Source organism: Rutidosis leptorrhynchoides, chromosome 1 (genome assembly GCF_046630445.1).
Source record: "Rutidosis leptorrhynchoides isolate AG116_Rl617_1_P2 chromosome 1, CSIRO_AGI_Rlap_v1, whole genome shotgun sequence".
Lineage (NCBI taxonomy): Eukaryota > Viridiplantae > Streptophyta > Magnoliopsida > Asterales > Asteraceae > Rutidosis > Rutidosis leptorrhynchoides.
The window spans coordinates 457,329,178-457,473,356 of NC_092333.1; positions in this window are offsets into that span (position 1 = coordinate 457,329,178).

A 144,179-nucleotide genomic window follows, 5' to 3' on the forward strand; every position below is an offset into this window, starting at 1 on the left:
AGGATTTAGTCTTCGTTGGCATTGCACATACGTTTTATGACCTTCTTCCATAAGGATTTTATGTGTGCAATACGAAGGACTTATTCCTTTAATATCATGAATCTTCCATGCAATAGCTGGTTTATGAGCTTTCAACACAGAAATGAGTTGTGATTTCTCATTTTCAGTAAGAGAAGACGATATTATTACAGGTAATTCAGATTCACCATGTAAATAAGCGTATTCCAAATGGTTTGGAAGTGGCTTTAACTCTAATTTCGGAGGTTCTTCTATCGATGATTTATATCGATATCTGTCTTCTTCTTTTAGCATTTGAATTTCTTCTGTTGTTGGTTCATATCTATTAGCCATTAGTATAGCTAACATTTCAGCTTCATCAATTGGTTCAGTTCCTTCTCCTAAAGAACATTCTCCTGTTCCTTGTAATTCTGGAAATTCTTCTAACAATTCTACATGTGAGTCTATAGTTTGAATATAATAGCATGTATCATCTGCAGATTGCGGTTGTTGCATTGCTCTATCAACTGAAAAGGTAACACTCTCGTCCTCTATACTTAGGGTCAGTTTCTTACCAAACACGTCTATCATTGCTTTAGCCGTGTTTAAGAATGGTCTTCCTAATATGAGAGGAACTTGAGAATCTTCTTCCATGTCCAGAACAACAAAATCTACTGGAAATACTAAAGTACCAACTTTAAATAGCATGTTCTCCACCAAAGGGCCTTTGGTCCAGCGGTATCGTGGTCTCCCTCTAACCAAGAGGTTGAGGGTTCAAGTCCCACCTGGGACATATACGTGATTGTAAATATTCGTGTTAATGAGTGTTGTGAATTTGTCTTTCAAAAAAAAAAAATAGCATGTTCTCCATTATCCCTCTTGGATATTTTATTGATCGATCGGCTAGTTGTATACTTATTCTTGTTGGTTTCAATTCTCCAAGGTCTAGTTTAGTGTATAGTGAATACGGCATTAAATTTATACTAGCACCTAAGTCTGCTAATGCTTCTATTGAACTAAGACTACCCAAAAAACATGGAATTGTGAAACTTCTTGGATCAGATAATTTTTCTGGTATCTTATTCAACAGTACTGCTGAACAATTAGCATTCATAGTAACAGCCGAAAGTTCTTCTATTTTCTTTCTATTTGTGATTAGATCTTTCAGAAATTTAGCATATCTAGGCATTCCTGAAATTACATCAATGAAAGGAAGATTTACATTTATTTGTTTAAACATATCCAAGAATTTAGATTGCTCGGCTTCAAGTTTCTCTTTTTTCATTTTACTCGGGTAAGGAAGTGGTGGTTGGTATGGTTTAACATAAGGTTTAGCCTTAACTGTATTATCTTCATTAACCTTTTCAACTACCGGTTCTTTTTCCTTATCTTGATCAGGTTGTGGTTCTTGTGGAGTAGGAATAGCTTCATCAGAAGTTACAGGTATTTCAGGTGGTTTAAGTGTTGTACCACTTCTTGTGGTAATGGCTTTAGCTGTTTCATTCCTGGGGTTAGCATTTGTATCACTAGGTAAACTTCCCTGATTTTCTTTCACCTATTAACCTTGCTAGGTTACTTACTTCTTGTTCCAAATTTTGAATAGAAGCTTGTTGATTTCTAAATGCTTTAGCATTTTGTTCATTAGTTTGTTTCTGAGATGTGAAAAACTGCGTTTGAGTTTCAACTAGCTTCGTCATCATATCTTCTAAATTCGGCTTTTTATCATCGGTTTGTGGTGGTTTGTTTTGAAAATTAGGTCTTTGCTGGTTGTAAGTATTATTGGATACTTGTTGATTGCTAGGACCTTGTTGGTTGTTGTATGGAATATTTCGATTATAATTCTGGTTTTGATTGTAGATCGGTCTTGGCGGTTGATAATTATTCTGATAATTATTTCCAGGCCTTTGGTTTAGATATGAAACATTCTCTCTTTGTTCCATTGTTAGTTCAATACTGAGACAATCTTTTGTCAAATGTGGTCCTCCACACTGCTCACAACTAATTCGTATTGAGTGGATATCTTTAGTCATCTTTTCCATTCGTCTCTCGACAGCATATATCTTTGCAGAAATGGAATCTAAGTCATGGCTAGAATCGGCTCTAGCTGCTTTAGATGATCTAACGATATCTTTTTCTTGGTGCCACTCATGTGAGTGGGAAGCAGTGTTATCAATAATTTTGTAAGCATCAGTTTCGGTTTTTTTCATAATAGAACCACCAGCTGCTATATCGATGTCTTTCCTTGTAGTGATGTCGCATCTTTGGTAGAATATTTGTACTATTTGACAGGTGTCTAAACCATGTTGCGGACATCCTCTTAATAACTTTCCAAATCTTGTCCATGCCTCATATAGAGTTTCATTTGGCTTCTGTGTGAACGTAACAATTTCTCCTTGAAGTCTTACGGCTTTAGATGCAGGAAAGAATTGTTTAAGAAATTTTTCAACTAAAACGTCCCATGTATCAATCGCCCCTTTAGGTAACGATTCCAACCAATCTTTGGCTTCTCCCTTTAAAGTTCAGGGAAATAACATGAGATATATCTGTTCATCCTCAACTTCTCTTATTTTAAATAGTGTGCAGATCCTATTAAAGGTACGAAGATGTTTATTTGGATCTTCCTTCGGCGCACCACTAAATTGGCATTGATTAGTCACCATATGTAGAATTTGTCCTTTGATTTCATAATCTGGCGCATTAATGTCTGGATGAGTAATTGCGTGACCTTGGCCAGTGCGTTTAGCTCGTATTCGGTCTTCCATACTTAAAGGTTCCAGATTCTCCATAATTGAATTTGTTGAATCGAAATCACTAGAGGATTCTGATTTAATGGTACGTTCCTCAACAATCTCTATTTGAATGATTGGTGCTTCCGGAGGAAAAATTAATGGTTCAGGATCTATGAATTGTCCCTGAATATTCTCCGGATTCTCAATTGTGAGGTCGGGTTCAAAAAATGGATTATCGAAAATTTGAATTGGAGTACTTGGTCGACTGGATGACGATTCTAAAGAAAAATCAACGGCGGTAATATTTGCTAAATATCTTGATCTAGTTACAGGTGGTGAACGTACAAAAGGTGGTGAACGTCTTGCTCGGTGCATTCACTGAATATCCTATTAGTTTTTAAAAGGAAAGAAAAATTATATAAGTTATCCAATTAATAGACTTTTCTGATTTTGCCCACGTTTCGAATAGCCAAAAGATGCAGCAGAGGGGCAGGATTCGTTTGGTCTCAATATAATTGAGGACTGTTTGGCTCTAATAACCCGGTCCACGTACAAATCCAACTATTACTACGAACCAGAAAATTTTGATGTCTATCAATTTAACCACTTAAAATAAATTTTCGTAATTTTAAGAAATTTAGATAAGAAGTAGAATAAAAATCTATGTTCTAAAAAGAGCGCGTCGAAAAATAAAAGAATTGAAAAATAAAAGGCGTCGAAAAATAAGAAAGAAAAAAAAATGACTATAAAACTTAAAATACTCGACTAACCCAACCTTATTACTATCACTAACTTAAAATTAAAATTGCAAATTGAGATTACTAATTGGAGTGATAATTGATACATAGGTAAAAGGTGTCGAAAAATAAAAATAAGAAAGTAGCGCGTTGAAACTTAAAAAGGAACTAAAAACCAAAAACTAAAAGTTGCGTCTAAAAATATTAAAGCTTACAAGTAAAACTATATCCCAAATGGCAATATCTTAAAAAGGAACTAAAACTTAAAAAGGCGTCGCAAAATTCTAAAGCACCTAAATCTTAGTCTAAAGAAAAAGCACTTAAGGGGTTTTACGGCAAAGCCTAAAAATCTAGAAATAAAAATAACTATGGCAAAAACTATGTTTTAAAACTAAAAATGAGCGAAAAATACAAATATTATGCTAAAACAAATAAAAAGGGACAAAATATAAAAATATACTAAAAGTTGTAAAAAGTACAATTTTTATAAAAATATTATTTTTATATTATTTATTTTATAAAACTATTAATTTTATAAACTAATTACACTAATTTAACTAAAAATACAAAATAAAAATAAAAACTAAATTATATAATAAAAATACCCTAATTAGGGTTTAATTTAAATAATAATAATAAAAACCCGTAATAAATGCAGGATTAGGGTTCTGTATAACCCGTGTCAGACGGCTCCGTGAGTCGCGGTGTTTCCAGTTAAAAACCCCCGCAAGTCGCCGGGTTTGTATTTTCAAACGTGTACCAGACTAAAATCGTTCGGTTTCTGTTTTTTATTTATATATATATATATATATATATATATATATATATATATATATATATATATATATATATATATATATATATATATATTTTTCTGTTTTTAATTTAATTCAAATATTATATAATTTAAATAAAACTTATCTTTAAAAACTAAGATAGAAATAAAATACTTTATAACAATCTAAAAAAAATAGATTTATATATATTATTATTTTTTTTTCGATTTTTTAAATTTTTTTTTATATTTTAAATAAACACAAAATATTTAAATAAAACTTATATTTTTTATAAAATAAAAATAAAGAAACTTTATAAAACTTAAATATTTAACAAACTCTTAAAAATATTTATATTTTTGTTTTTCTTTTTATATTTTTGAATATTTAAAACGTATTTTTACAAAAGCGTATTTTTTTATATTAGTAAACTAAAAATAATTTTTTTTATATTAGCGTTGCGCTTCCGGCTTTTAAGCTAGATGTTCCCCGGCAGCGGCGCCAAAAATACTTGATGTTATGCGAGGTGTATATAAAATAGCTTAAATTTTACTAGGAAATACTATTAAATACGATACAATTTTACACAAGATATTTATTTATTTATTGAATGGATATACTTAAACCTTGCTACAACACTTATAGGCAGTGTACCTAATCGTACAGTAGTGTAGTTTTTAGTAAGTCCGGTTTGTTCCACAGGGAAAAAAAATCTTTAAACAAAGCTTAACGCTATATTAGTTTTATTTTATAAAAATACAAATATATATATAAGTAATATTATTATTATAAAGGGGAGTTTTTACCGTTTAATGACCGGTTTGTCGATTTTAAAAACTTTAGTTGCAGTTAAAACAAAATGTAAAATATTAAATAAATAAAAGACTTAATTTAAAGCGTAAAGTAAATAACGATAATGAAATTGCGATAAATAAAAGTGCGATAAAATAAACTTGCGATAATTAAAAAGTACGATAATTAAAAGTGCAATTAAATACAATAACAATAAAAGTGCGATAATTAGAAGTGGAATTAAATATAAAATAAAGGAAATTAAATATGAAATAAAAGAATTATGCTTATTTAAACTTCCGTAATCATGATGTTTGACGTGTTGATTTTAGTTTTATGCCCATGGGTTAATTGTCCTTTGTCCTTTGTCCGTCTGGTTTTTGTCCATAACAGTCCATCAGTCATAAATATAAAGTGAGAGTATCCTCGTCAAATTATCCTTATACCCGAAGTTAAATATTCCAACTAATTGGGGACTTAAACTGTAACAAGATTTTAATACTTTGTTTAATAATTCCACCAGGTTATCGACTGCGTGTAACCCAAGGTTTTAATACTTCGTTAACAATTATGCCAAGTGTCCTTGTAATAATTTCACCCCTGTTTTAATAATTCTAGTGGCTATTAATCCATTCCCGTTTTCGATTAAATGAACGATTATTCGTACATATAAATATCCCGCCCATCGTGTCCGATTGAGTGTATATGGTTATTTATAGGGACGTCAAATTGTAAATCTTTATATTAAAATTAACAAACTATCATTTAGTTAAACAAATATAAAGCCCATTAATTGCCCATAGTCTAATTTCCGTAAGTGTCGTTCTTTTGTCCAAACCCCAATTATGGTACAAAGCCCAATTACCCAATTTTAGTAATTAGCCCAACATCATGATTACTTCGTTTTAAATAAGTATAATAATAACTTTGCTACGAGACATTAAATTAAAAAGGTTGAACATAACTTACAATGATTAAAAATAGCGTAGCGTTACACGGACAGAATTTCGACTTACACCCTTACAACATTCGCTAACATACCCTTATTATTAGGATTTAAAATTAAAATTAAAATTAAAATATAAATATAAATATTACGTATACATATATAGAGAGAGATTGATTTATGATATTAAAAATGATCAGAATTCGTTGGGTTTTATAGGGATTTGAGTCCAGGGAATCTCCGTGACTCGCGGCCCTTTCCTTCTTCAAACTCCGCTAGTCGCGGAGTTTGTTTTTACAGCTCACCAAGCCTTGGCTCCTAGCTTGTCGACGGATTATATAAATAAATATAATATATAAATAATTTTAGTAATTATTTAAATATTATATTATATTTATGTGCATAGTTAACTTGTAATTTTTAGTCCGTTGCGTCGAGCGTTGAGAGTTGACTCTGGTCCCGGTTTCGGATTTTCGAACGTCCTTGCGTATAATTTAATATCTTATACTTTGCGTTTTGAATTTTGTACTCTTGTAATTTTGAGACGTTTCTTATCAATAATTGGAACCTCTTTGATTGTATTTTGTACTTTTGAGCTTTTTGGTCGTTTGCGTCTTCAATTCGTCGAATCTGTCTTTTGTCTTCACCTTTTATTATTTAAACGAATATCACTTGTAAATAGGACAATTGCAACTAAAAGCTTGTCTTTCTTGAGGAATAATGCTATGAAATATATGTTCGTTTTTAGCATTATCAATCCACCCTAATTGTGTTACTTGTTATGTGATAAATGGATTAGGTACATTCCATCGGCGATTGCGGATAATTCGGTAGCAATCTTTAAGGCGACAAGGTGAGTGTTAATATCCTATATGCATATGTATGTGTAGGATGGGTACGGGTCGGGTGAAGGGGTTCTCGCTTATAGAGCTCGCTTCTCGTATAGGTGGAATTGTTGGACTTGTGTATAGGTCCAATTGGCACGGTTGTGCATTTTGGTTGACCACTTTGGCGAGGTGCACACTTTGTGTGTACGTTATCACATGGGCGTGTGGTGTGGACTTATATAACCCCAATGATGAAGGGTTAATATAGTGAGTGGAATAATTATATGTGTAGGTATATAATGTATCTATTTGTTGTAGCGTGAAATGTGTAGTGTCGAGGTGCTAAGACACCACGTTTCACGTGATGAGTGAAGCATCGAGGTGTTAAGATGCCACTCGAGGTGAAGCATCGAGGTGTTAAGATGCCACCTAGGGGTGTAGTGTCGAGGTGTTAAGACACCACTCCGTAAAATAATGAGTGAAGCATCGAGGTGTTAAGATGCCACTTGGGTTGAAGTGCCGAGGTGCTAAGGTGCCACCCTAGGGGTTAGTGATACGAGGTGTTAAGTAACCTAACGAATGTTATGAACACCGATGGCATTTTCGCGAGCGCCATTTCCTTGTGCGATTGGTTAACCATGGTTATTGTGTTGTAAGCGTAAGCAAATTATGTTATTCGAGATATATATATATATATATATATATATATATATATATATATATATATATATATATATATATATATATATATATATATATATATATATATGTATATATGTATATATATATATATATATGTATATATATATATATATATTGCATACATATAATGTTGTATTGTCGTGATGTAGCTAACCCTCCGGGTGTAGCTTATTGGCATTGTTCACCTCGTTGTTAGTGAACTTATGTTTTGTTGATGTATCTTTAGCTCGTTGCTTAGTGATCTTATGGTATGCTTAGACTAGCTTGCCTTTATGCTTGGATGCTCCGGTATGCGGTATTTGGTTTTGTGTGGCGTGTCCATTTTATGCATATATATGTATGTAGTATATTCTCATTCACTAAGTGTTAGCTTACCCTCTCGTTGTTTACCTTTTTATAGATTTGCATGGATGCGGCGGCTCGGGTAAGCGTGGGACTAGTGGACTCGCGTAGTTTCTTTAGAAGGCTTGCTTTTGGATTGATTAGGATTGGGTAGCGTATCCCCAATCGCCATGCTCGGCTTTATTTTGTGTTAAAAGTCGTGTGGTCGAAAACTTGAAATTGGTACTTAAAGGGTAATTTGGGCATATGTGGGCCCGGTGTCGTAAAACCATTTTTATTGATGGAACGTGTTAGTTTTAACTATTATAATATGTTGTGAAAACCATTTAGTCTAAATGTGTTGGGAAGTGGTCAAACATTTTCGCATTTGGGACTTTTTGGGACAGCAGCCTGTCCAGGCCCTTTTGCGCGCCGCGCGGGGTCATGGCGCGCCGCGCCATTTGCTGCACAAAGAAAATTTATTTTTATTCCGCGTTATTGGTTGGTTAACAGGTTGGGTTGTTACAAGTGGTATCAGAGCATGGTCTAAGGGATTTAGGTGACTTGAGATAGGTGCCTAGACTTAGACTTTTGTGTGTGCTTAATTGTTGCAGGACTTGTAGGATTACGGGTCGAAATAGGTTATAGTTAGTGCCTTGTTTGTAGGTGGACTAACATTTATATTAGTAATGTGGATATTATTAATATATTAATTGTGTTGTGATAATAATTCTCGCGTATGTGCATATCGCGTAGAATTTTGTTTGTGTTTGTTTATATCATCGAGCGAGGCGGTCGTTGTACTAACGAGTTGATACGGTGTGTGTGCGTAATAAGGACTTGCAAACCTTATTACGGGTGCAAATCATGTCTAACAAGTGATGTACGACAAGTGTTTAGCAAGATGGGACGGTGTTGTGCGTGTGGTCTATACGTTCGTGATCTAATCGTTTGCATCCCTTAGAATGAAAATGAAAGATAGATGCGGAACGAGTGAGCCTATTCACGAAGGGAAGGATGAGTTAACGTTAAAGATTGAGGCCGTGTTTGAACAATATGTCTTGGTTTTCACCGGCAAAGTTAGAGAAGTAACCAAGGAGTTGGTCGAAGGACAAATGACGAAAATGGTCTGAGACCAAGTGACTAAAGTAGTAAAGGAAGAGTTTGAAAAGAGGTTTCCCAAACCTCGAGGTAGCGATGATGAAGATGTACTTGCAAGGTTAGGATTACATGGTGCTCATGATAAGAGGGCACGAAGTACGCCTGAAGGCGTCGAGAATGTGAAGAAGAAGAGTAAGAAGGGTTACAAGCTTACGTGCTTTAAGTGTAGGGAACGGGGTCATTTGGCACAAGATTGTACGGTAGTGCCTTTAGGCTCAATCAAGTGTTTCATTTGTCGGATGGAGGGACACCGGAAGTCAGAGTGTTCCGAATCGCATTACGATCGGGTTAGGAGGTTAGAGCGCGAATACATGATGGGAAGTGGAGCACGGAAGCCCAACAGTTCTACATCAGGTACTTTTAGTACGAAATTATATGTTTTTCGTTTGTAATAACATGCGATATGTGCGTAAGTCTTAGTTAAACTTTATTCTCCGTTGGAGATAATTCGTAGCAAGCGGGCGATTTATGTTTATGGTTCTGGTTCGCTCTCAGCAGAGTGTATAAGTGGTGTGTTGTGCCTTGATCCTATGGTGCGAATCCTTGGGTGCTTAAGCATTTTGGTTGGTATCGGGTCGTTAAGCTCGGTTGAGTGAGACCCTTAAAGTCTCAATGGTGTTGTGCATGTTATTGATATGGGTGACGTTCCTAATGGAAGTACCCTATGGTGACGTTTGATTGTCGGGCGAAGGCGTGAGACTTGATGCAACCAAGCATTCCTTAGTATTTGGGAAATGTTTCTACCAAATCATGGAAATGGGTTTTGGTGTTCGGTCGTTAAGCGCGTGTTCGCTTTCGTGTTGAAGTTGATGATGAAAGGACCCGTCCTAATCCATCTGGACGAAGTCCATATCGATTACAAACGATTCACAATAGTTGATTACATCGCGAGGTACTTGACCTCTATATGATACATTTTACAAACATTGCATTCGTTTTTAAAAGACAAACTTTCATTACATCTATAGTTGACGATATGCAAATCATTTCATAAAATATCTAACTATAATTGACTTAATAATAATCTTGATGAACGCCACGACTCGAATGCAACGTCTTTTAAAATATGTCATAAATGACTCCAAGTAATTTCTCTAATACGAGCAAATGCACAGCGGAAGATTTCTTTCATACCTGAGAATAAACATGCTTTTCAAGTGTCAACCAAAAGGTTGGTGAGTTCATTAGTTTAACATAAATAATCATTTCATAATTTTAATAGACCACAAGATTTCATATTTTCATTTCTCATTAACATACGTCCCATGCATAGAGACAAAAATATCATTCATATGGATTGAACACCTGGTAACCGACATTCACAATATGCATATAAGAATATCCCCATCATTCCGGGATCCTCCTTCGGACATGATATAAATTTTGAAGTATCCGGTACTTTGGATGGGGCTTGTTGGGCCCGATAGATCTATCTTTAGAGTTCGCGTCAATTAGGGTGTCTGTTCCCTAATTCTTAGATTACCAGACTTAATAAAAAGGGCATATTCGATTAGATAATCCAACCATAGAATGTAGTTTCGATTACTTGTGTCTATTTCGTAAAGCATTTATAAAAGCAGCGCATGTATTCTCAGTCCCAAAAATATATATTGCAAAAGCATTTAAAAAGGGAGCAAATGAAACTCACGCATATAAATATTGTAAAACAGTTAATAAAGCATTTGCATGTATTCTCAGCCCAAAAATGTAAAGAGTAAAAGGGAGCAAATGAACTCACTATAATGTATTTTTTAGTAAAAATACATATGACTATGTTGAACAATGCAGGGTTGGCCTCGGATTCACGAACCTATATCATTTGTATATACATTAAAAGGTATATTCCTAATCGAACAAATTTATATATTATTTTAAATTATATATATTATACTTATTTAGTTTGTGTATATAATTAATATGTTTAATATCTATATATTTAATTATATTAATATATTTATCTATATATGATTTGCATTATATAAAAAAAATATATCATTAGTTTGTTATATATATGTATTTATATAAATATTGTTTTTACGTTTGATATATAGGTATATAAACTATTAATATAATTATAATATATGTATTAGGTATAAAATAGTTATTTGTATCAAAATGATAGTTTTGATAATAATGATTTACTAATAATAATAACGATATCGCTAAAATTGATACTTATGTTAATAATGACAACAGTAAAACTAATAATTACAAAAATGATATTACTAATAATATTAGTGAAAGATAAAAATAACTTGTGTTGTTTTTATAATGACAATAATAACAATCCTAATGGTAATCATAATAACAATGGTTTTACTTATAATAATAATTATAATGGTAACACTAATAATTATAATGATAATACTAGTATTATTAGTAATATTTTTAATAATAATAGCACTAGTAACAATTAACAATTTATAATCATATTTATAACCTTAATAACTAATATTAACAATCATAACAATAATAATAATTATCAAAATAATAATAAATAAATAAATAAAAAGAGATTGTATATACCCTTAAAAGCTTTGAGTAAAAAGATATGCTTCAAACGGGACTCGAACCCAAGACCTCTCGGTTGCACAAACATCCTCTAACCATTACACCATTTTCAGTTTTTTTGATTTACTCCTAACATAAAATCTTATAAACCGTGCCTGTTTTACTTCCCTTTCTTCTCCATTTGATTAAATGGATCGACCCTCTGATGTTCTAAACTCAGATTAACTAATTCAATGATTCATAAAAGTCTTGTAACAACTAAATAAATTGGAAAGGTAGTTATTAAATAAATAAAAAAAATAAAAAAAATTTGAAACAAACAGAATCCAACAGCAGCTGCTGTTCGTAGGTTTTAAAAAAAAAATTTTGCTTTTTGATTTTTAAAACGTTTTAGCTTTCGATTCCTTCACAAACTATTTTCTAAATTACTCCTATAAACTATTGGAACCATCAATTGATCAAGAAACACAAACACGAACGTGAATTTGATCCAAGAACAAATGTTGACTTTTTAATTACAAAACTTTGACTCGAAAATTGGGATTCGATATAAAGAATTGGGATTTGAAAATTTACAGAGATTTTGAGTAAGAGATTCCCAGCAACACTACATTAACAGATTTTGAAATGTGTTTCGAAATCAATCTTTTCATAAAATTGGTCAATAACAGTGGAACGGGTCTGTATCTTACAATTTTGATTTAATTCATCAGTAAATACTAGCTATTCATAATTGTAGTTGGTTTGGTTAAATAAGCAACTGAATAAGCTCTCCAAAAACACAAAGCAATCGCTCGATTTATAGCCAACTGAATGTCGATGGGTTTATTCAATCAGAGAAGAAAAAAAATATAATTAAATAAATAAAAATATAAAGTAGAAGAAGACACACAATCGAATTTTGTTTTTATATTAGTAATGGATTACAATCAGTTAACTTTATCAGACAAAATAAAGAAATATGAGAGTGACCCTCAACGGATTTTGGCATTTGCTGTACATTTTTCTTTTTATAATTTATAAATAATATTATTAAATAATAGGTAAATTAATAATAATAATTCTAACTAATAAAAATTATAATAATAATATTATTATTATTGAAAAATACTGATAATAATTATAATAAATAATAATTTTGATAATAATAGTTATAAAGATGATAATAATATTATTTATGATAATAATAATTTATATGGTTTCATTTATAATAATAATGATAACACTAATAATATAATAAGTTATTCTTATCAAATTTCATATTTAACTTAATAACACCGATATCAATATTAATGATGAAAGTAATTATTATTAGTAAAGATAACAATTTAATGATACAAATATTAATGTAACAATTATATTCAACTTATTAATTATGTAATATTTAATAATTGTATGTAATAACTTTTATTAAATATTATTATTTGTTCATACAATATTTTTACTTATACATAAAAATTATATATATATATATTTATATATATATATATATATAATAGTAACTTATCTATTCTATTTAATATTTTACATTTTTAATTTTAAATGATTAAGTATACTTTATTAATTTCAAAATATTATATACACTTATATTTATATTTATATCTATATATGATTTATATATTCAATTTCTCCTAATTGTTCGTGAATCGTCGGGAATGGCCAAAGGTTAATTGAATGTATGACAATAGTTCAAACTTTTTGAGACTCTACATAACATACATTGCTTATCGAGTCGAAGTCATATAAATATTAAGTTTAAATTTAGTCGGAAATTCCCGGGTCATCACAGATGAACCATGAGGTTCGTCAGGTGGATTGAAACTCTTAAAATCGAGTGTTGATCTGGATGTATGTTGGTAAAGGAGTCTACGTGACGCGACATTCGGTGCCTTTTTATACCTACTAGCACGGTGTTCGACTCCGATTGTGTTGCAGTTACATTGTATTTAGGGTACCGAAGTGAAACCCTTAGGTACATGAGTGATCGGGTGAAATTCGACAAACTAAAGCAATTGGATGATTGCGAGTGTATAGTTCGTGTAATTTGTGGTACACTTTTCGTTCGAAGTGTTTAAGGATATGTTAGGATCCTTGGTATGCTCAAAGTTGAAGCAAGACATGGTGATGGGCCGTGCGAACCCAATTATTGGTAAAGTCTACCTTTGGTAGCATTGTGCGGGTGTACGAGATGCGGTTATGGAACATAGTTCCAAGTGGGGGAGTTACACTCCCGCGCGCGGAGGTTTTAGTGTGAGATTTTGGACAATGCTTTTGGTAGATCCGAAATTTGTGTCGGGACCTAGATTTGGTCGATTTGTGGTAGAGTACAATTTCGGTTAAATTGTACCTATGATTTTGGATTTGAATTATCACCAAGGTGGTAATGTGATAAATCTCGTTGAGAGATAATGGACGGGTATGGCGAGCAAGGTGAAATCTCTCGGTTAAGGGATGTGCATATCGGATCCTCTTTTAGAGAATTAATGTTTTGTGCCTATGTTTGATATAGGTGGTTCTTGCTCGATTGTGTGAATGGTTAGTGGTATCCCTTAGGATTTACTATGGTGTAGCAGAGCGCGATGTTACGCTACTCGTCGTTCGAGGCCAAAAGGGCGTTGATTGATGAAGCTTGACCTTCGGGGTCCGCTGACTTCATCATGGTATTGGTGATTGATGAAGCATGACCTTCAGGGTCTGCGGACTTCATCATAGGATCGTTGATTGGTGGAGCATCACCTTCGGGGTCCGCTGACTTCATCATGAGATCGTTGATTGGTGAAGCATGACCTTCGGGGTCTACTGACTTCATCATGGGTGTAGTGTTATATCAGTGAAGCATGATCGTTGACGGGGTCCGCTGACTTCATCCGGTGTGGAGGTTTGGGAAATGGGTCGCGTGTAGTTTTCTGCCAGCCTTCATGTTGTTGGATGTGTGATCTATTGGTTGTTTTATACGCCAATGGTGGAGTCGTAAGGACCACGTTGTGTGAACTAACGGTGGTTTTATATTCCGATGTTAGGGTCGTGGGGACCATGTCGTGGGATTAGTGAGGCGATAGCCGTGTTTCGCTCACATCTTGTTACGGGTGTGACAATAGTCGATTTTGTACACCTTAGGTTTAGCTTTGCCATAGTCGTTTTGGGCGCTTTTGGTTTTAGCCATTACTTATGATGTTAGGATAGTGGGGTATTGGTTGTATTGCGCACTACAAAGGATGTTTAGTGGTAAGTGTAATCCGTAAGGATTCATGTGGTTCGATCTTCAACGTTCGGATCGTTGACTTTAGGTTGAGACTTGGTCACTTTTAGCATTGTCCTTGGTAAAGGTACGCTAAGGAATTGATATCTCGGTACGAGATTGGTTGAGTTTTTCCCGATATGGGGAAAAGAGCAGGTTTTAGTGCTCGTATAGTGGTTTTGATAAATCGCGGGTGACGATTTTAGTTGTTAAAGGTGATTCATTGGGAAGAATTTTCTAGGAAAGTTCGGATTGGAACTTAGGATTGAGGGCCGTTGAGTAGTTCCGGATTGGTTAAGTGGAGAAGATCACGAGGACATGATCGAGTTTAAGTGGGGGAGAGTTGTAAGACCCAAATATTTATTGTACATAATGTATTTATGGTGTACGATGCGTGTATAAAGTGTGCGAAGCACGTACGTGTTGCTTGCTCGAACATCGAAGGAAACTGGACGTTGTCCGAAGTGACAAGGTGTGTACGTATCTTTTTAACCCCAAATAAAGTTTGAGTTGATGTTTCAAAGCCTTACCATTGGAAAGAAAATCTTATTACATTTCCAACGATATTTGATTCATCGAAAACGGAGCTACGGTCAAAAAGTTATGGCCAAAACAAAAAACTGAAAACTGACTTGAAGGTTGGAGCGGCGCTCCACCTTATGGCGCGGCGCTCCGATCGCGTCAGAAGCAATTTCAGCTTTTTTTTAAAGGTTTAAATGAGGGGTACTTTGGTCTTTTCAATTGGGGTCGGTTTAGGGTCACCAAAACTGATCTAGAACTCCATTGGAGCTCATTTCTCACCCACACAAACACTCTCATCCATATTTAGAGAGAGAGAGAGAGAGGAAGAGTTCTAGAGTGAGAGAGCTTGATTTGGAGAAGAAGGAGTCGAATGCTAGCCAAAGCTCGGGTTTTAAAGTTGTTCATCTCTCTCCTAGCTATGTTTTGGTAGTATTGGTAAGTTCTAACTCCGAATTTCATTTGTTAGATTTGGTATTCAAGTTAGGGTTTGAGATTGTTAGTTGTAAAACCCATTTGGTTGATGAAGAGGGTTTATAGAAACTTGCTATTTTGATATTTGGCGGGTTTTGGGTTGGTTAATGATTTAATCATGTTTAAGACTTGTAAATGGTGTATAATCACTAGTGTTAGTGATTATTGGTGTTTTGAAAACCATTAGGGTTCTTATGGTTGACTAATTTTGACTAGAGTCAAAATTAGGGTTTGTTGATGATTATTACTCAATTGCCGATTTAATAAGGTTTATAAACTTAAAATGGATTAAGTTGAAGCATAGAACCGAGTTAAATATGTTTTGGTGTCAAAACTTGCTAATGGCGTGATATTGACTTCTTATGGGGTCAAATTAGGGTTTAAGTGTCATTTTGGGCAAGATAGGTGTTTAACACCTATGATTGGGTTTGATTGGCATATTAGGACCATTCTCACTTGTGTTAGTGATTATTGGTTAGTTTGGGCGCGGTTTGTGCTTGGAAGTGCATTTGGGTCGAAATTGCACTAGTTGTCAATTTGGGTTGATTTGTATATCCACCCTAATTGTGTTACTTGTTATGTGATAAATGGATTAGGTACATTCCATCGGCGATTGCGGATTATTCGGTAGCATTCTTCAAGGCGACAAGGTGAGTGTTAATATCCTATATGCATATGTATGTGTAGGATGGGTGCGGGTCGGGTGAAGGGGTTCTCACTTATAGAGCTCGCTTCTCGTATAGGTGGAATTGTTGGACTTGTGTATAGGTCCAACTGGCATGGTTGTGAGTTTTGGTTGACCACTTTGGCGAGGTGCACACTTTATGTGTACGTTATCACATGGGCGTGTGGTGTGGACTTATATAACGCCAATGACGAAGGGTTAATATAGTGAGTGGAATATTTATATGTGTAGGTATATAATGTATCTATTTGTTGTAGCGTGAAATGTGTAGTGTTGAGGTGCTAAGACACCACGTTTCACGTGATGAGTGAAGCAACGAGGTGTTAAGATGCCACTCGGGGTGAAGCATCGAGGAGTTAAGATGCCACCTAGGGGTGTAGTGTCGAGGTGTTAAGACACCACTCCGTAAAATAATGAGTGAAGCATCGAGGTGTTAAGATGCCACTCGGGGTGAAGTGCCGAGGTGTTAAGGTGCCACCCTAGGGGTTAGTGATACGAGGTGTTAAGTACCCTAACGGATGTTATGAACACCGATGGCGTTTTCGCGAGCGCCATTCCCTTGTGCGATTGGTTAACCATGGTTATTGTGTTGTAAGCGTAAGCAAATTATGTTATTCGATATATATATATATATATATATATATATATATATATATATATACATATATATATATATATATATATACATATATATATATATATACATATATATATATATATACATATATATATATATATACATATATATATATATATATATATATATATATATATATATATATATATATATTGTATACATATAATGTTGTATTGTCGTGATGTAGCTAACCCTCCGGGTGTAGCTTATTGGCATTGTTCACATCGTTGTTGGTGAACTTATATTTTGTTGATGTATCTTTAGCTCGTTGCTTAGTGATCTTACGGTATGCTTAGACTAGCTTGCCTTTATGCTTGGATGCTCCGGTATGCGGTATTTGGTTTTGTATGGCGTGTCCATTTTATGCTTATATATGTATGTAGTATATTCTCATTCACTAAGCGTTAGCTTACCCTCTCGTTGTTCACCTTTTTATAGATTTGCATGGATGCGGTGGCTCGGGTAAGCGTGGGACTAGTGGACTCGCGTGGCTTGCTTTTGGATTGATTAGGATTGGGTAGCGTATTGATGTAGTGCGAGGTGTTTACGAAATAGTTATATTTTTATTGCGAAATACTATTAAATACGATACAATTTTACACAAGTTATTTATTTATTTATTTATTGAATGGGATATACCTAAACCTTGCTACAACACTTATAGGCAGTGTACCTAATCGTAGAGTATTGTAGTTTTTAGTAAGTCCGGTTCGTTCCACAAGGAGCTAGTGATACGTACTATATTTTTAACAACTATATTTGTATAAAATATATATAATTATATATAGTAATATTATTATAAAAGGGAGTTTTTACCGTTTAATGACCGGTTTGTCGATTTTATATTTTAAGCGTAAAGATAAATGACGATAATATAAATGACAGAATTTAAATTGAGATAAAGTAAATTGCAGTAATTAAAATGACAGTAAATAAAGGTACGATGAAATATGAAATAAAAGTATTATGCTTATATAAACTTCCGTAATCATGATGTTTGATGTTTTGATTAATTGTTACCCGGGTTAATTGTCCTTTGTCCTGGATTTTTTGATACCTATTTGGTTTTTGTCCATAATAGTCCATCGGTCATAATTATAAAATGCTCGTCAAATTAACCTTATTCCCGAAGTTAAATATTCCAACTAATTAGGGATTCGAACTGTAACAAGGTTTTAATACTTTGTTTAATGATTACACCAGGTTATCGACTGCATGTAATCCAAGGTTTTATTACTTTGTTAACAATTACACCAATTATCCTTGTATGTAATCCACCTCTGTTTTAATGAGATATGAATATTAATTTACCCACTTGATCAGAATGAATAATCAATTACCCAACCCGAATAATTAATTAATTGATCGTAAAAGATGTCATATAAATGTCACTAAATAGAACATACATAATCATTTTAATAATTATTAGATTAACTAATTTGAAGATAGGTTCGACAGATTCTAATGAGTTGTCATTCGATTAGACAATACCCCCTATCTATTAATAGTCAATAGTCCAATGTCCACAAGTGTCAGTCTTTTGTCCAAACCTTAATTATGGTACAAAATTCAATAACCCAATCTTAATTTTTAGTCCAACATCACGATTACTTCGGCTCAAATAAGCATAATAATAACTTAGTTACGAGACATTAATTTAAAAAGGAAGAACATAGCTTACAGTGGTGATTAATCGCGTAGCGTTACACGGAGAGAGTTCCGACTTTAAAACCCGTAAAACATTTCTTACAATAACCCAAGTAAACCATAATTTATTATTAATCTTAAATTAAAATTATAATTATAATATAAATGTATATTATGAGAGAGATCAGAGTAAGATGGATATAGAAAAAGATGTGTTTTTACTCGCAGAAAACTGGCTAATTTATAGAATGTGGCCTGCTACAGTAACCCATGTGATCGCATGAGATTTTAGTGCAAATCTCATGCACTCGCATGGGCTCATGCACTCGCATGAGTTTTATGCTTATTTCGCATACGATCGCATGGCCGTCAGATCCAGCTCACATATTTTTTGTTTTCTTGCTTGTCGACATATTATTATATATATATATATATATATATATATATATATATATATATATATATATATATATATAATATATATAATTTATATTAATTATATATATATTATATTATATTCTTGTGCATAGTTGACTTGTAATTTTCGCTCCGTTACGTCACGCGTTGAGAGTTGACTCTGGTCCCGGTTCCGAATTTTCAAACGTCCTTTCGTACGCGGAGATATCTTGTACTTTGCATTTTGCGGCTCGTACTCTTGTAATTTTGAGACGTTTCTCATCAATAAATTGAACCACTTGAATTATATCTTGTACATTTGAGCTTTTTGGTCATTTGCGTCTTCAAATCGTCGTTTTCTTCTTTTGTCTTCGCACTTATTTATTTAAACGAATATCACATAAAAATGGAACAATTGCAACTAAAAGCTTTACATATTGGAAGGATATTGATACTAAACATATGTTCCTTTTTAGCATTATCAAATATCCCCACACTTGAACGTTGCTTGTCCTCAAGCAATACATAATTTGAAATTAAATCACACTTCACTCGAATCACTTTTTTATTTTCACACTTTATACATCAGTGATTTTGATACGGCGGTATGAACAATGATAGTAACGATGTGGTTTACAGTCCCACATGACTATAAAAATTTAGATCCTTTAAGGAAATTGGATCTTTATGAAAACATTTGATCTTTTGAAAATTCATTCTAGATTTTACCCTAGATAAGTTTTACGGAATAACCCTTCACCTGTGTTTGCAAAATGTTTTTGTGGGTTTGGTGGGTTTCAGATTTGAAAATTTTAGCTCAAAACTTATGGTTTTGTGTTACCCACTTGCTGACCTTGTATTAGGAAAGCAACACGTCCAGTATACTTGTTCTGTATATTACCTTTCGGTAAACTACCATCTGGTTGTAAAGGAAAGCGTTGAACAAGCAACTGTTAAGGCAATGTCTCGTGACATGCTTTTTATTATGGTCTATATCGTGTCGGATACAATTACTATCCTTTGTAGGAGCAATAGTAAAGATCACCCTATAGTTTTTTGGTCTGGCACAAGGTCCTGTCTTCGACCATGCTATGCAACCACCGTTCTTACGGTTGACACCCGAATTGGTTCAGGTGACCTAATGAATTTCGGTGAATTCTTAGGATTTTACGTTCAATGGTAATGAACGCATTGAAAATAGGTTTTCAGAAAACAAATCGGTTTGTAATTTTGATCAAAATATTTTCTCGTTCAAGCTCGAGTTTAGATATCATCGAATTCCATGAGTTTGTAATTCTCAGTCTTTAAAGTCAATCTCAAGGATTGAGTAATATCAGGCTTAAATGCTGATTTTTAATCTTTAAGGAGATTATCCTTTTCTGGGGGTCTGATTCATTAGTCTTATCAAGCTAATTTGCACGTCGCCCTCCCCATTTTACGAGACAGATCCACTCATGGTTAGGATAAGTCTGACCACTTGGCGACCCTGTTTGATGCTGAGGTTCGTGGATTTCCTGCTGATTTTAGAGATGACTTTTCTAGATTTTTCGTCAACCTACAGCTGGTCTGAACGACAACTTCATGACCTAAATCAAGAAGCGCGTGTCTTTTTCGGAAGACTTTACTTCCTTTTAATGATGGAATTGATTCATCGTGCAGATCCATCTTTCTTTCAAATATATTACAGTAAATCGGGTAAAACTGATTAGTTTAGTGCAAAGCAAAAGTACCTGCAATAATCTTGTACAAATATGTGATATATGTTTTGAAGAACTTGATAAATTCTTCCCACACTTAGCTTTTATTTATTTTTTTCTTTGCCTTTTTATTCTCCTATATTCCATTTTAAATGAATTCTAACGTTTTGGGTTGTTTCTCCATTTATGTTCTCTCCGAGGTAACAATAATTTCGGTATTACAACCTAGTTTTATCATTCATAAATATGTATAAACATGATTTTGAATTCATTTAGTTGAAATTTTTTCAAATTTTCACAAAATTTGGCAATTAAACTAAGTGTAAACCCGAGAGAATTTATAACCTTTCCCCACACTTGAGATCTTGCAATGCCCTCATTTGCATGAAATCAGTAAAAATTTAAATTCATGAGGGTGATTAGTGTAGAAAAATGATTTAAAATACCGAGTTTGCAAACATATTATTTTATATCACATTTGATATTTTGCGTCTTGTCGTCAAAATTAGTAGCTTTTGCTGAACTTAATGTCAGTCTTTGAAAGTGCGCTGTTTTACCCTGTTTTGTATATAAGATAAACTACAAACATATATATAATATATATATAAATATATATTTTTTTTATAAAACCTTTATTTATTAAAACAATTTAAATGAATAATTTTTTTAAAATTTTGTTTCCTTTTACTTTAGGTAGTTTCGGTATGTTTACCTAGTCCGTCCCTCGACAAAATTTAAAATTTGTCGTTTTTAAAGCGATTGTTTTAAAAGCAAAGATTTTTGGGTTTTTTAATTTTTTTGGTATACTTTAGATCAATAATATTAAAAATAATGATAACAAAATTTTTCGCCCCGCCCTCGGGTAAAGCAATTTCGGTTTCATGACCTAGTCTTCAACTTACGATGAATTTTAGAAATCATTTTTTAAACTTAATGAAATAAAGTAAATTTTTGTTTTTTAAAATCACACAAAAATTAAATTTAAAAATGCGTATTAATTTAATACAAAACCTACAAAACAAAAATTCAGAATGGGGGGAGAAAACTAGTTCTTTAGTGTCTGCTAGTGGAAAAGACCAATCGGATTCCATTCTCGAAACTACACGAGAACAGAACAACTAACTATAGACAGCATTTTCTTTTTAGAACATCTGAATCTCCCCACACTTAGGTAGCTGTGGTGTCGAATTTGTGATTAACTTCATTGTCAATTTCTTTTGGACCATAATCAACTTGCATATCTGTGACTTTTGCTTTAAACCATTGGTCGGATTCCTGTGTAATATCCACAAATTCAACTAGTTTTGCCTTTTCTTTAAGCGATAGATTGGATACTAACCGGTTACATAACTTAAAGTTCCCCTTGGTTCTAGCATCGCGAATCCGTTTAATAAGTTTCTTCATTGAACTATTAATAACGGAGTCATTTAATTTCGTATCAACAACGGGGTTCTTTGTTATCATGTCATCATTAGGTTTTACTTCATCTTCCCCACACTTAGGCGTTTTATTATTGTTAAGCACTACCATTGGAGTTGGTAAAACAATACGGTTCTTACCAATCGTTTTTGTTGGTTCAACGGTTTTGGTTGGTGGAGATTTAGCCTTTCGACTCACAAAGGTGATTAATTTTTTATCATTACTAAGTGTCATTCTACCCTCTCTTACGTCAAATAACGCCCTGGTGGATGCTAAGAATGGTCGACCTAAAATTAGAGGAATGTTTAGGTCCTCTTCTATGTCAATGACAATAAATTCGACTAAAAAGGTTAAATTACCCACTTGAACGGGTAGGTCGCTAGCAATTCCAACTGGGTGCTTAATGGTTTGATCAAAGAGTCGAACGCTCATTTCCGTTGGACTTAACTTACCTACTCCTAATCTCTTATATAATGAAAGAGGCATAACACTCACACTTGCACCTAAATCTGCTAGTGCATCATACATGACACAATTACTAAGTAGACAAGGAACAATAAATTCACCCGGATCACCCACCCTGGGTGGAGGTTTTGGTGGAACTGTCTTCACCGGGTTTATCTTTACGGTTTTTGTTTCTTGTACTTTCTTATTCTTCTTCTTCTTTCCAGAGGTATCACAAACTTTATTACCTATTACTTGCTCATACTCAACTCCTTTTCTTGGAAACGGGATGGGTGGTCTGTATGGTGCCACCACTGGTTTTACATACTCGGGTGGTGGTGGTGTTGTAACTTCTTCATTGTTACTCACGTCTAAAACCTTCCCATCTTCTGATGATGGTTTTTCAGAATTTGTTGACACCATATTAACATTCTCATTTTGAGGATTTACTTCAGTATTACTCGGTAGCTTTCCTTCTTCCCTCTCACTCATCATGCTAGTAAGAGTACCTACGTGTTTTTCTAGATTCAAAATGGAAGCTTGTTAAGTTCTTAATGACTGATCAAACCTCTCATTTGTTTGGGTTTGAGATGTAATAAATTGTGTTTGAGATTCCATTAGCTTTGCCATCATTTCTTCCAGATTTGGCTTTTTCTCTTCGGTTTGTTGTGGTGGTTTATACAAACTAGGTCTTTGTTGATTGAAAGAGTTGTTTTGAGTTGGTTGGTTATTCGGACCTTGTTGGTTGTACGAGTTATTGTTGGGTCCATTTGGATTGTAAAGAATGTTTTGATTTCAATTGAAGTTTGGCCTTGGAGGTTGATAATTATTTTGATAATTATTTCCCGGCCTTTGGTTCATGTAGGAAACATTCTCTCGTTGTTCCATCGTTTGTTCAATGTGACAATCTTTCGTTAAGTGTGGTCCACCGCATTGCTCACAGTTTATTCGTATTGCTTGAATATCTTTAGTCATCTTTTCCATTAGTCTCTCGAAAGCATCTATTTTGTGGAAACGGAATCAAAGTCATGGCTAGAATCGGCTCTAGCCACTTTAGATGAACGAAAAATATCTTTTTCCTGGTGCCACTTATGTGAGTGGGAGGCTGTATTATCAATTATCTTGTGAGCTTCAGTTGCAGTTTTCTTCATAATGGAACCACCAGCTGCTATATCGATGTCTTTTTGTGTAGCAATGTTGATACCTTGGTAGAATATTTGTACTATTTGATAAGTATCTAAACCGTGCTGAGGACATCCTCTCAACAACTTTCCAAATCTTGTCCATGCCTCGTATAGAGTTTCATTTGGCTTCTGCGTGAATGTAACAATTTCTCCTTGAAGTCTCACGGCTTTAGATGCTGGAAAGAATTGTTTAAGACATTTTTCAACTAAAACGTCCCATGTATCAATCGCCCCTTCAGGTAACGATTCTAACCAATCTTTGGCTTCTCCCTTTAAAGTCCAGGGAAATAACATGAGATAGATTTGTTCATCCTCCACTTCTCTAATTTTGAATAGAGTACAGATCCTATGGAAGGTTCGAAGATGTTCGTTTGGATCTTCTTTTGGCGTACCACTATATTGGCATTGATTAGTTACCATGTGTAGGATTTGTCTTTTGATTTCATAATCTGGCTCATTAATGTCTGGCTTAATAATGGCGTGACCTTGGCCAATGCATGTGGCTCTCATTCTATCTTCCTTACTTAAAGGTTCTGTTATTTCCATAATTGAATTTGTTGAATCTGAATCACTAGAGGATTCTGATTTAATGGTTTATGGTTCAGGAGGAATGATTAGTCGTTCAGGATCTTGGAATTGTCCTTGAATATCCTCCAGGTTTTCAATTTTGAAGTCGGGTTCAAAAAATGGATTATCGGGATTTTGAGTTGGAGTACTTGTTTGACTAGATGATGATTCTAAAGAAAAATCAACGACAATAATGGCTAGATGTCTTGATCGAGTTGCAGGTGGAGAACGTATGAAAGGTGGTGAATGTTTTGCTCGGTGCATTCACTGAATATCCTATTAGTTATAAAAGATAAAAATTATATAAGCTATCAAATTAATAGACTTTTCTGATTTTGCCCACTTTTCGAATAACCAATAGATGCAGCAGGTAGCCAGGACCCTTTAAATCGGAAGCCCACAACTCGCCACTAACAAATTCAACTATTACTACGATCCAGAAAATTTTGGATGTCTATCAATTTAACTCCTTAAAATAATTTTTCGTTTTGAAATTTTAGAGAAGAAATAGAAAATTCTATGTCCTAAAACTAGAGCGTCGAGAAATAAGAAAGAAAAAGAATGCATCGAAAAACGTCGAAAAATAAAAGGTCGAAAAATAAAAATAAGAAAGAAAAACGTCGAAACTTAAAAGTCTAAAAACTAAATATTAAAAGTTGCGTCTAAAGGTATTAAAGCTTAAAAGGAAATCTATATCCAAAACGACAATAACTTAAAAGGTACTCAAATCTTAAAACGGCGTCGCAAAATTCTAAAGCACCTAAATCTTAATCTAAAGAAAAAGCACTTAAGGGATTTTACGTCAAAGTCTAAAAATCTAGAGATACTACGGCAAAATACTAAGCTACAAACTAGTTACGAACGATAAATATATAAATTACAAATTAAACGATATAAAATACAAAAATAAAACTTAAAGTTATAAAAATACAATTTTTATAAAAATATTATTTTTATATTATTATTTTATAAAAGTATTAATTTATTATATTAATTAAACTAATTATAACTTAAAAATACAAAATAAATAAAACTAAAACTAATTAATAAAATAATTAACCCTAATTAGGTTAATAATAATAATAATAATAAATAATTTAAACCCTAAACCGTAGCAGCTCTGGGATCAGACCTGTCAGACAGGTTCATACGATCGCATGAGTCTTCTGTTATGAGGCCGTGCGGTCGCATGGACTGTGGATCCAGGCCATAAGTTGGGCTGCTACAGTGTTTGGCCCAGTTCCTTTTAATTATATATATATATATATATATATATATATATATATATATATATATATATATATATATATATATATATATATATATTTTCAGATTTTAATTTTTACAAAATAATAAAAACAAACTTATATTTTAAAAAAACTAAAAATAAAATAAAAATACTTTTTAATTTTATATATTTTAAACGAAATCTTAAAAATTTTTATTTTTTTATATTTTTTTTCTCTTTTTATTATTTTTAACACTTATTATAAATACAAAATATTTTTATGAAATAAGAAATAATATATTTTTACAAAAACATAGTTTTACTAAAATATAACGTAAAAATATAGCGTTTCGCCGAGTCCCCGGCAGCGGCGCCAAAAACTTGATGTAGTGCGAGGTGTTTACGAAATAGTTATATTTTTATTGCGAAATACTATTAAATACGATACAATTTTACACAAGTTATTTATTTATTTATTGAATGGGATATACCTAAACCTTGCTACAACACTTATAGGCAGTGTACCTAATTGTAGAGTAGTGTAGTTTTTAGTAAGTTCGGTTCGTTCCACAGGGAGCTAGTGATACGTACTATATTTTTAACAACTATATTTGTATAAATATATATAATTATATATAGTAATATTATTATAAAAGGGGGTTTTTACCGTTTAATGACCGGTTTGTCGATTTTATATTTTAAGCGTAAAGATAAATGACGATAATATAAATGACAGAATTTAAATTGCGATAAAGTAAATTGCAGTAATTAAAATGACAGTAAATAAAGGTACGATGAAATATGAAATAAAAGTATTATGCTTATTTAAACTTCCGTAATCATGATGTTTGACGTTTTGATTAATTGTTACCCGGGTTAATTGTCCTTTGTCCTGGATTTTTTGATACCTATTTGGTTTTTGTCCATAATAGTCCATCGGTCATAATTATAAAATGCTCGTCAAATTAACCTTATTCCCGAAGTTAAATATTCCAACTAATTAGGGATTCGAACTGTAACAAGGTTTTAATACTTTGTTTAATGATTACACCAGGTTATCGACTGCATGTAATCCAAGGTTTTATTACTTTGTTAACAATTATACCAATTATCCTTGTATGTAATCCACCCCTGTTTTAATGAGATATGAATATTAATTTACCCACTTGATCGGAATTAATAATCAATTACCCAACCCGAATAATTAATTAAATGATCGTAAAAGATGTCGTATAAACGTTACTAAATAGAACATACATAATCATTTTAATAATTATTAGATTAACTAATTTGAAGATAGGTTAGATAGATTCTAATGAGTTGTCATTCGATTAGACAATACCCCCTATCTATTAATAGTCAATAGTCCAATGTCCACAAGTGTCGGTCTTTTGTCCAAACCTTAATTATGGTACAAAATTTAATGACCCAATCTTAATTTTTAGTCCAACATCATGATTACTTCTGCTTAAATAAGCATAATAATAACTTAGTTACTAGACATTAATTTAAAAAGGAAGAACATAGCTTAAAGTGGTGATTAATCGCGTAGCGTTACACGGACAGAGTTCCGACTTTAAAACCCGTAAAACATTTCTTACAATAACCCAACTAAACTATAATTTATTATTAATCTTAAATTAAAATTATAATTATAATATAAATATATATTATGAGAGAGATCAGAGAAAGATGGATATAGAAAAAGATGTGTTTTTACTCGCAGAAAACTGGCTAATTTATAGAATGTGGCCTGCTACAGTAACTCATGTGATCGCATGAGATTTTAGTGCAAATCTCATGCACTCGCATGGGCTCATGCACTCGCATGAGTTTTATGCCTATTTTCCATGCGATCGCATGGCCGTCAGATCCAGCTCACATATTTTTTGTTTTCTTGCTTGTCGACATATTATTATATATATATATATATATATATATATATATATATAATTTATATTAATTATATATATATTATATTATATTCTTGTGCATAGTTGACTTGTAATTTTCACTCCGTTACGTCACGCGTTGAGAGTTGACTCTGGTCCCGGTTCCGAATTTTCAAACGTCCTTTCGTACGCGGAGATATCTTGTACTTTGCATTTTGCCGCTCGTACTCTTGTAATTTTGAGACGTTTCTCATCAATAAATTGAACCACTTGAATTATATCTTGTACATTTGAGCTTTTTGGTCATTTGCGTCTTCAAATCGTCGTTTTCTTCTTTTGTCTTCGCACTTATTTATTTAAACGAATATTACATAAAAATAGAACAATTGCAACTAAAAGCTTTACATATTGGAAGGATATTGATACTAAATATATGTTCCTTTTTAGCAATATCACGTATCCCCAATCGCCATGCTCGCCTTTATTTTGTGTTAAAAGTCGTGTGGTCGAAAACTTGAAATTGGTATTTAAAGGGTAATTTGGGCATATGTGGACCCGGTGTCGTAAAACCCTTTTTATTGATGGAACGTGTTAGTTTTAACTATTATAATATGTTGTGAAAACCGTTTAGTCTAAATGTGTCGGGAAGTGGTCAAACATTTTCGCATTTGGGACTTTTTGGGACAACAGCCTGTCCAAGCCCTTTTGCGCGCCGCGCGGGGTCATGGCGCGCCGCGCCATTTGCTGCACAAAGAAATTTTTTTTTATTCCGCGTTATTGGTTGGTTAACGGGTTGGGTTGTTACAGCCTTTCACCTTCGATGGCAAGAAAAGTTATGCCGGAACCAAACCTTTTTGCAACAAATGCCACAAGCATCACTTTGGTGAATGTGGCAAGCTAATTTGCCACCGGTGCCAAGGAAGTGGTCATATGGCCAACAATTGTAGGAGTGCCGCCCCCTTTGCTCGAAAGGGGCCCGATGCATCAAAGACGGTCAATTGTTAAGGATGTGGCCAACAATGTCATTTTAAAAATGCATGCCCAAAGAAGAAAGATAACCCCAATACGCGCGGCTGAGCTTTCAACATTAACACCAAGGATGCTCGAGATGACAATGAACTAGTCACGGGTACGTTTCTTCCCAACAATTCTTATGTCTCTTTCTTATTCGATTCGGGTGCCGACAAGAGTTTTGTATCCAAGACTTTGACTCATTCTTTTAGCACTCCACCACTCCCACTAGATACTACTTATACCATTGAAGTGTCTAACGGGAAACTATTGAGTGCTGACAAATTTTATCGGGGGTGTACGTTAAACTTGAAGGGTAAAGAGTTTGAAATTGACTTGATACATATAGAACTAGGGAGCTTCGATGTAATAATTGGTATTGATTGGTTAGCCAAAATGAAATCTCACATCCTTTGTGATCTTAAAGCGATTCAAATTCCTATCGAGAATGGTGAACCCTTGATTGTCTATGGCAATAAGAGTTGCACCGGACTCAACCTCGTCTCGTGCCTTAAAGTTGAAAAATACCTTCGTAAAGGTTGTTTCGCAATCCTAGCCCACGTTAAGAAAGTCGAGACCGATGAGAAGCATATCGATGATGTGCCAATTATTAGTGACTTTTCCGATGTATTCCCCGACGAATTGTCGGGTCTTCCACCTCATCGACCGGTTGAATTTCAAATTGATCTTATTCCGGGAGCCGCACCCGTAGCACGTGCACCGTATAGACTTGCTCCATCCGAAATGCAAGAATTGCAAAGTCAAATTCAAGAACTACTTGACCGTGGTTTTATCCAACCTAGCCATTCACCATGGGGTGCTCCGATTTTATTCGTTAAGAAGAAAGATGGATCCCTACGAATGTGCATCGACTATCGTGAACTAAAAAAATTGATGGTTAAGAACCGATATCCTCTTCCACACATCGATGACCTCTTTGATCAACTACAAGGATCTTGTGTATATTCAAAAATGGATCTCCGCTCGGGTTATCATCAACTAAGGGTTAAGGGAAGGATGTCTCCAAAACCACTTTTCGGACTCTCTATGGTAGTTACGAATTCCTTGTCATGCCATTTGGTCTAACTAATGCCCCGACAGTGTTCATGGACCTTATGAACCGCGTGTGCAAACCGTATCTCGACAAGTTTGTTATTGTATTCATCGACGATATCTTGGTCTATTCTAAAAGCGAAGAAGAGCACGAACAACACCTTCGACTTGTGCTCGAACTCTTGAGACAAGAACGACTCTATGCCAAATTCTCCAAATGTGAATTTTGGTTGAAGGAAGTTCAATTTCTCAGTCATGTAGTAAGCGATCAAGGTATTAAAGTCGATCCAGCGAAAATCGAAGCCGTTAGAAAATGGGAAACCCCTACTACTCCTACTCACATTCGTCAATTCTTGGGTCTCGCCAGATACTATCGTAGATTCATCAAGGATTTCTCTTTGGTTGCTCGTCCTCTAACCGCATTAACTCACAAGGGAAAGAAATTCATTTGGGCAACCGAACAAGAGTCCGCGTTTCAAATCTTGAAGACAAAGCTAACCACCGCTCCTATCTTGTCACTTCCCGAAGGTAATGATGATTTTGTTGTTTAATGCGATGCCTCGAAACATGGTTTTGGGTGCGTATTGATGCAACGAAAGAAGGTTATTGCTTATGCCTCTCGACAATTGAAAATCCATGAACGGAACTACACGACACATGATCTCGAACTCGGAGCCGTTGTCTTTGCACTCAAAATGTGGAGACACTAACTTTATGGGACCAAAATGTAAGACCCAAATATTTATGGTACATAATGTATTTATGGTGTACGATGCGTGTATGAGGTGTACGAAGTATGTACGTGTTGCTTGCTCGAACGTCGAAGAAACTGGACGTTGTCTGAAGTGACAAGGTGTGTACGTATCTTTTCAACCCTAAATAAAGTTTGAGTTGATGTTTCAAAGCCTTACCATTGGAAAGAAAATCTTATTACGTTTCCAACGATATTTGATTCATCGAAAACGGAGCTACGGTCAAAAAGTTATGGCCAAAACAAGTTTATGAAAACTGACCTGAAGGTTGGAGCGGCGCTCCACCTTATGGCGCGGCGCTCCGATTGCGTCAGAAGCAATTTTCAGCTTTTTTAAAAGGTTTAAATGAGGGATACTTTGGTCTTTTCAATTGGGGTCGGTTTAGGGTCACCAAAACTGATCTAGAACTCCATTGGAGCTCATTTCTCACCCACACAAACACTCTCATCCAAATTTAGAGAGAGAGGAAGAGTTCTAGAGTGAGAGAGCTTGATTTGGAGAAGAAGGAGTCGAATTCTCGCCAAAGCTCGGGTTTTAAAGTTGTTCATCTCGCTCCTAGCTATGTTTTGGTAGTATTGGTAAGTTCTAACTCCGAATTTTTTTTGTTAGATTTGATATTCAAGTTAGGGTTTGAGACTGTTAGTTGTAAAACCCATTTGGTTGATGAAGAGGGTTTATGGAAACTTGCTATTTTGATATTTGGCGGGTTTTGGGTTGGTTAATGATTTAACCATGTTTAAGACTTGTAAATGGTGTATAATCACTAGTGTTAGTGATTATTGGTGTTTTGGAAACCATTAGGGTTCTTATGGTTGACTAATTTTGACTAGAGTCAAAATTAGGGTTTGTTGATGATTATGACTCAATTGCCGATTTAATAAGATTTATAAACTTAAAATGGATTAAGTTGAAGCATAGAACTGAGTTAAATATGTTTTGGTGTCAAAACTTGCTAATAGCGTGATATTGACTTCTTATGGGTCAAATTAGGGTTTAAGTGTCATTTTGGGCAAGATAGGTGTTTAACACCTATGATTGGGTTTGATTGGCATATTAGGACCATTCTCACTTGTGTTAGTGATTATTGGTTAGTTTGGGCGCGGTTTGTGCTTGGAAGTGCATTTGGGTCGAAATTGCAGTAGTTGTCAATTTGGGTTGATTTGTATATCCACCCTAATTGTGTTACTTGTTATGTGATAAATGGATTAGGTACATTCCATCGGCGATTGCGGATTATTCGGTAGCATTCTTCAAGGCGACAAGGTGAGTGTTAATATCCTATATGCATATGTATGTGTAGGATGGGTGCGGGTCGGGTGAAGGGGTTCTCGCTTATAGAGCTCGCTTCTCGTATAGGTGGAATTGTTGGACTTGTGTATAGGTCCAATTGGCACGGTTGTGCATTTTGGTTGACCACTTTGGCGAGGTGCACACTTTGTGTGTACGTTATCACATGGGCGTGTGATGTGGACTTATATAACCCCAATGACGAAGGGTTAATATAGTGAGTGGAATAATTATATGCGTAGATATATAATGTATTTATTAGTTGTAGCGTGAGATGTGAAGTGTCGATGTGCTAAGACACCATATTTTACGTGACGAGTGAAGTGTCAATGTGCTAAGACACCACTCAAAGTAATGTGACGGGTGAAGTGTCGATGTGTTAAGACGCCACCCGGGGTGAAGTGTCGATGTGTTAAGACACCACCCGGAGTGAACATCGATGACTTGTTTCGCAAAGTCATTCCCTTGCGAAGATTTGGTTAACCATGGTTATTGTGTTGTAAGCGTAAGCAAATTATGTTATTCGAGATATATATATATATATATATATATATATATATATATATATATATATATATATATGTATATATATATATATATATATGTATATATATATGTATATATATATATATGTATGTATATATATATGTATATATATATATGTATATATATATATATATGTATATATATATGTATATATATATATATATGTATATATATATATATGTATATATATATATGTATATATATATATACATATAATGTTGTATTGTCGTGATGTAGCTAACCCTCCGGGTGTAGCTTATTGGCATTGTTCACATCGTTGTTGGTGAACTTATATTTTGTTGATGTATCTTTAGCTCGTTGCTTAGTGATCTTACGGTATGCTTAGACTAGCTTGCCTTTATGCTTGGATGCTCTGGTATGCGGTATTTGGTTTTGTGTGGCGTGTCCATTTTATGCATATATATGTATGTAGTATATTCTCACTCACTAAGCGTTAGCTTACCCTCTCGTTGTTTACCTTTTTATAGATTTGCATGGATGCGGTGGCTCGGGTAAGCGTGGGGCTAGTGGACTCACGTAGTTGCTTTAGAAGGCTTGCTTTTGGATTGATTAGGATTGGGTAGCGTATCCCCAATCGCCATGCTCGGCTTTATTTTGTGTTAAAAGTCGTGTGGTCGAAAACTTGAAATTGGTACTTAAAGAGTAATTTGGGCATATGTGGGACCGGTGTCATAAAACCCTTTTTATTGATGGAACGTGTTAGTTTTAACTATTATAATATGTTGTGAAAACCGTTTAGTCTAAATGTGTCGGGAAGTGGTCAAACATTTTCGCATTTGGGACTTTTTGGGACAGCAGCCTGTCCAGGCCCTTTTACGCACTGCGCGTGGTCATGGCGCGCCGCGCCATTTGCTGCACAAAGAAAAAAAATTTATTCCGCGTTATTGGTTGGTTAACGAGTTGGGTTGTTACAAGTGGTATCAGAGCATGGTCTAAGGGATTTAGGTGACTTGAGATAGGTGCCTAGACTTAGACTTTTGTGTGTGCTAAATTTGTTGCGGGACTTGTAGGATTACGGGTCGGAATGGGTTTTGCCTTGTTTATAGGTTGACTAACGTTTATATTAGTAATGAGGATATTATTAATATGCTATTGTGCTGTGATAATGATTCTTGTGTTATGTTTTGTTTGTGCTTGCGGTTGCATATATCATCAAGCGAGGCGGTCGTTGTACTAACGAGTCGATACGGTGTGTATGCGTAATAAGGACTTGCAAACCTTATTACGGGTGCAAATCGTGTCTAACAAGTGATGTACGACGAATGTTTAGCAAGATGGGGCGGTGTTGTGCGTGTAATTTTATACGTTCGTGGTCTAATCGCTTTGCATTCCTTAGAATGGCGACGGTAAATGGGTTCGAGACGAACGACGTTGAGTTTAACGCTAGAGTTGCGGCCGCCGTTGAGAAGCAAATGAGTGCATTTCGAGAAGAAATGGATAGGAAGTATTCCGAACTTCAGCCGATTTGTCAAAAATGCGTAATGAGTTGCGAAATTTGCAACAGGGTTCTATGGATTTAAATACTCTCAAGACGACCTTTATGGCAAAGGCTCGTTTTTTCCCGGAGTATTTGGGGAATGATCATTTGTTGATGCAGGATTTCTATCGAACCTTGAATGATGACTTGAAGAGTAAGATTAGCAGAGTTCAGGCGAAATCGTTTGCGGAGTTATTCGCCGCGGCTAGAGGTTTTGAGTCGTATTCACGATCGAAGGTTGGTGAACCTTCAAGTAAGAGAAGGGTTGTTTCTTTTGGTGCTCCAAGTAAGAGGACTAAGGGTCCGAGTGTGAGCATGGGTGGTACACGGACGGGTATATCGGATTCTAATGCGTCTAGGTGTTACAATTGTGGCGTGAGGGGTCACAAGTCTTGGGAATGTCCGGTGCCAAAGGGTGATGGCACAGTATGTTTCAATTGCCAAGAAGAAGGACATCGTAAGTTCGAATGTCCCGAGTTAGCGGGGACGGGGGTGGAAAGGAGACGTTAAGGTACGTTTCGTTTTAATAAATATGTCCTTTGATTATTTATTATGTGCCGTTTGAGTTGGAGTATGTTAAATGCATCGTGTTGTGCATGTTATCGTCATGGGTGACGTTCCTAATGGAAGTACCCTATGGTGACGTTTTGATTGTTGGGCGAAGGGCGTAAGACTTGGCGTAACCAAGCATTCCTTAGTATTTGGGAAATGTTTCTACCAAGCCATGGAAATGAGTTTTGGTGTTCGGATGTTAGAGCGTGTTCGCTCTCGTGTTGAAGTTGATGAACCATGAGGTTCGACGGGTGGGATGAAACCCGAGAAATCGAGTGTTTTGGATCTCAATGTATGTTGGTAAAGGAGTCTACGTGACGCGACATTAGGTGCCTCTTTTATACCTACTAGCGTGGTGTTCGACTCCGATTGTGTTGCGGTTACATTGTACTTAGGGTACCGAGGTGAAACCCTTAGGTACATGAGTGATCGGGTGGAATTTGACAAACTAAAGCAATTGAATGATTGCGAGGGTATGGCTTGTGTAATTGTGGTACACTTTTCATTCGATGTGTTTAAGGATTGATTGAAATCCTTCGTATGCCCAAGATTGGAGTAAGATGTGGTGATGGGTCGTGTGAGCCCAATTGTTGGTAAAGTCTACCTTTGGTAGCATTGTACGAGTTGTGGATATGGAACGTAGTTCCAAGTGGGGGAGTTACACTCCCGCACGAGGAGATCCTTAGGGTGAGAATTCGGATAATGCTTATGGTAGATCCGAAACTTGTGTTGGGACCTAGTTTTGGTCAATTTGTGGTAGAGTACAATTTTGGTTAAATTGTACTTATGATTTTAGATTTGGAAATTATCACCGAGGTGGTAATGTGGTAAATCTCGTTGAGAGATAATGGACGTGTTTGGCAAGAAAGGTGAAATCCCTCGGTTAAGGGATGTGTATGTAGGATTCTCTTTTTGAGAATTTTTGTTTTGTGCCTATGTTCGATATAGGTGGTTCTTGCTCAATTGTGTGAATGGTTAGTGGTATTCATTAGGATTCACTATGGTGTAGCAGAGCGCGATGTTACGCTACTCGTTGTTGAGGCCAAAAGGGCGTTGATTGGTGAAGCATGACCTTCGGGGTCCGCTGACTTCATCATGGTATTGTTGATTGGTGAAGCATGACCTTCGGGGTCCGCTGACTTCATCATGGTATTGTTGATTGGTAAAGCATGACCTTCGGGGTCCGCTGACTTCATCATGGTATTGTTGATCAGTGAAGCATGACCGTACGGGGTCCGCTGACTTCATCATGGGAGTAGTGATATATCGGTGAAGCATGACCGTTGACGGGGTCCGCTGACTTCATCCGGTGTTGAGTGATCTATCGGTTGTTTTATACACCGATGGTGGGGTCGTGAGGACCATGTTGTGTGATTAGTGATGTGATAGCCGTGTTTCGCTCACATGTTATTACGGGTGTGACAATAGTCGATTTTGTACACCTTAAGATTAGCGTTGCCATAGTCGTTTTGGGCGCTTTTGGTTTTAGCCGTTGCTTATGATGTTAGGATAGTGGCGTATTGGTTATATTGCGCACTACAAAGGATGTTTAGAGGTAAGTGTAATCCGTAAGGATTCATGTGGTTCGATCTTCAACGTTCGGATTGTTGACTTTAGGTTGAGACTTGGTCGCTTTTAGCGTGGTCCTTGGTAAAGGTACGCTAAGGAATTGATATCTCAGTTCGAGATTGGTCGAGTTTTTCCCGATGTGAGGGATTGAGCAAGGTTTTAGTGCTCAGTTGGTGGATTTGATAAATCGCAGGTGACGATTTAGTTGTTAAAGGTGATTCATTGGGAAGAATTGTCTAGGAAAGTTCGGATTGGGACTTATGATTGAGGACCGTTGAGTAGGTCCGGATTGGTTAAGTGGAGAAGATCACGAGGACGTGATCGATTTTAAGTGGGGGAGAGTTGTAAGACTCAAATATTTATGGTACATAATGTATTTATGGTGTACGATGCGTGTATGAGGTGTACGAAGCATGTACGTGTTGCTTGCTCGAACGTCGAAGAAACTGGACGTTGTCTGAAGTGACAAGGTGTGTACGTATCTTTTCAACCCCAAATAAAGTTTGAGTTGATGTTTCAAAGCCTTACCATTGGAAAGAAAATCTTATTACGTTTCCAACGATATTTGATTCATCAAAAACGGAGCTACGGTCAAAAAGTTATGGTCAAAACAAGTTTCTGAAAACTGACTTGAAGGTTGGAGCGGAGCTCCACCTTATGGCGCGGCGCTCCGATCGCGTCAGAAGCAATTTTCAGCTTTTTTAAAAGGTTTAAATGAGGGGTACTTTGGTCTTTTCAATTGGGGTCGGTTTAGGGTCACCAAAACTGATCTAGAACTCCATTGGAGCTCATTTCTCACCCACACAAACACTCTCATCCATATTTAGAGAGAGAGGAAGAGTTTTAGAGTGAGAGAGATTGATTTGGAGAAGAAGGAGTCGAATTCTCGCCAAAGCGTGGGTTTTAAAGTTGTTCATCTCGCTCCTAGCTATGTTTTGGTAGTATTGGTAAGTTCTAACTCCGAATTTCATTTGTTAGATTTGATATTCAAGTTAGGGTTTGAGATTGTTAGTTGTAAAACCCATTTGGTTGATGAAGAGGGTTTATGGAAACTTGCTATTTTGATATTTGGCGGGTTTTGGGTTGGTTAATGATTTAACCATGTTTAAGACTTGTAAATGGTGTATAATCACTAGTGTTAGTGATTATTGGTGTTTTGGAAACCATTAGGGTTCTTATGGTTGACTAATTTTGAGTAGAGTCAAAATTAGGGTTTGTTGATGATTATGACTCAATTGCAGATTTAATAAGGTTTACAAACTTAAAATGGATTAAGTTGAAGCATAGAACCGAGTTAAATATGTTTTGGTGTCAAAACTTGCTAATGGCGTGATATTGACTTCTTATGGGTCAAATTAGGGTTTAAGTGTCATTTTGGGCAAGATAGGTGTTTAACACCTATGATTGGGTTTGATTGGCATATTAGGACCATTCTCACTTGTGTTAGTGATTATTGGTTAGTTTGGGCGCGGTTTGTGCTTGAAAGTGCATTTGGGTCAAAATTGCACTAGTTGTCAATTTGGGTTGATTTGTATATCCACCCTAATTGTGTTACTTGTTATGTGATAAATGGATTAGGTACATTCCATCGGCGATTGCGGATTATTCGGTAGCATTCTTCAAGGCGACAAGGTGAGTGTTAATATCCTATATGCATATGTATGTGTAGGATGGGTGCGGGTCGGGTGAAGGGGTTCTCGCTTATAGAGCTCGCTTCTCGTATAGGTGGAATTGTTGGACTTGTGTATAGGCCCAATTGGCACGGTTGTGCGTTTTGGTTGACCACTTTGGCGAGGTGCACACTTTGTGTGTACGTTATCACATGGGCGTGTGATGTGGACTTATATAACCCCAATGACGAAGGGTTAATATAGTGAGTGGAATAATTATATGCGTAGATATATAATGTATTTATTTGTTGTAGCATGAGATGTGAAGTGTCGATGTGTCGATGTGCTAAGACACCATATTTCACGTGACGAGTGAAGTGTCGATGTGCTAAGACACCACTCAAAGTAATGTGACGGGTGAAGTGTCGATGTGTTAAGACGCCACCCGGCGTGAAGTGTCGATGTGTTAAGACACCACCCGAAGTGAAGTATCGATGTGCTAAGATGCTACTCCAAGAGAATAACGGGTGAAGTGCCGATGTGTTAAGGCGCCACTCGAGGTGAAGTATCGACGTGTTAAGATGCCACCTCAAGTAAAATGAAGAGTGAAGTGTCGAAGTGTTAAGACACCACTCGGGGTGAAGTGTCGACGTGTTAAGACGCCACCCGGGGTGAAGTATCGAAGTGTTAAGATGCCACCCGTGGGGTTAGTGTACGAAGTGTTAAGTGCACTAATGGTTGTTATGAACATCGATGACTTGTTTCGCGAAGTCATTCCCTTGCGAAGATTTGGTTAACCATGGTTATTGTGTTGTAAGCGTAAGCAAATTATGTTATTCGAGATATATATATATATATATATATATATATATATATATATATATATATATATATATATATATATATTGTATACATATAATGTTGTATTGTCGTGATGTAGCTAACCCTCCGGGTGTTGCTTATTGGCATTGTTCACATCGTTGTTGGTGAACTTATATTTTGTTGATGTATCTTTAGCTCGTTGCTTAGTGATCTTACGGTATGCTTAGACTAGCTTGCCTTTATGCTTGGATGCTCCGGTATGCGGTATTTGGCTTTTTGTGGCGTGTCCATTTTATGCATATATGTGTATGTAGTATATTCTCACTCACTAAGCGTTAGCTTACCCTCTCGTTGTTTACCTTTTTATAGATTTGCATGGATGCGGTGGCTCGGGTAAGCGTGGGACTAGTGGACTCACGTAGTTGCTTTAGAAGGCTTGCTTTTGGATTGATTAGGATTGGGTAGCGTATCCCCAATCGCCATGCTCAGCTTTATTTTGTGTTAAAAGTCGTGTGGTCGAAAACTTGAAATTGGTACTTAAAGGTTAATTTGGGCATATGTGGGCCCGGTGTCGTAAAACCCTTTTTATTGATGGAACGTGTTAGTTTTAACTATTATAATATGTTGTGAAAACCGTTTAGTCTAAATGTGTCGGGAAGTGGTCAAACATTTTCGCATTTGGGACTTTTTGGGACAGCAGCCTGTCCAGGCCCTTTTACGCGCGCCGCGCCGCGCCATTTGCTGCACAAAGAAAAAAAAAATTATTCCGCGTTATTGGTTGGTTAGCGGGTTGGGTTGTTACACAAAAGTACTATCTTCACCGATCACAAAAGCCTCCAACACATCTTCGATCACTAAACATGAGACAATGACAGTGGATTGAAACTTTGAATGATTACGATTGTGAGCTTCGTTATCACTCTGGGAAGACAAATGTAGTAGCCGATGCCTTAAGTCGAAAGGAAAGAATGGTGCCTCTTCGTGTCCGAGCTTTGAACATCACCATCCACACTAATCTCAATAACCAAATTCGCGTAGCCCAAGACGAGGCTCTCAAGGATGAAAACGTCTTTCTCGAACGCTTGAACGTCCTCACCTCTCGATTCAAAGTTAAGGAGACCGGACTCCGATATTTCGCCGGAAGAATTTGGGTACCTAGTTATGGGGGCTTACGAAGCCTTATTTTGGACGAAGCCCATAAGTCAAGATATTCGATTCACCCCGGTGCCAATAAGATGTACCACGATCTCAAACAACAATATTGGTGGCCTAACATTAAAAGGGATGTCGCTACTTATGTTGGAAAGTGCCTAACTTGCTCCAAAGTCAAAGCCGAACATCAAAGACCATCCGGATTACTTCAACAACCCGAAATCCCGCAATGGAAGTGGGAAAGAATAACGATGGATTTTATCACAAAACTACCCAAGACAATAGGCGGTTATGATACCATTTGGGTTATTATTGACCGTCTCACCAAATCTGCCCACTTCCTAGCCATGAAGGAAACTGACAAAATGGAGAAACTTGCACAAGTTTACATTAAAGAGATCGTAGCCTGTAACGGTGTACCATTATTGATTATTTCCGACCGAGATGGCCGTTTTGTTTCTAGATTTTGGCGTACTTTACAAGAAGTGTTGGGGACACGATTAGACATGAGCACTGCATACCATCCACAAACCGACGAACAAAGCGAACACATAATTCAAACCTTGGAAGACATGTTACGAGCTTGTGTTATCGACTTTGGAAAAACTTGGGACAAGCACTTGCCTCTCGCCGAATTCTCTTACAACAATAGTTATCACGCGAGTATCAACGCCGCACCTTTCGAAGCCTTATATGGTCGCAAATGTCGTTCACCTCTTTGTTGGGCCGAAGTAGGCGACACATTAATCACCGGACCCGAACTCATTCATGAAACAATTGAGAAGATCATTCAAATCCGAGATAGGCTTAGGACGGCCCGTAGTCGTCAAAAGAGCTATATCGACATTAGACGCAACGACCTCGAATTCCAAGTCGGTGACCGCGTAATGTTGAAAGTCGCAACTTGGAAAGGTGTAATCTATTTCGGGAAACGTGGGAAGCTAATTCCGCGGTATATTGGTCCTTTCGAAATCTTGGAGCATGTTGGAACCGTTGCTTATTGTTTAGATCTTCCGCCTCAACTGAGCTCCGTTCATCCTACTTTCCATGTATCAAATTTGAAGAAGTGTTTTGCCGAACCCGAACTCGTCATCCCTTGAGGAGCTTACTATTGATGACAAACTTCATTTTATGGAAGAACCGGTTGAAATTGTGGACCACTCCGTCAAAACGTTAAAACAAAGCCGAATTCCGATTGTCAAAGTCCGTTGGAACGCCAAGAGAGGACCCGATTTTACTTGGGAAAGGCATGATCAAATGAAAAAGAAGTACCCTCATTTATTCGTGGATTTAGAAACGCAAGATCCCTAGGAAGAAACAACGACTACTACGCCTACTTAAATTTTGAGACGAAATTTCTTTTAAGGAGTAGGTAATGTAACATCCCGTCTTTTTTCGTTTACTTTCCGTCTAATTATCTTAAAGTCAGTTATATAATTATAAAATCTTCCGTTAATATGCGTTTCTGAAATGTCTCGTTTAGGTAATTCACGCACCCGCTTTTAAACTTGAGGGACTAAATTTACTAAGTGACCAAAGATGTGACTAGGTCAAATGGTCAACTTCTTCCTCATCCATTCATTCACCTCCTCCAAAACTAATACTTCAACTTTTTTCTCTCAAATACCCAATACACAAATTCATCATCTAATTTCGATATAGCAAGTGTTCATCAAAACAAATTACATATTTGGAATCCTTGCAAGTTCCTCTTCGAATCCATACCAACTTCATCTCATTTGGGTAACTTTCTAAAAATACTAGATTTTATGTTCTTGATGTTTTTGACTTATAAATTTGTTAGTTAGTGTCTGTGGCTTGCGTCTAACATGAATATATGATTTGTATGCTCGATCTCATTGTTTTAGTGTAACTAGCATGAACTTGAAAAGTGTGTGTTTAATCTTGAGTTTTGGATGATTAAATGTTGTTGTTATGATATAGTTCATGTATTAAATGTGCCACTAGCGTCACTAGCTTCATTTTGATGTGTAGGTTGATTAAGAAAACATCACTAACATGATTTATGAGTTTGTGATTTTTAGTTAGGGTTTTGGTAGTCTTCAATGTGAATTTTGATGCATTAAATGCTTGGCAAAGTTGTTTGTGAATGTTTAATTGCAATGTATGTTCAAGTACCTTTGAAACGGCATATCATACATGTAAATTGGTTGCCCGAATCATGAAACGCATTTAATGAACTTGAATGTAATAAATGATGAGCATTTAATGTGGTTTTGATTGTTGTAAATTCTAGAATTGATTGATGATGTGTGGTTAGTTGCGTTCCTCGTCAAAATAACTTTTCGGTGATATAAGATGCATGTTTTGAATGTTTTCGGATCATAAAATGTGTTTGATTAAAGTTTGGTTCGTGCATTTGTGAAAATTCAGCAACTGCAACTGATCAGGTGTTTGGACGCCGTCCAAACATTTGGGACACCGTCCAGCCCTTCACATCTGGACGCCGTCCAGCCAATCTGGACGCCGTCCAAATGAACTATCAGATTCTGCTTTGCTTGGTCAATTACCATTTAATTCTAACTATGCTATGTACCTCCGATTAACATGTAACTTGTTCTAACATGCTCATATATGATTATAAAACTCAGAAAAATTGTCCGAGACCCGACTCGAACTTTGACTTGACCAAAGTTGACTTTCATCTAAACTTAACCAAATATTTATGCAATCATTCTAGCGTACTTTTATACTTGTATCTTGCACGAAACTTGACAACGTGATTCACTTGCTACGAAATTGAGTCGTAACGAGCCATAGGACTAATTGAACACTTTGACCGACTGTGTTTACCGATATTGATACAACCTATTTGTTTAGGTCAAGACTAGCATTCGTTCTTTCACACGTTACTTTGTGAAGTACAATTATATTCATGCAATCAAGGTGAGATCATAGTTCCACTTTTACTCTTTTAAACTTACATTTAGGATGAGAAAACATAAACGTTTCATTTTACAAAGTGAACACAAGTACGCAAACAAACATTCTACGTACGAGTTAGAACAAAAATCCTCAATTCGATTATCATTAGTTACACTTGCTGGGTGTTAGCGAGAACTTATGTTGTATGGCCATATGGGTTTGACAAACTCTCATTCGGACGGTTCGCTACCGTTATGCGGATGAAATATATTTTCGAGAATAAAGTGTAGGTTCTAACACTATGTGATGGGGTAACGTTAGTTAAGCCTTGATAATTGGGTGCTCGTGATAACCATTTTTAGAATGATCATACTATTACTTTAACATTGTAAATCTTGTGGTTCAACTTACTTACTTACGTACCCACTTACTAAACCTATGATTTCACCAACGTTTTCGTTGACAGATTTTCTATGTTTTTCTGAGGTCCTTGAACGATATGTGTTACATGCTTCTGCACTCTTTTTGATACTTGCTTGGATGTCGAGTATACATGCATATTTGGAGCATCTTTTGACTTACTTTTAATTCGTGTCGCATGGGTTTCATTTGTACATTAAACATTGTAATGTAACTAGTCGTTGAACTACTTTTGTAAACCTTGAAACATCCTTACATTTGAAATAAATGCGACATATTTTGGTCAAACGTTGTTTTAAAGACTTATGACCATGCAACGGGACCTAAGTAGACGGCGCCGTTAATGACGATTTTGTCGGGTCGCTACAAAATACTTCCGCTGTGATTAAAAAAAAAAAGTAAGGTGTTACAACTTGGTATCAGAGCATAGGTTTGGCAGCATGTACATTGTGATGAATGTCATGTTCTCAATTCTCGATTAGATGTGTGTCAAACATACTAGTGGGGGAAGGAAAAGTGAATATAGGTTCTATACGTGTTAGTTGATAAGTACTAACCAATTATCCACTAAGCTTTTGTGAGATGTTGTGATAAGACAGGTATGGTTGATCAAACTCAGGACATCGATAACCCCTTGATCCCCAGACTAACAAGAGCTTCCTCAGAGGAGCTTAGTGCAGAAGATGATTTACAAAAGTATAATTTTCAGTTACAAAGTTAATCGAAAGAAATGAGGGACAGAATACGAGAGTTGGAACAACAAACTTTGCAAGCAGATAATACTACACTTGCTCCATTCACAACTATTCCATGTACACCTCTAGGTTTTGCAATATCGCAAAGTGCATCAGTGCCTATTAGAGGTGAATTACCACAACAATCACAACCACAACCACAATCACAAATTCCATTCCAGTTTAGTTATTCAAATCCAGCACAGACGTTGTATCCGTATCAGATCTTTCAACAATCCTCAATTAAAACCAAGAAAAAGTGTACCTATAAACAGTTCTTAAATTGTAATCCTCCTACGTATTCGGGCAGCACTAACCCGAATGACACATTAAATTAGTTGAGAGAAGTAGACCAGGCATTTGAAGCGTGTCAATGTGAACCAGAACTCAGAGTTACTTTTGCTTTTCGGTTATTGAAGAATAAAGCTATGGTATGGTGGGTTTCTGTCATTACCCATGTAACAAAGGAACAATTTGGCCAAATCACTTGGGAGCAATTCTATGAAAAAGTGTGTGAACAGTATTATACCCCGTATGAGATAGGAAAGTTAAGGAGAGAGTTTATGGAATTGAAAATGACCGAGTAAATGTCTGTGGACGATGCGATTGATCAATATACAGACAAACTAAGGTTTGCGCATCAATGGGTTCCGGATGAACGATCCAAAATTGATCATTTTGTAGAAATGTTATTGCCAGAATATCGAACTTTGGCAAGAACTGCCGCCACTTTATCTCAAGCTTTTGTAATGGTAAAAATGGTTGAGGGTGATATTAAAGCTGCAATTAACCATAGAAAAGGGAATGTAAGCCTTCAGCAGCAAAGTCAAACAATAAGTCAATATAGTTTCAAGTCAAAGAAGTACTTTTGGAATAAGATGAAAAGAAATCAGACTCATGGTGTATCTAAGTCAAAATTTAAAATGTGGTGTGTTCATTGTAGAGCAAGTCACGATGGTGATTGTTCTGAAAGAACGCGCAGATGTTACCAATGTGGTTTAATAGGACATGATGTCTAGTCTTGTTCATTTAAGGATAATGTATGTTGGAATTGTCAGAATGAAGGTCATCGATCTGAAAAGTGTCCATCCATGAGAAATTCATATTCTGAATCAAGGTCTGGGGCAAGGCCAGGATCAACCAGGGGTTCGACAGGAGGATCATCAGTTTCAGTGATGAGATAGAAGAGGAAGAAATCCTCTTGAATCTAAAAGGTATGTTCTTGATTAATTATTATATATATATATAAGTGTACTATTTGATTGTGAACAATTACTTGACTATGCTTGTAGTCAGTGGGGATTCACTAAGATTATTTATGATACAGTTACTTCCTCCTTAATGGCTGAAGTAATTAAAGGTTTAGTGGTTCCAACCACAATGATTGTGATTGGAAGTACTTTTGGTGATTTAGGAAACTTAGTCCTTATGACATGTCTGTGTGATATTTATAGATTGTTTCCCCAGCCTTTTGTAACGTGTTTGATATGCTGCATGATTATATGCATGTGAAGTGATTGCTTCTCACTTTAAAGTAAAAGTAGTCGGTGGTTTGATGACTCATGTTACATAAGTTTTGTCTGGAGCTACCATTTACATTATTGGGATTTTATTCCCTTTTGATTGGCTGCCCTGCTTTTAATGACTTGTCTGTTGTACAAGTCTTGCTATAGCATTATGTATGACCTGATAAGGCTGCGTAGGGCTTATGTGATTTGTATTTTTACCTTCGACCGATGGGATACGCGTAGTTGCCCGTAAGGATTGGAATAGGGTAGTAGTCCCATTATTTATAGATAAAGGACCTATACCCTGTATATTGTCCCCAGGTGTATGTGATTTGTACAGTATGTAAGATGCTGGCCCTACTGTATTACTTACAATATATGCTTAGATTAAAATGCGTGAGACATTAGTGAAGCCTTAAGGACTTGTTTTTCTTTCCTTAGACATGCGTGAATTGTGGCAACCTTTAGAAAGGAATTATGGGTGGTGTTCCATGGGTGGTCTTTTAAAGGATAGGGAAACCCTTGACCTGAGTGGTGATTGATACCGAGTATGTGCTATGACTGGAAGACAGAACTAAGTATTAGACAGTGTTTGTAATTGTGACTAGTGTATCATCATGATAGAATGGCATGGCGTGATAATTCCTATGCTTGGATGGTCGTGTGATATTTGTATATAACATTTGTAACCTTCGGGAATTAGATTTATAATACATGGACTATTATCGATTTACAAACGGTGTAACTTCCGTAAACTCAAGTTGGACTATGGTGATATGTTGTAAATGATGACTAGATTGGACTTAGTTAGATATCCATGTGTGAAGAATTTGTGATGGTGGATGACTTAATACTGATAAGACTTGTTGACCAATGATAAAGTAAATTTCCTTAACTCTGATGCTTGATAGGAAATTGTGTGTCTTGACTGAGGTGTGAATCATATAGGATTTTTCGTATCAGGTGACTCAGAAAGAAAATATGATTTAGGAGAATATACTAGTGTCTGGCCAACAAAGTATATTGTGGTAAATCATACAGAAATTCTGAGAAGCTGAAGGAAATATAGAAGACTCGAACTGTGCATGGACAATGGATTGACTGTTGAACAATGAATTATTTGAGCATGAAATGACTAACCTGAACAATTTTGATAGATTAAAGACGTATTTTGTGAACATAAATAAGGATTTTAGCAAAATAAATGAAATTCAATTGCCCTTGCTTGGAAATTTGAGGGAATTTAACTGTGTAAAGAGTTAAACCTGATGACAATTTGGTGAAATTGATGGTACAAGTGATATACTAACATGATTTAGATCTTGACTCATGAGTTGATCGTGGAAATTTATGGACACTAGTGGTTAGTAGAACGACGTTTGAACTAAATGTTATTGTTTTGGATGGTGATGGGTTGTAAAAATTGAATATCCTTTTCATTTTTCGGGAACGGTGATAAGTTTCGAATGACAAAGGGTCGTATTTCAGTATTGATCGTGGTAAGTGAGTATGTGTAATCGGTCAATTGAAGGTTCACTGATAATGATGCCCGATTAAGTAAATTAAAGTAATTGGGTTCGACCGTTTGGACTTGAATATGAATTAGAAATTAGAGGTTGTGATGAACCTGTGACTTTTATTATAGTGACTGACCAGATTCCAAGGACGGAATCTACTTAAGGGGGTAGATTTATAACACCCTCAAGTGGGCCTAGTATTAAATGACCTATTTACCCTTACTTAATATTAATTTATTAATATTAGTGTTTTTAATAATTATGTGTTCATAATTATTGGTGTATGGGATAGGGTCACAGAACATGTTTCGTTATGTGAATTGGACCTCGTTAGGGCTACCTAATGAGGTATATTATGTTTTAGATAACTGGTAAATACCTGTGTGAGATACGGAGAGAGTTTCCACCCTTTGAAGAAACCTACATATGGATATGTTAGAGTTATCTGTACCATTTCCTTTCTTTTTCATAAATACGACACATACACATACATAAACCCTATTTTGTTCTTCAAACTTAAAATCAAAGAGTGGAAATCAAAGCTTGAGATTTCGTGAATTAGATTATAGTGGTTTCAAGGATCAAAACAAGGTAAACATCATTGAATTTGATAGATTTAAAGTGAGTTTTGGGTTAAAATGGGTTTTGATGATTTTTGAGTTTGATTCTTGATTATATGTGTTTGTTATGCTTGATTAATATTAGAAATAGTTTATATATGTGTTATGTGATATTATTGAGCCTTTGGATCGACCAAATCAAGCAAAAATCGAGTTTTGGGTGCTAAAAATGCGAAAAGAGTGTGCTGGAATTGATTTTCAGCACCCACACTTTTAACAGCTCAACCACGCGGTTGAGCACACTTTTTAGGGCTCAACCACGTGGTTGAGGGCTCAACCGTACGGTTGAGGTCAGCTTTTGGCAAAATTGAAAATGGTGTAACTTTCAAACCGTAACTCCGTTTTCAACAAATAAACTATTGTTGGAATCGCCTCGAGGTTTTCTTTTCAATGATAAGTTTTTAAAAAACTAAATCAAACTTTAGTATTGGGTCAAATTACAATATAAGTGTATATGCTTCGTTTTACGCACGTGCGGGAGTCACTATTGAAGGGGGAACTGTATAATCTTGTCATATATGGATAGGGACATATATGAGTTGAGTTTTGTGCTGAATTGGTATAAAATTTGGTTAATTCCATCACTCGTATGAACTAGATGTTTTTATTGAATCTTTGTTTGTGAGAAATGAACCGTACGACTGACATCTAACTCGTACGAGTGAGATGGTCAATCGTACGAGTCAGTGGTTTGACCGTACGAGTCACTACATGTTGGTGTTATATGTAATTCACACGCACGAGTCAGATGTCACCCATGTGGGTGAAGTGACTTACTCGTGCGAGTAATGGTCACTCGTGATGTTGATTTGATAGATTTTCTTGGTGTTGTGTTTCTGCTTCATTGATCAGTTTGATGTATGATTCTATATGTTTTAATAAGAACGAGACTGAAAAGTGACGTTACTATAGGGTCGGTGGTCATCTCGACCCACTTGATGTGATTATATATTATCAGTGTTTTTGGTTTCAAAATATATAATTGAGATATGATTACTGACTTAGATTGTATCATTCTCAGGTGATAAAGGAACGGAGAAGACTCAATAACATTAGACCACTGAGTTCTTGCTGGTAATCGATGAGTGGGACTATCCTTATGTATATTGGTATTTGGTAACAAGTGTAGTTACTACCCATTGCTTGCTTAATATAGATTATGATAATCTATGTATGCATGTTAATTATTGTTGTAATGATAAGTAGTAGGTTATACTACTGTTATCAGGTTTCCGCTTAGATTGAAATAGTAGAATGCCTAATTAGATTGCCTTGTGTTTATTAGTGATGTTACCTACGGTGAGATTGTAGGTGGGTTATGTGCACATTTGGGAACTGGTCGTGTATAGAAGGGTCAGTACCGTCCGTGTATAGAAGGGACGGAAGAGGTCAACCGTGTATAGAAGGGTTGGGCTCGGGGGTTATTGTACGGGTAGTATACTGCAATTGACGTATGTAAACGTCAGGAGAGGTATACTGTGGGACAATAATTGGAGCTATCGGTACGACTCTAGCTTGATCAGCTAGTAGTTGTAGATCTGGCAGGGTCAACGATCCTCTTGGAATTTATAGACGTTAGCGCTATGTATAGCCGTTAGTGCTATGAGAATGAATAGCTGTGTAGAGCTAATGATATCATTAGTGAGTAGCTATGTATAGTTATGGATACCTTTATTGTATAGCTATGTAAGCCTATGTTAGTATAGTGCCTTTGGTGCCTTTACTGAATAGCTTGTTGATGCTATTACTACTCTGTTAATCGAATCACTTCCTAGCTCTATATGATATAGTTGAGTAATGCTATATTATGTGATAGCTGTGTAATGCTATGTCCTTATGCCCTTGACCTAATGCATGATCCCTAAAAGCTAGGCTTGGTACTTTGTATTAGTATCTATTGGGATATCTCACTCACTTAGCGTTGTGCTAATCCCCTACATTTTCTCCCCTGCAGGTTATATTGTTTTGCATGCTAGAGACGGGAGAAGATAGTTGTACTTTGGTTATATTTGACACACTGAAGAACTCTGATGTGTGATATAACTATGCCTAACTGTTTTGAAAAGTAACACCAGTGGATTGTAATGTATAATAATGAGGTGCTTTTAACATATGAATATTATATGCTTTAAATACTTCCGCTGTGATTTAAAAAAAAAAGTACGGTGTTACACGACCCATGAAAAAAGAATAAATTTCTAAACGATTCATGAATAAAGATCAATTTTTTTACCGTATTCATCAAGTAGAGCACAGATTTGAGGTAGATAATATGCAATCTCACATAACCAAAGCATAAACAATCATTAATGATAAACTACATTTAAAAATCAAATTCATGTGAAATCAAAATATAAACTTCAATGGACACATGGTAGAAAATATTTATTAAACTGAACAAAAAGCAACAAACAAAATTTCTCCTGTTATTAAATTTATCAACCAAATAACCCTTAAAAATCCTCATTCACTGTATGTACGTATCAATAAATATATCTATAATCTATAAATTATTTATCTATTAGAACTACAATTAATAAAAGAACAAAAATCAATCTGAGAATTACCTTTAAACAGAAAAAAGCTAAAAACGGGTTACACCTCCAGCAAAAATCTACAAAAGACAGAATAAGAAAGCAATTAGGCCTAGTCGTTTTGTTTTTGACAAAAAAAGAATCAGCTTCGATTCAAAAAAATGTGAAAAAACAACCGAGTTTCGATCAATTAGGTAAGAAAAGCATGACAACAGGTAAAATTCACAACTTACCATTCGCAAACAAAACCCTAATTGGCGCTGCAGAAGAAAGAAATAAATCATCGACAGATGAAGAAGAGGGAAAATCGCCAGATGAAGAAGAGGGAAAATCGCAGAAGCATCTGGAGCATTTAGCTATCGAGGAATGGTAATAAATAAAAAAAATACCTAAAACCATCGCAAATTCATCGAAATTACACAATTGTAAAACGCAAACAAAGGTAAAAACATGTAAACATAAGTATATCAATCAGTTTCAATTGAACATTATCGATTAATTTTAACGGATCGATTAAAAAAAGTACGTACCAGTGATTTCAAGGAGATTTCTGTGAATGCCGTTATTATTTCTTCATCGACTGATGATTACAATGAATCTGTTCATGTTTTTCAAATTATATTAATGACGAGTATTCGGATTATGTTTAGGAACAAAGATCATGAAACCCTAATTTCTACCCAAATCTTCACTCGATTTTTACAAATCAAGAAAAAATATGATAGGAGCGTACCTGGGAGAACTGAGAAGGATGAATCACAAACGAGGAGCACTACATCAAAGCAACAAATATTACACACACAAAAAATAGGAGGCATAAACCCTAAAATTCTATCATTAAATTACCTTTGAAAATCAAAAGAAGGAAGAAAGCAGATGAAGAAGGATGATTACGCCCAAATAAAAAATGGAGAAGAGAAGGGGCTTTAGTAACTCAGGGTTGAAAAAGATGGATATGACAGAAGACATGGAGGCCATGCTTACAGAAGGCATGGAGGGTATGGGTGGAGGTGTCTGTACATCTCTTTTACATACGCTACCTTTTGAAAAATAAGTAAAAACAAGAGCCGACCAAAAACGTGAATAGTTGATTTTGGACCAATGGGAAGCAAGCAAATAGAGTGGCTATTAGTGTAACGACCCGACAAAATCATCATTGATGGCGCTGTTAACTTAGGTCTCATTACGTGATTATAGTCCCTATATGAGACGCGTTTGACCAAAATTATGTCGTACTCATTTGAAACGCACAAGGCTTGCAAAGTTTAGTTTACCAAACGGATCGACAACAAGTTTAAGTTTACAAAAGTTATAAAGTATAAATGAAATAACTTGCGACATAATTAGTTTAAAATCACGAATGCTATCAATAGCGTATGCATTTAAACATTAAGTTTGAATCCAAAGGTGCTATCTCTAGCGTATGCATGTATGCTTGACCCCAAGCAAGTAATCAAAGTGTGCGGAAGCATGTATCAAGTACCCAAGTATGAACCTGAGAAACATATAGAAAACTGTGAACGAAAAACATTGGTGAAATCATAGGTGTATTTGTAAACGTATGTTTTTGAACCACAAGATTTTCGTATAGTTGATTTTCCAAATCATATACATTCCAAAGAATGTTGTTTATATCACGAGCACCCAATTACCAAAGCTTAACTGAATCTTTCCTCTGAATCTTGAATCTATAGTGTTAGAACTTACACTATACCCGATAAAATTATATTTCATTCACTAAGGGTAGCGAACCGTCTGAATGAGAGTTCGTCAAACCCGTATGGCCACACAACATAATTACTCGCTTACACTTACACCCTGCAAGTGGAACTAATGATAATTGGATTGAGGACTTTTGTTCTAACTCGTCTGTATCTTTGTATTCGTATTTGTGTTCATAGTATAATAGTATTATAAGTATATATACATATGAAATGTATATAAGTATTTAATGTATATGTTTCTCAGCCCACGATTTAAAGAATAAGAGTTGTTGAAAAGGTGGGACTATGATCTCACCTCGAGTGCACGAGTATAAAGGTACTTTACAAAGTAAATGTGTGCATGAAAGTTGCTTAGCCATAACCTAAACAAGTAAGTTGTATCAATTAACCAGTTACGACACAAGGTCTGGCGAAATATGTTCTATTAGTCCTATGGCTCGTTACTACTCGAATATATAGCATGTGAGTCACGTTGTCAAGTTTCATGCAAGAATCAAGTATAAAAGCATGTTAGGAAGATTGCATAAGTATTTGGTTAAGTTTGACTAAAAGTCAAACTTGGTCAAAGTCAACGAAAAAGTCAACACATTCGGGTCGGGTCCCGAACAATTTTTCTAAGCTTAGAAGTCATATATAAGCATGTTGGCCAAGTTTCATGTCAATCGGAGGTGCGTAGCATAGTTGGAATTAAACGAAAAATGAAGATTTTGGGCAGTCTGCAGCTGATACGCCGCATCCGTCACAGATGTGCCGCATCTGTACCTGATTCAGGCGGAATTGCTGAAAAAATGACAAGTCTCGAACCAAACTTCAAACGAATGTATCTTATGAACCGTAAACATTCAAAACACGCATCTTATATCATTGGAAATGTATTTTGACGAGGAATACAACTAAACACATTTCATCAATCAGATCCATCATTAACAACAATGAAAACTTCATCGATTGATCACTAAAAGTTCATTATCAAAGTTTTTAAGTTCATAAAATGCATAAGATGATTCGGGAACTTAATAGCCACATATAATACGCCATTTCGTAGGTAATTACGCATACAATACTACTAAACACTTACAAACAACATTGCAAAGCATTTAATGCATCAAAATTCACATTCAAGGCTACCAAACCCTAACCAAAAATCATAAAATCACTAATCATGTTAATGTAAGGTTTTCATGTCATCCAACATACCAAAACGAAGCTAATGATGCTAGTATCACATTTAATACATGAACTTTAACATTTAAACAACATTTAATCATCCAAACCTCAAGATTAAGCACACCCATTTTTCATATTCAAGCTAGTTACTCAAAACAACAAATCGAGCAAACCAAACATATATTCATGTTAGACTCGAGCCATAGACACTAACTAACACTATTTTAATTCTAAAAATTGAATTTAAGAAATCTAGAGTTTTTAAAAAGTTACCCAAAATCGATGAAGTTAGTATCAAAACGTAGAGGATGAAGAGAGGATCAAGAATATGTAGTCGGATTTGTTGTGAGCTTCCTAGATCCGAATTAGATGATGAATCCTTGTTTGTGTGAGTTGAGAGAAAAAGGGAAGTAAGAAAAGAGAAAGAGATGGTGAATGAATGAGTGGAGGTGGTGAGGTGGTTGACTAGTCAACCACTAGTCACCTCTTTGGTCAAGTGGCAAAACTAGTCCCTCGAATTCGGATGCGGGTGCGTTAATTAACCAAACGAATATTTTAAAAACGCTAGAGTAAACGAGAGATGTTATAATAAAATAACGGAAATATTGAGAACATTAGTTAACGAAAGATACGAATTTAGATAACGAAAGATATTATCTAAAAAAAAGACGGTGTTAAAAATAAATTTAACGGAAAAATGCGGGATGTTACATTACCTACACCTTAAAAGAAATTTCATCCTGAAATTTAGTTGGAAGTAGTAGTCATTGTTTCTTCCTCGAGATCTTGCGTTGTCAATTCTACGAATAAGCGAGGGTACTTCCTTGGGCATTTCAACGAACTTTGACAGTCGGGATTTTACGTTGTTTAAAAGTTTAGTTTCACGATTCATAATTTCAACCGGTTCTCCTATGAAGTGGAGTTTGTCATCGATAGTAAGCTCATCGAAAGGAATGATAAGTTCTTGTTCGGCAAGACACTTCCTTAACTTTGATATATAGGATGTAGGATGAACGGAATTTGATTGAGTCAGGAGTTCAAAACGGTAAGCAACGGGTCCAATACGCCCCAAGATTTCAAAAGGATCAAAATATCGCGGATTTAGCTTCCTACGTTTCCCAAAACGGATTACATTTTTTCAAGGTGCGACTTTTAACATTGCACGGTTACCCACTTGGAATTCGAGAGGTTTACGTCTAACATCGGCGTAGCTCTTTTGGCGACTACGGGCCGTCTTGAGTCCTTCTTGGAATTGAACGATCATAACAGTTATTTCATGAATGAGTTTGGGTCCGGTGGTTTGCTTGTCACCTACTTCGGCTCAACGAATAGGAGAACGACATTTGCGGCCATATAGAGTTTCGAAAGGTGTGGCATTAAGACTCGAATGATAGCTATCGTTGTATGAGGAATCAGTTAAAGGCAATAATACAAGTTCATGATATGTTTTTCAAAGGTCTGAATCGTACGTTTGCTCGGTCTGTTGGTTTGTGAGTGATACGCGGTGCTCATGTTTGAACGGGTCCCCGAGGTTTCTTGTAAGGCACTCCGAAATTTAGAGGTGAAACGAGTATCTTGATCCGAAATTTAGATGCCAATGGTACGCCGTGCCGAGATAGAATTTCTTTAAAATATGTTTGAACAAGTTTGTTAGGACTTGAAAACGTTTGTTAGAACAAGTTTCTTATCGATTTATGAAAACGTTCGTTAGGACTATTCACCCTCGTGGCGAATACTTAGTATAACATGAAGAGTCTCTCTCTCCATTGAGAATTTAGATAAAAGATTTCCTTATATGGAAGTACGAGTGTAATGCGAGAGAAATTTCCACCTCGATGTGAGCATAACAAGCATATTGTAGTTCGTCGATAAAACTGTGTGAAAATGGGATAGTATACACGTGTGGCATATGTTTTGAAGTTGAAAGAATTGGTCATTTATTCAGAAGTATCAATATGGTTTAATAATAATCGAAGGTGTGTCCTTGGTATGGTTGTTATCAATACTCTCAGAGTTTTCGGATATCCAACAAGAAAAATGAAGTCATGTACATGGCACATGGTGGTGATTAGGTTGATCGAGTCCAATCACCATCACGTGTCATTAGAACTTTGGTATGACTTACCGTAATATAACCACGTTGATCGAGTGTCGTTATATTACGCTAAGTCATACCTCCATTCCTACATCACTCCATGGATTCAAGTTCGTGTAATCGTGAAGATTTAAAATGAACAAAGTATAGCGACATCACTAACGTGACTCGTATCTAATCAAAAGAATTAGTGCAAATCTGAATAAGCGTTTCCCGAGGGAAATGTATAAATTTTGGTTCACGTCATTGCGGTTCAAGTCAAATAATAATGTCTTAAGGTACGAAAAGAGTAACGAATCATGATAACGAGTAGTACGCAACCGTAGTGATAAATAGTGATGACGATACTCTCCTATAGTATTGGTGGTAGTAACAAGAAGTGGTAGATAGCAAGGAACACCGGTGTAACATCGGTAGTGGTTAAGGATCGCCATAGCGGTGGGAACCTTGCAGCACTTGTGGATAGCAAGCCCGAACGGTGATAAATAACAATCTGGGAGACGGAGTTCCCGAACTAGTGTGACTAATGAAGTCGTCATCATCCTTACGTGTATGAATCTTGAATTTACGTGTGTTACCAGAAAGTGGTAGAATACGGATTCGTATGATGAAAGTTTGGTACCATTAAGAAGTTCACCTAAGAAAGGTTTAAGTATAATGCACAAGTAGTCAAGTAAGTGCTATCTATAGCAAATGAAAGTCAGGATGCAATGATTAACTATCCGGTTGTATTCTAGATTCACTAATGCATCCTAACGACTCTGTCAGACACACTAATGCATATCTTAGTTCCCTACAACCAACGCTCTGATACCATCTGTAACGACCCGACAAAATCATCATTGACGGCGCCGTTAACTTAGGTCCCATTACGTGGTCATAGTCCCTATATGAGACGCGTTTGACCAAAATTATGTTGCATTCATTTGAAACGTACAAGACTTGCAAAGTTTAGTTTACCAAACGGGTCGACAAAAAGTTTAAGTTTACAAAAGTTATAAAGTATAAATGAAATAACTTGCGACATAATTTGTAACATCCAGCCTTTTTCCGTTTACTTTTCCGTTTAACTATTTAAATCCCGTTATATGTTTATAACATCTCCGGTTAATACGTGTTTTAAAAATATCTCGTCTAGGTATTTCACGCACCCACAAACGAATTTGAGGGACTAGTTTCGCCAAAATGCCAAAGAGGTGACTAGCCTTTGACTAGTCAACCCCCACCCCCATCTTTTCTTTTTCATTTCCCTTTTCTTCTTCTACTTCCATATTTTCTCTCAATTCTCCAATTTCAAGAATCATCATCTAAATCAAATCGAGCAAGCATCCATCTAAACAAATTGCATATTCGGAATCCTCTCATCTTCCTCTTCGATTCCATACCGATTTCATCAAGTTTGGGTAACTTTCTAAAATCACTAGATTTTGTGTTCTTGATGTTTTTAACTTATAAAGTTGTTAATTAGTGTCTATGGCTCAAGTCTAACATGATTATATGATTTATATGCTCGATTTCGTTATTTGAAGTAACTAGCTTGAATATGAACTTTGGTGTGTTTGATTTGGTAATTTGGTTGCTTAAATGTTGTTGTTATGGTAAAGTGCAAGTATTAAATGTGTTACTAGTAGCACTAGCTTCAAATTGATGTGTAGGTTGTTTTAGAAAACTTCGTAAACTTGATTATTGGTTTTGGTGGATTTGGGTTAGGGTTTGATGAACTTGAAATGAACTTTTGATGCTTTGAATGACATGAAATGTTATTTGTAAGTGTTAGGTTGTATTGTATGCTTGATCACCTTCGAAACGGCATATCATTCATGTAAATTGGTTGCCGAATCATCGAATTTCATTTATGAACTTGAGTGCATTTAATGAGGAGCTTTGAATGTGATTTTGGTAGTTGTAAAAGTAAATGTGATGGATGAAATGTGTTTAGTTGTTTTCCTTGTCAAAATACCTTTCCGATGATATAAGATACATGCTTTGGTTGTTTGCGGGTCATAAATGGTGATTGGTTGAAGTTAGGTTCGTGCAGAAAACTTAAAAACTGCCAGAATTCTCTGCACAAGTAATGGCGCGGCGCGCCATATACCCGCGCGGCGCGCCAAAGTGGTCTGTCCAACTTTGTCGATTTTCGAATAATGTTTGCTATGCTACGCACCTCCGATTCACATGTAACTTGTTCTAACATGCTCATATATGATTAAAAACCTCGGAAAAATAGTTCGGGACCCGACCCGGACGTGTTGACTTTTTCGTTGACTTTGACCGACAAAAGTTTGACTTTTTGTCAAACTTAACCAAATGATTATGCAACCTTCCTAACTTGTTTCTATACTTGTATCTTGCATGAAACTTGACAATTTGATTTCACATGCTACATAATCGAGTCGTAACGAGCCATAGGACTAATTGAACATCTTTGACCTATCGTGTTTACCGTTATTAATACGACCTATTTGTTTAGGTCAAGACTAGCACTATCCTTCGCACACGTTACTTTGTAAAGTACTTTTCATACGTGCACTCAAGGTGAGATCATAGTCCCATCTTTCAAACAACTTTTATGCTTTAAACTATGGGATGAGAAACATATACGTATCATACTTTTATACATTGAACACAAGTACGAAAACGAACATTCCACGTACGGGTTTGAACGAAAATCCTCAATTCAATTATCATTAGTTACACTTGCAGGGTGTAAACGTGAACTTATATTATGTGATCACATGGGCTTGACGAGCCTCATTCGGACGGTTCGCTACCGTTAGCGGATGAAATATATTTTCGGGTCTAGTATATGTTCTAACACTACGCAAAGGGTGCAAAACAGTTAAGTTTGATAAATGGGTGCCCGCGAAACAAATAACAACTTTGGAATGCAAATGATTTTGATAATCATATTATATTAAATCTTGTGGTTCAAATGCAACGTTTACTAAAACACCTATGATTTCACCAACGTTTTCGTTGACAGTTTTCTATATGGTTTCTCAGGTCCTTGAAAGCTACTTGATACATGCTTCCGCACTCTTTTTGATACTTGCTTGGATGTCGAGTATGCATGCATAGTTGGAGCGTCTTTTGACTACTTTAAATTGTGTCACATAGGTTTCATTCGTACGTTAAACTTTGTATTGTAACTAATCTTTTGAACTACATTTGTAAACTTGAAACATCCTTTTACTTATGAAATGAATGTGACATTTTTGGTCAAACGTCATAATAAAGACTTATGACCACGCAACGGGACCGAAGTAGTCGGCCCCGTCAAACATGATTTGGTCGGGTCGCTACATATGGTATCAGAGCGTTGGTTGTAGGGATTTAGAGTTCATTGGTGTCAACCCCGAGTCATAGGGTACATTGGTGAGTCTAGACTACAACCGGCATATAGACTTGAAGTAGGAATTACTTGACTACTTGTGCATTATACTCGAACTCGTCTATCACATCAAATTCTTATTCAACCTTAATCTCACGTTACTTAATTTAATTGACGCGCCACCTTGACTATATGAATTAGTGTCGAATGCACATATGAATTAGGGTAATATAATTTCCGGGATTATATTACGGTGACTCATATGAACATTCCGACATTATGACATAAAGAATTTAAGGCGAGTCAAGGAAAATTTTTCTCTATCCTTATTCCATATCATGGTTAGTATTATTAAGAATACTAATCAACGGTATTCTTGTGTTTTGAAGGAACAATGCCTCCTCGTCGTGTGCCACACCATGAGACTCCCGAACAAGCTCTACAACGAATGATAGCCACCGCTGTGGAAGCGGCCATGGCCGATCACTCCTCCAATAATAACAACAACCACAACAACAACAACAATGGAGCCGGTAACTCAAACGAAGGGTGCTCCTACAAATCCTTCATGGGGTGCAAACCTCACACTTTTGATGGAACCGGGGGACCGGTTACTCTCACTTGATGGTTCGAACAAACGGAGGCCGTCTTTAGCATAAGCGGTTGTCGGGACCAAGACAAGGTCAAATACTCCACTCACACCTTCGCCGGTGTCGCTCTTACATGGTGGAATACTTATGTACAATCGGTGGGTACCGATGAAGCTCACGCCCTCTCTTGGGCCGATTTAAGGGAAAAGATGGTCATCGAATATTTCCCTCGCGAAGAAACCCGAAAGCTCGAACAAGAGCTAAGAACCTTAGAGGCGGTCGGAAACGATCTCAAGGCCTATAATCAACGATTTGCCGAACTATCCTTGATGTGTCTCAACCTCGTGAACCCCGAATCTCAAAGGGTCAAACTTTATATGTATGGTCTTCCAAAGAGCATCAAACAAGGGGTGATGTCATCCAAACCCGCTAACCTACAACAAGCATTGAACATGGCCCGCCAATTGATCGAAACGGTTGACGAAATTGTAGTTCCGGCACCTAAGGCCGAGGATAAATCGGGCGGCAACAAAAGAAAGTGGGAACCCTCCCAATCAAGCAACAACAACTTTGCTAAGAAGCCTTACACCTCCGACGCCAAGAAAAGTTATGGCGGAAATAAACCCTTTTGCAACAAATGCCACAAGCACCACTATGGTGAATGTAGCAATCTATTTTGCCACCGGTGCCAAAGGGGTGGTCATGTGGCCAACGATTGTAGAAGTGCCGCCCCCATCGCTCAAAAGGTGCCCAATGCACCAAAACCGGGTACTTGTTATGAATGTGGCCAAACGGGACATTTTAGAAATGCATGTCCGAAGAAGAAAGTCAACCCCAACACACGCGGCCGAGCTTTCAACATCAACACTGAGGAAGCCCGAGATGACAATGAATTAGTCACGGGTACGTTTCTCCTCAACAACACTTATGTTACTTGTTTATTCGATTCGGGTGCCGATAAGAGTTTTGTATCCAAGACTTTGACTCATTCTTTTAATACTCCACCACTCCCACTAGATACCACTTATACCATTGAAGTGGCCAACGGAAAACTATTGAGTGCCGACACATATTACGGGGGTGTACGTTAAACATTTTGGGTAATGAGTTTGAAATTGACTTGATACCCATGGAACTAGGAAGCTTCGATGTATTAATCGGTATGAATTGGCTAGCCAAAACGAAATCTCACATCCTTTGTGATCTTAACGCAATCCGAATCCCTGTCGAGAATGGTGAACCTTTGATCGTCTATGGCGATAAGAGTTGCACCGGACTCAACCTCGTTTCGTGTATTAAAGTTAGAAAACTACTCCGTAAGGGTTGTTTTGCGATCCTTGCTCACGTTAAGAAAGTCGAGTCTGATGAGAAGCACATCGATGATGTGCCAATTGTTAGTGACTATTCCGATGTATTTTCCGACGAATTGCCGGGTCTTCCACCTCATCGACCGGTTGAATTCCAAATCGATCTTATTTCGGGGGCCGCACCCGTAGCACGTGCACCTTATAGACTCGCTCCATCCGAAATGCAAGAATTGCAAAGTCAAATCCAAGAACTACTTGATCGTGGTTTTATCCAACCTAGCCATTCACCTTGGGGCGCTCCGATTTTTTTTGTTAAAAAGAAAGACGGATCCCTACGAATGTGCATTGATTATCGTGAACTAAACAAATTGACGGTTAAAAACTGATATCCTCTTCCTCGCATCGATGACCTCTTTGATCAACTACAAGCGTCTTGTGTATATTCAAAAATCGATCTCCGCTCGGGTTATCATCAATTAAGGGTTAAGGGGGAAGATGTCTCCAAAATCGCTTTCCGAACTCGTTATGGTAGTTATGAATTTCTTGTAATGCCATTTGGTCTCACTAACGCACCGGCGGTGTTCATGGATCTTATGAACCGCGTGTGCAAACCGTATCTTGACAAATTCATTATCGTGTTCATCGATGATATTTTGGTTTATTCTAAAAGCGAAGAAGAACACGAGGAACACCTCCGACTTGTGCTTGAACTTTTAAGACAAGAACGACTCTATGCTAAATTCTCTAAGTGTGAATTTTGGTTAAAGGAAGTTCAATTTCTTGGTCATGTTGTAAGTGACCAAGGTATTAAAGTCGATCCAACGAAAATCGAAGCCATTAGTAAATGGGAGACTCACACTACTCCTACTCACATTCGTCAATTCTTGGGTCTCGCCGGATACTACCGTAGATTCATCAAGGATTTCTCTTTGGTTGCTAGTCCTCTAACCGCTTTAACTCACAAGGGAAAGAAATTCAATTGGGCGACCGAACAAGAATCCGCATTTCAAATCTTGAAAACAAAGCTAACCACCGCTCCTATCTTGTCACTTCCCGAAGGCAATGACGATTTTGTTGTGTATTGCGATGCCTCGAAACATGGTTTTGGGTGTGTGTTGATGCAACGAACGAAAGTCATTTCTTATGCTTCTCGACAACTCAAAATTCATGAACGAAACTACACGACACATGATCTCGAACTCGGAGCCGTTGTCTTTGCACTTAAAATGTGGAGACACTATCTTTATGGAACCAAGAGTACTATCTTTACCGATCACAAAAGTCTCCAACACATCTTCGACCAAAAGCAACTAAACATGAGACAACGAAGGTGGATTGAAACCTTAAACGATTACGATTGCGAGCTTCGTTACCATCCCGGGAAGGCAAATGTAGTAGCCGATGCCTTAAGTCGAAAAGAAAGAGCGGTGCCTCTTCGTGTCCGAGCCTTAAACATCACCATCCACACCAACCTTAATAGCCAAATTCGGGTAGCCCAAGATGAGGCTCTCAAGGATGAAAATGTTTCACACGAGCTCTTGAACATTCTCGTCTCTCGATTCGAAATTAGAGAGACCGGACTCCGATATTTCGCCAGAAGGATTTGGGTGCCTAGTTATGGGGACCTACGAAGCCTTATTTTAGATGAAGCCCATAAGTCACGATACTCGATTCATCCCGGTGCCAATAAGATGTACAACGACCTTAAACAACTATATTGGTGGCCGAACATCAAAAGGGATGTAGCTACTTATGTTTCCAAGTGTTTGACATGTTCCAAAGTCAAAGCCGAACACCAAAGACCGTCCGGATTACTTCAACAACTCGAAATCCCGCAATGGAAGTGGGAAAGAATAACAATGAATTTTATCACCAAACTACCAAAAACGACAGGCGGTTATGATACCATTTGGGTTATTGTTGACCGTCTCACCAAATCCGCACACTTTCTCGCCATGAAGGAGACCGACAAAATGGAGAAACTTGCATGACTTTATATCAAGGAGATCATAGCCCGACACGGTGTACCTTTATCGATTATCTCCGACCGAGATGGTCGTTTTGTTTCTAGATTTTCGCGTACCTTGCAAGAAGCGTTGGGAACGATTTTAGACATGAGCACCGCATATCATCCTCAAACCGATGGACAAAGCGAACGTACAATTCAAACCTTAGAGGACATGTTACGAGCTTGCGTGGTTGATTTTGGAAAAGCTTGGGACAAGCACTTACCTCTCTCCGAGTTCTCTTACAACAATAGTTATCACGCGAGTATAAAAGCCGCCCCATTCGAAGCATTATATGGCCGAAAATGCCGTTCTCCTCTTTGTTGGGCCGAAGTAGGCAACGTACAAATCACTGGACCCGAACTCATTCATGAAACCACCGAGAAGATCGTTCAAATCCGAGATAGGCTTCGGACGGCCCGGAGTCATCAAAAGTGCTATACCGACAAAAGACGCAACGACCTTGAATTTCAAGTCGGTGACCGCGTCATGTTAAAAGTCGCACCTTGGAAGGGTGTAATCCGTTTTGGGAAACGCGGGAAGCTAAATCCGCGATATATTGGTCCTTTCGAAATCTTGGAGCGTATTGGAACCGTTGCTTATCGTTTAGATCTTCCGCCTCAATTGAACTCCGTTCATCCTACCTTCCATGTATCTAACTTGAAAAAGTGTCTTGCCGAACCCGATATCGTCATCCCTCTCGAGGAACTTACTATTGATGACAAACTTCATTTTGTGGAGGAACCGGTTGAAATTGTGGACACCTCCGTCAAGACATTGAAACAAAGCTGAATCCCGATTGTTAAAGTACGTTGGAATGCCAAAAGGGGACCCGAGTTTACTTGGGAAAGGAAAGATCAAATGCAAAAGAAATACCCTCATTTATTCCCGGCTCCGAAAACGCAAGATCCCGAGGAAGAAACAACGACTACTACGCCTACTTAAATTTCGGGACGAAATTTCTTTTAAGGAGTAGGTAATGTAACATCCCGCCTTTTTCCGTTTACTTTTCCATTTAACTATTTAAATCCCGTTATATGTTTATAACATCTCCGGTTAATACGTGTTTTAAAAATATCTCGTCTAGGTATTTCACGCACCCGCAAACGAATTTGAGGGACTAGTTTCGCCAAAATGCCAAAGAGGTGACTAGCCTTTGACTAGTCAACCCCCACCCCCACCCCCATCTTTTCTTTTTCATTTCCCTTTTCTTCTTCTACTTCCATATTTTCTCTCAATTCTCCAATTTCAAGAATCATCATCTAAATCAAATCGAGCAAGCAAGCATCCATCTAAACAAATTGCATATTCGGAATCCTCTCATCTTCCTCTTCGATTCCATACCGATTTCATCAAGTTTGGGTAACTTTCTAAAATCACTAGATTTTGTGTTCTTGATGTTTTTAACTTATAAAGTTGTTAATTAGTGTCTATGGCTCAAGTCTAACATGATTATATGATTTATATGCTCGATTTCGTTATTTGAAGTAACTAGCTTGAATATGAACTTTGGTGTGTTTGATTTGGTAATTTGGTTGCTTAAATGTTGTTGTTATGGTAAAGTGCAAGTATTAAATGTGTTACTAGTAGCACTAGCTTCAAATTGATGTGTAGGTTGTTTTAGAAAACTTCGTAAACTTGATTATTGGTTTTGGTGGATTTGGGCTAGGGTTTGATGAACTTGAAATGAACTTTTGATGCTTTGAATGACATGAAATGTTATTTGTAAGTGTTAGGTTGTATTGTATTCTTGATCACCTTCGAAACGGCATATCATTCATGTAAATTGGTTGCCGAATCATCGAATTTCATTTATGAACTTGAGTGCATTTAATGAGGAGCTTTGAATGTGATTTTGGTTGTTGTAAAAGTAAATGTGATGGATGAAATGTGTTTAGTTGTTTTCCTTGTCAAAATACCTTTCCGATGATATAAGATACATGCTTTGGTTGTTTGCGGGTCATAAATGGTGATTGGTTGAAGTTAGGTTCGTGCAGAAAACTTAAAAACTGCCAGAATTCTCTGCACAGGTAATGGCGCGCCAAAGTGGTCTGTCCAACTTTGTCGATTTTCGAATAATGTTTGCTATGCTACGCACCTCCGATTCACATGTAACTTGTTCTAACATGCTCATATATGATTAAAAACCTCGGAAAAATAGTTCGGGACCCGACCCGAACGTGTTGACTTTTTCGTTGACTTTGACCGACCAAAGTTTGACTTTTTGTCAAACTTAACCAAATTATTATGCAACCTTCCTAACTTGTTTCTATACTTGTATCTTGCATGAAACTTGACAATTTGATTTCACATGCCACATAATCGAGTCGTAACGAGCCATAGGACTATGTGTAACTATATAGAAAACTGTCAACGAAAACTGTCAACGAAAAACTTTGGTGAAATCATAGGTGTATTTGTAAACGTATGTTTTTGAACCACAAGATTTTCGTATAGTTGATTTTCCAAATCGTATACATTCCAAAGAACGTTGTTTGTATCACGAGCACCTAATTACCAAAGCTTAACTGAATCTTTCCTCTGAATCTTGAATCTATAGTGTTAGAACTTACACTATACCCGATAAAATTATATTTCATTCACTAACGGTAGCGAACCATCTGAATGAGGGTTCGTCAAACTCGTATGGCCACACAACATAATTACTCGCTTACACTTACACCCTGCAAGTGGAACTAATGATAATTGGATTGAGAACTTTTGTTCTAACTCGTCTGTATCTTTGTATTCATATTTGTGTTCAAAGTATAAAAGTATGAAAAGTATATATACATATGAAATGTATATAAGTATGTAATGTATATGTTTCTCAGCCCACGATTTAAAGAATAAGAGTTGTTGAAAAGGTGGGACTATGATCTCACCTCGAGTGCACGAGTATAAAGGTACTTCACAAAGTAAACGTATGCATGAAAGTTGCTTAGCGTTGACCTAAACAAGTAAGTTGTATCAATTAACCGGTTACGACACAAGGTCGGGCGAAATGTGTTCAATTAGTCCTATGGCTCATTACAACTCGAATATATAGCATGTGAGTCACGTTGTCAAGTTTCATGCAAGAATCAAGTATAAAAGCATGTTAGGAAGATTTCATAAGTATTTGGTTAAGTTTGACTAAAAGTCAAACTTGGTCAAAGTCAAAGTCAACGAAAACGTCAACACCCTCGGGTCGGGTCCCGAATAATTTTTCTAAGCTTAGAAGTCATATATAAGCATGTTGGCCAAGTATCATGTCAATTGGAGGTGCATAGCATAGTTGGAATTAAATGAAAAACGAAGATTTTGGGCAGTCTGCAGCTGATGTGCCGCATCCCTCACAGATGCTGTAACGACCCGGATTTTTCCGACTACTTGATTATATTATTTACATGATTTAATAATTCCGACTTGATAAGCAATGAATTTTAATAAGTCTTGAACCTCCGAAAATAGAGTTTTACACAAGCTTTTGGTCACCCTTTTATTTCGACGATTCACGAACGTCATAACTTGATTTAATTGTTTAATTGTTTAATTATTGTATATATATATGGATTTATATATATTTAACTTGAAAATATGATAATTAAGTATCTCATTAAGTATATTAACAAAGTATTATATATATACATACATATATATATATATATATATATATATATATATATATATATATATATATATATATATATATATATATATATATTCATACTACTAATTTAAAGAGTTTTTGAACAATATATATGTTACTATTTAAACGACGTAATTAACTTAGGTTAAAATGTATTTACATAGAATGTATTACGAGTGCAAATACATCCTTACAAGTATTAAATACACTTTATAATATACCAATACATATAAAGGATAGCTATACTTGTATTTCCGTTCAATTTCCTCAAGAATTCTACTCGCATTCATACGTTATTTTTACCCGTATTATACACAGCTTCTAGAAGTATTTACTATTGGTATATACCAATAGAAATCTGCAATTATTTGTTTAATATGTCATCCATGACCTAATCAATTTAATATGTCATCCATGACTTAATACATTTTAACTTATACTAGATATTTTCACTAAAAACCAAATTTTCAAGCCTATAAATAAGCACCATTTCTAACTCATTTTTACACATTCTTTTTCCAAATTTTACTTCCAATTTTCACACACACTTGCAAGAACTCTCTCAAGTTTTATTCTACCACTTCTTTCCAGCAACTTTACATTCTAAACTTGAGGTAAAAACTCTACTTCAACTCTTGTTCAATTCATATGTTTATAGCTATCTATATAAGAGTTTATAAACTAGAACATGGTTTAGTTAATTCTAAACTTGTTCGCAAACAAAGATTCCGCGAGGTTAAATACTTGAAAAGTAACAAGATTCTGATCGTCAGAGTACGATGGAATGCCAAACGAGGACCTGAGTTTACCTGGGAGCGAGGGGATCAAATGATGTAGAAGTATTCTCACCTTTTCGCGACTCCTCCATCTACCTCAGCTTAAAATTTCGGGACGAAATTTTCTTTAACAGGTGGGTAATGTAACAACCCGGAATTTTCCAACGTTTATTATTATTATTATTATTTATTAATACTTGCGCTTTAATAAATGTATTTATATACATTTACTTGTTATCGTATTTGACTTACAATGCCCGACTTGTCTTTGTGACACACGTACTTTTCACGAATAATATTTTCGAATATTATTTACATTCATGATTAATTAATATTAGACATTTTTAATTAACTAATGTTAGTAGTTAATTACTTGGGCCTTTTAGTTATTTGTTGGTTATTTGATCTTATTTACTTAATTGTTACACATACTTGGACTTTTATTTCATGGACTAGTAAGCCCACCACTCTTAATGGACTTGTGAGCCCAACATAATAACTAGTAATTCATTAAGGATAAACATGTATTATTTAGCTTAATTAGGAGACAAAGTACTACAAGCATGCATGACCATTTATCCATACATTTAACCTTATTACCCATTCAAGCTTTCACCACCTTTCCAACACATGAAAGCAAGTTTTGACTTCCCTTATTTGCTCCCAAAACTGACAGTTTGCTAGAAGGGAGGCAGGAGTTCTTTTTTTTTTTTCATTTTGATACTTATACACTAGCCTACAACTTCATTTCTCACACAACAAACTTACACTTCAAACTCTCTCAACTTTCTCTCTAAAATTGTAAGCATTTTATCATTTTCTTTCTTCCTGTTTCTTTCTAAAAAACGAAACCTTGCACTAGTATTATCATCATCAATTATTTGATTTGTTACTTGATTATTGTTTGTTGTTATTAAAGATCAAACTTCCTAGTTTGCATCTTCATGGATCTTGGTTACTTCCATCTCTTGTTTGAAGAAGAACCAAGAACAAGGATCTAAACTTATTAGTTTATGATCCTACACTTAAATATTTTCAAGATCTAGAGTTCATAAACTTGATGATCTTCTTTGATTTCATGTTTTGTAGACTTAAATCCTAAGATTCAAACTTTGATTTGAATCTTCCTAAGTATGAAACAAACATGAACATAATACTTGAAGATCTAGTTTATTTCTTCATTTTTTTACTTACTTTAAAGTTGTGATTGTTTTAAGCATGGTCAAGTATTACTAGTTAATCTGGATCTCATTTTTCTTGAACCAAAGTTAACTTTGTAAGTTCAAGAACATGGAAGTTTAACTTTCTAGTTACAACTTCATATACTTATGTTAGATCTAAGTTTATATAACTTATGGTCTTCTAATTTTGTTGTAAATAAGAGCTTACAAGCTTACATACACTTTACAAGTTGAAAATCTAAGTTTCATAACTTATGGTTTCATTAAAGTGTAGATCCAAGTTTTGTAACTTAGGATCTAACTTAAGAACACTAGATCTAGACTTTCTAGTCTATGATCTTTAAGATCTAGCTAAGACCTAAGTTCTACAACTTAAGATCTTGATTATTTAGTTTACTTTCAAGTTTATAGCTTATTATTAATTTTAGAGTTCGTATATGTGTCGGATCTAAGATCTTGATGTAACTTTGGTTCATCAAACTACTTACAACCCTTAATTGAGTTGTGCTACATATCTTAGACTTATACTTGTGTTATGATGGTTAAAACTTGGTTAAGATGATGCAAACCCATCAACGAGTTGTACACTTGAAGCTATACACATCAAGGATGAGAACCGTCATGAGCATCAAGCACCAAGAACCCACCGGAACACCTTTATTACTGTTTTCTGGGACTGATCAGACTACCTGGGGTACTGGAAAGTTGATTTTCAGTTATTTCAGTTTGAGTAGATGATTTTCCGTTTAGACCTCGTCTTAATCCGAGTTACGGTTTAGGATCTATGGCCTCCCGAAAGTCACTACACCCTATTAACGTTGTGCAAAAATTTCTGACCTACTCGCACTTAAATCGTCACCACGGTCAAACGAAGACGAGTTTGGTTCTGGAAATTGGTCAGTACCTATGGAACTTATATACGGAGCCATGGCCATTGGTCTCACCTCAATTTAGTTTGTATAGAGGTCGTGGAGACTGAACGAAGTCAGCCTTTGTTTTAAACCCTAGTCTTGACTTAAAACTTACTTTACACTTTTTGTTTAATGATGAATGATGATGATACTTAAGACCTAATTTACATACTTATAAACCTATTGGGAAGATTTACTGACTTAGTAACTTTTGACTTAGGTTGAGGACCTTTTCGGACAAACATACTTGCTTACCTTTCCCGTGTCAACTTTACTACTACTTAACCACTGTGAGTTATAGCATCCCTTTTTACTTTAACTATTTTGGGAACTGAGAATACATGCGCATTTTACGTTTTACATACTAGGAATGAGTACTTAAACTTTATATATGTGTGGGTTATACAACGGCATAAACTTTCCCCTTAGCTCGGTAACGTTTAGTCATTGGTTTTTGAACCGGTGAACGCGAATCTTAGATATGGATCCATAGGGTTTGACATCCCCACTCGGGCTAGTAGCACTAGCATTTAACTAATGTTTAATACTTCGTAAACATACGCACTCGCCAAGTGTACTTTTAGGGGGTGATAAACGTTAAGTTAGTTACCAAGTGCCCACGGTTAAACATATACTTTATCATACTATTTTGAAACGCTGTTTACAGCACTGAAATCTCGTGGCCTACATTACATTACTGTTATACTTAAACTATAGCTCACCAACCTTTGTGTTGACGTTTTTAAGCATGTTTTTCTCAGGTGCTTAAGGTTTGCTTGCTTCCGCTGTTGTACTAGTCATGCCTTGTAGACTTCCGCTGCCTTTGATAGAGATGTCACCGCATGAAACATTTTATCTTGCATTCAAACTTCATTACTTTTGAAATGATGTATTTGTAACGACCTATGGGTCTCGTACTATTACTTATGCTTGCTATTCGTAGAAGCATACTTTTGGTTGTTAAACAATTGACGTTGGTTAAAACGTCATCTTTATTCATGAATGCCAACTTATTTTGAAACAGCATATAGTGTTTGACCTTGTAATGATCCTGTTGTTGATGAATCGTACACGATGGTTTTGTACGGGGCATCACATTTGGTATCAGAGCATTGGTTGTAGGGAATTAGGTTGCATTAGTGAGTCTGGACCGACCCGAGTAGGATTCACTAATAGGACTAATCTACAACTTGCTAGTTTTCTTGTTTCTGCGGGACTTACTGCATGCTGCTGCTTACTTTTACTGCTATATGCCGTGTATTATTACTTGGTTTTCACTACTGCATGATATTATTTGCTTTCGATTGCATGCTACTTCTGTAGGATTCATTGTTATGGCCATGCTATTTACTGCTATACATGATTTAGACTGTCGTAGTTAATTTTCCTAATACGTGCTTGCTTTATGGCTTACTGACATGGAAAAAGTTATTTTTCTTTGTTCAGATGTCGGATGCCCCGCCCACTATCATTCACTTAGAGAGCGACTCGGACTCATCGGACACCTCACCTACCGTTGTTGCTGACTCAATCCTGTCATCTACACCTTCCAGTGACTCTGGCGCTTTATCCTCCGGAGCTAGTAGCCATGCACCCGGCCCAGTGATTACCTCAGACGGTGCCGAGGACCTACAGGAGATTTCAGCTCCATTTGTCCGAGGACCCTCGGAGCCACAGAACCATTCCGGTGGTGCTGTGATTTCCGCGGAACTTGGGGAAGGTCCAGTCCGTAATGAGCGTAACCATTGGTGCCGACGCCTTCCTGATGGACGTCTTGTGCCGATCCGACCCGCAAGATACCGACAGATGATAGCCGCCCGAGGAGAGCCACCCGTGCAGCCACCCCCAGCCGATCTAGGCGAGCCATCATCTGCTGATTCTTCATCCGACGACTCATCCTCTGACGACTCTAGTGACGAGGATTCAGATGAGGACCCTGATGATGCACCAGTACAGCCACCCTCCACACCGCCGAAGAAGCGGTACCATTTCGATGGTACCATCATTCCAGGGATTAATGGAGGTCGACCATTCGTTGACGCTCATGGTCAGCGTCTTAGGGTTACCGCCCGAAAGCGGCTTGTGCTGTATCCTGCCGATCCCTTCATCCGAAAGCCTTCCGCTTTGCAGCCTCTACTTCTGGAGCCGGACCGTCTGCACCACCAGCTCCACCAGCACCACCCGTACCGACTGCATCGCCTGCCCCACCATCTCCCTCTGTCAAGGAACTGACAAGGGAAGTAGAGATCCTCCATGCTCGGGTAGCTGAGCTCGAGGACCAGATGTCCCACGTAATGGACATCCTACACCCACCATCACCATAGGACTTTTGTAGTAGATTTCATTATGTAATCTCATTTGTAGTTTTATGTTTTACTTATGTATTATACGAACCTATGCTGATGTATGTAACTTATTATTAATGAATGGAACTTTATGTTGATTAATTATTGCACAGTGTTCTATTTTACATTACTGTATGATGATTCTGTGGTATCTGAATCTATTTGCGTTACTTAATAAACATGTGATGTGTTGATTCCATGTTGGTTACCATATACTGTATTATTACTATTTGAATACTAGATTTTGACTTGAGTCAAAATTTTTGTTTAGAACATCAATGGCAAACGGAAGATCAACGCCAACTACAGCACAGATCGAGGAAATGATCAATGAACGAGTCGCCGCAGCTTTAGCAGAAATGAACCCCCAAGCTCCACCGCCACCGGTTATCCAGCCCATTCGTAATGGGTGTACATACAAAGAGTTTCAAAGCTGCAAGTGAAATGTCCCGTTCATATTGATTATAAACGTTCCATATTAATTGATTTCGTTTCGAGGTTTTGACCTCTATATGAGACGTTTTTCAAAGACTGCATTCATTTTTAAAACAACCATAACCTTTATTTTATCAATAAAGGTTTTAAAAACATTACGTAGATTATCAAACAACGATAATCTAAAATATACTGTTTACACACGACCATTACATAATGGTTTACAATATAAATATATTACATCGACATATGTTTCTTGAATGCAGTTTCTACACAATATCATACAAACATGGAATCCAAATCTTGTCCTTATTTTAGTATGCAACAGCGGAAGCTCTTAATATTCACCTGAGAATAAACATGCTTTAAACGTCAACAAAAAATGTTGGTGAGTTATAGGTTTAACCTATATATATTAAATCGTAACAATAGACCACAAGATTTCATATTTCAATACACATCCCATACATAGAGATAAAAATCATTCATATGGTGAACACCTGGTAACCGACATTAACAAAATGCATATATAAGAATATCCCCATCATTCCGGGACACCCTTCAGATATGATATAAATTTCGAATTACTAAAGCATCTGGTACTTTGGATGGGGTTTGTTAGGCCCAATAGATCTATCTTTAGGATTCGCGTCAATTAGGGTGTCTGTTCCCTAATTCTTAGATTACCAGACCTAATAAAAAGGGGCATATTCGATTTCGATAATTCAACCATAGAATGTAGTTTCTCGTACTTGTGTCTATTTTGTAAATCATTTATAAAACCTGCATGTATTCTCATCCCAAAAATATTAGATTTTAAAAGTGGGACTATAACTCACTTTCACAGATATTTCCTTCCTCGGAAATAAGACTTGGCCACGGATCAATTCACGAACCTATACAAATATGTACATATATATCAAAGTATGATCAAAATATAATTATTACCATTTTTATTATGTTTTAAAGATTTGAGTGTATTAAGTCAGCTGTCCTTGTTAGTAACCTACAACAAGTTGTCCACAGTTAGATGTACAGAAAATAAATCGATATATATTATCTTGAATCAATCCACGATCCAGTGTATACACGTCTCAGGCTAGATCACAACTCAAAGTATATATACTTTTGAATCAACCTCAACCCTGTATAGCTAACTCCAACATTACTGCATATAGAGTGTCTATGGTTGTTCCAAATAATATATATACATGGGTCGATATGATATGTCAAAGCATTTGCATACGTGTCTATGGTATCCTAAGATTACATAATATATTAGAATACATGTATAATACAATATAAGTTAGCTAGGATATGATTTGTATAGATTTGTTAAACATTTCCCGTAGCTAAAAAAAGATCAAAAATATCAAATCTTGTTTTACCCATAACTTCTTCATTTTAAATCCGTTTTGAGTGAATCAAATTGCTATGGTTTCATATTGAACTATAATTTAAGAATTCAAACAGAAAAAGTATAGTTTTATAGTCGGAAATTTAAGTTACATGTCAATTACTAAAGAGGTAGTCATTTCCGTCGAAAGAACGACATCTTGATGACCATTTTGAAAAACATACTTTCACTTTGAGTTTAACCAAGATTTTTGGATATAGTTTCACGTTCATATGAAAAATCATTTTCCCATAAGAACAACTTTTAAATCAAAGTTTATCATAGTTTTTAATTATCCAAACCAAAACAGCCCCCGGTTTCACTACGACGGCGTATATTCGATTTTATGGTGTTCATCGTGTTTCCAGGTTTTAAATCATTAAGTTAGCATATCATATAGATATAGAACATGTGTTTAGTTGATTTTAAAAGTTAAGTTAGAAGGATTAACTTTTATTTGCGAACAAGTTTAGAATTAACTAAACTATGTTCTAGTGATTACAAGTTTAAACCTTCGAATAAGATAGCTTTATATGTATGAATCGAATGATGTTGTGAACATCATTACTACCTCAAGTTTTCTGGATAAAACTACTGGAAATGAGAAAAATGGATCTAGCTTCAAAGGATCCTTGGATGGCTTGAAACTTCTTGAAACAGAATCATGACACGAAAACAGTTCAAGTAAGATTTTCACTCGAAATAAGATTGTTATAGTTGTAGAAATTGAATCAAAGTTTGAAAATGAATATTACCTTGAATTAGAAAGATAACCTACTATAAATAACAAAGGTTCCTTGATCTTATATGACTACTTGGAATGGATTAGAAAGCTTGGAAGTAGACTTGCAAACTTGGAAGTATTCTTGATTTTTATGAAACTATACTTATGGAATTTATGAAGAACATTTAGAACTTAAAGATGGAACTTGAGAGAGATCAATTAGATGTAGAAAATTGAAGAATTAAAGTGTTTGTAGGTGTTTTTGGTCGTTGGTATATGGATTAGATATAAAGGATATGTAATTTTGTTTTCATGTAAATAAGTCATGAATGATTACTAATATTTTTGTAATTTTATGAGATATTTCATGCTAGTTGCCAAATGATGATTCCCACATGTGTTAGGTGACTCACATGGGCTGCTAAGAGCTGATCATTGGAGTGTATATATCAATAGTACATACATCTAAAAGCTTTGTATTGTACGAGTACGAATACGGGTGCATACGAGTAGAATTGTTGATGAAACTGAACGAGGATGTAATTGTAAGCATTTTTGTTAAGTAGAATTACTTTGATATGTCTCTTGAAGTCTTTCAAAAGTGTAAGAATACATATCAAAACACAACATGTATATACATTCTAATGGAGTCGTTAAGTCTTCGTTAGTCGTTACATGTAAGTGTTGTTTTGAAACTTTTAAGTTAACGATCTCAATTAATGTTGTTAACCCAATGTTTATTATATCAAATGAGATGTTAAATTATTATATTGTCATGATATTATGATGTATGAATATCTTTTAATATGATATATACATTAAAATATCGTTACAACGATAATCGTTACATATAAGTCTCGTTTCGTAATTCTTGAGTTAGTAGTCTTGTTTTTACATATGTAGTTCATTGTTAACACACTTAATGATATATTTAAATATCATTTTATCATGTTAAATATAGTGTATCAATATCTTAATATGATACATATGTATTTAGTAGACGTTATCATAACGATAATCGTTATATACATCATTTCGAGTTTCTTAACTTAGTAATCTCATTTCTTATGTATATCACACATTGTTAATATACTTAGTGAGATACTTAATCATCATAATCTTATGTCAACCATATATATATATATATATACACCACAACATGTAGTTTTTACAATTTTGTAACGTTCGTGAATCGCCGGTCAACTTGGGTGATCAATTATCTATATGAAACTTATTTCATTTAATCAAGTCTTAACAAGTTTGATTGCTTAACACATTGGAAACATTTAGTCATGTAAATATCAATCTCAATTAATATATATAAACATGGAAAAGTTCGGGTCACTACAGTACCTACCCGTTAAATAAATTTCGTCCCGAAATTTTAAGCTGTTGAAGGTGTTGACGAATCTTCTGGAAATAGATGCGGGTATTTCTTCTTCATCTGATCTTCACACTCCCAGGTGAACTCGGGTCCTCTACGAGTATTCCATCGAATCTTAACAATCGGTATCTTGTTTTGCCTAAGTCTCTTAACCTCACGATCCATTATTTCGACGGGTTCTTCAATGAATTGAAGTTTTTCATTGATTTGGATTTCGTCCAACGGAATAGTGAGATCTTCTTTAGCAAAATATTTCTTCAAATTCGAGACGTGGAAAGTGTTATGTACAGCAGCGAGTTGTTGAGGTAGCTCAAGTTGGTAAGCTACTGGTCCGACACGATCTATAATCTTGAATGGTCCAATGTACCTTGGATTTAGTTTCCCCCGTTTACCAAATCGAACAACGCCTTTTCAAGGTGAAACCTTAAGCATGACCATTTCTCCAATTTCAAACTCTATATCTTTTCTTTTACTGTCCGCGTAGCTCTTTTGTTGACTCTGGGCGGTTTTCAATCGTTGTTGAATTTGGATGATTTTCTCGGTAGTTTCTTGTATTATCTCCGGACCCGTAATCTGTCTATCCCCCACTTCATTCCAATAAATCAGAGACCTGCACTTTCTACCATAAAGTGCCTCAAATGGCGCCATATCAATACTAGAATGATAACTGTTGTTGTAGAAAAATTCTGCTAACGGTAGGTGTCGATCCCAACTGTTTCCGAAATCAATAACACATGCTCGTAGCATGTCTTCAAGCGTTTGTATCGTCCTTTCGCTCTGCCCATCAGTTTATGGATGATAGGCAGTACTCATGTCTAGAAGAGTCCCCAATGCTTGTTGCAACGTCTACCAGAACCTTGAAACAAATCTACCATCCCTATCAGAGATAATAGAGACGGGTATTCCATGTCTGGAGACAACCTCCTTCAAATACAATCACGCCAACTTCTCCATTTTGTCATCTTCTCTCATTGGCAGGAAGTGTGCTGTCTTGGTGAGACGATCAACTATTACCCAAATAGTATCATAACCACTTGCAGTCCTTGGCAATTTAGTAATGAAATCCATGGTAATGTTTTCCCATTTCCATTCTGGGATTTCAGGTTGTTGTAGTAGACCTGATGGTTTCTGATGTTCATCTTTGACCTTAGAACACGTCAAACATTCTCCTACATATTTAGCAATATTGGATTTCATACCCGGCCACCAAAAGTGTTTCTTGAGATCTTTATACATCTTCCCCGCTCCGAGATGTATTGAATATCTGGTTTTATGTGCTTCTTTAAGTACCATTTCACTCACATCTCTAAACCTTGTTACCCAAATTCTATCAGCCCTATATCGGGTTCCGTCTTCTCGAATATTAAGATGTTTCTCTGATCCTTTGAGTATCTCATTCTTCAACTTTCCTTCTTTTACAACCCCCTGTTGAGCCTCCTTTATTTGAGTAGTAAGGTTAGTACGAATAATTATATTCATAGCTTTTACTCGTATAGGTTCTCTGTCCTTTCTACTCAAAGCGTCGGCTACCACATTCGCTTTCCCCGAGTGGTATTGAATCTCAAAATCATAGTCATTCAACAGATCAATCCACCTGCGTTGTCTCATATTCAGTTGCTTCTGATTAAATATATGTTGGAGACTTTTGTGGTCGGTATATATAATACTTTTGACCCCATATAAATAATGCCTCCAAGTCTTTAATGCAAAAACAACAGCAACCAATTCCAAATCGTGAGTTGTATAATTTTGCTCATGAATCTTCAATTGTCTAGACGCATAAGCAATCACCTTCATTCGTTGCATTAATACACAACCGTGACCTTGCTTTGATGTGTCACAATAAATCACAAAATCATCATTCCCTTCAGGCAATGACAATATAGGTGCCGTAGTTAGCTTTTTCTTCAATAACTAAAACGCCTTCTCTTGTTCATCCTTCCATTCAAATTTCTTCCCTTTATGCGTTAATGCAGTCAAGGGTTTTGCTATTTTGGAGAAATCTTGGATGAATCTTCTGTAGTAACCAGCCAATCCTAAAAATTGAAGTATATGCTTCGGAGTTTTTGGGGTTTCCCACTTTTCAACGGTTTCGATCTTTGACGGGTCCACCTGGATACCTTCTTTGTTCACTATGTGACCGAGGAATTGAACTTCTTTCAACCAAAATGCACACTTTGAAAACTTAGCGTACAGTTTTTCTTTCCTCAATACTTCTAGCACTTTTCTCAAATGTTCTTCGTGCTCTTGATCATTCTTTGAGTAAATAAGTATGTCATCGATGAAAACAATGACAAACTTGTCAAGATATGGCCCACACACTCAGTTCATAAGGTCCATGAACACAGCTATTGCGTTAGTCAATCCAAACGGCATAACCATAAACTCGTAATGACCATAACGCGCCCTAAAAGCAGTTTTTGGAATATCATCCTCGTTTACTCGCATTTGATGATATCCAGAACGTAAATCGATTTTTGAATAAACCGACGAGCCTTGTAGTTGATCAAATAAGTCGTCAATTCTCGGCGGTGGATAACGGTTTTTGATGGTAAGTTTATTCAACTCTCTGTAGTCAATACACAACCTAAATGTACCATCATTCTTTTTAACAAACAAAACAGGAGCTCCCCATGGTGATGTGCTTGGTCGAATGAAACCACGTTCTAATAGTTCTTGCAGTTGGCTTTGCAGTTCTTTCATCTTGCTGGGTGCGAGTCTGTAAGGAGCACGAGCTATTGGTGCAGTTCCTGGTACAAGATCTATTTGAAATTCAACAGATCGATGTGGAGGTAGTCCCGGTAATTCTTTCGGAAATACATCAGGAAATTCTTTTGCGACGAGAACATCATTGATGCTCTTTTCTTCAGTTTGTACTTTCTCAGCGTGTGCTAGAACAGCATAGCAACCTTTTCTTATTAGTTTTTGTGCCTTCAAATTACTAATAAGATGTAGCTTCCTGTTGCCCTTTTCTCCGTACACCATTAAGGGTTCTCCTTCTTCTCGTACAATGTGAATTGCATTTTTGTAACATACGATCTCTGCTTTTATCTCCTTCAGCCAGTCCATGCCAACTATTACATCAAAACTCCCTAACTCTACTGGTATCAAATCAATCTTAAATATTTCGCTACCCAGTTTAATTTCTCGATTCCAGCATATATAATCTGCTGAAATTAATTTACCGTTTGCTAATTAGAGTAAAAATTTACTATCCAACGGCGTCAATGGACAACTTATTTTAGCACAAAAATCTCTACTCATATAGCTTCTATCCGCACCTGAATCAAATAAAATGTAAGCAGATTTATTGTCAATAAGAAATGTACCCGTAACAAGCTCCGGGTCTTCCTGTGCCTCTGCCGCATTAGTATTGAAAACTCTTCCGCGGCCTTGTCCATTCGTGTTCTCCTGGTTCTGGCAATTTCTAATAATGTGGCCCGGTTTTCCACATTTATAACAAACTACATTGGCATAACTTTCTCCGACACTACTTGCTCCGCCATTACTCATTCCGACACCATTTGTTCCTTTCGTTCTGTTAACCCCTGGTCCGTAGACCTCACACTTCACCGCGCTATGACCATTTCTTTTACACTTGTTGCAAAATTTGGTGCAGAACCCCGAGTGATACTTTTCACACCTTTGACATAGTTGCTTCTTATTGTTGTTGTTTTTGTGGTTGTTATTGTTGTTGGAATGATTGTTGTAGTTGTTGTTGTTGTTATTGTTGTGCCGTTTGTTGTAGTTGTGATTGATGTTGCGATTGTTGGGATAGTTGTTGTTGTTTTGGTGACTCTTATCATCGTTTTCCTCCCACTTTCTTTTAACTAACTTCACGTTGGCCTCTTCGGCCGCCTGTTCTTTAATTCTTCCCTCAATCTGGTTCACTAGTTTGTGAGCCATTCTACATGCCTTTTGTATGGAGGCAGGCTCGTGTGAACTTATATCTTCTTGGATTCTCTCCGGTAACCCTTTCACAAACGCGTCGATCTTCTCTTCCTCATCTTCGAACGCACTCAGACACAATAGGCACAATTCTGTGAATCTTCTTTCGTACGAAGTAATATCGAATCCCTGTGTTCGTAACCCTCTAAGTTCTGACTTGATCTTATTGACCTCGGTTCTGGGACGGTACTTCTCGTTCATCAAGTGCTTGAATGCTGACCACGGTAGTGTGTAAGTAGCATCTTGTCCCACTTGCTCTAGATAGGTATTCCATCATGTTAACGCAATACTTATGAAGGTATGCGTAGCGTACTTCACTTTGTCTCCTTCAGCACACTTACTTATGGAAAACACCGATTCAACTTTCTCGGTCCACCGTTTCAATCCGATTGGTCCTTCGGTCCCATCAAATTCTGAAGGTATGCAGGCAGTGAATTCCTTGTAGGAGCATCCTACACGATTTCTTGCGCCGTTAGCTGTATTGCTAGATTCAGAGTTATTGTTGGTATGTAGCGCGGCCTGTACTGTGGCTATGTTTGAAGCAAGAAAGGCACGAAATTCCTCTTCACTCATATTCAAGGTGTGTCGAGTAGTCGGTGCCATTTCCTTCAGAATAGTCAAATGAAACAATTTAATCATACAGAATATTAAGAGTAGTCAATAGTATCTCGTAGCATAATATGAACTCATTTATAAAATCTTTTTCTTCATATTAGTGTTTTATAAGTTTAAATTCGGATACTACCTACCCGTTAAGTTCATACTTAGTAGCTAATATACAATTCAACTACTACAATTCCATATGAAAAACTGATTATAATAATATATCACATACAAATATTCTTCAAACTTACAACTTCGCTATATTACATATAACATGAAATATAGTACACTATGATACATGATAGTTTTGAAGATAAATCTAGTTAATACGCAAGTTGTTCGGCAAAGGAAATAAAGACACGTAATTCATAAGTCCAGAAACAAGTCATGCATTCTGGTTTTACTAAGACGACTTCCCATCCTTGCTCTTGTGGAAAATAACCGTTATGACCATTAGCTAGGCAGCATGTTGTAATGTCGTCAAAAGGATGAGGGTTTCGTAATGTCCAACAGCCCCGTAATAATCTAAAAACCTTGTTTCTCACCCCAACTACTGAATCCGTCACTTGTGAGAAAGCTTTATTTAAAAGCTGCAATCCGATGTTCTTTTTCTCACTTTGGTAAGAAGCGAACATCACTAACCCGTAAGCATAACATGCTTCTTTATGTTGCATATTAGAAGCTCTTTCTAATTCACGAAATCCTATGTTGGGATATATTGAGTCAAAATAGGTTCTTAACCCGTAGCGTAAATTTGCATTTAGGTTCCCCGCATTTAATGCTTTAAAGAAAACACGGCGTAACTTAAAGTCTCCCCAATGTGATATACCCCACCTATCAAAGGAAAGCCTTTTATAAACCAAGGCATTTCTGGAAAGTCTTTAAAATGTTTGACAAGTTAATTTCGCCATAACTAAATGTGCTGATGAATTCTGACCGACTCTAGACAAGATTTCCTTAATCATATCCTCTGGTAGGTCTTCTAAAATATTCGGTTGTCTACCCTTAACGTCCATTTTGTTTTTATACTGTAAAATAGACAAGGATTAGATTCGTAATAACAAACAATACAAGCAATTTTTACATAGAACACAAAAGTACAAGCACACTACAATACATTTATTACACAACATGCTCACACCCCTCTAATCTGAATCACTGGTTTCTTCTTCTTCGGACTTGGTTCTTTTTCCTAATCTTCTAGGGATATATGATGTTCCTCTAATACGAGTCGTCGTTTTCCACATTGGTTTAGAAAAACCTGGTGGTTTAGAGGTTCCCGGGTTATTCTCACGATATTGAAAATACGGGTGTTGACGGTACATATAAAGTTCATCGGGGTCGGAATCAGATTTCTCTATTTTGATGCCTTTTCCCTTATTATTTTCTTTTACCTCATTAAATTGGGTCGGGGTAATTTCTATAACATCATCGGAATCCTCATCAGGATCCGATTAATCAGAAAATTGGTAATTTTTCCAATATTTTGCTTCCTTAGCGGAAACACCATTGACCATTATTAACTTTGGTCCATTGGTTGAGGATTTTCTTTTATTTGACCGGTTTTCTGTAGTTCCTACTATTCCCCCCTCCGGAACCTCTTCTTGTTCCGGTTCCTCTTCTTCTGGTTCCTCTTCTTCCGGTTCCTCTTCTTCCGATTCCGTTTCCTCTTCTTCCGGTTCTTCGGGAACTTGTGAATCTTGCCAATATATATTCGACTCTTCGTAATTATTAGGTGAGTCAATGGGATTTGTGCTAGAGGTAGACATCTATCACACAATATCAAACATGTTAAGAGATTAATATATCACATAATATTTACATGTTAATAATATATAGTTTCCAACAAAAATGTTAAGCAATCATTTTTAAAGAAAACACGGTCGAAGTCCAGACTCACTAATGCATCCTAACAAACTCGATAAGACACACTAATGCAAATTTTTCTGGTTCTCTAAGACCAACGCTCGGATACCAACTGAAATGTTCCGTTCATATTCATTATAAACGTTCCATATTAATTGATTGTTGCGAGGTTTTGACCTCTATATGAGACGTTTTTCAAAGACTGCATTCATTTTTAAAACAACCATAACCTTTATTTTATCAATAAAGGTTTTAAAAACATTACGTAGATTATCAAATAATGATAATCTAAAATATACTGTTTACACACGACCATTACATAATGGTTTACAATAGAAATATATTACATCGACATATGTTTCTTGAATGCAGTTTTAACACAATATCATACAAACATGGACTCCAAATCTTGTCCTTATTTTAGTATGCAACAGCGGAAGCTCTTAATATTCACCTGAGAATAAACATGCTTTAAACGTCAACAAAAAATGTTGGTGAGTTTTAGGTTTAACCTATATATATCAAATCGTAACAATAGACCACAAGATTTCATATTTCAATACACATCCCATACATAGAGATAAAAATCATTCATATGGTGAACACCTCGTAACTGACATTAACAAAATGCATATATAAGAATATCCCCATCATTACGGGACACCCTTCGGATATGATATAAATTTCGAAGTACTAAAGCATCCGGTACTTTGGATGGGGTTTGTTAGGCCCAATAGATCTATCTTTAGGATTCGCGTCAATTAGGGTGTCTGTTCCCTAATTCTTAGATTACCAGACTTAATAAAAAGGGGCATATTCGATTTCGATAATTCAACCATAGAATGTAGTTTCACGTACTTGTGTCTATTTTGTAAATCATTTATAAAACCTGCATGTATTATCATCCCAACAATATTAGATTTTAAAAGTGGGACTATAACTCACTTTCACAGATATTTCCTTCCTCGAAAATAAGACTTGGCCACGGATCGATTCACGAACCTATACAAATATGTACATATATATCAAAGTATGATCAAAATATAATTACAACCATTTTTATTATGTTTTAAAGATTTGAGTGTATTAAGTCAACTGTCCTTGTTAGTAACCTACAACTAGTTGTCCACAGTTAGATGTACAGAAAATAAATCGATATATATATTATCTTAAATCAATCCACGACCCAGTGTATACACGTCTCAGGCTAGATCACAACTCAAAGTATTTATATTTTTGGAATCAACCTCAACCCTGTATAGCTAACTCCAACATTACTGCATATAGAGTGTCTATGGTTGTTCCAAATAATATATATACATGGGTCGATATGATATGTCAAAACATTTGCATACGTGTCTATGATATCCCAAGATTACATAATATATTAGAATACATGTATAATACAATATAAGTTAGCTAGGATATGATTTCTATAGATTTGTTAAACATTTCCCGTAGCTAAAAACAGATCAAAAATATCCAATCTTGTTTTACCCATAACTTCTTCATTTTAAATCCGTTTTGAGTGAATCAAATTGCTATGGTTTCATATTGAACTATGATAGTTAAAGCTAAGGGGTATAAAATACTATTAAATTTTACAAGGAAATACTATTAAATACGATACAATTTTACACAAGATATTTATTTATTTAGAGAATGGATATACTTAAACCTTGCTACAACACTTATAGGCAGTGTACCTAATCGTACAGTAGTGTAGTTTTTAGTAAGTCCGGTTCGTTCCACAGGGAAAATCTTTTAATCAAAGCTTAACGCTATATTAGTTTAATTTATAAAAATACAAATATATATATATATATATATATATATATATATATATATATATATATATATAAGTAATATTATTATTATAAAGGGGGATTTTTACCGTTTAATGACCGGTTTGTCGATTTTAAAACTTATGTCGCAGTTAAAACCAAATGTAAAATATTAAATAAATAAAAGACTTAATTTAAAGCGTAAAGTAAATAACGATAATGAAATTGTGAATAATAAAAGTGCGATAAAATAAACTTGCGATAATTAAAAAGTACAATTAAATACAATAACAATAAAATAAAGTGCGATAATTAAAAGTGCAATTAAATATAAAATAAAGGAAATTAAATATGAAATAAAAGAATTATGCTTATTTAAACTTCCGTAATCATGATGTTTGACGTGTTGATTTTAGTTTTATGCCCATGGGTTAATTGTTCTTTGTCCTGGATTATTTAATATGTCCATACGGATTTGTCCATAATAGTCCATCGGTCATAAATATAAAGAGCGAAAGCCTTCGTCAAATTATTCTTATTCCCGAAGTCAAATATTCCAACTAATTGGGGATTCGAATTGTAACAAGGTTTTAATACTTTGTTTAATGAATACACCAGGTTATCGACTGCGTGTAAACCAAGGTTTTACTACTTTGTTAACAATTACACCAATTACCCTTGAATGTAATTCACCCCTGTTTCAAGAAGTCTATTAACTATTAATCCAGTTCCGTGTCTGGTAAAATGAATAATCATTGGTATTTATAGATATCCCGCCCACCGTACCCAGTCAAGCGTATGTGATTATATATAAATACGTCAAATTATAAGTTTGTATATTAAATTAACAAGGTATTGTTTAGTTAATATAAAACCTATTAATAGCCCATAGTCTAATTTCCACAAGTGTCGTTCTTTTATCCAAACCCTAATTATGGTACAAAGCCCAATTACCCAATTTTAGTAATTAGCCCAACATCATGATTACTTCGGTATTAAATAAGCATAATAATAACTTAGCTACGAGACATTAATGAAAATAATATAAACATAACTTACAATGATTAAAAATAGCGTAGCGTTACACGGACAGAATTTCGACTTACACCCTTACAACATTCGCTAACATACCCTTATTATTAGGATTTAAAATTAAAATTAAAATTAAAATTAAAATATAAATATAAATATAAATATTTACGTATACATATATAGAGAGAGATTGATTTTTTTTGATATTTTTACGATCAGAATTCGCTGGCTTTTATAGGAATTTTCGTCCAGGTGAGCTCCGCGAGTCGCGGTTCTTTTAGTCTTCGAACTCCGCAAGTCGCGGAGTTCGTTTTTACAGCTCACTCAGCCTTGGCTCTTTGTTTGCCGACGGATTTAAATATAAATATAATATATAAATATTTTTTAAGAATTATTTAAATATTATATTATATTTATGTGCATAGTTGACTTGTAATTTTTAGTCCGTTGCGTCGAGCGTTGAGAGTTGACTCTGGTCCCGGTTCCGGATTTTCGAACGTCCTTGCGAATAATTTAATATCTTGTACTTTGCGTTTTGAATCTTGTACTCTTGTAATTTTGAGACGTTTCTTATCAATAATTGGAACCTCATTGATTGTATTTTGTACTTTTGAGCTTTTTGGACCTTTGCGTCTTCAATTCGTCGAATCTGTCTTTTGTCTTCACCTTTTATTATTTAAACGAATATCACTTTTAAATAGAACAATTGCAACTAAAAGCTTGTCTTTCTTGAGGAATAATGCTATGAAATATATGTTCGTTTTTAGCATTATCAAATATTCCCACACTTGAGCGTTGCTTGTCCTCAAGCAATATAGTCTTGATATACTAGAATCACTTCTTCATTCTTCACACTTTATACATCAGTGATTTCTATACGGTGGTATAAACAATGGTAGTAACGATATGGTTTACAGTCTCACATGACTATAAAAATTTAGATCCATTAAGGAAATTGGATCTTTATGAAAACATTTGATCTTTTGAAAATTAAATCTAGTTTTTACCCTAGATAAGTTTTCCTGAATAACCCTTCACCGGTGTTTGCAAAACATTTTGGTGGGTTTCAGATTTGAAAATTTTAGCTCAAAACTTGCGGTTTTGTGTCACCCACTTGCTAACCTTGTATTAGGAAAGCAACACGTCTAGTATACTTGCTCCGTATATTACCTTTCGGTAAACTACCGTCCGGTTGTAAAGGAAAGCGTTGAACAAGCAACTGTTAAGACAATGTCCCCTGACATGCTTTTAATTATGGTCTATAACGTGTCGGACGCAATTACTATCCTTGGTAGGAGCAATAGTAAAGCTCACCCTTATGATTTTTCGGTCTGGCACAAGGTCCTGTCTTCGACCATGCTATGCAACCACCGTTCTTACGATTGACACCCGATTTGGTTCAGGTGACCTAATGAATTCCAGGTGAATTCCTAGAATTTTACGTTCAATGGTAATGAACGCATTGAAAATGGGTTTTCAGAAAATAAATCGGTTTGTAATTTTGATCAAAATATTTTCTCGTTCAAGCTCGAGTTTAGATATCATTGAATTCCATGAGTTTGTAATTCTCAATCTTTAAGGTCAATCTCTAGGATTGAGTAATATCAGTCTTAAAAGCTGATTCTTAATCTTTAAGGAGATTATCCTTTCTGGGGATCTGATTCATTAGTCTTATCCAGCTAATTTGCACGGTGCCCCCCCCCATTTTACGAGATAAATCCTTCTCATGGTTAGGATAAATCTGACCACTTGGCGACCCTGTTTTATGCTGAGGTCCGTGGATTTCCTGCTGATTTTAGTGATGACTTTTCTAGATTTTTCGTCAACCTACAGCTGGTCTGGACGACAACTTCCTGACCTAAATCAAGAAGCGCGTTTCTTTTTCGGAAGACTTTACTTCCTTTTAATGATGGAATTGATTCATCGTGTAGATCCATCTCTTCTTTTCTTTCATCGGGTAAAACAGTTAATTTAGTCCAAAACAAAAGTATCTTCAATTATTTGTACAAAAATATGTGATATATATTTTGAATAACTTGGTAAAAATTTCCCACACTTGGCTTTTATTTTCCTTTTTATTGTCCTCTATTCCATTTTAAATGAATTTTAACATTTTGGTTTGTTTCTCAATTTATGTCCTTTCCGAGGTAACAATAATTTCGGTGTAAATACCTAAGTTTATCATTCATAAATATGTATAAACATGATTTTGAGTTCATTTAATTGAAAATTTTGAAAAATTTTACTAGAATTGGGTAGTCAGTATATAAGACTAGGGCTGTTCTTTATTATCAGAGAGCACTAGATTCTAATACAACTACTGCTTTACTAGTATTTCTAATGATAACCAAGTGTATTAAGTAAAAAATTTTAAAATCCGAAAGAATTTAACCCCTTCCCACACTTAAGATCTTGCAATGCCCTCATTTGCAAGAAATCAGTAAGAATTTAAATTATTGAGGGTGATTAGCGTAGAAAAATGATTAAATTTTACCAAAGTTTCCAAACATATTGTTGTTTGTTTGCTGAATGATAAATGGTGCATATCATTTGTTCATTCCGTCTTGTTGTTATATCACATTTATTTTGCATCTTGTCGTCAAAATTAGTTGCTTTTGCTGAACTTAATGCCAGTCTTTGAAAATGCGTTGTTTTACCCTGTTGTGTACATAAGATAAACTGCAAACATATATACATATTTTTGAAGTTTGGTATATTACCCCACATTCAAAAATTATTAAAATCTAATAATAAAAGTTAGAAAATTATAAAACTATTACAATATTAACATAAGTATCAACATTACAAATAATAAAATAAATAAAACTAAGTAGACTAGGGATGATACTGATACCAGTAGGGGTTACATGCATAACCATATGTGTTATAAAATGCTTCGGCTGGGTTATACGTAGGATACGGTGGTTGGATCTCTATAGACCAGGGAGGAAATACGGGCGATGGAGTAGGAATATAGTTTCTACCTATTTGTTGGCAATAAGCTATGATTTGGTTTTGATGAACTTTCCAATCTTCAAATGCTCAATGTCTAGCATTTTCGTACTCTTATGAAGCTATAAACCTTTGCATTTCTGTCATTTCATTTCCTCCTCCCACATTACCTGGCTGTTGGTTTCTCTCAACCTGTGGATGTCTACCATGGTATTGTACTGCGGCATTATTTCGCCTCTTCAAAACCTTCGCACCATGGTATACATTTAAACCTATTGTATCGCGGGGTTCTGGTTCTTCGACTAATAATCCCCCCGACTTATATCCACACCGAGATATTCAGCAATCAAAGTAATAAATATACCACCTCCTATTATGCTATGCGGTCTCATCCCCCTAACCATAGCTGATAAATAATAACCCACACAATAAGGTATACTTACAGCGCTTTGTGGGTCTCGAATACACATGTGGTAAAACAAATCCTGTTCATTTACCTTTTCCTTGTTCTTACCTCGTTGTGTAATCGAATTGGCTAAAAACCTATGAATTACTCTTAACTCTGCTTTATCTATATCCAAATAAGAGTAATTTCCCCCTTTAAATCGGTGATGGCTAGTCATTTGACTCCATACACCATGCGTATCAAAATTTTTGTCTATCTTTCTACCATTTAGTATCAACCCTCTACAATCGGCAGATGCTAGCTCCTCAGGCGTATATATACGTAAGGCCTCATATGTTAAACTAACTACCCGATCATTTATTTCTATACTACACAATAATTCTTCACACCATACTTTATATACAGGTCTACGCATGTTGAATAAACATACCCAATCGTTAAAAGTAGAATTACCATACCTCTGTGTAAGTAATTTCCTAATTGGCCCGACCAATTCTACAGCTTCTAACGGTGCCCATTCTATTACCCTAGGTACTTCAACAGCTTTAGAATGAAGAGTATGCAAACCCCTTTGGTATTTTGGATAATCTATCCAACGTCTGTCAAATCTCAAGTTCGGGTGCAAATCTTCCAAGTGTATATCTGAAAATGTCATGACTGGATGAGGTATATCTTGTTTATAATAGCTATCAACATCCCGTTGTTACGCATTCTCAGGAGGAGCATTGCGAGCTTGGGATGAAGATTCACCCCTTTCAGTCTGCAAAACACATCAAACACAATTTTTGTGCATCCAAATATGCATTAGTGTCAGCAAAATCATCAATCAAAATTATTACAATGACATGTCCAATTTATATCAAACTTATGCTCATTTTCATGAATTTTAGACTTGAAAAAGTCCACTTTAATTCTCAAAATCATGCTTAGGCTCAAAGTTTGGATCATTTAACTACCTAAATATGTTACACTACTTAATTTAGCAATAATTCATGACAAAAATCGGCCATAACCTGTTTATATCAAAAAGCCCCAAATTGCTCAAGAACACAAACCCTAGATTACTCAAAATTTGAAGTTTAAGGCTTCTAATCATGTTAAATAGCATCAATCTAGGTTATACAAGCATAATACATAAGCAATTTAAGCATAATTACACTAAAAAGTATCAAAATCGAATTGGGTATAAAATTGCTCAAGAACACTAATTTTCGGATTAAATGGTGTTTAGGTGTAGAAATTTACCGTTTTTCTTCAGTAATTACTTGATAGCATCCTTCTTAACATGATTTTAGTAAAAAATGTGATGATTTTTGGTGAAAAATTCGATTTTCGTGTGTGTTTTTGGGGTGTTTTTCGCAGTATGTTTGTGTTGGGTGTGTGCAACTGATCTGTTCTGATGCGTTTTATTTTTTTTCTGAATTTTGGACCCTCCGCGAGTCGCGCTGTTTGACCAATACAAACTCCGCGAGTCGCGGTGTTTTTTTTTTTTAATAATCCTTAACTTATAAAATAAATATAAAATAAATTTAAAATTTTGTTTTCCTTTGTATTAGGACGAGGTCGTTTCGGATCGATGTCCTAGTCCGTCCTTCGACAAAATTTTAAAATTTGTCTATTTAAAGCGCGGTTTTAAAAGCAAAGATTTTTGGGTTTTATAATGTTTTTGGCATACTTTAATTCAATAAGATTAAAAATAATGATAATAAAAGTTCTCGTCCCTCCCTCAGGTAAAGCAATTTCGGTTCAACGACCTAGTCTTCAACTTACGATGAATTTTAAAAATCATATTTTTAACTTAACGAAATAAAGTAAATTTTTGTTTTTAAATTCACACCAAACTTAAATTTAAAATGCATAAAATTAAGAATTCATATAATAAAAATTAAAAATTCACACCAAACATATATTATATTTTTGTTTTTAAACATACAAACTTATATTAAAAAGATTAATTTTTCAAATATTTTCAATTTTAAATATATTAATTTTAAAAAGTTTACAATATTATTTTAATTTTTATATATTAATTTTAAAAAATGGTAAAAATAAAATTAAAAATCTTTTTGGCTTTTTATCCCACTTTAATCAATCAAATATTATCAAAAACATACGCCCCTCTTTTCGGTAAAGTAATTTCGGTTCCATGACCTAATTTAACTCATGACGAATTTTTGAAATATTTTGGATTGATTGATTAAAGATATTTATACCTTAAGAATAAACGTTAAATTTCGCAGTGATGTAATAAATTTTTATATGATATCAATAATTTCGGTCGCCAAACCTAATTTTATTCAATACCAATTTAATACTTTATAGCGAACAAATTAGCGTTTATTATCAAAAGGTTAAAAATAAAAATAAAAAAATAAAAACTGTACAGACTTACCTGTGAGATAGTATTCTTAGTGATATGATCTATCCCATTCATAAGATAGTCGGTTTAATTGATTTTCCATGGCTACATAGGCGTAACCTCGAGCATTCAGTGTTTTTTCTTCTAAACATATGAACGGTCCGTCTCTGCATAAAGTAACAAATTTGGTGTTTGAATAGGTTTGATTATTTGAACATTTACCTCCATGTGACCATTTTCCGCATTTGTGACATCTTTCTAGGTGTCGTGCTCTTCTTTTCGCTGCGGATTTTGATTTTCCTTTATCAAATTGTAACTTATTATCTTCGCATCTGGATTCTTTTCTTACTCCGTCCAATCTTTCTCTGATTACTAATACTAGTTCACTCGGAAGTGTGTCATTATTACGTTTAGTGATCAAAGCGTGTAGCATTAGTCCATGGTTTAGTTCACAGGAAGTCTTCATTTCGTAAAAACCTAAAAAAATAAAAATTTAGAATGGGGGGAGAAGACTAGTTCTTTAGGGTCTGCTAGGGAAAGACCATTCGAGTTCCATTTTAGAGAACTACACAAAAACAGAAAATCTAACTCTAATAGAAATACATAAACCTCCCTATACTTAGTTGAAATTGTGATTAACATTATTTTCAATTGAATCATCAACAACTTGTATATCTTTGACTTTTACTTCAATCCATTTGTTGATTTCCTCTGTAACTTTCACAAATTCAACTAACATCACCTTTTCTTTTGACGATAAATTGGATATTAATCGGTTATATAACTTAAAGTTTCCTTTAATCTTAGCACCGTGAATCCGTTTATAAAGTTTCTTCGTTAAACTGTTAAAAATGGGTTCATCTAATTTCGTATCATCAACGGCATTCTTTGTGATTGGATCATCATTAAGTGTTTCTTCATCTTCCCCACACTTATGCGTTTTTTATTGGTCTAACAGTTTTGGTTGGTGGAGATCTAAACTTTCGGTTCACAAAGGTGATCGATGTATCACCATCCCTAAGTGTCATTCTACCTTCTCTTACATCAATGAATGCCTCGGTGGTTGCTAAAAATGGGCGACCTAGAATTAGAGGAATATCAAGGTTTTCCTCCATATTAATCACTATGAAGTTTGCAACAAAGGTCAAACTTCCCACGTTAACAAGTAAATTATTTGCTATTCCAACCGGGTGTTTAATGGTTTGGTCAAATGATTGAACACCTATTTTGGTTGGTTTTAATTTACCCATGCCTAATCTTTTGTATAAGGAAAGAGGCGTAATATTTGCACTTGCTCCTAAATCTGCGAGTCCATTATATACAGCACCATCATTAAGCAAGCAAGAAATGATAAATTCACCCGGGTCTCCTGCTTTAGTAAGTCGAGTTGGTTTGTAAACCTTTTTCGGGTGTTCTTTCCTTGGTTCTTTCACTTCTATTTGAATTTCTTGTTCACATTTTTCTTCGTTTCTTGGAATGGGCGGTTTGTATAAGAATTCTTCTTCATCACTCAAATTTGAATCCTCCTTATATTCTAATTTTGATTTTTCATATGTTGTTGATAACATAATTATGTTTTCATTTTGAAGGTTTTCTTGGGTGGTGAAATTATGATTAACTTCATTGTCAACTTCCATCGGACCATGTATGTAATGTTTAACTCTGTGACCATTAACTTTAAATTCAATCCCATTTGAATTTATTAATTCTATCGTTCCGTATGGGAAAACTCTTTTGACTATGAATGGTCCAGACCATCTTGATTTTAATTTTCCAGGAAATAGCTTGAATCGTGAATTGAAAAGAAGAACTCTGTCTCCTTCTTTAAATTCTTTTGAACATCTGATTCTTTTATCATGCCATTTCTTCGTTCTTTCTTTATAGATTAACGAATTTTCGTATGCTTCATGTCTTAATTCTTCTAATTCATTTAGTTGACTTAATCGTAGACGTCCAGCTTCATGTAAATCAAGATTACATGTTTTCAAAGCCCAAAATGCTTTGTGTTCAATTTCTACTGGAAGATGACATGCTTTTCCATAGACGAGTTTAAAAGGTGTGGTTCCAATTGGAGTTTTGTAGGCTGTTCTAAAAGCCCAGAGTGTATCCTCCAATTTAATGGACCATTCCTTCGAATTTGATCCTACGGTTTTTTCTAGAATACGTTTTAAAGCTCGGTTGGTATTTTCAACTTGTCCACTTGTTTGTGGATGATATGTGGTGGAGATTTTATGAGTTACTCCATATCTTTTAAGAACTTTCTCAAGTTGATTATTACAGAAATGAGTTCCCCGATCACTTATTAAAGCTTTCGGTGTTCCAAACCTTGCAAAAAGACGTTTTAAAAAGTTGACTACAACTCGTGCATCGTTAGTTGGGAGAGCTTGTGCTTCCGCCCATTTAGATACATAATCAATGGCTACGAGAATATAGAGATTATTATGAGATTTTGGAAATGGACCCATAAAGTCAATACCCCAAATGTCAAATACTTCGCATACTTGAATGACATTTTATGGCATTTCATCACGTTGACTTATTTTTTCGGCCCTTTGACAAGCATCACAGGATTTGCAAAGAAGGTGTGCGTCTTTGTAAATTGTAGGCCAATAGAATCCAGCATCATAAACTTTTCTTGCTGTTAGTTGAGGCCCATAATGCCCTCCTGTTGGTCCTGTGTGACAATGATTTAAGATTTGATTGGCTTCATCTTTGAATACACATCGGCGTATTATTCCATCTGGACAACTTTTAAACAAATGTGGATCTTCCCAGAAATAGTGTTTTATATCACTGAAGAATTTCTTTCATTTTTGGTACGATAATTCTTTTTCAAGGAATCCACATATTAAGTAGTTTGCATAGTCTGCAAACCATGGAATTTCATTATAATCTATCTTCAATAGATATTCATCAGGAAAGTTGTCTTGTATGGCCGATTCATTTAGAACTTCTAATTCGGGATTTTCAAGACTAGAAAGATGATCAGTGGCGAGATTTTCTGCTCCTCTTTTATCTCGGATTTCAATATCAAATTCTTGTAAGAGTAAGATCCAACAGATTAATCTTGGTTTGGTATCTTGTTTCGAAAATAGGTATCTAAGAGCAGAATGGTCGGTATAGACCACCGTTTTAGCTAGAACGAGATATGAATGAAATTTGTCAAAAGCAAAGACAATATCAAGGAGTTCTTTTTCAGTAGTTGTATAATTTGTTTGTGCTCCTTGTAACGTCTTACTAGCATAATATATAGGTTGAAATCTTTTTTCAATCCTTTGTCCTAAAACGGCTCCCATTGCAAAATCACTTGCATCGCACATTAGTTCAAACGGTAGATTCCAATTTAGTGTTATCATGATCGGCGCATTAGTGAGTTTCTCTTTAAGAATATTAAAAGATTTGATACAATCATCTGAAAAGATGAATGGAGCATCCTTTTCTAGGAGTTTATTCATAGGAGTGGCAATTTTAGAAAAGTCTTTTATGAAACGTCGGTAAAAACTGGCATGCCCTAGAAAACTCCTAACTCCTCTAACATTGGTGGGATGTGGAAGTTTAGCAATTACATCTACTTTAGCTCTATCCACTTCAATTCCTTCTTTTGAAATTTTATGTCCAAGAACGATGCCTTCTTTAACCATGAAATGGCATTTCTCCCAATTAAGTACTAGATTTGATTGTTCTCATCTAATAAGCATTCGTTCCAGATTAACTAGACATGATTCAAATGTATCACCGAAGACTGAAAAGTCATCCATGAAAACTTCCATGCATTCTTCTATCATGTCGTGAAAAATCGCCATCATACACCTTTGAAAGGTTGCAGGGGCGTTGCAAAGTCCAAATGGCATGTGTTTGTAAGCAAAAGTACCATAAGGGCACGTGAACGTGGTTTTCTCTTGATCTTCGGGTGCTATTGGAATTTGAAAATATCCGGAAAATCCATCAAGAAAACAATAGTAACTATTTTCGGCTAGCCTTTCCAACATTTGATCAATGAAAGGTAAGGGAAAGTGATCTTTTCTGGTGGCGTCATTTAATTTTCTATAATCAATACACACACGCCATCCTGTTATAGTCCTAGTAGGAATAAGCTCATTTTTCTCATTTGTGATAACAGTCATGCCACCCTTCTTAGGCACGCATTGAACTGGGCTTACCCATGGACTATCAGAAATTGGATAAATTAAATCTGCATCAAGCAGTTTAATTATTTCTTTTTTAACAACATCTTGCATATTAGGATTTAGTCTTCGTTGGCGTTGCACATACGTTTTATGACCTTCTTCCATAAGGATTTTATGTGTGCAATACGAAGGACTTATTCCTTTAATATCATAAATCTTCCATGCAATAGCTGGTTTATGAGCTTTCAACACAGAAATGAGGTGTGATTTCTCATTTTTAGTAAGAGAAGACGATATTATTACAGGTAATTCAGATTCACCATGTAAATAAGTGTATTCCAAATGGTTTGGAAGTGGCTTTAACTCTAATATCGGAGGTTCTTCTATCGATGATTTATATCGATATCTGTCTTCTTCTTTTAGCATTTGAATTTCTTCTGTTGTTGGTTCATATCCATTAGCTATTAGTGTAGCTAACATTTCAACTTCATCAATTTGTTCAGTTCCTTCTCCTAAAGAACATTCTCCTGTTCCTTGTAATTCTAGAAATTCTTCTAACAATTCTGCATGTGAATCTATAGTTTGAATATAATAACATGTATCATCTGCAGATTGCGGTTGTTGCATTGCTCTATCAACTGAAAAGGTAACACTCTCGTCCTCTATACTTAGGGTCAATTTCTTACCGAACACGTCTATCATTGCTTTAGCCGTGTTTAAAAATGGTCTTCCTAATATGAGAGGAACTTGAGAATCTTCTTCCATGTCCAGAACAATAAAATCTACTGGAAATACTAAAGTACCAACTTTAACTAGCATATTCTCCATTATCCCTCTAGGATATTTTATTGATCTATCGGCTAGTTGTATGCTTATTCTTGTTCATTTCAATTCTCCAAGGTCTAGTTTAGTGTATAGTGAAAACGGCATTAAATTTATACTAGCACCTAAGTCTGCCAATGCTTCTATTGAACTAAGACTACCCAGAAAACATGAAATTGTGAAACTTCCTGGATCAGATAATTTTTCTGGTATCTTATTCAACAGCACTGCTGAACAATTAGCATTTATAGTAACGGCCGAGAGCTCTTCCATTTTCTTTCTATTTGATATTAGATCTTTCAGAAATTTAGCATATCTTGGCATTCCTGAAATCACATCAATGAAAGGAAGATTTACATTTATCTGTTTAAACATATCCAAGAATTTGGATTGCTCGGCTTCAAGTTTCGCTTTCTTCATTTTACTCGGGTAAGGAAGTGGTGGTTGGTATGGTTTAACATAAGGTTTAGCCTTAACTGTGTTATCTTCATTAACCTTTTCAACTACCGGTTCTTTTTCCTTATCTTGTTCAGGTTGTGGTTCTTGTGGAGTAGGAATAGCTTCATCAGAAATTATAGGTATTTCAGGTGGTTTAAGTGTTGTACCACTTCTTGTGGTAATGGCTTTAGCTGTTTCATTCCGGAGGTTAGCATTTGTATCACTAGGTAAACTTCCCGGTTTTCTTTCACCTATTAACCTTGCTAGGTTACTTACTTCTTGTTCCAAGTTTTGAATAGAAGCTTGTTGATTTCTAAATGCTTGATCATTTTGTTCATTAGTTTGTTTTTGAGATGTGAAAAACTGCGTTTGAGTTTCAACTAGCTTCGTCATCATATCTTCTAAATTTGGCTTTTTATCATCGGTTTGTTTTGAAAATTAGGTCTTTGCTGATTGTAAGTATTGTTGGATACTTGTTGATTGCTAGGACCTTGTTGGTTGTTGTATGGAATATTTCGGTTATAATTCTGATTTTGATTGTAAATAGGTCTTGGCAGTTGATAATTATTCTGATAATTATTTCCAGGCCTTTGGTTTATGTATGAAATATTCTCTCTTTGTTCCATTGTTAGTTCAATACTGAGACAATCTTTTGTCAAATGTGGTCCTCCACACTGCTCACAACTAATTCGTATTGAGTGAATATCCTTAGTCATCTTTTCCATTCGTCTCTAGACATCATCTATCTTTGCAGAAATGGAATCTAAGTCATGGCTAGAATCGGCTCTAGCTGCTTTAGATGATCTAACGATATCTTTTTCTTGGTGCCACTCATGTGAGTGGGAAGCAGTGTTATCAATAATTTTATAAGCATCAGTTTCGGTTTTCTTCATAATGGAACCACCAGCTGCTATATCGATGTCTTTTCTTGTAGTGATGTCGCATCCTTAGTAGAATATTTGTATTATTTGACAGGTGTCTAAACCATGTTGCGGACATCCTCTTAATAATTTTCTAAATCTTGTCCACGCCTCATATAGAGTTTCATTCGATTTCTGTGTGAACGTAACAATTTCTCCTTGAAGTCTTACGGCTTTAGATGCCGGAAAGAATTGTTTAAGAAATTTTTCAACTAAAACGTCTCATGTATCAATCGCCCCTTCAGGTAGTGATTCCAACCAATCTTTGGCTTCTCCCTTTAAAGTCCAGGGAAATAACATGAGATATATATGTTCATCCTCCACTTCTCTTATTTTAAATAGTGTGCAGATCCTATTAAAGGTACGAAGATGTTCATTTGGATCTTCCTTCGGCGCACCACTAAATTGGCATTGATTAGTCACCATGTGTAGAATTTGTCCTTTGATTTCATAATCTGGTGCATTAATGTCTGGATGAGTAATTGCGTGACCTTGGCCAGTACGTTTAGCTCTCATTCGGTCTTCCATACTTAAAGGTTCTAGATTCTCCATAATTGAATTTGTTGAATCGGAATCACTAGAGGATTCTGATTTAATGGTTCGTTCCTCAACAATCTCTGTTTGAATGATTGGTGGTTCCGGAGGAAAAATTAATGGTTCAGGATCTATGAATCGTCCCTGATTTTTCTCCGGATTCTCAATTGTGAGGCCGGTTTCAAAAAATGGATTATCAACGGCGACAATATTAGCTAGATGTCTTGATCGAGTTACAGGTGGTGAACGTACAAAAGGTGGTGAACGTCTTGCTCGGTGCATTCACTGAATATCCTATTAGTTTTTAAAAGGAAAGAAAAATTATATAAGTTATCCAATTAATAGACTTTTCTGATTTTGCCCACGTTTCGAATAGCCAAAAGATGCAGCAGAGGGGCAGGATTCGTTTGGTCTCAATATAATTGAGGACTGTTTGGCTCCAATAACCCGGTCCACGTACAAATCCAACTATTACTACGAACCAGAAAATTTTGATGTCTATCAATTTAACCACTTAAAATAAATTTTTGTAATTTTAAGAAATTCAGATAAGAAGTAGAATAAAAATCTATGTCCTAAAAACTAGAATAGCGAGAAATAAGAAAGAAAAAGAGCGCGTCGAAAAAGAAAAGGAAAAGGGTTGAAAAATAAAAGGCGTCGGAAAATAAGAAATAAAAAGAAATGACTTATAGAACTTAAAAACACTCGACTAACCCAACCTTATTACTATCACTAACTTAAAATTATAATCGCAAATTGAGATTACTAATTGAAGTGATAATTGATACATAGGTAAAAGGTGTCTAAAAATATTAAAGCTTACAGGAAAAATTATATCCCAAAATAGCAATATCTTAAAAAGGAACTAAAACTTAAAAAGGCATCGCAAAATTCTAAAGCACCTGGATCTTAGTCTAAAGAAAAAGCACTTAAGGGATTTTACGGCAAAGCCTAAAAATCTATAAATAAAAATAACTATGGCAAAAACTAAGTTTAAAACTAAATACGAGCGAAAAATACAAATATTACGCTAAAACAATTAAAAAGAGACAAAATATAAAAATATACTAAAAGTTGCAAAAATTACAATTTTTATAAAAATATTATTCTTATATTATTTATTTTATAAAAGTGTAAATTTTATAATTTATTTAAATTAATTAAACTAAATATACAAAATAATAATAACTTAAATTAAGTAATTAAAAACTAAAAAACTAATTAGGGTTTTAATTAAAATAATAATAATAATAATTACACCGTAATGATGCAGTTAGGGTTTCTGGTCACCTATGTCAGGGCTGCTCGGCGAGTTGCGGTTCCCGAAGCTGGAAAACTCCGCGAGTCGCGGGGTTCCAAATTTCAGATGACAGGCTGATTTAAATTCGACGCGTTTTTGTTTTTTTTTATATTTTCTGTTTTAATAATTAAATAAAATATTTATAAAAACTAAATAAAAACTTATAAAAATAGAAATACTTTATAATTTTATAAAAATCTTAAAAATAAATTTATATATATATATATATATTTTTTCAGTTTTCTTAATTTTATGTTTTAAACAAAATATTTAAATAAAACTTATATTTTTATAAAATAAAAATAAAGAAACTTTTTAAAACTTAAATATTTAACAAACTCTTAAAAATATTTATATTATTTTTTTTTCTGTTTTCGAATATTTAAAACATATTTTTACAAAAGCGTCTTTTTATAAAAGTAAACTAAAATTTTTTTTTTTAATATTTAGCGTTGCGCTTTTGGCGTTTAAGTTCCCCGGCAGCGGCGCCAAAAATACTTGATAGTTAATGCTAAGGGGTATAAAATACTATTAAATTTTACAAGGAAATACTATTAAATACGATACAATTTTACACAAGATATTTATTTATTTAGAGAATGGATATACTTAAACCTTGCTACAACACTTATAGGCAGTGTACCTAATCGTACAGTAGTGTAGTTTTTAGTAAGTCCGGTTCGTTCTACAGGGAAAATATTTTAATCAAAGCTTAAGCTATATTAGTTTAATTTATAAAAATACAAATATATATATATATATAAGTAATATTATTATTATAAAGGGGGATTTTTACCGTTTAATGACCGGTTTGTCGATTTTAAAACTTTAGTCGCAGTTAAAACCAAATGTAAAATATTAAATAAATAAAAGACTTAATTTAAAGCGTAAACTAAATAATGATAATGAAATTGCGAATAATAAAAGTGCGATAAAATAAACTTGCGATAATTAAAAAGTACAATTAAATACAATAACAATAAAATAAAGTGCGATAATTAGAAGTGCAATTAAATATAAAATAAAGGAAATTAAATATGAAATAAAAGAACTATGCTTATTTAAACTTCCGTAATCATGATGTTTGACGTGTTGATTTTAGTTTTATGCCCATGGGTTAATTGTTCTTTGTCCTGGATTATTTAATATGTCCATACGGATTTGTCCATAATAGTCCATCAGTCATAAATATAAAGAGCGAAAGCCTTCGTCAAATTATTCTTATTCCCGAAGTCAAATATTCCAACTAATTGGGGATTCGAATTGTAACAAGGTTTTAATACTTTGTTTAATGAATACACCAGGTTATCGACTGCGTGTAAACCAAGGTTTTACTACTTTGTTAACAATTACACCAATTACCCTTGAATGTAATTCACCCCTGTTTCAACAAGTCTATTAACTATTAATCCAGTTCCGTGTCCGGTAAAATGAATAATTATTGGTATTTATAGACATCCCGCCCACCGTACCCAGTCAAGCGTATGTGATTATATATAAATACGTCGAATTATAAGTTTGTATATTAAATTAACAAGGTATTGTTTAGTTAATATAAAACCCATTAATAGCCCATAGTCTAATTTCCACAAGTGTCGTTCTTTTATCCAAACCCCAATTATGGTACAAAGCCCAATTATCCAATTTTAGTAATTAGCCCAACATCATGATTACTTCGGTATTAAATAAGCATAATAATAACTTAGCTACGAGACATTAATGAAAATAATATAAACATAACTTACAATGATTAAAAATAGCGTAGCGTTACACGGACAGAATTTCGACTTACACCCTTGCAACATTCGCTAACATACCCTTATTATTAGGATTTAAAATTAAAATTAAAATTAAAATATAAATATTTACGTATACATATATAGAGAGAGATTGATTTTTTTTTAGATTTTTTTACGATCAGAATTTGCTGGCTTTTATAGGAATTTTTGTCCAGGTGAGCTCCGCGAGTCGCGGTTCTTTTAGTCTTCGAACTCCGCAAGTCGCGGAGTTCGTTTTTACAGCTCACTCAGCCTTGGCTCTTTGTTTGCCGACGGATTTAAATATAAATATAATATATAAATAATTTTTAAGAATTATTTAAATATTATATTATATTTATGTGCATAGTTGACTTATAATTTTTAGTCCGTTGCATCGAGCGTTGAGAGTTGACTCTGGTCCCGGTTCCAGATTTTCGAACGTCCTTGCGAATAATTTAATATCTTGTACTTTGCGTTTTGAATCTTGTACTCTTGTAATTTTGAGACGTTTCTTATCAATAATTGGAACCTCATTGATTGTATTTTGTACTTTTGAGCTTTTTGGACCTTTGCGTCTTCAATTCGTCGAATCTGTCTTTTGTCTTCACCTTTTATTATTTAAACGAATATCACTTTTAAATAGAACAATTGCAACTAAAAGCTTGTCTTTCTTGAGGAATAATGCTATGAAATATATGTTCGTTTTTAGCATTATCAAACTATAATTTAAGAATCTAAACAGAAAAAGTATAGGTTTATAGTCAGAAATTTAAGTTACATGTCAATTACTAAAGAGGTAGTCATTTCCGTCGAAAGAACGACATCTTGATGACCATTTTGAAAAACATACTTTCACTTTGAGTTTAACCAAGATTTTTGGATATAGTTTCATGTTCATATGAAAAATCATTTTCTCAGAAGAACAACTTTTAAATCAAAGTTTATCATAGTTTTTAATTATCCAAACCAAAACTGCCCGTATTTCCGATTTTATGGTGTTCATCGTGTTTTCAGGTTTTAAATCATTAAGTTAGCATATCATATAGATATATAACATGTGTTTAGTTGATTTTAAAAGTCAAGTTAGAAGGATTAACTTTTGTTTGCGAACAAGTTTAGAATTAACTAAACTATGTTCTAGTGATTACAAGTTTAAACCTTTGAATAAGATAGCTTTATATGTATGAATCGAATGATGTTATGAACATCATTACTACCTCAAGTTTTCTGGATAAAACTACTGGAAATGAGAAAAATGGATCTAGCTTCAAAGGATCCTTGTATGGCTTGAAAGTTCTTGAAACAGAATCATGACACGAAAACAGTTCAAGTAAGATTTTCACTCGAAATAAGATTGTTATAGTTGTATAAATTGAATCAAAGTTTGAATATGAATATTACCTTGAATTAGAAAGATAACCTACTGTAAATAATAAAGGTTCCTTGATCTTAGATGATTACTTGGAATGGATTAGAAAGCTTGGAAGTAGACTTGCAAACTTGGAAGTATTCTTGATTTTTATGAAACTATACTTATGGAATTTATGAAGAACACTTAGAACTTAAAGATGGAACTTGAGAGAGATCAATTAGATGAAGAAAATTGAAGAATTAAAGTGTTTGTAGGTGTTTTTGGTCGTTGGTATATGGATTAGATATAAAGGATATGTAATTTTGTTTTCATGTAAATAAGTCATGAATGATTACTAATATTTTTGTAATTTTATGAGATATTTCATGCTAGTTGCCAAATGATGATTCCCACATGTGTTAGGTGACTCACATGGGCTGCTAAGAGCTGATCATTGGAGTGTATATACCAATAGTACATACATCTAAAAGCTGTGTATTGTACGAGTACGAATACGGGTGCATACGAGTAGAATTGTTGATGAAACTGAACGAGGATGTAATTGTAAGAATTTTTGTTAAGTAGAAGTACTTTGATATGTCTCTTGAAGTCTTTCAAAAGTGTAAGAATAAATATCAAAACATAACATGTATATACATTCTAATGGAGTCGTTAAGTCTTCGTTAGTCGTTACATGTAAGTGTTGTTTTGAAACCTTTAAGTTAACGATCTCAATTAATGTTGTTAACCCAATGTTTATTATATAAAATGAGATGTTAAATTATTATATTATCATGATATTATGATGTATTAATATCTTTTAATATGATATATACATTAAAATATCGTTACAACGATAATCGTTACATATAAGTCTCGTTTCGTAATTCTTGAGTTAGTAGTCTTGTTTTTACATATGTAGTTCATTGTTAACACACTTAATGATATATTTAAATATCATTTTATCATGTTAAATATAGTGTATCAATATCTTAATATGATACATATGTATTTAGTAGACGTTATCATAACGATAATCGTTATATATATCATTTCGAGTTTCTTAACTTAGTAATCTCATTTCTTATGTATATCACACATTGTTAATATACTTAGTGAGATACTTACTCATCATAATCTTATGTCAACCATATATATATATATATATATACCACAACATGTAGTTTTTACAATTTTGTAACGTTCGTGAATCGCCGGTCAACTTGGGTGATCAATTATCAATATGAAACTTATTTCATTTAATCAAGTCTTAACAAGTTTGATTGCTTAACACGTTGGAAACATTTAGTCATTTAAATATCAATCTCAATTAATATATAAATACATGGAAAAGTTCGGGTCACTACAGCAAGCCCCACAACTTTAGTGGAACTGAGGGGCCGGTTGGTCTCACTAGATGGTTTGAGAAATTAGAATCTGTGTTTCGAGTTAGTAACTGCTCAGAGGTGAACAAAACAAAGTATGCCTCATGTACGCTGTCTGACAGCGCACTAACTTAGTGGAACACATTGGCTCAAGCAAAGGGTATTGATGAGGCGTTTGCTACCCCATGGGAGGAATTCAAAGGGGCCCTGATCGAGGAATATTGCCCTAGGACAGAGATCCAGAAAATGGAGATGGAGTTTATGCAGTTGAAGGTTGTGGGAAACGATCTCGATGGTTACAACCGTAGGTATTTGGAATTATCCCTAATGTGTCCTACCATGGTTACCCCGGAGTTTAAGCGTATGGAAAGGTATTTGTGGGGACTTCCTAAGTCCATTAAGGGAAATGTCACCTCGTCTAAGCCACCTAATGTCCTGGAAGCAATGCGCATGGCGCATACCTTAATGAACCAAATTATCATCGATGAACCGGAGAAGGCTAAGTCCGAAGCGGGTAGTAGTGATAAGCGTAAGTGGGATAACAACAAGGGGGAGCCTATGATCAAACCCCCACTAAGAGGCACAACAACGGTGGGAACCCCAATCTGAACACCAACTCGAACCCCAACTACAAGGGTACCCTACCGCAGTGCAAGAAGTGCTACAAGTACCATACCGGGTACTGTAACGTTGTTTGTGGAAAGTGCAAAAAGACCGGGCATATTGGCAGAGATTGCAAGATCACCACCATGACTGGGAAACCGAACCCCAATGGACCGAGAAAGTGTTATGAATGAGGGCAGACGGGCCACTTCAGAAATGAGTGTCCCAACAAGTGAAAGGACGGCGGACCACCGCGTGGTAGAGCTTTCAACGTTAATGCAAGGGATGCACGTGAGAACCCCGACTTGGTGACAGGTATATTCACTATCAACAATCTATTAGCTTCTATCCTATTTGATACTGGCGCCGATAGAAGTTATGTATGTAGACACTTTTGTGATAAGATAAATTGGTCGTTAGTTCCTTTAAAGGAGAGTATGCTTGTAGAGGTAGCCAACGGAAAACTTGAGAAAGTTGACCAAATTAGCAGAGGAGCTATTATCAATATAGCTGGTGTGGATTTCGAGATTGACTTGATACCCATTAAGTTGGGAAGCTTTGATGTTATTGTCGGTATGGACTGGTTGACCAAGATAAGGGCTGACATTATCTGTGGAGATAAAACTCTTCGTATACCACATGGAGACGGTGAGCCACTGATTATTTATGGAGAGAGATGTAGCTCGAAACTAAATCTCATTAGTTGCATGAAAGCGCGAAAGATCATGAAGAAATGACGTCTTGCTGTTTTGGCACATGTGAAAACGTTAGAAACTGAGGAGAAGAGTGTGGATGATGTGCGAATTCTGAACGAATTTTCCGATGTCTTTTCAGAAGAATTGCCTGGATTACCGCCACCGAGAGCAGTTGAGTTTCAGATCGATTTAGTGCCAGGAGCTGCACCTGTAGCTCGCGCACCTTACCAACTCGCACCTTCCGAGATGCAAGAGTTGCAGAGCCAATTACAAGAACTGATAGACCGTGGATTTATCCAACCAAGTTTCTAACTTTGGGGCGCACCCATTTTATTTGTGAAGAAGAAGGATGGATCATTCCGCATGTGTATCGACTACCGTGAACTCAACAAATTGATGATCAAGAATCAGTATCCTCTTCCCCGAATTGACGATCTTTTTGATCAACTACAAGGATCAAGCGTTTACTCTAAGATCGATTTGCGATCCGGTTATCACCAGTTGAGAGTGAAGGAAAGTGATGTAATGAAGACTGCGTTCAGAACTCGTTATGGTCATTATGAGTTTCTCATAATGCCATTCGGATTAACCAATACACCTGCCGTGTTTATGGATCTCATGAATCGTGTATGCAAGCCATACATGGATAAGTTCGTTATCGTCTTCATAGATGATATCCTCATCTACTCCAAAAGTGAAGAAGAACATGAACAACATCTTCGATTAGTGTTGGAACTCTTGAGACAAGAGCAACTTTACGCCAAATTCTCCAAGTGTGAATTTTAGTTGAAGGAAGTCCAATTTCTGGGTCATGTTGTGAGCAACCAGGGTATCAAAGTTAATCCTGCAAAGATCGAAGCTATCAGCAAGTGGGAAACCCCCACTACTCCGACTCATATCCGCCAATTTTTGGGCCTCGCTGGTTACTACCGAAGATTTATTGAAAGATTCTCTCTGATTGCGCATCCTTTGACCGCGCTGACTCACAAAGGGAAGAAGTTCATTTGGGAACCCGAACAGGAATCTGCATTTCAAACCTTGAAGAAGAAGTTAACCACCGCACCTATCTTATCACGTCCTGAAGGCAGTGACGATTTCGTCATTTATTGCGATGCTTCGAAGAGTGGTTTTGGTTGTGTACTAATGCAACGAACAAAGGTTATCGCTTATGCCTCACGTCAACTGAAGATTCACGAGCGAAATTACACTACTCACAATCTCGAGCTTGGAGCCGTTGTCTTTGCATTAAAACTGTGGAGACACTATCTTTATGGAACAAAGAGCACCATTTTCACCGATCATAAAAGTCTCCAACACATCTTTGATTAGAAGCAACTGAATATGAGACAGCGTAGATGGATCGAGACACTGAACTACTATGATTGTGAACTTCGTTATCACCCTGGCAAGTCCAATGTTGTAGCTGACGCTTTGAGCCGAAAGGAGAGGATGGCACCTCTTCGTGTTCGAGCACTGAACATCACCATTCATTCGAACCTCAATAGCCAGATCCGAGTAGCCCAAGATGAGGCTCTCAAGGAGGAGAATATATCTTATGAATACTTGAACATTCTCGTTTCTCGATTTGAAGTTAAGGAGACTGGACTCCGATGCTATGCCGGAAGAATTTGGGTACCTCGTTATAGGGATCTACGGAAGGTTATACTTGATGAAGCCCACAAGTCGAGATATTCGATTCATCTCGGAGCGGGCAAAATGTACCACGATCTTAAGGAACAGTATTGGTGGCCGAATCTTAAGAAGGATGTTGCAACTTATGTTGGTAAGTGTTTGACTTGCTCGAAAGTTAAGGCCGAACATCAGAGGCCTTCTGGATTACTTCAACAACCGGAAATCCCGCAATGGAAGTGGGAGAGGATAACGATGGACTTCATTACTAAGCTACCAAAGACGGTGGGTGGATACGATACCATCTGGGTTATCGTTGACCGTCTCACTAAATCTGCACACTTCTTGGCCATGAAGGAGACGGATACGATGGAGAGACTTACTCAACTATACATCAAGGAGGTTGTATCTCGTCATGGCGTACCTTTATCAATCATCTCAGATCGCGATCCCCGTTTTGCTTCCAGATTTTGGCGTTCCTTACAAGAAGCCATGGGAACCCATCTCGACATGAGTACTGCATATCACCCATAGACCGACGGGCAAAGTGAATGTACGATTCAGACTTTGGAGGACATGTTGTGTGCATGTGTTATCGACTTCGGAAAGGCCTGGGAAAGGCATTTGCCACTCGCCGAATTTTTTTACAACAACAGTTATCACTCGAGCATTAATGCCGAACCTTTTGAAGCGTTGTATTGCCGCAAGTGTCGATCTCCTATTTGTTGGGCTGAAGTGGGCGAAAAGCAAATCACTGGACCCGAGGTAGTCCATGAAACAACGGAGAAGATTGCTCAGATTCAAGCGAGACTTAAGATGGCCCGTGATTGTCAAAAGAGTTATGCCGACCTCAAATGTAAAGACTTTGAATTCAACGTCGGTGACCGTGTAATGTTGAAGGTTGCACCTTGAAAAGGTGTGATTCGTTTTGGAAAACGTGGAAAGTTAAACCCACGATACATTGGTCCTTTGAAATCTTGGAACGTGTTGGACCCGTTGCTTACCGTTTGGATCTCCCAACTCAATTGAGCTCAGTTCATCCTACCTTCCATGTATCGAATTTGAAGAAGTGTCTTGCTGCACCAGAACTTGTCATACCACTGGAAGAACTTACAATTGATGACAAACTCCACTTAGTGGAAGAGCCTGTTGAAATTATGGACCGCGAGGTCAAAACTTTGAAACGCAACAAGATTCTGATCATCCGAGTACGATAGAATGCCAAACGAGGACCTGAGTTTACCTGGGAGCGAGAGGATCAAATTATGCAGAAGTATCCTCACCTTTTCCCGACTCCTCCATCTACCTCAGCTTAAAATTTCAGGACGAAATTTTCTTTAACAGGTGGGTAATGTAACAACCCAGAATTTTCCAACGGTTATTATTATTATTTATTATTAATACTTTCGCTTTAATAAATGTATTTATATACATTTACTTGTTATCGTATTTGACTTACAATGCCCGACTTGTCTTTGTGACACGCGTACTTTTCACGAATAATATTTTCGAATATTATTTACATTCATGATTAATTAATATTAGACATTTTTAATTAACTAATGTTAGTAGTTAATTACTTGGACCTTTTAGTTATTTGTTGGTTATTTGGGCTTATTTACTTAATTGTTACACATACTTGGACTTTTATTTCATGGACTAGTAAGCCCACCACTCTTAATGGACTTGTGAGCCTAACATAATAACTAGTAATTCATTAAGGATAAACATGTATTATTTAGGTTAATTAGGATACAAAGTACTACAAGCATGCATGACCATTTATCCATACATTTAACCTTATTACCCATTCAAGCTTTCACCACCTTTCCAACACATGAAAGTAAGTTTTGACTTCCCTTATTTGCTCCCAAAACTGACAGTTTGCTAGAAGGGAGGGAGGAGTTCTTTTTTTTTTCATTTTGATACTTATACACTAGCCTACAACTTCATTTCTCACACAACAAACTTACACTTCAAACTCTCTCAACTTTCTCTCTAAAATTGTAAGCATTTTATCATTTTCTTTCTTCCTTTTTCTTTCTAAAAACCGAAACCTTGCACTAGTATTATCATCATCAATTGTTTGATTTGTTACTTGATTATTATTTGTTCTTATTAAAGATCAAACTTCCTAGTTTGCATCTTCATAGATCTTGGTTACTTCCATCTCTTGTTTAAAGAAGAATCAAGAACAAGGATCTAAACTTATTAGTTTATGATCCTACACTTAAATATTTTCAAGATCTAGAGTTCATAAACTTGATGATCTTCTTTGATTTCATGTTTTGTAGACTTAAATCCTAAGATTCAAACTTTGATTTGAATCTTCCTAAGTATGAAACAAACATGAACATAATACTTGTAGATATAGTTTATTTCTTCATTTTTTTACTTACTTTAAATTTGTGATTGTTGTAAGCATGGTCAAGTATTACTAGTTAATCTTGATCTCATTTTTCTTGAACCAAAGTTAACTTTGTAAGTTCAAGAACATGGAAGTTTAACTTTCTAGTTACAACTTCATATCTTATGTTAGATCTAAGTTTATATAACTTATGGTCTTCTAATTTTGTTATAAATAAGAGCTTACAAGCTTACATACACTTTACAAGTTGAAAATCTAAATTTCATAACTTATGGTTTCATTAAAGTGTAGATCCAAGTTTTGTAACTTAGGATCTAACTTAAGAATACTAGATCTAGACTTTCTAGTCTAGGATCTTTAAGATCTAGCTAAGACCTAAGTTCTACAACTTAAGATCTTGATTATTTAGTTTACTTTCAAGTTTATAGCTTATTATTACTTTTAGAGTTCATATATGTGTCGGATCTAAGATCTTGATGTAACTTTGGTTCATCAAACTACTTACACCCCTTAATTTAGTTGTGCTACATATCTTAGACTTTCACTTGTGTTATTATGGATAAAACTTGGTTAAGATGATGCAAACCCATCAACGAGTTGTACACTTGAAGCTATACGCATCAAGGATGAGAACCGTGATGAGCATCAAGCACCAAGAACCCACCGGAACACCTTTCTTACTGTTTTATGGGACTTATCAGACTACCTGGGATACTGGAAAGTTGATTTTCAGTTAGTTTGGTTCGAGTATATGATTTTCCATTTAGACCTCGTCTTAATCCGAATTACGGTTTAGGATCTATGGCCTCCCGAAAGTCACTACACCCTATTAACGTTGTGCTGAAATTTTTGACCTACTCGCACTTAAACCGTCACCACGGTCAAACGAAGACGAGTTTGGTTCTGGAAATCGGTCAGTACCTATGGGACTCATATACGGAGCCATGGCCATTGGTCTCACCTCATTTTAGTTTGTATAGAGGTCGTGGAGACTGAACGAAGTCAGCCTTTGTTTTAAACCCTAGTCTTGACTTAAAACTTACTTTACACTTTTTGTTTAATGATGAATGATGATGATACTTAAGACCTAATCTACATACTTATAAACCTATTGGGATGATTTACTGACTTAGTAAATTTTGACTTAGGTTGAGAACCTTTTCGGACAAACATACTTGCTTACCTTTCCCGTGTCAACTTTACTACTACTTAACCATTGTGAGTTATAGCATCCCTTTTTACTTTAACTATTTTGGGAACTGAGAATACATGCGCATTTTATGTTTTACATACTAGGCATGAGTACTTAAACTTTATATATGTGTGGGTTATACAATGGCATAAACTTTCCCCTTAGCTCGGTAACGTTTAGTCATTGGTTTTTGAACCGATGAACGCGAATCTTAGATATGGATCCATATGGTTTGACATCCCCACTCGGGCTAGTAGCGCTAGCATTTAACGGGTGTTTAATACTTCGTAAACATACGCACTCTCCAAGTGTACTTTTAGGTTAAGTTAGTTACCAAGTGCCCACGGTTAAACATATACTTTATCATACTGTTTTGAAACGCTGTTTGTAGCACTGAAATCTCGTGGCCTACATTACATTACTGTTATACTTAAACTATAGCTCACCAACCTTTGTGTTGACGTTTTTAAGCATGTTTTTCTCAGGAGCTTAAGGTTTGCTTGCTTCCGCTGTTGTACTAGTCATGCCTTGTAGACTTCCGCTGTCTTTGATAGAGATGTCACCGCATGAAACATTTTATCTTGCATTCAAACTTCATTACTTTTGAAACGATGTATTTGTAACGACCTATGGGTCACGTACTATTACTTATGCTTGCTATTCATAGAAGTGTACTTTTGGTTGTTAAACAATTGACGTTGGTTAAAACGTCATCTTTATTCATGAATGCCAACTTATTTTGAAACAGCATATAGTGTTTGACCTTGTAATGATCCTGTTGTTGATGAATCGTACACGATGGTTTTGTACGGGGCATCACACACGTGATTAAAAGTATGAACTTAAACAATCACATGTGATTGAAGATATGATATGAACTTGCTATATTAATTTTGTTCACATGTATTATTATCTGAATTGTTATTATTGTTATAGGTTCGTGAATCCAAGGACGACGGCCATATTTTTAATAAGTTGAAAACTTATTATTAATATACTTTTACTACCGTGAGTATATAGTTCCATTTTTAAACTCTAAAAATATTTTGGGATGAGAATACATGCATTTTATGTTTTACGCCATGGACACAAGTACTTAAAATATATTCTACGTTGAGTTGTACCACCTTGCATATCTTCCCTAATAGCTTGGTAACTAATATTTACATGTTGTAAGAACATGTAAGCGCGAATCCTATTGATAGATCTATCGGGTTTGACAACCCCAACCGGACTAGTCGCTCTAGTATCGTAAATAGTTGCATAGTACTTCATTTTTACTACACTTAGTACAGTGTAGGGAGATTTCATAATAAAGGGAATATGCCACATTAATGGTTAAGTATGGTTACCGAAGCGCTCAACAACTTATAGAATATCTTTATTGAAATGTTTTTAACTATGAAATCTTGTGGTTTATATTTATATCGATGCTAACTTTAAACCTATATATCTCACCAACCTTTGTGTTGACTGTTTAAGCATGTTTATTCTCAGGTCCTTAAGAAATTCTTCCACTGTTGCATTATCTGAGCAAGCTGTGCATGGAGTCTCATATTTTTTTTAAATGAAGTGTTGCATTCAATAAAACCTTTGTCATATATTATATTCGACTGTTATGTCACATGTGTAGTATTTGAAAACCGATGTATTATGGGGATTATTTCTTAAATAATCGCCCACTTGTTTAAAACATGCATTATGTATAATAATGGTGTGCTTTTTATGAAATGAATGAAATATTTTCTAAAATGTATCATATAGAGGTCAAATACCTCGCTATGGGACCAATGAATAACGTACTGCGTTTATAGTAATATGGACGGGTCATTTCAGTTGGTATCAGAGCGGTGGTCTTAGCGAACCAGGTCTTGCATTAGTGTGTCTAACTGATAGTTGTTAGGATGCATTAGTGGGTCTGCACTTCGACCTTAGCTGTATGTCAAAAGTTTTGCTTATCAATTTTTGTCAGAAATTACCTTCTTATCATCTTAAGTCTAGACGTGTCTTACTGCATTCATTGCATAGATAGTGTATAGACAAATTCATAACTTTGCATATCTATTACAGTAAACTTTGTATGACATCTTTCAAAAAATTCTCTGTAACTTATGGGATCTTGGTATTATATATACATATGTAAAATATGTATTGAAGAATACCAAATTAAGTCCTATAATCTAATCCATTTCAAAATTCATTTCCCTGATCGTACGAGATAAACCCCTCAACTAGTTCGAGTTCATCGGATTCTAACAGCTATTCTGATATGGATATTCACCTGAGCTCCGAAAGCAGTGTAACCGGAATGGATCAACCTATTAGCCATCATCTATTATGGATGGATTGGGGATGTGTTCGTAGCCGATTAAATCAATGGAGACAAGAAGAAGGCGATCCTTTCAACCCACCAAATTTCCCTCTCGACGAAGAACCTGAAGCATTTACCGGCGAACCAGTCCGAAACACCATTTTTACCCTCATTTCCAAAGTATCTCGCCACGATTATATATTATATAAATTTATAGATCTTATTCATCCGCTCGTTCCAACTGCCAATCATTCTGGTGTACTAGAAGAAGTCAACGAGCTTCGCGCTAGAGTGGTGGTTTTGGAGAATATGATGCAGAACTTACAAGCATCACAAGCCCCACAAGTACCAACTGCACCACCCGCATCCACACCAACAGTACCATTACCACCACCAACAACATCCGCATCTTAAACCCCAACATCACAATCTGTCCCACGAGCATCAACGTCATACGCCCTGTAGATACCAAGGAATACCAACAACATCAAACAATGAAGTATTGATTCATAACTCCATCGGAGAAATATGCTACGGTGATTATGTAATCTCTAAAGTTTTAGAGATTATTTATTCTAATTATAACCGTAAATCAAGATGAGTGGGTGGATAGAGATGATAGAGGGGAGAATAGAAACCCTGACAGGAATGGTGCGTGCGTTACAAAATAGACTTGTTATACAAGTAGCACCAACAGTACCGACAGCATCACCAGTACCAGTAGCACCTACAACATCACAAGCTCCGCCAGTTCCATAATCACCGACATCATCACAAATCAACAACGAGCATATGGTATCAATGAGTTATGAAGTATTAACTCATTCCCTCTGAAAAATTTATATGTATATTTTATATATATATATATATATGAGTTTTTAAACCACAATATATCTTTTCGTACTAAGCTATTACATGTGAATGTTAAAGGGTAGATACTACTCGGTTAATTCATATTACTAATATGCTATGATATACATCCTTCGTTAATGACTTAACAATCATTAATTATAATCTCTGCTTCAACTCAATAGATTCCATTTCATAATAAACCAAGTGTATTGTTCGAGTACGTGTTAGATTTCACACTTTCATTTTCGCTGTACTCGAAACTTTCTAGAAAACGTCATTCGTGTCTTGCGAAATTCACAAGAATTCTACGAACACCAACATCAATCACCGAGGAAATATCAATAAAAATGAATAATGAAGTATTGATTCATAATTTCATTTACGTTGAAGAAATACTTCGCAAAAATTATGTAATCTCTTCACGCATTCTAAAACAGTACATAAGAATTTTCTTCATCATCCTCTGATCTTAGATATTTTAAAATTCTAAGATATCACCGTATCTTTCATTATAAATATCCTCGATATTTCTGAAGATATCTTCATGACTATTCTTGTCCGAAATTATTTACCTCTCTACGCTATCTGTGTTGCGTCATAAAGGAAATTGTTTTAGTTTCTAAATCTCTGAAAAATTCAAAATTTAAAATATGAATGTTTTTTTTGAAGTAGTGTTGAGAATTGAAGCATGAGTTAGTATAATATAATGACACTTGATCAACGTGATTATATTACAGTACGTCATGCTAAGTTTCTAATGGAACATGATGATTCATAGACCATACCATCATCATGCTCTATGTTACACGACTCTTACATTCTACCTAATCTCTAAACGTATCAAGAACATATTTTCTTGATAGTTCTATCTTTTCTCTTGAATTCTGGTAATTTGACTAATCAAGATCGTGCTATTACAAATTCTCTCTTAGAACATTAGTCATGTTCATCTGAAACTCCATACCTACGAATTCTGGACCATTACTAGCTTTACTTAAAAATCGAGAAGAGAAAACAAAAGCATGAAGCTTCAAAATAGGAATAGGAGTATAAATCACAGCAAATGGAAGAGAGCAATAATCGTGAATGACAATACACAAGCACAGGAGCTCCGAAATATAAGAAAAAATATAAGCACGACAACAACACAGAGAATTACAAACCGTGTATATCAATGCGTATAACAATATAAAGACACGGGAGAACTAAAAACACTATGAACCCAAGAGCATAGTAAAAGTAAACAGATTCCTCCGGTGGTAGATGAAAAAGAAGAATGACAGATGTGATAGTCAAGAATATATCAAGAATTAGAACTGGATGGAGCATATTGACGAATGTTTTGGAAGTATGAATTAAGGAAGAAAGTATAGAAGATGTGAGATGTGGAAATAAGGAAACGAAGGGGGGTGTTAATTTATAGCAAAATTTCAGACATAGCAATCTAGGCAGATTACGCACCTAATCGAAGAATATTCTAATTTCCTTAATTACAGAAGAATCAAATCTTATTAAGATTACAAAGATTTTCTTTAATCCGGAAATCAACCGTGGCGACGTCAAAAGTTAAAACGAATCTTTACTTTCCTCATTTCACTATTTTGCGATAGCTTCACTCATACACTTCACATAATAGAATTGTTTTATCCATATTACTCACTGATGATAAAACTCTAAATTTTCAACTCGTATTCATCAAAAAAACATACTTATCGTCAGCCATGATGATTTCGATCAAATTTCGAGACGAAATTTCTTTAACGGGTAGGTACTGTAACGACTCGAATTTTTCCCACTACTTGATTATACTATTTACATGATTTAATAATTCCGACTTGATAAGCAATGAATTTTAATAAGTCTTGAACCTCCGGAAAGTGAGTTTTACACAAGCTTTTGGTCACCCTTTTATTCCGATGATTCACGAACGTCATAACTTGATTTAATTGTTTAATTGTTTAATTATTGTGTATATATATGGATTTATATATATTTAGCTTGAAAATATGATAATTAAATATCTCATTAAGTATATTAACAAAGTATTATATATATATATATATATATATATATATATATATATATATATATATATATATATATATATTTCATACTACTAATTTAAAGAGTTTTTGAACAATATATATGTTACTATTTAAACGACGTAATTAACTTATGTTAAAATGTATTTACATATAATGTATTACGAGTGTAAATACATCCTTACAAGTATTAAATACACTTTATAATATACCAATACATATAAAGGATAGCTATACTCGTATTTTTGTTCAATTTCCTCAAGAATTCTACTCGCATTCATACGGTATTTTTACCCATATTATACACAGCTTCTAGAAGTATTTACTATTGGTATATACCAATAGAAATCTGCAATTATTTGTGTAATATGTCATCCATGACCTAATCAATTTAATATGTCATCCATGACTTAATACAATTTAACTTATACTAGATATTTTCACTAAAAACCAAATTTTCAAGCCTATAAATAAGCACCATTTCTAACTCATTTTTACACATTCATTTTCCAAATTTTACTTCCAATTTTCACACACATTTGCAAGAACTCTCTCAAGTTTTGTTCTACTACTTCTTTTCAGCAATTTTACATTCTAAACTTGAGGTAAAAACTCTACTTCAACTCTTGTTCAATTCATATGTTTATAGCTATCTATATAAGAGTTTATAAACTAGAACATAGTTTAGTTAATTCTAAACTTGTCCGCAAACAAAGTTAATCCTTCTAACTTGAATTTTAAAAACAACTTAACACATGTTTTATATCTATATGGTATACTAGCTTAATGAGTTAAAACTTGGAAACACGAAGAACACCGTAAAACCGGACATACGCCGTCGTAGTAAAACCGGGGGCTATTTTTGGTTGAATAATTAAAAACTATCATAATCTTTGATTTAAAAGTTATTCTTCTGGGAAAATAATATTTCATATGAACATGATACTATATCCAAAAATCATGGTTAAACTCAAAATTGAAGTATGTTTTTCAAAATGGTCATTAAGATGTCATTTTTTGACGGAAATGACTACTTCTTTCAAATATGGATTATAACTTGTAACTCTGACTATAAACCACCACTTTTTCAGTTTAGTTTCACAAATTACAGTTCGTTACGAAACCATAGCAATTTGATTCACTCAAAACGGATTTACAACGAAGAAATTATGGGCAAAACAATATTGGTTAGAAATGGATAATTTGATTACGAGATTAATTGATTAAAATCTATACTAACCATATCCTAGCTAACTTTTCTTGTATTATATATGTATTCTAACATGTCATGGTTACACAATACGTCGGATAAATCAAAAGACACCACATACACAATACGTGTAACTACAATCGCGGTATTGTGGGTCATGATTGAGTCTTATACAACATGTGTATACTATGTACTACTAATTATGGACTACTAATTGTGGACTACTAACGTTGGACTGCTAACTTGACAACTTAAACAATCACACGTGATTGAAAATATGAACTTAAACAATCACACGTGATTGAAAGTATGAACTTAAACAATCACATGTGATTGAAGATATGATATGAACTTGCTATATTAATTTTGTTCACATGTATTATTATCTGAATTGTTATTATTGTTATAGGTTCGTGAATCCAAGGACGACGGCCATATTTTTAATAAGTTGAAAACTTATTATTAATATACTTTTACTACCGTGAGTATATAGTTCCATTTTTAAACTCTAAAAATATTTTGGGATGAGAATACATGCATTTTATGTTTTACGCCATGGACACAAGTACTTAAAATATATTCTACGTTGAGTTATACCACCTTGCATATCTTCCCTAATAGCTTGGTAACTAATATTTACATGTTGTAAGAACATGTAAGCGCGAATCCTATTGATAGATCTATCGGGTTTGACAACCCCAACCGGACTAGTCGCTCTAGTATCGTAAACGGTTGCATAGTACTTCGTTTTTACAACACTTGGTACAGTGTAGGGAGATTTCATAATAAAGGGAATATGCCACATTAATGGTTAAGTATGGTTACCGAAGCGCTCAACAACTTATAGAATATCTTTATTGAAATGTTTGTAACTATGAAATCTTGTGGTCTATATTTATATCGATGCTAACTTTAAACCTATATATCTCACCAACCTTTATGTTGACTGTTTAAACATGTTTATTCTCAGGTCCTTAAGAAAGTCTTCCACTGTTGCATTATCTGAGCAAGCTGTGCATGGAGTCTCGTATTATTTTTTTAAATGAAGTGTTGCATTCAATAAAACCTTTGTCATGTATTATATTCGACTGTTATGTCACGTGTGTAGTATTTGGAAACGGATGTATTATGGGGATTATTTCTTAAATAATCGCCCACTTGTTTAAAACATGCATTATATATAATAATGGTGTGCTTTTTATGAAACGAATGCAATATTTTCTAAAACGTATCATATAGAGGTCAAATACCTCGCTATTTGTGTAATATGTCATCCATGACCTAATCAATTTAATATGTCATCCATGACTTAATACAATTTAACTTATACTAGATATTTTCACTAAAAACCAAATTTTCAAGCCTATAAATAAGCACCATTTCTAACTCATTTTTACACATTCATTTTCCAAATTTTACTTCCAATTTTCACACACATTTGCAAGAACTCTCTCAAGTTTTGTTCTACTACTTCTTTTCAGCAATTTTACATTCTAAACTTGAGGTAAAAACTCTACTTCAACTCTTGTTCAATTCATATGTTTATAGCTATCTATATAAGAGTTTATAAACTAGAACATAGTTTAGTTAATTCTAAACTTGTCCGCAAACAAAGTTAATCCTTCTAACTTGAATTTTAAAAACAACTTAACACATGTTTTATATCTATATGGTATACTAGCTTAATGAGTTAAAACTTGGAAACACGAAGAACACCGTAAAACCGGACATACGCCGTCGTAGTAAAACCGGGGGCTATTTTTGGTTGAATAATTAAAAACTATCATAATCTTTGATTTAAAAGTTATTCTTCTGGGAAAATAATATTTCATATGAACATGATACTATATCCAAAAATCATGGTTAAACTCAAAATTGAAGTATGTTTTTCAAAATGGTCATTAAGATGTCATTTTTTGACGGAAATGACTACTTCTTTCAAATATGGATTATAACTTGTAACTCTGACTATAAACCACCACTTTTTCAGTTTAGTTTCACAAATTACAGTTCGTTACGAAACCATAGCAATTTGATTCACTCAAAACGGATTTACAACGAAGAAATTATGGGCAAAACAATATTGGTTAGAAATGGATAATTTGATTACGAGATTAATTGATTAAAATCTATACTAACCATATCCTAGCTAACTTTTCTTGTATTATATATGTATTCTAACATGTCATGGTTACACAATACGTCGGATAAATCAAAAGACACCACATACACAATACGTGTAACTACAATCGCGGTATTGTGGGTCATGATTGAGTCTTATACAACATGTGTATACTATGTACTACTAATTATGGACTACTAATTGTGGACTACTAACGTTGGACTGCTAACTTGACAACTTAAACAATCACACGTGATTGAAAATATGAACTTAAACAATCACACGTGATTGAAAGTATGAACTTAAACAATCACATGTGATTGAAGATATGATATGAACTTGCTATATTAATTTTGTTCACATGTATTATTATCTGAATTGTTATTATTGTTATAGGTTCGTGAATCCAAGGACGACGGCCATATTTTTAATAAGTTGAAAACTTATTATTAATATACTTTTACTACCGTGAGTATATAGTTCCATTTTTAAACTCTAAAAATATTTTGGGATGAGAATACATGCATTTTATGTTTTACGCCATGGACACAAGTACTTAAAATATATTCTACGTTGAGTTATACCACCTTGCATATCTTCCCTAATAGCTTGGTAACTAATATTTACATGTTGTAAGAACATGTAAGCGCGAATCCTATTGATAGATCTATCGGGTTTGACAACCCCAACCGGACTAGTCGCTCTAGTATCGTAAACGGTTGCATAGTACTTCGTTTTTACAACACTTGGTACAGTGTAGGGAGATTTCATAATAAAGGGAATATGCCACATTAATGGTTAAGTATGGTTACCGAAGCGCTCAACAACTTATAGAATATCTTTATTGAAATGTTTGTAACTATGAAATCTTGTGGTCTATATTTATATCGATGCTAACTTTAAACCTATATATCTCACCAACCTTTATGTTGACTGTTTAAACATGTTTATTCTCAGGTCCTTAAGAAAGTCTTCCACTGTTGCATTATCTGAGCAAGCTGTGCATGGAGTCTCGTATTATTTTTTTAAATGAAGTGTTGCATTCAATAAAACCTTTGTCATGTATTATATTCGACTGTTATGTCACGTGTGTAGTATTTGGAAACCGATGTATTATGGGGATTATTTCTTAAATAATCGCCCACTTGTTTAAAACATGCATTATATATAATAATGGTGTGCTTTTTATGAAACGAATGCAATATTTTCTAAAACGTATCATATAGAGGTCAAATACCTCGCTATAAGACCAATGAATAACGTACTGCGTTTATAGTAATATGGACCGGTCGTTTCAGATGCGCCGCATCTGTACCTGATTCAGGTGGAATTGCTGAAAAAATGACAAGTCTCGAACCAAACTTCAAAGGAATGTATCTTATGAACCGTAAACATTCAAAACACGTATCTTATATCGTTGGAAAGGTATTTTGACGAGGAATACAACTAAACACATTTCATCAATCAAATCCATCATTAACAACAATGAAAACTTCGTCGATGGATCGCTAAAAGTTCATTATCAAAGTTTTTAAGTTCATAAAATGCATAAGATGATTCGGGAACTTAATACCTACATATAATACGCCGTTTCGTAGGTAATTACGCATACAATACTACTAAACACTTACAAACAACATTTCAAAGTATTTAATGCATCAAAATTCACATTCAAGACTACCAAACCCTAACCAAAAATCATAAAATCACTAATCATGTTAATGTAAGGTTTTCATGTCATCCAACATACCAAAACGAAGCTAATGATGCTAGTATCACATTTAATACATGAACTTTAACATTTAAACAACATTTAATCATCCAAAACTCAAGATTAAGCACACTCATTTTTCATATTCAAGCTAGTTACTCAAAACAACAAATCGAGCAAACCAAACACATATTCATTGTAGACTCGAGCCATAGACACTAACTAACACCATTTCAAGTCTAAAAATCGAATTTGAGAAATCTAGAGTTTTTAGAAAGTTTCCCAAAATCGATGAAGTTAGTATCAAAACGTAGAGGATGAAGAGAGGATCAAGAATATGTAGTCGGATTTGTTGTGAGCTTCCTAGATCCGAATTAGATGATGAATCCTTGTTTGTGTGAGTTGAGAGAAAAAGGGAAGTAAGAAAAGAGAAAGAGACGGTGAATGAATGAGTGGAGGTGGTGAGGTGGTTGACTAGTCAACCACTAGTCACCTCTTTGGTTAAGTGGCAAAACTAGTCCCTCGAATTCGGATGCGGGTGTGTGAATTAACCAAACGAATATTTTTAAAACGTTAGAGTAAACGAGAGATGTTATAATAAAATAACGGAAATATTGAGAACGTTAGTTAACGAAAGATACGAATTTAGATAACGAAAGATATTATCTAAAAAAAAAGATGGTGTTAAAAATAAATTTAACGGAAAAACGCGGGATGTTACAATTAGAAGATATATAATTAGTTGCGTTTTATTCGTAAAATTATTTCGAGTTGAACGGCGATGACCGAGAAAACTAACTCATGGCGAAAAAAGAGATAAATTTCGTTCAAAAATTGGGTTAGTTTTATTTGTTGATTATATATTAAATTGGCAAGTTGCATTTGAATCCCCTAAAGTTAGTCTTAATACACTTGTTTTACCCCTAAATAGTTACACCTTTTATCCCTCAAATTTGTCTCGCTTTACCCTTTTCTTTCTTGACAAATACGACTTCTAGTACTTAAAACGACCAAAAATTTGATTGCATTTAGTAGATATGTAAAACCTTTTATCCCTCAAATTTGTCTCGCTTTACCCTTTTCTTTCTTGACAAATACGACTTCTAGTACTTAAAACGACCAAAAATTTGATTACATTTAGTAGATATGTAAATAAATGTAAATAAATACTATACTAAATAACACAATAACTAGCTAGTAAATAATTAATGGTAGTAATACGTACTTATCATTATATTATACCTTTATATTATACCTATATACTAAAAGGTGTGGCGGAATCCGTCGTTTTATACCTATATACTAAAAGGCGTGGCGAAATCCGTCGTTTCAGTTATATCAGATTGTCGTTTTGAGTTTGTGTTCACACTACAACCGGTCCCTCAACTTCGGCTTAACTTACACAACGCCCCCTCAAGTTTACACTTTTCTAGGAGTTGAAAGCGTAAATATATAATTTTATTAAAATAAAATAAACTAATTCCACCCGAATTTTTAACGGGCCCTATCTTCTCGCTCTGTGCGAGTTAAATTTTTCCGAGACCACTGTTCCACTTGAAAAAATCTGACGAACACAACGGGACTAACTACGCGCGAAACGGACATCGTAAAAAAAAAAACTAAAAATTTCGGGCTATATTTCATATCGCTCGGTGCGAGTTAAATTTTTCCAAATCATCGTTCAATTCGAAAAAATCTAACGAACACAACGGGACTAACTACGCGCGAAACGGACATCGTTAAAAAAAACTAAATATTTCGGGCCATATTTCATACATATACATACACGTACAAAAAAGAACTCAACCTATTAGATATATTAGGTACCAAACAACATATATCCAAATTCGACCGCGCGTTGAATACAACCGCAGCAACGCGCGGTCGAATTTTTTTCTAGTTATTATTATGATAGATTATAGATTATGGATATCGAGTAGAGCTAAAATAACAATACATAAGTTCTATCACCTTTGCAAGCTTAAAATGGAAAGAAATTCGTGGTGATCTTTGATTGACGAAATTAGTTAAATAAGATATATATATATATATATATATATATATATATATAGGGGCAGGATCAATGGGGAAGTAACCAATCGGGGGAAGCAAAAACAAATTTTTTTTTTTCGTTTTTTTGGAATTGTTTTTTCCGGCATCAAGATCACACGAAAATATGAACATTTTAGAAGAGACACTTCGTGATGAATGTTATTATTTAGACGGGAAAACGATCGACAAAAATAATATTCAAGATAATATTGTTCGTGAAGAATATGAACGATTTTTTTTTCATGTTTTGTGAAGTAAAATTTAGCCCGATTTAGAGTTTAGGGTTTAGGGTTTAGGGCTTAGGGTTTAGGGTTTGGTGTTTTGGGTTTATTCCATAAACCCAAAACACCAAACCCTAAACCCTAAGCCCTAAACCCTAAACCCTAAACTCTAAACCGTTCGTGTTAAAAACTCAATCTAAATCCTAAATCTAAACTCTAAATCTAAACCCTAAACCCTAAATTTCTAAACCCTAATATCTAAACCCTATAAACCCTAATATCTAAACCCTAATATCTAAACCCCAATAGCTAAAACCCCAACATACGCTCGAAAAACACGATAATTGTTATATATTACTTCTTCGAGCGTTTTCCCGCCAAAATAAAAACATTTATCACAAAGTGTCTCTACTAAATGTTCATATTTTCATCCCATCTATAATGTTCGTGAACAAAGTTTTTTCAAAAAACGAAAAAAAAAAAGTTTTTGCTTCCCCCGATTTGTTACTTCCCTCTTGATCCTACCACTATATATATATATATATATATATATATATATATATATATATATATATATATATATATATATATATATATATTCTCACCAAACTTTAAAATGAGAATGTTCTCATTTGAATGCTCCTATATATATATATATATATATATATATATATATATATATATATATATATATATATATTATATATATATATATATATATATCCTAACAAAATACACATTAACACGTCACCGACCTTTCATTTATGCTTCTCGAATGTTCAACTATTGATAAGCACAAAAATAAAATTGGAAATGAATTTTTTTTTTTTTTTAAATAAAAACATGATTGAAGGTGATAGCATTTAAGGAATTTGAATCCCGTATTTTTCGACCATTCTACGCGTTTGCAAGTTCTTAAATACCTCTCATATTGGTGGGTCATCTATTCCTACAGACATATTTATTTTCTCAATTTCCTATTCCTCCTATTCATATTCCTATTCCTATAAAAATTATTCAAGAATTAAAAAGAAAGAGTGTACAGAGGTGTGGCTAGTGGTCGAGTATCAAAAAGGTTTTACTATACTTCGAGGACGATTTGTTCAACGGTACATTTAAATTCATATTTTTATAATGTATTATTTCTATATGTATCTTGCAAATATATTTTTTTCTTTTTTAAAAAGCAAGTAAAACTTTTTATTGATATATCAAAATATTTACAATGTCGTATAAACTATACATTGTGATATAATAATGTAATATGGAGAGTGTAAAACAGAAGTACACGGTATACATATACATGACCGAAGAGCCATTTTTCACTACGACACTTGAACGAGTTCGAGCTGGGGAGAGGTGGCCAGACAGTACCGCAAATGCGATGACAAAGCTGACTATAACTACCCATTTAACCAAGTGAATAATGGGGATCAAGGCCATGTACGTGTGTACCTATTGTTGCCATATAGGAGCTTTGAACCGAATTAGCCGATGCCCGTTTGTTGCTTGCCAAATGAACTTACCAAGGCTCTATGTGGTGAACGATTGGTCCTTTAATATAATATCGTGTTAGAAATTATGTTTGCGGGAAGGTTCCACCACAATAGTATTGAGTTCCAAATCGAATGCGATGTAGGGCAATGGACTAGACTATGTCCTATGGATTCGACATGTGAGTTGCAAAGTGGGCAAAGTAAGGTGTCGAGATCAATGTTTCTTTTATCTAATTCTACTCTTGTCGGGATTCTACCAAGTAGAACCCTCCAAATAAAGATGTTAATTTTTGGGGGGATAAATTTGTTTCGTGGTGTGTCGAAGGTGTAGGTGGGAGTTTCGAGTTTAAGATTGTCGAGGATGGATGATAGGGTTTTTGTGATGAAGGTACCAAAGTTGTCTAGGTTCCATTTCCATGTATCGGAGTTATCGGAAATGTTAATCGAAGAAAGTAGGTTGTTAAGTTCCGAAAGTTCATTTAGTGTACGTCCATTTGGTTTACGGGGCCAATTTTAATTTCCGGATGTGCATTCATTAGATGTCGTTATTCGTTCCGAAACTAGAGCGTTTTTGTTGGTTTCAAGCATGTATAGTCTTCGGAATAGGTTGTTAAAAGATTCAGTTCCGCACCACTTTTCTGAAATGTCCCGTTCTTATTGATTAAAAACGTTCCATATTAATTGATTTCGTTGCGAGGTTTTGACCTCTATATGAGACGTTTTTCAAAGACTGCATTCATTTTAAAACAAACCATAACCTTTATTTCATCAATAAAAGTTTAAAAAGCTTTACGTAGATTATCAAATAATGATAATCTAAAATATCCTGTTTACACACGACCATTACATAATGGTTTACAATACAAATATGTTACAACAAAATAAGTTTCTTGAATGCAGTTTTTACACAATATCATACAAGCATGGACTCCAAATCTCGTCCTTATTTAAGTATGCGACAGCGGAAGCTCTTAATAATCACCTGAGAATAAACATGCTTAAAACGTCAACAAAAATGTTGGTGAGTTATAGGTTTAACCTATATATATCAAATCATAATAATAGACCACAAGATTTCATATTTCAATACACATCCCATACATAGAGATAAAAATCATTCATATGGTGAACACCTGGTAACCGACATTAACAAGATGCATATATAAGAATATCCCCATCATTCCGGGACACCCTTCGGATATGATATAAATTTCGAAGTACTAAAGCATCCGGTACTTTGGATGGGGCTTGTTGGGCCCAATAGATCTATCTTTAGGATTCGCGTCAATTAGGGTGTCTGTTCCCTAATTCTTAGATTACCAGACTTAATAAAAAGGGGCATATTCGATTTCGATAATTCAACCATAGAATGTAGTTTCACGTACTTGTGTCTATTTTGTAAATCATTTATAAAACCTGCATGTATTCTCATCCCAAAAATATTAGATTTTAAAAGTGGGACTATAACTCACTTTCACAGATTTTTACTTCGTCGGGAAGTAAGACTTGGCCACTGGTTGATTCACGAACCTATAACAATATATACATATATATCAAAGTATGTTCAAAATATATTTACAACACTTTTAATGTATTTTGATGTTTTAAGTTTATTAAGTCAGCTGTCCTCGTTAGTAACCTACAACTAGTTGTCCACAGTTAGATATACAGAAATAAATCAATAAATATTATCTTGAATCAATCCACGACCCAGTGTATACGTATCTCAGTATTGATCACAACTCAAACTATATATATTTTGGAATCAACCTCAACCCTGTATAGCTAACTCCAACATTCACATATAGAGTGTCTATGGTTGTTCCGAAATATATATAGATGTGTCGACATGATAGGTCGAAACATTGTATACGTGTCTATGGTATCTCAAGATTACATAATATATAATACAAGTTGATTAAGTTATGGTTGGAATAGATTTGTTACCAATTTTCACGTAGCTAAAATGAGAAAAATTATCCAATCTTGTTTTACCCATAACTTCTTCATTTTAAATCCGTTTTGAGTGAATCAAATTGCTATGGTTTCATATTGAACTCTATTTTATGAATCTAAACAAAAAATGTATAGGTTTCTAGTCGGAAAAATAAGTTACAAGTCGTTTTTGTAAAGGTAGTCATTTCAGTCGAAAGAACGACGTCTAGATGACCATTTTAGAAAACATACTTCCACTTTGAGTTTAACCATAATTTTTGGATATAGTTTCATGTTCATAATAAAAATCATTTTCTCAGAATAACAACTTTTAAATCAAAGTTTATCATAGTTTTTAATTAACTAACCCAAAACAGCCCGCGGTGTTACTACGACGGCGTAAATCCGGTTTTACGGTGTTTTTCGTGTTTCCAGGTTTTAAATCATTAAGTTAGCATATCATATAGATATAGAACATGTGTTTAGTTGATTTTAAAAGTCAAGTTAGAAGGATTAACTTTTGTTTGCGAACAAGTTTAGAATTAACTAAACTATGTTCTAGTGATTACAAGTTTAAACCTTCGAATAAGATAGCTTTATATGTATGAATCGAATGATGTTATGAACATCATTACTACCTTAAGTTCCTTGGATGAACCTACTGGAAAAGAGAAAAATGGATCTAGCTTCAATGGATCCTTGGATGGCTCAAAGTTCTTGAAGCAAAATCATGACACGAAAACAAGTTCAAGTAAGATCATCACTTGAAATAAGATTGTTATAGTTATAGAAATTGAACCAAAGTTTGAATATGATTATTACCTTGTATTAGAATGATAACCTACTGTAAGAAACAAAGATTTCTTGAGGTTGGATGATCACCTTACAAGATTGGAAGTGAGCTAGCAAACTTGAAAGTATTCTTGATTTTATGAAACTAGAACTTTTGGAATTTATGAAGAACACTTAGAACTTGAAGATAGAACTTGAGAGAGTTCAATTAGATGAAGAAAATTGAAGAATGAAAGTGTTTGTAGGTGTTTTTGGTCGTTGGTGTATGGATTAGATATAAAGGATATGTAATTTTGTTTTCATGTAAATAAGTCATGAATGATTACTCATATTTTTGTAATCTTATGAGATATTTCATGCTAGTTGCCAAATGATGGTTCCCACATGTGTTAGGTGACTCACATGGGCTGCTAAGAGCTGATCATTGAAGTGTATATACCAATAGTACATACATCTAAAAGCTGTGTATTGTACGAGTACGAATACGGGTGCATACGAGTAGAATTGTTGATAAAACTGAACGAGAATGTAATTGTAAGCATTTTTGTTAAGTAGAAGTATTTTGATAAGTGTATTGAAGTCTTTCAAAAGTGTATAAATACATATTAAAACACTACATGTATATACATTTTAACTGAGTCGTTAAGTCATCGTTAGTCGTTACATGTAAGTGTTGTTTTGAAACCTTTAGGTTAACGATCTTGTTAAATGTTGTTAACCCAATGTTTATAATAACAAAAGAGATTTTAAATTATTATATTATCATGATATTATGATGTACGAATATCTCTTAATATGATATATATACATTAAATGTCGTTACAACGATAAACGTTACATATATGTCTCGTTTCAAAATCATTAAGTTAGTAGTCTTGTTTTTACATATGTAGTTCATTGTTAATATAATTAATGATATGTTTACTTATCATAATATCATGTTAACTATATATATAACCATATATATGTCATCATATAGTTTTTTACAAGTTTTAACGTTCGTGAATCACCGGTCAACTTGGGTGGTCAATTGTCTATATGAAACCTATTTCAATTAATCAAGTCTTAATAAGTTTGATTGCTTAACATGTTGGAAACATTTAATCATGTAAATATCAATCTCAATTAATATATATAAACATGGAAAAGTTCGGGTCACTACAGTACCTACCCGTTAAATAAATTTCGTCCCGAAATTTTAAGCTGTTGAAGGTGTTGACGAATCTTCTGGAAATAGATGCGGGTATTTCTTCTTCATCTGATCTTCACGCTCCCAAGTGAACTCGGGTCCTCTACGAGCATTCCATCGAACCTTAACAATTGGTATCTTATTTTGCTTAAGTCTTTTAACCTCACGATCCATTATTTCGATGGGTTCTTCGATGAATTGGAGTTTTTCGTTGATTTGGATTTCATCTAACGGAATAGTGAGATCTTCTTTAGCAAAACATTTCTTCAAATTCGAGACGTGGAAAGTGTTATGTACAGCCGCGAGTTGTTGAGGTAACTCAAGTCGGTAAGCTACTGGTCCGACACGATCAATAATCTTGAATGGTCCAATATACCTTGGATTTAATTTCCCTCGTTTACCAAATCGAACAACGCCTTTCCAAGGTGAAACTTTAAGCATGACCATCTCTCCAATTTCAAATTCTATATCTTTTCTTTTAATGTCAGCGTAGCTCTTTTGTCGACTTTGGGCGGTTTTCAACCGTTGTTGAATTTGGATGATCTTCTCGGTAGTTTCTTGTATAATCTCCGGACCCGTAATCTGTCTATCCCCCACCTCACTCCAACAAATCGGAGACCTGCACTTTCTACCATAAAGTGCTTCAAACGGCGCCATCTCAATGCTTGAATGGTAGCTGTTGTTGTAGGAAAATTCTGCTAACGGTAGATGTCGATCCCAACTGTTTCCGAAATCAATAACACATGCTCGTAGCATGTCTTCAAGCGTTTGTATCGTCCTTTCGCTCTGCCCATCAGTTTGTGGATGATAGGCAGTACTCATGTCTAGACGAGTTCCTAATGTTTGCTGTAATGTCTGCCAGAATCTTGAAATAAATCTGCCATCCCTATCAGAGATAATAGAGATTGGTATTCCATGTCTGGAGACGACTTCCTTCAAATACAGTCGTGCTAACTTCTCCATCTTGTCATCTTCTCTTATTGGCAAGAAGTGTGCTGATTTGGTGAGACGATCAACTATTACCCAAATAGTATCAAAACCACTTGCAGTCCTTGGCAATTTAGTGATGAAATCCATGGTAATGTTTTCCCATTTCCATTCCGGGATTTCGGGTTGTTGAAGTAGACCTGATGGTTTCTGATGCTCAGCTTTGACCTTAGAACACGTCAAACATTCTCCTACGTATTTAGCAACATCGGCTTTCATACCCGGCCACCAAAAATGTTTCTTGAGATCCTTGTACATCTTCCCCGTTCCAGGATGTATTGAGTATCTGGTTTTATGAGCTTCTCTAAGTACCATTTCTCTCATATCTCCAAATTTTGGTACCCAAATCCTTTCAGCCCTATACCGGGTTCCGTCTTCCCGAATATTAAGATGCTTCTCCGATCCTTTGGGTATTTCATCCTTTAAATTTCCCTCTTTTAAAACTCCTTGTTGCGCCTCCTTTATTTGAGTAGTAATGTTATTATGAATCATTATATTCATAGATTTTACTCGAATGGGTTCTCTATCCTTCCTGCTCAAGGCATCGGCTACCACATTTGCCTTCCCCGGGTGATAATGAATCTCAAAATCGTAATCATTCAATAATTCAATCCACCTACGCTGCCTCATATTCAGTTGTTTCTGATTAAATATGTGTTGAAGACTTTTGTGGTCGGTATATATAATACTTTTGACCCCATATAAGTAGTGCCTCCAAGTCTTTAATGCAAAAACAACCGCGCCTAATTCCAAATCATGCGTCGTATAATTTTGTTCGTGAATCTTCAATTGTCTAGACGCATAAGCAATCACCTTCGTTCGTTGCATTAATACACAACCGAGACCTTGCTTTGATGCGTCACAATAAATCACAAAATCATCATTCCCTTCAGGCAATGACAATATAGGTGCCGTAGTTAGCTTTTTCTTCAATAACTGAAACGCTTTCTCTTGTTCATCATTCCATTCAAATTTCTTCCCTTTATGCGTTAATGCAGTCAAGGGTTTTGCTATTCTGGAAAAGTCTTGGATGAACCTTCTGTAGTAACCAGCTAGTCCTAAAAACCGGCGTATGTGTTTCGGAGTTTTCGGGGTTTCCCACTTTTCAACAGTTTCTATCTTTGCCGGATCCACCTTAATACCTTCTTTGTTCACTATGTGACCGAGGAATTGAACTTCTTCCAACCAAAATGCACACTTTGAAAACTTAGCGTACAATTCTTCCTTCCTCAATACTTCTAACACCTTTCTCAAATGTTCACCGTGTTCTTGGTCATTCTTTGAGTAAATAAGTATGTCATCAATGAAAACAATGACAAACTTGTCAAGGTATGGTCCACACACTCGGTTCATAAGGTCCATGAACACAGCTGGTGCATTAGTTAAACCAAACGGCATGACCATAAACTCGTAATGACCGTAACGTGTTCTGAAAGCAGTCTTTGGAATATCATCTTCTTTCACCCGCATTTGATGATACCCGGAACGTAAGTCAATCTTTGAATAAACAGACGAGCCTTGTAGTTGATCAAATAAGTCGTCGATTCTCGGTAGTGGGTAGCGGTTCTTGATGGTAAGTTTGTTCAACTCTCGGTAGTCGATACACAACCTGAATGTACCATCTTTCTTCTTGACAAACAAAACAGGAGCTCCCCACGGTGATGTGCTTGGTCGAATGAAACCACGCTCTAAAAGTTCTTGTAATTGGCTTTGCAGTTCTTTCATCTCGCTGGGTGCGAGTCTGTAAGGAGCACGAGCTATTGGTGCAGCTCCTGGTACAAGATCTATTTGAAATTCAACGGATCGATGTGGGGGTAATCCCGGTAATTCTTTCGGAAATACATCGGGAAATTCTTTTGCAATGGGAACATCATTGATGCTCTTTTCTTCATTTTGTACTTTCTCGACGTGTGCTAGAACAGCATAGCAACCTTTTCTTATTAGTTTTTGTGCCTTCAAATTACTAATAAGATATAGCTTCGTGTTGCCCTTTTCTCCGTACACCATTAAGGGTTTTCCTTTTTCTCGTATAATGCGAATTGCATTTTTGTAACAAACGATCTCTGCTTTCACTTCTTTCAACCAGTCCATACCGATTATCACATCAAAACTCCCTAACTCTACTGGTATCAAATCAATCTTAAATGTTTCGCTAACCAGTTTAATTTCTCGATTCCGACATATATTATCTGCTGAAATTAATTTACCATTTGCTAATTCGAGTAAAAATTTACTATCCAAAGGCGTCAATGGACAACTTAATTTAGCACAAAAATCTCTACTCATATAGCTTCTATCCGCACCCGAATCAAATAAAACGTAAGCAGATTTATTGTCAATAAGAAACGTACCCGTAACAAGCTCCGGGTCTTCCTGTGCCTCTACCGCATTAATATTGAAAACTCTTCCACGGCCTTGTCCATTCGTGTTCTCCTGGTTCGGGCAATTTCTAATAATGTGGCCTGGTTTTCCACATTTATAACAAACTACATTGGCATAACTTGCTCCGACACTACTTGCTCCGCCATTACTCGTTCCGACACCATTTGTTCCTTTCGTTCTATTAACCCATGGTCCGCAGACCTCACACTTCGCCGCGCTATGACCATTTCTTTTACACTTGTTGCAAAATTTGGTGCAGAACCCCGAGTGATTCTTTTCACACCTTTGGCATAGTTGCTTCTGATTGTTGTTGTTGTTGCGGTTATTATTGTTGTTGGGATGATTGTTGTAGTTGCTGTTGTTGTTGTTGTTGTTGGGCCGTTTGTTGTAGTTGCGATTGATGTTGCGATTGTTGGGATAATTGTTGCGATTATTGTTGTAATTGCAGTTGTTGTTGTATTGGTGATTCTTATCACCGTTTTCCTCCCACTTTCTTTTGACTTGTTTCACATTGGCCTCTTCAGCAGTCTGTTCTTTAATTCTTTCTTCAATCTGGTTCACTAGTTTGTGAGCCATTCTACATGCCTGTTGTATGGAGGCGGGCTCGTGTGAACTTATATCTTCTTGGATTCTTTCCGGTAATCCTTTCACAAACGCGTCGATCTTCTCTTCCTCATCTTCGAATGCTCCCGGACACAAAAGGCACAATTCTGTGAATCGTCTTTCGTACGTGGTAATATCAAATCCTTGGGTTCGTAACCCTCTAAGTTCTGTCTTGAGCTTATTGACCTCGGTTCTGGGACGGTACTTCTCGTTCATCAAGTGCTTGAATGCTGACCACGGTAGTGCGTACGCATCATCTTGTCCCACTTGCTCTAGATAGGTATTCCACCATGTTAACGCAGAACCTGTGAAGGTATGCGTAGCGTACTTCACTTTGTCCTCTTCAGTACACTTACTTATGGCAAACACCGATTCAACCTTCTCTGTCCACCGTTTCAATCCGATCGGTCCTTCGGTTCCATCAAATTCCAAAGGTTTGCAGGCAGTGAATTCTTTGTAGGTGCATCCTACACGATTTCCTGTACTGCTAGATCCAAGGTTATTGTTGGTATGTAGCGCAGCCTGTACTGCGGCTATGTTTGAAGCTAGAAAAGTACGGAATTCCTCTTCATTCATATTCACGGTGTGTCGAGTAGTCGGTGCCATTTCCTTCAAAATAGTTAAATGGAACAAGTTAATCATACAGAATATTAAGAGTAGTTAATAGTATTTCGTAGCATAATATGAACTCATTTATAAAAGCTTTTTCTTCATATTAGCGTTTTATAAGCTTAAATTCGGGTAGTACCTACCCGTTAAGTTCATACTTAGTAGCTAATATACAATTCAACTACTACAATTCTATATGAAAAACTGATTATAATAATATTTCGCGTTCAAACTTTTATACAATATTTTACAAACTTACAATACCGCTTATTTTACATAAAGCATGAAATATAGCACACAATAACTTTGATACAAGATAGTTGTGAAGACAATTCTAGCTAGTACACAAGTCGTTCAGCAAAGGCAATAAAGACACGTAATTCATACGTCCAGAAACAAGTCATGCATTCTGGTTTTACTAGGACTACTTCCCATCCTTGGTCTTGTGCAACATAACCGTTATGGCCGTTGATAAGACAGCGTGTTGTAACGTCATCAAAGGGACGAGGGTTACGTAATGTCCAACAGTCCCGTAATAATCTAAAAACCTCATTTCTTACCCCAATTACCGACTCCGTCACTTGTGGAAACGTTTTGTTTAATAGTTGTAGCCCGATGTTCTTGTTCTCACTTTGGTGAGAAGCGAACATTACTAATCCGTAAGCATAACATGCTTCTTTATGTTGCATGTTAGCCGCTTTTTCTAAATCACGAAGTCCAATATTCGGATATATTGAGTCAAAATAATTTCTTAACCCATTGCGTAAAATAGCATTTGGGTTCCCCACAATATATGCGTCAAAGTAAACACATCGTAACTTATGGGTTTCCCAATGTGATATCCCCCATCTTTCAAACGAAAGTCTCTTATAAACCAAGACATTCTTGGAACGTTCTTCGAATGTCTTACAAACTGATCTCGCCTTAAATAGTTGTGCCGAAGAATTCTGGCCGACTCTAGACAAGATTTCATCAATCATGTCTCCGGGTAGGTCTCTTAAAATATTGGGTTGTCTATCCATTTTGTGTTTTTAAACTGTAAAATAGACAAGAGTTAGATTCATAAAAAAATACTTATTAATACAAGCAATTTTTACATATATCATAAAGCATAAGAACACTATATTACATATATTACACCACGCGAATACAACTATCTTATTCCGACTCGCTCGTTTCTTCTTCTTCGGTTTTGGTTCGTTTTGCCAAGTTTCTAGGGATATATGATGTTCCCCTAATACGAGCCGTCGTTGTCCACATTGGTTTAGAAAAACCTGGTGGTTTAGAGGTTCCCGGGTCATTGTTACAACTTAAGGACTTCGGGGGTTGACGATACATATAAAGTTCATCGGGGTTGGAATTAGATTTCTCTATTTTTATGCCCTTTCCCTTATTATTTTCTTTTGCCTTTTTAAATTCAGTTGGGGTAATTTCTATAACATCATCGGAATTCTCGTCGGAATCCGATTTATCGGAGAATTGGTAATCCTCCCAATATTTTGCTTCCTTGGCGGAAACACCATTGACCATAATTAACTTTGGTCGGTTGGTTGAGGATTTTCTTTTACTTAACCGTTTTATTATTTCCCCCACCGGTTCTATTTCTTCATCCGGTTCCGATTCTTCTTCCGGTTCCGATTCTTCTTCCGGTTCCGACTCTTCTTCCGGTTCCTCTTCGGGAACTTGTGAATCAGTCCACAAATCATTCCAATTTACATTTGACTCTTCATTATTATTAGGTGAGTCAATGGGACTTGTTCTAGAGGTAGACATCTATCACATAATATCAAACACGTTAAGAGATTAATATATCACATAATATTCATATGTTAAAAATATATAGTTTCCAACAAAAATGTTAAGCAATCATTTTTAAAGAAAACACGGTCGAAGTCCAGACTCACTAATGCATCCTAACAAACTCAATAAGACACACTAATGCAAATTTTCTGGTTCTCTAAGACCAACGCTCGGATACCAACTGAAATGTCCCGTTCTTATTGATTAAAAACGTTCCATATTAATTGATTTCGTTGCGAGGTTTTGACCTCTATATGAGACGTTTTTCAAAGACTGCATTCATTTTAAAACAAACCATAACCTTTATTTTATCAATAAAAGTTTAAAAAGCTTTACGTAGATTATCAAATAATGATAATCTAAAATATCCTGTTTACACACGACCATTACATAATGGTTTACAATACAAATATGTTACAACAAAATAAGTTTCTTGAATGCAGTTTTTACACAATATCATACAAGCATGGACTCCAAATCTCGTCCTTATTTAAGTATGCGACAGCGGAAGCTCTTAATAATCACCTGAGAATAAACATGCTTAAAACGTCAACAAAAATGTTGGTGAGTTATAGGTTTAACCTATATATATCAAATCATAATAATAGACCACAAGATTTCATATTTCAATACACATCCCATACATAGAGATAAAAATCATTCATATGGTGAACACCTGGTAACCGACATTAACAAGATGCATATATAAGAATATCCCCATCATTCCGGGACACCCTTCGGATATGATATAAATTTCGAAGTACTAAAGCATCCGGTACTTTGGATGGGGCTTGTTGGGCCCAATAGATCTATCTTTAGGATTCGCGTCAATTAGGGTGTCTGTTCCCTAATTCTTAGATTACCAGACTTAATAAAAAGGGGCATATTCGATTTCGATAATTCAACCATAGAATGTAGTTTCACGTACTTGTGTCTATTTTGTAAATCATTTATAAAACCTGCATGTATTCTCATCCCAAAAATATTAGATTTTAAAAGTGGGACTATAACTCACTTTCACAGATTTTTACTTCGTCGGGAAGTAAGACTTGGCCACTGGTTGATTCACGAACCTATAACAATATATACATATATATCAAAGTATGTTCAAAATATATTTACAACACTTTTAATGTATTTTGATGTTTTAAGTTTATTAAGTCAGCTGTCCTCGTTAGTAACCTACAACTAGTTGTCCACAGTTAGATATACAGAAATAAATCAATAAATATTATCTTGAATCAATCCACGACCCAGTGTATACGTATCTCAGTATTGATCACAACTCAAACTATATATATTTTGGAATCAACCTCAACCCTGTATAGCTAACTCCAACATTCACATATAGAGTGTCTATGGTTGTTCCGAAATATATATAGATGTGTCGACATGATAGGTCGAAACATTGTATACGTGTCTATGGTATCTCAAGATTACATAATATATAATACAAGTTGATTAAGTTATGGTTGGAATAGATTTGTTACCAATTTTCACGTAGCTAAAATGAGAAAAATTATCCAATCTTGTTTTACCCATAACTTCTTCATTTTAAATCCGTTTTGAGTGAATCAAATTGCTATGGTTTCATATTGAACTCTATTTTATGAATCTAAACAAAAAAAGTATAGGTTTCTAGTCGGAAAAATAAGTTACAAGTCGTTTTTGTAAAGGTAGTCATTTCAGTCGAAAGAACGACGTCTAGATGACCATTTTAGAAAACATACTTCCACTTTGAGTTTAACCATAATTTTTGGATATAGTTTCATGTTCATAATAAAAATCATTTTCTCAGAATAACAACTTTTAAATCAAAGTTTATCATAGTTTTTAATTAACTAACCCAAAACAGCCCGCGGTGTTACTACGACGGCGTAAATCCGGTTTTACGGTGTTTTTCGTGTTTCCAGGTTTTAAATCATTAAGTTAGCATATCATATAGATATAGAACATGTGTTTAGTTGATTTTAAAAGTCAAGTTAGAAGGATTAACTTTTGTTTGCGAACAAGTTTAGAATTAACTAAACTATGTTCTAGTGATTACAAGTTTAAACCTTCGAATAAGATAGCTTTATATGTATGAATCGAATGATGTTATGAACATCATTACTACCTTAAGTTCCTTGGATGAACCTACTGGAAAAGAGAAAAATGGATCTAGCTTCAATGGATCCTTGGATGGCTCAAAGTTCTTGAAGCAAAATCATGACACGAAAACAAGTTCAAGTAAGATCATCACTTGAAATAAGATTGTTATAGTTATAGAAATTGAACCAAAGTTTGAATATGATTATTACCTTGTATTAGAATGATAACCTACTGTAAGAAACAAAGATTTCTTGAGGTTGGATGATCACCTTACAAGATTGGAAGTGAGCTAGCAAACTTGAAAGTATTCTTGATTTTATGAAACTAGAACTTTTGGAATTTATGAAGAACACTTAGAACTTGAAGATAGAACTTGAGAGAGTTCAATTAGATGAAGAAAATTGAAGAATGAAAGTGTTTGTAGGTGTTTTTGGTCGTTGGTGTATGGATTAGATATAAAGGATATGTAATTTTGTTTTCATGTAAATAAGTCATGAATGATTACTCATATTTTTGTAATCTTATGAGATATTTCATGCTAGTTGCCAAATGATGGTTCCCACATGTGTTAGGTGACTCACATGGGCTGCTAAGAGCTGATCATTGAAGTGTATATACCAATAGTACATACATCTAAAAGCTGTGTATTGTACGAGTACGAATACGGGTGCATACGAGTAGAATTGTTGATAAAACTGAACGAGAATGTAATTGTAAGCATTTTTGTTAAGTAGAAGTATTTTGATAAGTGTATTGAAGTCTTTCAAAAGTGTATAAATACATATTAAAACACTACATGTATATACATTTTAACTGAGTCGTTAAGTCATCGTTAGTCGTTACATGTAAGTGTTGTTTTGAAACCTTTAGGTTAACGATCTTGTTAAATGTTGTTAACCCAATGTTTATAATAACAAAAGAGATTTTAAATTATTATATTATCATGATATTATGATGTACGAATATCTCTTAATATGATATATATACATTAAATGTCGTTACAACGATAAACGTTACATATATGTCTCGTTTCAAAATCATTAAGTTAGTAGTCTTGTTTTTACATATGTAGTTCATTGTTAATATAATTAATGATATGTTTACTTATCATAATATCATGTTAACTATATATATAACCATATATATGTCATCATATAGTTTTTTACAAGTTTTAACGTTCGTGAATCACCGGTCAACTTGGGTGGTCAATTGTCTATATGAAACCTATTTCAATTAATCAAGTCTTAATAAGTTTGATTGCTTAACATGTTGGAAACATTTAATCATGTAAATATCAATCTCAATTAATATATATAAACATGGAAAAGTTCGGGTCACTACATTTTCGAGCCAAAATTTGGTGTTATTTCCATTTCCGATGTTTTTCGTTATTGAGTTGGTAAAATTAGCTCCAAGATTGTCCGCAATTTTGCCCGCCTTGATGATTTCCTTCCAAAATGTATTACCTGAAACAGTTCTTGAAAAATCGTTAGAATAACCCTTAAAATCTCCACCACCATTTACATAGTAGGGATATGTTTTTGCAAAGTTGAGACCCGATGTTCAACCCACCTTTGTCATACGATAAAAGGATATGTTCCCATTTAATCCAATTTATTTTGTTATCAGTGTCCGAACCTCCCCAAAATTTTTTCTTCTTTTTGTATCTTGCAAATATATGTTCATTATGATCAGTGGCGGAACTAGAATATTTTTCAGTGGGGGCGAATTTTTTTTTTAAACTTAGAAACTTTTTTGGGTAAAATATGGAGGTTTTGGGGAAAAATAGAGATTTTTAGACAAAATTTGAAGGTTTGTAGGCAATATTTGAAGATTTTGTGGCAAAATGTATAGATTTTTGAGCAAAATTTGAAGGTTTGGAGAAAAATATATATATATTTTAGGGCAAAAAAAATTCACACGGGCAAAGTCGAAATATCCAAAAAAAATTTTACAAAAATTTCAAAATCAACTGTGAGCCCCCCCCCCCCCCCCCCCCCCCCCAAGTCCCCACTTAAGATCGCCCCTGATTACGATTGGTTCATGGGTAAAAGAAATTCAACGATACGAAAACTAAACATAATATTTTTCTGGTCATAAAACGAGTCGGTCGGTAACAAATCGTTTTTTTTTCCTGTAACATCCCGTTTTTCCCCGTACATATCGAAAGGTACATACTTAATCATTTGTACGTATGTAACTCGTTGTTTATGCGTAATTGTGTATATATATATATATATATATATATATATATATATATATATATATATATATATATATATATATATATATATATATATACTTGTTAATGTGTGCGTAAATAAGTCTTAAAGGAGCTTCGGATAGTGTTAAGTCTTGTGAGACTTAGATATGAGAGTTAGACGTGTATTGAAGGCTTGAACGAATTAATGTTGTGTAAAACGATTTTTTGTGTGTTTAAGATGGTCGAGCTGACCAGATCGTGCCTTAAGCCGCGCCGCGACAAATGGGTCCGCGCCGCGGCAAAGCAAGCAAACCAGGATCAGAAGTTGAGTTAAGAGTGGTGGTTTTTCCTTTGTAACGTCGCGCCGCGACATTTAGCGCCACGCCGCGGCAATTCTGCAGTTCTGATTCCGGTTTTAGCTTAAATTAAATGACTTTGAGGGACAAAATGGTAATTTGACATGTAAATCTGGTGGGAGCATTAACTCTCCACCACACATCCATTTATTTCATTTTCATTTCCATTTTCTTTCCTATTTCTCTCCCAAAACACAAAACCCACCTAGCTTGATCTTGAGATTTGAAGTTGGAGATTTGGGAATCAAACCTAGGAGCGAGATTTAAAGTTGTTCCTTGTGTCTCTAGCTACGCGTTGATAGTCTCGGTAAGCTCTAACTCTAAGTTTGAGTTTTATTGGTTAATGACTAGGGTTTTGGGTACTAGTGATTTGTATGACCCATTTGAGGGTAAAATGGGTGAGTTTGGGTTATGTTGTTGTAATTAAACCCTAATAGCCATAATCTAGGGTTTTGGCCTTGTGATTTGAGGTTGTAAGTGTCAATTGGTGTTGTTAGCCACTAATGCACTTTAAGAATTATGAAAGAGGTGTTAATGGGCGAGTTTGACTTGATTGTGAGTTTAAGTGTTATAAAATGGGTCAAAATGTACTAGTTGACCTAATTAGTTGAAATGGGTATGAATTACCTTAAGTTTTGTGTTAATTGAAGTTAATAGACTTTAATTCACTAGTCTTAGTGATTAAAGTCGAGTCTTGGCCATTTATGGGCGGTTGTGTGTAGTCGAGTCATTTAATGCAAATTGGGTCATTAAATGCTCAAGTGGGAGTATTGTGGTAAATCCCACTAGTTGTGAAATTGAATGTGCACTTAATGATTTAGGTACATTGCGTTGAAGCTCGGAAGTGCTAAATCATCCTTGTGACAAGGTGAGTGGAATAATTATATGTGTATGTATATAATTTATTTACTTGTGGGGTGTGGGTTTAAAGTTCATTGTTGACGATACCATACACTAGAGTATATTGTGTTGAGATGAGGGTTTAAAGTTCGTTGTTGACGATACCTCACGTATGGAATTAAAGTTCGATGTTGACGATGACATACGACTATTGTAGTGAGTTGATGAGGGTTTAAAGTTCGATGTTGACGATACCTCATATGTGGGTTTAAAGTTCGGTGTTGACGATACCACATTAATGTAGGCGAATGGGGTTTAAGTTCGATGTTGACGATACCATTAGTTGGGCTAGCCTTGAGATCTTGAGTACTATGGATGTTGTGAACATCATCGTTATACTTGTATTTTAGCATAATGTGTTGTTGTGATATATGCTATTGTTATACTAGCCTTGCTATCGTGGTACTTAGCGTTATACTTGTGAAATGTATGCTGAGTATGTAACTAGTATGTATGCGGATTTGGTAAGTGTTTGCAAGTAAGTAGGTTATATATATGTATGTATAATTGTTGCACTCACTAAGCATTGCTTACCCTCTCGTTGTTTACCATTTTATAGGTTCCGGCTTGGACAAGGGTAAGGGCATACGGTTGGATTAGTTGTCTCCCGTTTGTGTTGACAGGGGATGCTTTTGAGATAGCTTTTGAAGTGGCCGAACGTTTTGGGTAGTTTAGCCCCAAACCATGCTCGAGTGTCGTTTGGATTATAAACTATCATTTGTTGTTGGTCAAACTAGTATCACATTCGTTAATGGCCTTTGTGCCTTTTTGTAGACATTAAACTCGTAGTGTGTTTTGACGAATCGTGTGGAATGGGTTACATATTTAATTGGCGCGTAAATGTGTATTATATTTTAAAAAAAATATATATCGTACGGAGTACAGGTTGGGTTGTTTCAGGTGGTATCAGAGCATGGTCTAAGGGATTTAGGCGACTTGAGATAGGTGCCTAGACTTGGACTTTATTGTGTGAGCGCTTTATGCGGGACTTGTAGGACTTTGGGTCTAATCGGGAATTGTTAGTGCCTTGGTTTATATGAACTAACCTTGTGCTAATTGTTTTGTATTGTGTTTAGCAATCATCAAGCAAGACGGGCGTTGTACTAGCGAGTTAATGCGACTTGCTCGCGTAACAACGATTAGCTACCGTTGTTACGAGTGCAAATCGTGTCAAACGAGTAATGTACGACGATTGTTGAGCAAGATGGGGTAGTGTGGTACGCATGTATATACTCACGTGTTATGCTTTTCGTTCATGGTTTAACCCTTTCCGTTTTATAGAATGAAGACGAGAAACGGACCCGATCATGATAACGGAAGTACAAGCGAGGACGTCGAGTTTTCGGCTAAGGTTGAGGCCGTCTTTAAAAAGTTAAAAGCGGATTTTCTTACGGATGTCCGAAAGGTCTTCCAAGATTCGGTCGATGGGCAAGTGACCGATTTGATAAATGAACGAATGAAGGCCACTATCGAAGAGGCCCTTGATGCTAGAAACATTTATCCTCGCGGTGAAGGAGGTGAAGGAAGGCGGGACTTCCACTACAAGAATTTCAAGGATACTCAACCACCGATGTTTAATGGGGTGAGGGATCTATTGAAAAGCACTTGATGGATTTCCGATATCGAGGGAGCTTTCCGTACCGCGGAATGTCCTCCCGAGAAGAAGACGAGATATGGGTCTAGCATGTTACGTGAAGAAGGAAAGTTGTGGTGGGACGATAAAATCAATTTGTATGGTGAAGAGCAATGCATGAGCTTGACATGGGAGGAGTTTAAGAAGGAATTCTTTCAAGAATACCGAACTTCTTCCTACCTTGATAGAATCCGGGACGAGTTGCATCATTTGCAACAAGGTTCGATGGACTTGGTTACTCTCAAGTCTACCTTTTTGGCAAAGACTCACTTTTGTCCGGAATATGTTGGTGACGATCACAAGCTAATGAAAGATTTTTACCGTACTTTGAACGACGAATTCAAGGGTAAGATTAGCCGGGGAATGGCTAAGACTTTTGAAGAGCTATACGAGTTGGCTCGGGGTTTTGAGCCGGAGGTTCCAAGAAAAAGCGATTTCACGTTCTCAAAAAGAAAGTTTGAAGGTTCGAGTCATTCGAATTTTTCAAATAAAAAGAACAAGAACAAAAAGGGTTCCGAAAGTGTCAATAGTGTGAAGAAGGGCGCTACCGGTGGTTTTGGGAACTTTGTCCCTACTTGCTACAATTGTGGGGTACGTGGACATATGGGTCGAGATTGCCCGAAGCCAAATTCAACAAACAAGCTCACTTGTTTTAATTGCAACAAAGAAGGACACCGAAAGTCAGAGTGTCCCGATTTGAACAACGATAATGTTAAAAGGCTAGAGAAGGCGGCGGGTACGGCTCGAGGTCGCAACTATTTGATGACCAATGACGAAGCCAAACAATCAAACGAAGTAGTCTCAGGTACTTTCATGGTTAATTCTAATCCGGCAAGGATTTTATTTGATAGCGGTGCAAATTTGTCTTTTGTGTCTCCAAAATTTGTGCCTAAACTTGATAGACCGTTAGCTAAGTTAAGTCGCCCGGTAGAAGTCGAAATAGCGGACGGCAAGACGGTGCTAGTGGTTGATGTGTGTAAGAACTGTGATGTCGTTTTTGGTGCCGAAAACTTTAAAATTGATCTCATCCCTATGACTTTGGGCGATTTTGATATCGTTGTTGGTATGGATTGGCTCGATCGAAATAGAGCCGATATTGCATGCCATGGAAAGTTTATATGCGTGAAGACCCCAAGTGGGGGAGAGTTGATTATTCATGGCGATAGACGAAGAAGACTTGTGCCGATATGTTCTTTTGCACGGGCACGTCGTTTTCTTGTTAGTGGTGGCATGGCTTTTCTTCCCCATGTTGTTGATACTCGTGATGAGCCACCACCTATTCGTGAAATTCCGGTGGTTAGAGAATTCGAAGACGTTTTTCCGGATGAGTTACTGGGTGTTCCGGCGGAAAGACAAGTTGAATTTCGCATTGAGTTGGTTCCGGGAGCTACTCCCATTGCTAAATCTCCTTATCGTTTAGCACCGACGGAAATACAAGAGTTGTTAAATCAAACCCAAGAGTTGCTTGAGAAGGGTTTTATTCGACCGAGTGCTTCGCCGTGGGGCGCTCCGGTTTTATTCGTGAAAAAGAAGGATGGTAGTATGCGGATGTGCATCTATTATCGGGAGTTGAATAAAGTGATGATCAAGAATCGCTATCCGTTGCCTCGGATTGACGATTTGTTTGACCAACTCCAAGGTGCGACGTATTTCTCTAAGATCGACCTAAGGTCCGGCTATCACCAAATGCGGGTCCGTGAGGAAGATATCGAGAAAAAGGCTTTTCGAACGCGTTATGGGCATTTTGAGTTTGTAGTTATGCCTTTTGGTCTTACGAATGCACCGGCGGCATTCATGGATCTTATGAACCGAGTGTGCCAACCCATGTTGGACAAGTCGGTGATTGTGTTCATTGACGACATACTAGTCTACTCGAAGAGTATGAACGAACATGAACGTCATTTGCGTGAAGTATTGAAGACGTTACGAAAGGAGAAGTTGTATGCTAAGTTCTCCAAATGTGAATTTTGGCTAAGGGAGGTTCAATTCCTTGGCCACATTGTGAACAAAGACGGTATCCAAGTAGATCCGGGGAAGATAGAGACGGTGAAAAGTTGGAGACAACCGACTACGCCTACGGAGGTCCGAAGTTTTCTCGGATTGGCCAGTTATTATCGTCGGTTTATCCAAGACTTTTCTAAGATCGCTTCTTCATTGACGAAATTGACAAGGAAGAACGTGAGTTTTGTTTGGGAGAACGAGCAAGAAATTGCTTTTAATTTGTTAAAAGAAAAGTTATGTCAAGTTCCGGTGTTAGTTTTGCCGGAAGGGGTGGAAGACATGACGGTTTATTATGATGCCTCGTTAAATGGACTCGGGTGTGTTCTAATGCAAAGAGGTAAAGTCATCGCTTATGCCTCTCGACAATTAAAGGAACACGAGACGAGATACCCGACTCGTGATCTTGAGTTGGCGGCGGTTGTACATGCGTTGAAAATTTGGCGCCATTACTTGTATGGTGTCAAGTGTACGATTTATTCGGATCATAAGAGTTTGAAACATCTCTTTAATCAACGAGATTTGAATTATCGTCAACGTAGGTGGATGGATGTGGTAAAAGACTATGATTGTGAGATACTTTATCATCCGGGCAAGGCGAATGTGGTCGCGGATGCGTTAAGTCGAAAGAGTCATCACCCGGCGTTACGATTGGGATTGTTACGTATGATTATTACTAACGATTTTCTTGAAAAACTCGGAGTGATTCAAATAGAGGCTTACGTTCACAACAAGCATGCAGAGCGAATTGTGGGACAATCGGAGTTCATTACTATGGGCTCGCGGGGTTTGTTGTCTTTTCAAGGAAGAGTGTGGGTGCCTAAGATGGGTGATTATCGACAAGTGCTACTTGATGAAGCACATAAGTCAAAGTATTCCATTCATCCGAGCGCAACGAAAATGTATCTTGATTTAAGGAAAGATTATTGGTGGCCGGGCATGAAACGTGATGTTGTGAAGTATGTTGAGCTATGCGTCACGTGTTTGCAAGTTAAGGCCGAGCACCAAAAGCCGTATGGTAAGTTACAACCGTTAGAAATCCCGAAATGGAAATGGGAGCACATTACCATGGATTTCATCACGAAGTTACCTAAAACGGCGAGAACCCAGTTTGATTCGATTTGGGTTATAGTTGATCGACTGACGAAAAGTGCTTTGTTTCTTCCCATTAAGGAAGCGATATCGTCAGAGACTTTGGCTAAGTTGTTTGTCAAGGAAGTCATCTCTCGACACGGTGTTCCTATATCGATTATTTCGGATCGAGATACTCGTTTTACATATCGGTTTTGGGAAAAGTTTCATGAGAATATGGGTACACAATTGAAATTGAGCACGGCGTATCATCCTCAAACGGACGGTCAAACCGAACGTACGAATCAAACTTTGGAAGATATGTTACGTGCGTGCATTATCGATTTTGGTGGTAGTTGGGACGAGCACTTACCTTTGGTGGAATTCTCGTACAATAATAGTTATCATACTAGTATTGGAATGCCACCTTATGAGATGCTTTATGGGCGTAGATGTCGAACCCCGATTTGTTGGGGTGAAGTGGGACAAAAGGAAATCGGGAGTACCGATTTGGTTTTAGAGACGAATAGCAAGATTGATGTGATTCGAGAGCATTTGAAAAAGGCTCAAGATAGGCAAAAGTCGTATGCCGACAAACGTAGATGAACGATCGAATTTCAAGAAGGTGACATGGTGATGCTTAAGGTTTCGCCATGGAAAGGTATTATTCGATTCCGGAAACAAGGAAAGTTAGCTCCTCGGTTAATTGGACCATTCAAGGTTTTAGCTCGTGTTGGTAAAATCGCGTATCGTTTGGAATTACCCGAAGAGCTTGCGGGGATCCATAATACATTTCATGTTTCTCATCTCCGTAAGTGTCATGCGGATGATTCGTCTTGGGTGCCATTAGACGAGATTGAGCTAAATAATAAGTTAGAGTATATCGAGGAACCGATTGCCATACTTGATGAGAAGGTCAAAAGGTTGAGACATAAAGAG